Here is a 137,813-nt window from a genome sequence, read left to right as displayed (position 1 = left end):
AATGGCTAAGGTCTCATATATTTTCTCCATCTGCTTCTGATTACAAACCATTGCAGAGGCTGTCATCTGACTTCCATAAATTGTCATCTCAAGTTGGGTATGAATCTAGTTCAAAAGAAGAATGATTTTGAGGCAAAGGCCTAAGTTGATTAATCACCCACATTTACTGAGCAACGTAGCAATATCCATACCAATTTCCAATGTGTTGTTTTCTTTTTTTAAAGGCAGGTGAATTCTCCAACAAGAATTTCCTTTTGTTTGTTTCTAGTCTTCTTTACTGTCACCAAATAAAGGGGGCAGGGATAGGAGTGGAGTCCTTTCTTTAAACAGAAACCTTGAGATGAAAGCATTTCCCTTAATCCTAGTCACTTCCCTTCTAGTGAGTTATAAACTCACTCTAGCCATCAATTACAGTATAATAACTTTTTGGTGAAGTAGAAAGAACCTGCATTGGAAATGAGAGGCTCTGGATTCAAAACTTAGCACTATCATTTACTACCTATACTACAGTAGATAAATCATTTAACAATTCTGGCCCTCAGTTTATTTATCTGTAAAATGATGGATAAAAGGACCTCTCAGCTCCCTTCCAACACAAAATCTAAAACCCCATTTTACTACTGTATGAGAAATCTTAGGGTACATTACAGTGTGGTATATAATGGAAAGACCACTGGATATTGAATCGGAATTCCAGAATTTTGTCCTGGCTCAACCTCTAACTACCTATTAACTTTGAGCAAGTCACTTAACCTCTCTAGGCTTCAGTTTATTTATAAAATGAAAGATGACCAATGTGGTCCCTTCCAACTATGAAATTCAATTATTAATCTATGATTCTGCATGGTATATTCCTGTATACCTAGGAGGTAGTAAAAAATAGTGGAAAAATGCTAGACACGGAATTAGGAAACCTTGGTTTTGAATTCTGCCTCTGATACTTTCTAGCAGTGTGGCTATGGGCATGATGTGGTCTATGGATGTTAGGAACCCTGAAATGCAAGGGTACAGGGTAGATCTGCCTCAAAAGAATTTGATCACTCAAGCCTTCTTGAGACCAGTTGGGTGGATGAGATTCCTAGTGAGTCCTGCTGGCAAAGACTGTAGAGCTGTCTCTGTCTTGAGGAGGTCCCAAGACTGTAACAGAGCATAGGCTACATCCAGGGGACAATGAGTGGACATGGACTGGTACCCACTATTTGCTACCAACTGTAGATGAACAGCCTGTAGTCTGGAAGACAAAAATCTGACAAGCAAGGTCAATATGTAGGGCCCAAATACAGAGAGAAGTAAAAGTGATGTCAGAATGGGAGAAAACAAAGAAAGTAAGAATAATTTACATCTGACATACAGGATTACAAGATCTAGTTACTTCCTCAAGCTTCCACTCCAATTTCAATTCCTTTAGGAGAATCAGATGCTATTAGGAAGTAACAACACTTTTGCAGGAAGCAGTTTCAGAAGCCAAGACCTTTGCCCCTTACCCCAAAAGATTTGGGGTACCATTTATTTGAGGGGGGAAATGATGGGGCTAATGGGACAATGGGACCCTAAAAAAAGAGTTCGTGAACTTTCCACAAATTTCAGTATCCCAGATCCCTGGCATTTGCCATTTGTCCTGGTGAAACTCAGCTTTCTTATCTGTAAATTGGCTGGAGGTGGGGGGGTGGGGAGAAGAGCAGCAGCAAAATATCTATTTCACAAGATTGCTATCTGTCATGACTCTTTGGAAACCTGAAAGTCAACAATCAACCATCATTTATTAAGCACTACTATGTGCCATGCACTATTCTGGGTAAAGACAAAGACAAAAATGAAATAATCACTCCCTTGAAGGAGCTTACAATCTGATGTGTTGTGAAGAACAACCTTGACAATAAGAATCTGTGTGACAAACAAATTTTTCTGAAATCACAAGGACACTTAGGAGATAAAATATCCTAGAATATAAAACATAGCACAGAATTAAAATGCAGGATAATTTGAGGAGAGTGGGCACCAGCAAGTAAGGGGATCAGGAACAGCTTCATATAAAAGGTGGTATTTCAGGAAAAATGTTTCACTCTGAAACTTTCAGCATATTAATATTCTAGTCTCTGGTCTCACATTTAAAATCTTCTGACCTTCATCCAATCCCTAGTCTCCAGTCTATGTCAAGTTTTACAGCTCCTGTTTTGACTAACTCAATATCTTTTTTGGTTCCCCTTTCATATAACTTCCTTGCTCAGATTTTCATTCTTTCATTATTTAGGTTCGCACTTAAAATCCTAAAGCCTTTTCACCGGTTCTCCTACCAAAAGCCATTCTGTTTGATCATTGTTCTGTTCCCTTTAAGTCAATTTCTGACCAATTACATAAGCATTCTCAAAATCCCTATTTGCATTAAAAGTATATGAGGTAATTTCTCTGCAATTGAAAAAAGATAAAGCTATGATATACATGTAAATGTGGAGGGAAGTGCCATTCATTATGTCTCTGCCATGTATCTCTAATTAGTGTGCCCTGATGTGGATGTGAATGATATAGAGCCCCACAAATTAAAAATGTATGCTTTAAAAGTCTTTTCTAATATGCACTTTTATTTGGTTGGTTGAATGTCTAATAACTCTTGGACTAAATCCTGGTAAAGAGAATTAAATTAATAATATAAAATATCAAAAAAAGAGGCAAGAATATAATTTCAACATTCTAATTATATTTTTTCCACTTTAGGGTCACAGAACTAATAAGCATCCAGTATTTTACCCATTGTGTCATCTAGTTAACCAAAATAAAATGTGCCTAACAGTTGATTTATATACTTTATAAGCTTGTTTGGGGTCAGCTACTTTGTTGTATAAAGTGGTATATAAAAATAAGCCAAATGTTTTATTTTGTTTTTCTTTTCCTGTTGTCTAAAACAGGGCCCTTTACTTAATAAGTATTTAATAATGTTTGTTACATTAAATTAATCAAGCATTTGTTGTATAGTATGTATAGTATAGTATGTATCAGACTATGTGCTAAGTGTTGAGAATGAAAAGGAAAAGTGAAAACAGTTCTTGCCCTCAAGAAGCTTACATCCTAATGGAGACAAAGTATAGAAATAGAGGAATGTACCAAAAACAAACAAACAAACAAACAAAAAACCCAGAAAGTATAATGGAGGTAACATTAGAGGGGAATGCACTAACAGCTTAGGTAATGGGAGAGATCTCTAGCAGAAATTGACACAATTTGAATCTTGAGAGCAAAGAAAGTTTCTAAAAAAAACCTCTCTCTAGGTATGGAGAATTGCCACTACAAAGGAAGAGAGATAGGAGATGGAGCATCACAGATGAGGAACAGCAAGTAGACCAACATGCATAGACCACTGAATGCATGGAGGGTGATGCTACATATGAAGACTAGAAAAATAGGAAAAGACAAGGTTTTTGATTCTATAGGTAATAGGTAGTCACTGGAGTTCACTGAAAGAAAAAAGAGATAAGGAATTAAGCAAATGACAAACTTGGCACAGGGGCATGATCTAGTAGGGATGGCCAATCTCATTTATTCAGATATCTAGGATCTCTCTGCCGAAAGCAGGGCACTTAATAACTTCTTTGCTTGTCCCAAAGAAGAGCTTTTAAAAAAGATACTCTCCCCCTCTTCTTTTGCAGTATTTGGGAGGAAGTGTATTGATATGGAACATTGTATATATTGCCAGATATGTAATTTTTGAGGTATTGATTTTGCTGATTTTTTTCTTTTTTCCTTTTTTCCTTTAAAAAAAATGTTATGTGTATGAGATGGCTCTCTGGAAAAGGAAGAGGAGGGATGCAAGGATAACTTTAGGCAATGTAGAAATAAAAAATATCAGTAAATATTTACTTTAAAAAAAATAAAAGAAATGAAAATCAAGACAATCCCTGACTTCAAGAAACTCACATTCTTGTTGGAGGAGGCAATTAGGAGACTTTTAGGAGAGTTAAGCTCCAGGGTAGATAGAAAGGCCTGGTGAGTGTAAGGGGATAGCCCCAAGGAGGGTGACAAGATCCAGGGAGCAGTAGGATGTGCCAGCAGGTCAGAGAGAGGTGCCTGTGGTTCTGGAGAATAAATGGGCAGCACATATGTTAAAGCCCAGCAGATCTCAGGACACAGTGGAAGAGCAAATGGTAAGATCTAGTTGTTCACCTTACAGGAAGCATTGTAGTTGATGACTCTATGCTTATCCAAGTGAAGTGAATAATCATATACATCCAGCCCACCATTGTTGGGAAGTAGAGAGAGATCCAGGAAAAGATGGGAGGTCAGAGTCCAGTCAGGAGAAGAAAGGGAACATTGCTAAGAAGAGCTATGGGGAAAGAGTTGTGCCTGCCCATCTTGGGCCAGAATGATGGTATCTGAGTCCAGTGAACCAGTAGGCTAGGGCAAAGGACAAAGAAATTCAAGGACGCTCTAATCAAATACAATGTTATCACCATACTACTGAAGTTAAGAGACTCATTCTTCCCAGGTCCATAAAAAGGAATTCCAACACTTTGGCCAGAAGCAGGGGTGTGGAAGAGACCCTGGTGGTAATTGAGAGCCTGCTATTGGCTAGGGTGCAGAAAATCCCTGGCCTCCAGTTTTGTTGCTGTTGTTGTTGTTGTTCAGTAGTTTCCATAATGTGCATCTCTTTGTGATTCCATTTGGAGTTTTCTTGGCAATGATACTGGTAACAGAAATGGATTTAAAATCAGAAGTTGTTGTTCAGTCCTGTCTGACTCTTTATGACCTCACTTGAGGTTTTCTTGACAAAGAAAACGAAATAGTTTGCCATTTCCTTCTCCAGCTCATTTTACAGATGAGGAAACTGAAGCAGACAGGATTACACAGCTAGTTAAGTGTCTGAAGCCAGATTTAAAATCTTCCTGACTCTAGGTCTGGAGCTCTATCATGGCCTCCTGTGGCTTTCAGGTATCAACCTCCACCAAAATCTTATGGTCAGATGAAGTTGCCCTAGGAAAGGGGAGGCCAATTCCCTAGAATACATGATCCTAAAAGCAGACAGAAGCTGGGGGGAGATAGGGTGGCCGTCCTGGAGTTTAGCAAGAATGTGTGGCACACCATCAGTTGGGGAATGGCTGAACAAGTCGTGGTGTATGAATGTAATGGAATAGCACTGTTTCATAAGAAATGATGAGTAGGTGGATTTCAGAAAAACCTGGAAAGACTTACATAAACTGACGCTGAATGAAATGAGCAGAACCAAGAGAGCATTGTATACAGTAACAGCCATTTTGTGTGATGATCAGCCTTGATATATTTAGCTCTTCTCAGCAGTGCAATGATCTCTAAGACAATTCCAAAAGACTCATGTTGGAAAATGCTATCGACATCCAGAAAAAGAACGGTGAAGTGTGAATGCAGATTGAAGCATACTATTTCCTCTTTCTTTTTTTTCTTTCTTGTGTTTTTTTTTTCCTTTGGTTCTGATTCTTCTTTCACAACATGACTAATGTGGAAATACGATTAATATCATTCTACATGTACAGCCTGTATCAGATTGCATGCCATCTTGGGGAGAGGGGAGGGAAGGAAGGGGGGGAAATTTAGAACTCAAAATCTTAAAAAAAGTGAATGTTGAAAACTAAAAATTAATTAATTAAAAAAAAGAATGTGTGGCACATATGACAATAACTCATTGGACCTTGGAAAAGGGATGTAACAGGGTGAAGAATGGGAATTGAGGAGGTAAATCAAAGCCAGAGAAAAGGAATGGAAACAGTTGTACCACAGAACCACAGATGGAGAGAGAGAACAGATAGAGTACCCTGAGGTATAACAACCTGGACAAAGTGTTGGTCTTTCAGTCTAGTCAAAATGCTGATGCCTCAATTCCTTCTTTCTGTTAATGTTTCTAAGTTTTCATTCTATTAATGAAAATGAATAATAATAAAAAAAAGCCTAGCTAAACAAAAAAGACTTAATTAGAGGAAATACTTGCCACTTCAAAAGTTAAGGTGACCTCTTGGGGGGGCATATCTAATAGAGGGATCTCTGAGTCAAAGTCTTTGGGCATTTTAGTTACTTTAAAAAAAAGCATAATTTCAAACAACTTTCTATAATGGTTGATCAATTTGTAGCTCCACCAACTATACCTTAGTGTACTGGTTTTTCCAATAGCCTTACAATATGGATTCTTTGTATCTTTTATAATTTTATTCAACTCTCTATGTGTGAGGTAAAACTTGAGAGTTGTTTTGATTTGGATTTCTATATTATTAGTGATTTGGAGTAATCTTTTTTTGTAGTTGTTAATAGTTTTTAATTCTCCTTTTGGGAAATGTTTGCTTATATCCGTCAGCTAAAGAATAATATGATTAGAGCAAAATATTTAAGTTAAAAAGCAGATTCTTGGTGAGTTAGTATAAGAGGAAATTAAACAAATGTGAAATGTATAGAGAATTACATAAATAAGATTTTAATAAAAGACATAGAAAGCTAAAAGAACTACATTATAAGAAATGTAATGACATTTGCTTTCCATTCTCCCAGTCTTGTGCAATAGGAAAGGTTTAAAAATTCAGCAAACACTTACACAGACAACATATTGAATACTTTCAAATTAGTTAAAATGGTCTAATTAACTAATTTTAATTAAAAATAAAAGTCAAATTGAGGTTCCTGGTCAGAATTCTGGATTTGGGAGCAGATAAGCAAATTAAAAAAGACAATCTTACTTTCCTTTCAGAACCAAGGGAGCTCAGATGTATCATCTTACTGTGATCTACTAGAGGAAGTGAAACAGAAATTCTGCCTCAAGACCCATCAATGCATTAATTTTCCTTATTGGTGTTGTGTTTGTTTTCAAATCCCCCTCAGATACTTAACATCAAGTCACTTAACCCCTCAGAGTCTCAGTTTCTTCATGTATGATGATAATAATGATACTTGTACTTCATAGGGTTGTTATGAGGAAAGTACTTTGTGAAACTTTAAGTGCTATATAGGTATGAATTATTATTTTATTGTTATGATTTGTTATTGCTACCCCAGAGAATTCAGGAACAGCTTGGGAGATGAAGATTATTGTACTAATTACAGGACTCCAGGGTTATTACTATTCTTTATTGCATTTACTCAGAGGAGCAGCCCCATTTTTGCCTTATAAACACCTTTAAGTAAATTTGTTCTGTTCATTGTCCTTCTGAATAAGTATTTTATGTTCAAATGCCTTTGGAGCATCTGACAGTTTTCTGGAATGGAATCTAATACCCCTAGGGAAGATTCTTACTTTTCCCTAGGTAGGATCTGGGGAGGGGTCCAAGCCCCATAATGTCACAGCAAGTGTAGAAACCTTCTCATTTCTGCTTATTTGGGACAATGCTGTGACCACCTCTCATGATTTTAAGGATGGTTTAGAAATGAAGAAATGTTAAGTCAAATCAACAAGCATTTATTAAAAACTTACAGTGTTCACAGAAGTATGTGTTAAGTACTAGGGATACAAAGAAAGACAAAAATAGCCCCTGCCCTCAAGGAGCTTGGAATTCAATGTGAGAGAAAACATGCAAACAAATATGTACCAACAAGATATATAAAGGATAAATTGGAAATAATCTCAGAAGGAAAGTTTTAACATTAAAGGGGACCAGGAAAAGGCTTCTTCTAGAAGGTGGGATTTTAGATATGATTTGAAGGAAGCCAGAGAAAACAAGGGGGTAGAGATGAGGAGGGAGAGAGTTCCAGGCATGAGGAACAGCCAGTGAAGATATATAAGATTAGGAGATGGATGGTTATGCATAAATAATAGCAAGAAGGCTAATATCACTGGATCACAGAGTAAATGGGGGATTGGTAAATAAGGTTTAAAGAGATTGGAAAGGTAGGATGGAGGCAGGTGGTGAAAAGGTTTAAATGCCAAAGTGAAAATTTTCTATTTTATTCTGGAGGTGATAAAGGAGCTATTGGGAGTTTATTTGAATGGAGGTGGGGTGGGGGAGGGGAGGTTGTCTTGCAGATTTGAGCTCTAGGAAGACCAATTTGATAACTGAGTGGAGGAGGATGGACCAACTAGCAGGATACTGTAATAGTCTAGGCCTGAGGTGATAAGGGCCTGCACTATGGTGGTGGCAATATCAGAGAAGAGAAGAGAATATATATAAAATATGCTGAGAAGGTAGAATCAACAGGAATTGGTAACAGATTAGATATGGGGGGTGAGAGAGAGTAAGAAGTTGAGTATGACGCTTGGCTTTGTGAGCTGAGGGACTTGGAAGATGTTTTATTCTAATGCTTCTTAAATTCAAATTACAATAACTTCCTACAATGTCCCTCAAGGATGCCCATAGAGGTTATTGTTTGGTATTAGATTACTTTTTAGTTAAGTCTTAGTTGATTAAGTGGAGAGATGCCCACAGTGAATATTTATACATTTCATTTAATCATCTACCAACAAAAGCAGAGTTAACTCTGTAAGAAATTACCCAAACTGAATAAAAGAAAACCGTACAAACTTTAAAAAAAAAACATGTGTGTGAAGGAGGTGTTGAAGGTACTGGAGTTTGAGGGAAATCACTCTTATCTTTAAAAAAAAAATTCTTAGAATTCCTAGTTCCCCATCAATGAGAAATTTGTCAATGATAGTCCTTCCTTACCTTATACCTAGAAAAAAAATAATAATCTTGTCTGCCACACAACAGAGAATGAAAATTAGTGTGTTAGAGTATAGATTTTAAGTTAGAAGGGACCTTAGACATTATAGATTCCAACCCATTCACTTTCCAGATGTGAAAACTGAGATGATGCCCAAAGGGTTAAGTGGCTTACCCTGAGTCATACAGCTATTAAGTATCTAAGAAAAGATTCAAACCATTCCTGATTCCAAGCTCAACACTCAATCAATCCTCTGTGCTGTGCTGTTTAATAATAGAGGCAGTACTTAGCCATATATTACCTCTACTTCAAAACCTAATCAAATGTTTAGTTAATATTTTCATGTTGGTATCTATCCTAAACAATACTTGTCTTCAAGAAGCTTATATTCTACTATGTGAAACAGAGTATAAAACAGATTGAAAAAAATATGGACTGTCAGCATGCTATTGTGGCAGTAGAAATGTACCTAAAATCAGAAGTTGTTGTTCAGTTGTGTCTGACTCTTCATGACCCCATTTGGAATTTTCTTGACAAAGATACTGGAGTGATTTGCCATTTCCTTTTCCAGCTCATTTTATAAATGAGGAAACCAAGGCTAATAGGATTAAATGATGTGCCCAGGGTCATGTAGCTAGTAAGTGTCTGAGGTCACATTTGAACTCAGGTCTTCTTGACTCTAGGCCTGGACCTCTAACCACTGCACCACCTAGCTGCCCCTGAGCAACTAGTCAGAGGACCTGAGTGTAAATCTTAGCTCTGCTACATGCTACCTGTATGTTCTTAGGTAAGTCAGATAACCTTTTATGACCTCTGTTTCTTATCTCAAAAAATTCAAGGGTTGGAGTCATTGATGCCTAAGGCTCCTTCTAATTTTGTATCTATGATTCTATGATTTCTATGTAGCTTGTGACATTATCAACCGTTCCCTCAACTCTTTTTCGGTCTCTTTTGCTGCCTTCACCCGTTTCTAACTATGGTGGCCCTCTGAGTCCCTTTACTGGGTCATCTTCTCATACTCTATAGTTGCTCTTTCTTACTGATCTCATCTGCTCCCATAGATTCTATGGTTAGCCCTATGTAGACTTCTAAATCTATACATCCATTCTTAATGTATTTCTTAAACTCCAGTTCCACACTCCCAACTACTGTCAGACATATGAACCTGCATGTCCTATGAACATCTCAAACTCAACTTATCCCACATAAAACTTTTCACCTTCCTTCTCTGCCCCTCTCCCCCTTCTCCACACTTGCCTCTTTCTGCTGAGGACATCATCCTTCCAGTTATTTAGTTATGCAACCTCAGAGTCAAACTTTTCTACTTCCTTTCCTTTATTTCCCATAACCAATCAGTTGCCAAGTATTGTCAGATAAACTATTCACTCACACACAGTCACTATCCTAGTTCAGGTTCTTATCAATATCGATTCATTCTCATTCTCATATTCTCTCTCTCTCTCTGTCTCTCTCTCTCTGTCTCTGTCTCTCTCTCTCATTACCATATTCTTCCTGCTTCCATTCTCCATGGAATTGCCAAAATATCTTCCTAAAACAAAAGTCTGACCATATGATTCATGCTCATAAATCTTCAGTGGTTTCCTTTTGATTGTAGGATAAAATACCAGTTCTTTGAAACCCTCCACAGTTGGGCTCTAAATGTTCTTTTTACAATTACCATATTTTTCTTATAGTCTTTGTTCCATCTAAATTGGGCCTACTCAGCGTCCCCTGAACTTGGTATTTTATCTACTGTTTCCAAGCCTTCACCCAGGCTATCCTCCATGCTTGTAACATAGTTCTTCTTCACCATTTACAATCTCTTGTTTTCAGTCAGTCAGCCAATCAATAAACATTTATTAAGTGCCTGTTCCAGGCATTGTACTAAGCAGTACAATTCATAGAAAGACAATACACAAAAGAAAGCTGGGAGTGGGGAGTGGATGGGCCAGAGGGTACCTGGCGTGGTTCAGGAGCATGATGTTCAAAGTTGGAACCAAGCAGAAATGAAGAGAATGGAAATTCTTTAAAGATTCTCCTCTATAAACAGAGGCTTTGGAAGGAATAAGATTTTGGTGTTGAGCTTATCCTGGGCGAAAGCATAATGTTCACAGACTCACAATCAAGCAAAGCAGCTCATGGGAAACACTTCATTTACAGCTCAGCTTAGTGCCATCTTCTCAGCCTTTCCTGATATTTCCAGTGGGTAATACTTTCTTCTTATTCAGATTACCTTGTTTTCACTTATTTGTGTACATATGATATCTCCTGGTAGTACATAAGCACCTGAGGGGCAAGGGTTATTCCATTTCTGTCCTTGTATCCTAATTGCCTAGTTCAGAGCTTTACATGTGGTAGTTGATTAATAAATTCTAAGAATATAGGAAAGGATGAGCTAGCCTTCTAAATAAGGTCTCTTTTGCTTTACTTCTTCCATTCTGTTTTTAGGAAAGCAGTCATAGAGTATCTGCAAGAAGAATTATTTTGTCTACCTTTCCCTCCAATTTTGTCTTGAGTAAGCAACTACTATCTGTCAGACTCTATTCTAAGCTCTGGTGAAACAATGACTAAAAAAAAGGAAGAAAGAAAGAAAGAGAGAAACAGTTCTTGCCCTCAAGGAATTTACCTAATCTTCCCTGGTGGAAATACTTTCTTCCTGTTCAAATTACCTTGTTTTCACTTATTTGTTTGCTTGTGATATCTCCCAGTGGTATGTAAGCACCTGAGGGGCAGGGATTATTTCATTTCTATCTTAGTATCCCAAGTATCTTAGTATCCCAAGTGTCTGTTATAGACACTTTATATATACTAGGATGAGAAAACATGTACAAAGATACTAAATACAAAATAAAATACAAAGTAAATACAAAATAAATTCTGGTGTGTGGGGAGGTCAGTAACAACTGGTTGGGATTAGGAGATGCCTCTTGTAGCAAGTAGCACTTGAATTGATCAGTGAAGGTAGCCAGCAATACAAAGAGGCAGAGTAGGCATGAAGATGGCCTATGACAAGGCACCAAATTGGGAGAAAAAATGCCATGTACAAGGAACAAAAAGTAGTCCAGTTTGTTGAGTTGGGGGAGTATAATGAAATCACTCTAAAAAGCCAGACTGTGAAGAGATTTAAATGTTAAATGGAAGATGATGTGGAACACGGATTGTTGTGAAAACTGCAAATGAACAAATCTGAGAATTATTCATCAACTCATTTCTCAAAGATACTACAATTTCTTTTTTTTGGCTAGGCAATGGGGTTAAGTGACTTGCCCAGGGTCACACAACTAGTAAGTGTCAAAGGTCAAATTTGAACTCAAGTCCTTCTCACTCCAGGGCCAGTGCTTTATCCACTGTGCCACCTAGCTACCCCTATGATTCCTTTCTGAGTTCTGTATCCTGCTAAACAGGGAATAACTTTCCTCCACCAAAAAACTAAAATATATTACTGGTTTAAAAAATGAGCGGTCTGGGACTGTTATTGTTTGTTTGTTGTTTTTTTTTTTTATTGTTGGGATCCTAATATCATAGAACAGGATCTGTATCTGAACCCTAGCTTTGCTACTGGTGACCTTAGAAAAGTCACTGAACCTCCCTGGGTCTCAGTTTTCCTTATCTCTAAAATGTGAGAGTTGAGCTGGATGATTTCTAAAGGTCCCTTTCAATTTTAAATTGATGACTCCCTTCAATTTACAAATAAGAAAATGTAGGTCAAGACACATTAAATGGCTTGCTCAAAGTCACAAAGATACTTAAAAACAAAATATATAAAAAGTAGATACAAAATCATTTCTAGTGAGGGGGGGCAGGGACAGCAGTCACAACTGGGAAAGGGTACTATGGATCAAGAGAAGCCTCCTGTAGGAAGTAGCATTTGGACAGAGCTTTAAAAGGAGCAAGGGATTTGAAGAGGCAAAGAGTAGGTATGGAGACAGCCTATGAAAAGTCATGGAGGGGAGACAGACTATCATGTTCCAGAGTAGCACCAGAGCTGAGATTTCCACCCAAGTCCTCTGACTCCAAATCCAGAATGCTTTATAGCATATATTAATGTACTGGATTTGACATTTTTTCCTTCCAGTATTTCCCAGGACCAAGTAATCTTTTTCTATGTAAATCCTACAACTAAGATCTTTTGAAATTTGAAAGGTCAAGTTGATCTAATGTTTCTACTTAACCCTCTCCCATCTGGAGGACAAAACTGGAAATAAGGAGATGTTGGACCCATCATTGCAATATCACATCAAATCTGCCATCTCCAAAGGAAAATTCTGCAATTGCACCTGGAAAATGAAATGAAATTCCCACAGTAAACACTGTTAAAGACATTGAGTTAAGAGAACAAGAAAGGGTAAGCAATAAAAAACAGGACCTTTGATTAAATAAACATTTGCCAAGCATTTATTATATTCAGTGAACTGGAAAAGCAAGAGGAAAAAGATGTCAATCAAGAGAGGGAGTAGAAACAAACTTTTTTTTTTCTTTTGGGGCCAGTCTGGAAGTAGTAATTAATGTGACAGACAGGTGGTGAAGTGGATAGAGCCTGAAGTCAGGAAGATTTGAGTTCAAATCTGGCCTCAGAAACTTACTAGTTATGTGACCCTGGGCAAGTCACCTGACCCCTATTTGCCTCAGTTCCTCATCTGCAAAATGGGGACACAATGGAGAAGGAAAGGGCAAACCACTCCAGTAACTTTGCCAGGAAAACTCTATGAACAAAGTCCAAGGAGTCATGTAAAGTCAGACATAACTGAACAACAATTGTGCCAAATGATAGGGATGGAAAGGAAAGCACAAACAGTTACTGCCCTCCAAGAGCTCACATTCTAAAGGAGACTTGTGAATACACACACACACACACACACGTATGTAAATATATACAGGATACATACAGTAGATACAAAGTAACTTTAGAGAGGAAAACACAAGCTGCCCTCTTGCAGAAGATGTCACTTGAGCACAATCTTGAAGTAGAATAGAGATTCCAAAATGCACGGATGTAGAATTCAATGCAAAGGTTCCCAAAGGGTAAGGAGATAAAATATCCTTTACTAGGAACAGCAAGTAGGTCAGAGTAAGTGGATCATACATTTCCTGTATTTTAGGAGTAAAATGCAAGAAGATTGGAAGAAGGCAGGGTACAGGTTGTGAAGTGTTTTAAATGCCAAAGGACTTTATATCTGACCCTAGAGGTAATAGGGAGACTGTGCAGTTTATTGAGTAGGGGTAGAAGGGAGTGGTACTGGTAGGCCTATTTAGAAAAATCACTTTAGAAGATAAATGGAGGATGGATTGGAGTAGAAAGAGACTAAGGAGAGAGACAATCTGAAAACTAGGAGGCTATTGTAGTAGTCCTGGCAAGAGATTATGAGGACCTTCATGAAGGAGGTGGCTACATGAGTAGAGAGAAAGGGATTTATAAGAATTAGATGAAGACAAAGATTTGGCAACAAATTGTATTAAATGGAATGAGATTAAGAATCTGAGGATAAACAAAGGATGTGAGTTTATATTTTATAGGGGGAGGTTTGTTGTTTAGTCTTTCAGTCATATGCAACTCTTTGTGTCTTCAATTCTGTATGTCCCCCTTTTACAGTTTTGGCAGAAACAGCATGACAGAAAAGGGAGTACAGGTTGTTAAGGATCACACAGTTTTTAGACCATCTATAAACATTAACTTTACTGTTATTGTTGTTCAGTCATGTCCAACTCTTCATGACCCCATTCAGGGTTTTCTTAGCAAAAATACTTAGCAAAAATTGGCCATTTCTTTCTCCAGATCATTTTACAGATGAGGAAATTGGGGCAAACAGAGTTAAGTGACTTGCCCACCTAGGGCAAGTGTCTGAGGCCAGATTTGAACTTAAGAAGATGATTGAGGCCTGGTAGTCTACTCACTGTGCCACCTAGCTGCTCCAGGAAGAGAGATAAGAGTGACATAAACAGATGAATACAAAATGAGATTCTCTTTTGCCTCCACTGCCTTGAAAACCATAGTTAATGGGGGGAGATTGTTAAGCATTAAATAAATGCTTAACATTTATTAAGAAACATTAGCAAAAAAAAAACCCACAGAAAAAAAGAAACATTAGCATGTGTCAGATGCTATGCTGAGTACCTTATAAATATTATCTCATTTGATCTCCACGATTATTACAATCCTCATTTTACAGTTGAGGAAACTATAAAGCCTAACTCAGCTATAAGAGGTCAAGTGACTTTCCCAGGATCATATAGCAAGAAAGTGTCTGAGGCCTTTTTTGGAACTGTCAGTCAATAAAGATTTGTTAAGTACTGATATTGAGGTCTTCCTGAGAGAATTAGAGAAGGGAATCTGTAGGGCTTAAATTCTTTGTTTGTTGTTTATTATGGTTTCATTGATATCTTTTATCAATAAATCACCAAAGGCATTTTCACTCTCCAGATTGAACCGCACCTTGTGACAAAGAAAAACAATTTAGCAAAATCTATTAGTGTATATGATATTATCTTATATCTTATATCTAGATACTATCTTAATAGTTCCCAACCTGTCTTCTGGGGGGGGTGGAGTATCTTTTATTATATGTTTTCTGGGACCTTCATCGGGTCTTCTTGGTGAAAGGGCTTATCTTTGAGCACTTTCCTCCTGTCTTCAACACCGAAAAATGTGCTCTGTCTCTGAGAAGACGGATAAACTGACTAGGCGAAGGGGTGAGAGCTCATAAATTAGTTTATATGGAACACTTTGCAAAACGTAGAGGGATATATAAACGAAGTTTTTTTTTTTAATCATTTTTATTGCTTCAACATCACAAATATGCAAGTGGGAAGGATGCGCCTGGCAACCATCTGCCCACCCCTAGTTCAGAGTTCACAGAATTGATTTAGGGGAGGGGGGGCTTAGGTGTCTGGGAGGTCTCGGCTCTCTGCCCCGGCAAGCAGCGCAGTTTCCCACGCGTGGACCCGCACAGCGTAGACCCTCACAGCGTGGCGGCGAGAACGACTCGTTCTGCACCTTGGGAGCCGAGCTGAGGACGTGAGCAGTCTGGAGCACAGCGGGTGCCTCGGGGTGCCGGTTTCTATCCCCGAGGCCATATTCTCCCTAGGCCAAACGACCCCCCACCGGCCATTCAAAGGGAAACATTGCTCCTTAACCACCCGCATCAATCCCCCCACGCCCCACCAGCCGCTCCGGCGCTTACCGCCCCCTCCCCCCCGCCTCCTCCACAAAATCCCCCCCGCCCCCTTGACGTTTTACAGGAACGCCGGAGCTTTCCCTAGTCCCCGCCCCTCCCCCTCACGCCCCGCCACGCGATTGGCCAGCCGCGCTGACAGCGCCCCCAGTCACGCCTCCGGCCGGGCGAATTCGGGGCGGCGAGGGGCGGGGCCAGAGTGCAGCGCCCCCGCAGGGAGCGGGAGGCTGGGGGAGGGGGCGGGGAGAGGTCGGGGCTGAGCGGTGGGAGGGGGCCTCGTGGATAAAGGGGGCGGTCCCCAGCGTGGCCCAGGATTTCACCCGCAGCGGGAGAGGCTGAGAGCTCGCGCCGGCTGCGCCGCCGCCGCCTGCGCCGGACAGTCCCTCTCCTTCGGCGGCTACCGCCTCCTCGAGCGTTCCGCTTACTCCTCCTGTCGCCCGCCGCCCCCCGTCGCCCGGGAGACGCGCCGCGAGCGCCGGCCGAGTCGGAGCCGGCTTCATGGCAGCCGCGAAGAAGGCGGTCTTGGGGCCGTTGGTGGGGGCCGTTGACCAGGGCACAAGCTCCACGCGCTTTCTGGTGAGCCCCGGGACCCGGGGATGACATGAGGAGGATGCCGGGGCCCGGGGAGGAGGCGGGGAAGCGTGACAGGGACGCGGGGGAGGGAGGGCCAGGGCACAGGGGCGGCTGCCCTCCGGCTCCCCGCCAGCCGCCCCCGTCCCACCCTCGGCCCCGAGCCTGGGTCAGCGCCGGCGGCCCAAGGGAAAGGCTCCCCTCCGGGACCGGGGCCGTCCCCGCGCTCGTCAGCCCCCTCCGCCCCCAGCTCGCCCCCGCCTGCTTCTTTCCTGCACCGGCATGACTTGTATAGGACACCCTTCCCGCCTGGGCACGCTCGTGTGCGAAAGGGGCCTTGTGCAATAAGACTTCTCCCTCCCCCCCACCCCCATGCTGCATTGTTGGCTCCAGGAAACACAGAATTACGGGGAACCCGGCGTGTGGGAAGGGTGTGTGGATGTCTGGAAGCGGGGTGGCGTGCAAGGGAACTTTGCCCCCGATCCCGAGGTCTGCACTGCCTGGGCCACAATGTATGACCTGCAGGTTGTCCTGCAAGAGGACTTGCGTGAGGGAAATTTGGCCTCTTGGTCTCTGGATGTCCTTGGGTTGGGGGTGAAAACTGTGTCATTGACTGGTAGCCTAATACGGTGCTCCCCGGAGAGAAGAAGAAAGAATCATTATTGCACTGTCATCCTTAACGATAAGAAGGAATGCTAAGAGAGAATAAAATGTGAATTTGGTCAGTGGTTATTACTGTGCATTATTTATGTCTGACTTTCTTGTTTTAAGAAAACTCTTGACACTTCGGTTCCAGTAGTTTGACTGCTAGGAACAGATGATTTCCCTCTCTACTCGGGACAGCACTACACAAATAAATAAATTAAATAAGTGTTTTATTTAGCGTTTATGATATTTTTATGGTCCTCCCCACTCTGAGATTAACTTGAGTTTTATACAGTAAGGAAACATGCCTTAAATGACTTAAAATTGAACTAGTACCAGCGTTAAGTTTATTAAACAAATGAGTTGTTTGAAATTGCTTATTGCTTTTAGTGATATTATCTGACTACCAGCAAATTAAAATGTTGGTATTCATTTTTTTTTAACCTCCCCATTCAGGTTATTTCTTCTTCTACCACAGATGATTTTTTCAATAGATAAATATTAGCAAAAGTTTTTGGTACAGTACTGTTTGCTATGTTATTGGAATTTGCATTTATTTCCTTGATTCAAAGATCAGTCTCATTCCTTAATCTCTAGTTTGATCCTAATAAAGAATTTCAGTCCAGTTTTTGTTTGACTTATGTGGAAACTATCAATAGATAGTTGTATTGCTTTCCAAATCTCTTCAGTGTCCTTTGGGTAATCTAATCTTTGGGTAAAATAAGCTTAATTTTCCATTTTTACACATAACAGATATAATCCTAATTCATATTTAAATAAGATATATAAATAAGATCAAACTTTCTAGTCAAATGTATATTGAATTGAAATTGTTGATCAAAACCTGATGGTTTGTCTTCTCCAATGAATGGTTACTAAGTTCAAGTACAGTGTTTCAGTGGTGCATGAATTTGGATTCATCTTTTGTATTCTTAACTGAACTTCCTTCTGTTTGCTTTATTTCTCCATCACTGTTTTTTGGTGAGGCAGTTGGGGTTAAGTGACTTGCCCAGGGTCACACAGCTAGTAAGTGTCAGGTCTGAAACTGGATTTGAACTCAGGTCCTCCTAACTCCAGGGCCAGTGTGTTTGTTATCCACTTCTGTTTGCCTTATTTCTAGAAGAAAACTCGAATCACTTTCTGCATTCAACTGATATGAAATCATTCTGTTTCTCAAAGAGTAATTGTCATTTTTTAGTATTTCTATAGAAAGGAAGGTAGATAGTTAATCATTCTAATGCTTTTCAGCTAATCTATTGAAGATGAAGTTTTTAGGTCATCTAGAAGGCTTGTGTCTACTAATTGATACAGCAAATGGTTTTCAAAGAGGAAGATAGATTCTAAATATATATATATGTATGTATGTGTATATATATATATATATATATATTTTTTTTTGTGAGGCAATTGGGGTTAAGTGACTTGCCCAGGGTCACACAGCTAAGTGAGCGTTATGTGTCTAAGGCAGGATTTGAATTTGGGTCCTCCTGACTCCAGGGCCAGTGCTCTATCCACTGCGCCACCTAGCTGCTCCAATTCTTAATATTCTTATCTTAACTGTAAGATGCCGTCTTGTATAGTGCTTTGCAGTCTTGTAATATTTTTAATGTAGTTAACGAAGAGTAGAAAATGTAGAGCTCTTGTAGAATAATTGATGAGAAGGTGAGGATGGTGCTTAAAAAATGATGTTCTGTGCCCTAAACAAGATCTTACTGGTACAGCTACTAAGACATAGTTTCTATATGCTGAATTGTTTTCTTAAAACATATTGAATGAATCTTGAGCTAATTCTCAGAAGTTATTGCATTCAGTGTCCTGTGATGCAATCATGACTCAAAGTATAATTGTTAATCTCTTCCCCTGTTAAGAATGAAATGAGTAATAACAATCATGTATAAGGAAGCTTTTAAATTTCAGGTTTTTGCCTATCAAAGGTTATAGTTTTTATTCCATCTACTTGTTGGATTCAGTTAAGAGTTTTTGCACTAATGAAGACTGATGGTAACTGTAGTCTAATTTTTCTTATGGGTCAAATGAATTTCACATGTAGACAAAATTCTATTTATTTTATAACACCTCAGGAAATCTTTTTGTACTCTTTAACTAGATGTGTTAAGCTGAATTACTAAAGAGAAATATAATGATTTATAATTTCAGAAAGTTCTCATCATCCTCAATTTGTTATTCTATTAAGTGAAAAAGAATTAATCTTGGGTCATGTTGCAAATGGTTTTTGTCATGAGAAGAGTTTACAACCTTTATATCTTTAGAGTTAGCGTTGGCATGCATCTGTTTGGAGTGCAATGTATAAACTTCTTGGAAAAGGATTTAGTGTAATAGGTTTTAGGGAGGGACCATTTTGTTGTTGTTGGGACCAGTGGATTCAGTATACATAGGTCATTGTTTTAAAAACTTCCTCAACTCAGTTTGGTCACTTAATTGTATGAGGTTTTTGTTGTTGTTATTAACCAAGTTCTTCCATTAAATTACTTATCATGGGATAAGTTTTTGTGCTCTAGAACTCTAGCATAGCTTACCAACCTGCCAAATGTATATCTATCATTTGAAGATCTGCATATCTTAGAAGCCAACCTCTTCACCAGGTTGGCTTCAGGGTGAGGAGTTTTTTGTTTTTTTCTGTCATTTCAATTCTCAGACTTTACTAAGTGCTAAGAAGGATTTTCTGCATTGTTAAAGGAAATACACTAAATTACATATGCTTGTAATATCGACATGTAAATATTACTTGTGTTGAGCTTTCCTGAAAAATATTAGTCAATTTTATTATAATAGTTTGAAGCTTTTTAACCATTAGCAGATGGGACTGTTTGTATGGAGTCATTTGTCATTTTATGGTCATTGGTGGTATTTTATGGCTTTGTAGTAATTTTTTTTAACCACCCTCTATACAGAAAAGTTGTCTAGAAATTTTTCTAGTTGCTATTTTGTATAATGGTTTTTTCTATTCTGGTCATTGTTTCTGTACTTGAATAACCTCCTGCTCTTTCCTTTCTTCCATATTTGTTAAGCATTCTATTTCTATAATCCTCTATTCAGGATTGGAGCTTTTGTGCATAGTGAGGTCAAAGCTTCATTAAAAAAATTTTAAATCCTCCACTGTCCCTTTCTGTGGTATATGTTGTCACAATTAAAAGACACTAAATTAAGGTAGTATCTCTAGATTTATAAAAGGCCACAGTTGAAGTATCTGTTAATTGGGAGAGCCATCAGGACTAGGCTTAACACATTAGCATGGACGTTCATCATACTCATCATGGGTTATCACATTGTCCCTACTATTGTCCTTTACTTTCCTAGAGTAGGATAATGAAAAGATGAATTTTCCTTTTTTTGGGGGGGGGGGTAGAGGGGCTGGGAGTAGGAGATGGAGGTGATATTCTAACTATGTGTATATATACAGAGAGAGAAAGAGAGAGAGTTGCAGTAGGGAGATGCTTACTTAGAGATTGGGGCAGGGAGGAGAACTGTGCCAAATTTGACAGGAACCAAAGTCTGCTTTACAATTTTGCCTAGACATCTGTTAATAGATGTGGTTTAATGTAGGAGAAGGAATGCTTGCTTAGGAGGAAGACCATCTAGAACTGGAGCCTTGGTCCTGCCACTACTTAGTAGCTATGTGATTTTGGCTAAGATTTCATTTCTGTTTCCTCATCAGAAAAATGGCAATAACAGAATATACCCTACCATATGGAATTTTTCTGAAGTTCAAATTGGATACTGTATATAAATTGTAAAGAGCAATATAAATATATGATATTTTATATGTGGATTCTGTCTAGTGAATCTTTACCTTGGAGAAAAGCTTTTCCTAACTAGAATTCCACTATTATACAAGGTAATTTTTTTTCCTTTGAGTACTTAACTTTATGAAGTATCAGTGGGAAAACCAAAGCAGGGGGTGAAAAGGCATGAATGTGTTGTAATGGAGGGATTATGCACATTGATGAGTTTATAGATCCATTAAAGAACAGGGGAAGCAGTTAGCTTGGCAAGAGCACTGGGTGAGGAATTAGAGGATGTAGGTTCCAATCTCCACTCTGTATTAAGTACCTGTGTTACCATAGGCCCGCATATAACTTCCCTGGGCCTTACTTTCCTCATTAGTTGTATTATGAAGTTGAACCAGATGATCTAAGGTCTCTTACAGCTCCAAATCTTATTCTAATTATTACTCTTGATAAGTCAGTGAATCACACTGCTGTAGTAGGTCATACAGAGCACAGGCATCATAATCATAGTGAACTATGATGATGGGTTAACTATTTTTCCCTCAGTATGAGAATCTGTTGGAACATAAGTTCCATTGTCATAGTTTTCCAGGATCCAGAGCCACCTCCATGCCATGAGGAGGCTTTGGAGTATGATCTCTGTAGATGTGATGATGCTATATGGCTGTGACTTAGAGAATGTCATGGTCTTGGAATAGTCAACACTACAGATAATCTTAAGAAAAATATAAAAAGGTACATAATTTGCATAAGTGGTCTATAGAATGTTATCAGATGTTATCAAGGACATTTTGACCAGAAAAAGAGTTGAGCTATTCATGTTGTGAACATGAAAAATCGCAGAAGCAGACTAAATGCTACATTGGTACTCTCTTCCCACTTCACAAGATACAAAAAGAACAGGAGGGAGGCCTCTAGCCTATTTTTTTATTTTTATGGAAGATTTACGGAAAGAGTTGGAAAAGAATGACTAAGAAGTCATGGAAAAGGGGCAACTAGGTGGCACAGTGTATAGAGCACTGGCCCTGGAGTTAGGAGGACATGAGTTCAAATGTGACTTCTGACACTTGACACTTACTAGTTGTGTGACCCTGGGCAAGTCACTTAACCCTGATTGCCTTCTTTTCCCCTGCTCCAACAACAACAACAACAACAACAACAAAGTCATGGAAAGGTTATGATAGGTATTTTTGTTGTAAATACCAAACTGATGAAATCACACATTCACCAAAATATCAAGTTAAGAGTTAACTCTATCAAATATATTTACAGCTTTCTGGGTTGTAGGCAGATGTAGGCTTTATGGATTATCTATTTTTGATTGTTTGGGTGACCTCTTAGTGACATAATATCTTTCTTTTATTTTTTATAAGTTAGCCACATAATGTAGATAAGATAAGAGTAGGTTTAGAGATTACTTAGTTCCAGTTTACACTGTAGTCTACTAGTGAAAATTTCTAGTTCTAAAAAGGAACTTGGACTAGGTGATACTTAAATGTCCCCTAAATCCTAAAATCTTTTAAGTGGTGGCAATAATAGCAAACCACATCTACTCCCTAGGCTGATAGCATAGAAATTAGACTTTGCACTGTTATTACTGTAAATAATCTAGCCCTGGGCCTTTGGCATTACTGACCTAAGGTCGTTTTTGCTAGAGTGGCAACCTTTCTTGTAGGTGATCAGGTGATATTTGCATTTTGGCCCCTGCCTTTTCACCTTTGCTGACATTCTAAATTTTCTTGAGACTGAACTCCAGCTTGAAGAATCTTGCCTTGTCCTGATTCTTGATCTGTTTTGATAGCAGGATAAAATCATATATATATATATATGTATATATATGTATGTATGTATGTGTGTGTGTGTGTGTGTATATTATATATATATATATATATATATAGAATAAACTGTCCAATCCCGAACTCAGGGAAACATAGCTGAAGTTCCCTAGCCTTAGCTGGCTTGTGGTACTCTCTAGGGTGGAAGGCACTGACTTGTCGAGTTTTAATTACTTTCAGCACTATTCTGCCTTCCATACTAATTTTGAGATTTGCTTATCAGAGTGCTCAGGATCAAACTTAATACTTCATTCTTTTAAGTTCAAGATACAATTGAAAAGTTTCCTAATCAAATGGTATCCATATTATTGTATTATCATTTAGCTTATTAACTTGCCTCTCTTGAAACCTTCCCCCTCACCACACGCTATCCCAAGGAATAACCATGGAAATAAAAACAGGTACATAAATATCTCAGTCTTCTGATTAAATGAAAACACAGAAGAATCCAACAAAAATTAATCATTTTCAAAGTTTACCATGTCAATCAACAAGCATTTATTAAACATTGGCAGTGTGTCAGGCACCTAGTAATCTCTTTCTTTACCAACTTAATGCTCAAATATTACTTCTAAGCAACTGGCTATGGTATGAAAATATCCCTCGCTCTGATTAGTGGGTAATTCCTCAAGCAAAAGCAGTCTCCAAGCATGTAAATGGCTATATTCCTGACTTATCTTACTTACTGGTGGCATAAAACCAGTACACACGTAATTTCTCAAAACATCATCACTCATACCTAATGTTTTTTTCCTGCCTATTTCATTTAGCCCTGACTTTCTGTACTAAATAGAAATATAACTATATTAATTCTTGCCTTAATGGTATAACTGTTATGTACTAATGAAAAGTTTGATAGTTTATTATTTTTAGGTTCTATTGTTTGGGTTTCTATAGCATGTTAAACAGTGCATACAGAATACTGAATGTTAAAAACATCTCCTCCATCCTTACCATGGTTTGGAAAAATTCAGGACCTTCTTTATGCTATGTAAACATTTTTAATGGACTTTTTATCTGCTATTCCAGTTAGTTGTCTCTATACATATGCTTTGTCTTACTTTGAAAAATTCATTGCACTAGAATTAGAGAGCTCTAAAAATAACTTGCTCTCCTCTTACATCTTTCCTGAAAGAACATATGAAGAACTTGCAATGAGTGAATTTAGATTCCCAAAGGCTCTTAAATGCATGATAGATTATCCATGTTCAAAGAAAAATTGTTGTTAGACTCCATATGTACTTTACTTTGCTGCAAGCCAGGCATATAGTAAATGAATGTGAGTGTATTTCAGTTCTTGAACTCTAGTCAAATACTATTTTGATTTCAAGTTTTTGATCTTGGAAAACCCAGTTCCATGATATGTTATTAGAGGAATCAAAAAGTCAAAGAGTATGCACATTTTAATGAATTTAATTTTCATAAATTTTTAATTTAAAGATGTAGTTACAAATTGCTTTTTAAAATGATTGGATCATTTTGCAGTTCTGTCAGCAGTGCTTTTCTGTGCTTGTCCTGCTATATAGCCTTTCTCCTATCTCAACAAGTCATTTTCACTTTTTGTCATCTTTCCCAAGTTGATAGGGTTGAGGTGGATCCTCAGATTTGTTTTTAATTTTAATTTTTTACTGTTAGTGATTAAAATCTTTTTCATGTGATTGTTGATAGCTTGCTTTCCATCTTTTGAAAATTGCTGGTTCATATCCAATAACAATTTATTTATTAGAGAATTGTTATTGAGCATATATTTGAACCAGTTCCTTTTTTATTAATTTATTTTAAAATTAAATACTAAAGCTTAAATACAAAATAAGAAAAGAAAAAAGCATTATCATGTGCATAGTAGAACTTAAGAGAGGATTCAAAATATATAGCAATAAATTTCCATTTCAAGAAAGCTTATATAGTAAGTACTACACATGTTCAGAGCTGTCCACATTTTCTTTGCTTCCTTGTAAGTTTTCTTTTCTTTTTTTTTTTTTAAATTTATTTATTTTTAGTTTTCAACATTCACTTCCATAAGATTTTGAGGTCAATTTTCTCCCCATCTCTTCCCTCCCCCCCCACCCCAAGACAGCATGCTTTCTGAATACCCCTTCCCCTGAACTGCCCTCCCTTCTATCACTCCCCCTCTTATATTGTTCCCTTCTATTTTCTGGTAGGGCAGGATAGATTTCTATATCCCATTGCCTGTATATCTTATTTCCCAGTTGCATGTGAAAACAATTTTTAACGTTTGTTTGTAAAACTTTGGCTTCCAAATTCTCTCCCTCCTATCCTCCCTACTCACCTTCATTGAGAAGGTAAGCAACTCAATACTGGTTATACATGTGTAGTCATGCAAAACACTTCCATATTAGTCATACTGTGAAAAACTAACCATATTTCCCTTCAGCCTATTCCACCCCCCATTTATTCTATTCTGTCTTTTGACCCTGTCCCTCCTTAAAAGTGTTTGCTTCTGATTGCCCCCTTCCCCCAATCTGTCCTCCCTTCTATCATCCTCCCCTCTCTTATCTGCTTCCCCCCTATTTTCTTGTAGGGTAAGATAGATCACCTCCCTAAAACAAATCCAGTGACAGTAAGATTCATTTTTTCTTACCTCCCCCCTTTTCCTCTCCACAGTAAAAGCTTTTTCTTCCCTCTTTTATGTGAGATAATTTACCCCATTCTACCTCTTTCTTTCTCCATCTCCCAGTATAATCCTCTCTTACCCCTTAATTTTTTTTTTAGGTATCATCCCTTCATCTTCAACTCACCCTGTGCCCTCTGTCTCTATATATTCCTTCCAACTACCCTAACACTGAGAAAGGTCTCATGAGTTAAATATCATCTTTCCATGTAGGAATGTAAACAGTTCAACTTTAATAAATCCCTTATGATTTGTCTTTGCTGTTTACATTTTCATGCTTCTCTTGAGTTTGTATTTGAAAGTCAAATTTTCTATTCAGCTCTGGTCTTTTCATCAGGAATGCTTGAAAGTCTTCTATTTCATTGAATGTCCATTTTTTTCCTCTGAAGGATTATACTTAGTTTTGCTGAGTAGGTGATTCTTGATTTTAATCCTATTTCCTTTGCTCTCCAGAATATATTCCAAGCCCTCTGATCTGTTAATGTAGAAGCTGCCAAATCTTGTGTTATTCTGATTGTGTTTCCACAATACTTGAATTGTTTCTTTCTGGCTGCTTGCAATATTTTCTCCTTTACCTGGGAACTCTGGAATTTGGAATAATATTCCTAGGAGTTTTCCTTTGGGGATCTCTTTTAGGAGGTGATCTGTGGATTCTTTCAATTTCTATTGTATCTTCTGGTTCTAGAATATTAGGGCAATTTTCCTTGATAATTTCTTAAAAGATGATGTCTAAGCTCTTTTTTTGATCATGGCTTTCAGATAGTCCAATAATTTTTAAATTATTTTTCCTGGATCTATTTTCCAGGTCAGTTGTTTTTCCAATGAGATATTTCACGTTATCTTCTATTTTTTTCATTCTTTTGGTTTTGTTTTACAATGTCTTGATTTCTCATAAAGTCACTAGCTTCCAATTGCTCCATTCTAATTTTTAAGGACTTATTTTCTTTAGTGAGCTTTTGGACTTCTCTTTCCATTTGACCAATTCTGCTTTCTAAGGTATTCTTCTCCTCATTTACTTTTTGGACCTTGGACCTCTTTTGCCATTTGGGTTAGGCTATTTTTTAGGGTGTTATTTTCTTCAGTATATTTTTGGGTCTCCTTTAGCAAGCTGCTGACTTGTTTTTCATTATTTTCTTGCATCACTCTTATTTCTCTTCCCAGTTTTTCCTCTAAATTTGCTTCTCAAAATCCTTTTTGAGCTCTTCCATGGCCTGGGACCAATTCATATTTTTCTTGGAGGCTTTGGATATAGGATCTTTGACTTTGTTGTCTTCTTCTCATTGCATGTTTTGATCTTTTTTGTTACCAAAGTAAGATTCTGTGGTCTGACTTTTTTGTGCTGTTTGCTCATGTTCCCAGTCAATTACTTGAGTTTTAAACTCTTTGTTAAGGTAGGGCTCTGCTTCCAGTGTGGAGAGTGTACTATCCCAAGCTTCAGGGGTTTTGTGCAGCTGTTTTCAGAGATACTTTTAGGGACCTGTAAATTTTAGATTCCTCCAAGGTGGTATGATCTAAGGAGAGGTATGGTCTTTTTTTGATTGTAGCCCAGTAAATGTAGTCCAATTATTCTTTTGTTTTCTCTTCCCAATTTGTTCTCCAAATCAGTTGTTTTTCTTATAAGATGTTTCATGTTCACTTCTATTTTTTTCATTTTTTATATTTTGTTTTATTATTTCTTGGTCTCTAACTTCACTGGCTTCTTTTCTTGCCCAGTCATAATTTTCAAGGAGTTGTTTTCTTCCTTAAGATTGTGGGTGATTGTGGATCTCCTTTTGCAACTGGTTGACTTTCTTTTCATAATTTTTCTTGGATTGTTCTTAATATTTTTCCTCAATATCTCTCTCTCTCTGTCTCTCTCTGGCAAGGCAGTCATGGTGTAATTTTATTTTATTTTATTTTTTAGGCAATTTGGGGTTAAGTGACTTGCCCAGGGTTACACAGCTAGTAAGTGTCAAGTGTTTGGTCTGAGGCCGGATTTGAACTCAGGTCCTCCTGACTTCAGGGCTGGTGCTCTATTAATTACGCCACCTAGCTGCCCCCCCCCCCCGACTTCAGGGCCGATGCTCTATCCACTACGCCACGTAGCTGCCCCTCATGATGTAATTTTAAATGATCAAAATTACTCCCGGTTTCTTTATTTTCTTTTTTTTTAGTGAGGCAATTGGTATTAAGTGACTTGCCTAGAGTCACACAGCCAGGAAGTATTATGTGTTTGAGGCCGGATTTGAACTCGGATACTCTTGACTGCAGGACCTGTGCTCTATCCACTGCACCACCTAGCTGTCCCTGTTTTATTTTCTGTAAGGACTCTTCTCTTCTCTGTAGTTGTGAAAGATAGCACCTTCCCCAGTCCTCTATTTGTTTAGATATCTAGGTTATGTTTCTATTTAGAGCTTATTATTATATATAGTGTGATGCAGATTGAAACTTAATTTATGACAACTTTCCAATTCCACCCCTCCCCCCTTTTTTTGAGTTCTTACATGAAAGAGTGGTTGGATTTTTTGGATTTATTGAACACTCTTGTATTGTTTCTTTCCAAAAATATTATATACAAAATCTATTCTACTGTTTTTAAACTAGTACAAAATAATTTTTAAATTAATTAATTTTGATTTGTCAACAAAAGTTTCCATAAGCTTTTGAATTTTAAATTTTTCTCCCTCTCCCTGTCCACTTCCTCCCCAAGACAGCGCGCAATCTGATATAGGCTATATATATACATTCCTATTAAACATATTTTCCATTAGTCATGTTGTAATGAAGAATTAGAACCAATAAAATGAACCACAAGAAAGAGGAAACATCAAAACAGAAGGAAAAAAAAGAGCAAATAGTAATCATGAGACTTTGTACAAAATAATTTTTTTTTTTTTTGGCTAGGCAATGGGGTAAGTGACTTGCCCAGGTTCACACAACTAGTAAGTGTTATGTTTCTGAAATCAGATTTGAACTCAGGTCCTCCTGAATCCAAGGCCGATGCTTCATCCACTGCATCACCTAGCTGCCCCTGTTCAAAATAATTTTGATCATTGATTTGTAGGATGGTTTGAGATCTGATCCTTTTTAAGTTCTTTCTTCTCAATTTAAAAAAAAAATTGTCCTTGAGAATTTTGACCATTCTTTTCTTCAGTTGAATATTTTTTATTTTTTTTCTAACTCCAGATAGTAAACTTTGTTGATATGGTACTGAATAAATAAGTAGATTTAGGTAGTGTTATTTTTATTATATAAGTATTGTCTGATCATGAGCACTTAATATCTCCAATTATTTAGGGCTCTTTGTTTCTGTAAAAAGAGTGTTTTATAGATGTATTCATATAATTCTTGTTTTTTTGTCTCAGCTGGATTCATATTTTAAAAAAAAATTCTGTAGTTCTTTTAAATGATAATTCTCTTTCCACCTCTTAGCCAAGCATTTTGGGCAGTATTTTATATCCTGGGTGATTGCTGAAGTCAATAATCATTTCAATTAGTTTTTAGTTGAATTACTGAGTAGATCATTGTATTATCTGCAACAACAATAACGAAAAAAATCAACTTTCTTTTTTGCCTGTATTTATTGCCCTAATATCTTTTCCTTGTTTTATTGCTACAGCTAACTTCTAGAATTTTTTTCAACTGCTAGTGATTATTAAGGGTTTTGCCCTTGATCTTATTGGAAAGATTTCTGGCATTTGTTCATTGCAGATAATGCTATTTCTTGCTTCAAGGTATTAAGGAAAGCTCCTTTTTAATGTCATGAATGGAAAATATTTGGGTTTAGGTTTGCAAAAAGCCATTTATGTGTCTTTTGATATAATCATGTGATTTTTATTACTTTACCATTATTATTATCCATTATGTTTATATTATTTATAATATTGAGCAAATCATACACTTATTGTGCAAAACCATCCTGGTCATAGTGTAAAATCTTTTCAATGTGTTACGGTAGCCTCTCTGCTAATATTTTATCTGAGATTGGGGTATTTCTGCTTCTGTTAGTTGTTATCAGGAAAAATTGTTTCTAATGGTTTCCCTTGTTTCCTCATCATTTGTTATGAAGGATAAGCTAATATTATCTTTTTAAATCCTAATTTTATTCATCAATTCAGCAGTTTTTTCTTTTTGCTTTTGTTTCTGTTAATCTCATCTTTGATTTTCAAAAAACTAAGTAATCCAGGAGATGAAGATGATGAGGGAGAAAATTCAGGCATGGGAGAGAGCTAGTGAAAATACACATTTGGAAGGGAGAGTATCCTTTGAGAGGAGGAACAGTAAAGAGGCCTAGTGTTACCAGATCTCAAAGTATGTGGAAAGGAAAGTAAGGTGTAAGAAAGGAAAAGTAAGAATAAGAAGGGACTAGGTTCTGAAGGCCTTTTAAAGACAAGAATAGAATTCTTGTAAAAATAGAATTTGATCTTGTTTGTTTGTCCTTCATTCTCAAAGAGAACCATGACATCAGGGAAGTGGTGCCATGATATACAAGTGAATTGGATTTAAGTGAGAGAGGGCTGTGCAACATCACCAGCCTCACTTTTACTCTCCAGAGCCATCTGGGGTCGGTGGCAAGATATAGATCAGGATGACTGGAGATGGTCCTGGATGCAGTGGGGTAGGAAGGCCAACTAGCAAATTACTGTAATAATCTAGATTTTAAGTGATGAACCTGAGAAATTCTAGAAATGATTCATGTATAGTCTATATGTTAAAAGTGACTTACAGGATTGCTATATGTCATCTATTGCAGATACAGTTCTTGCTTTACTTTCCTAAAAGTGTGATGTGGAGTGATATTTGAATACTTTTCTTTTGAACCGTCCTCAAAGATTCTGAACTACCCAGATATAGTGTTTAAATTTTTTTTTAATCTCATTAACATCAGTGTGGTGGTCTGATTTTTTTTTTTATGCCTGTGGGCTAAAAATTATTAACTCCATGAGCTAAAAATTATTAATTCTTATCACCTCATCTAAAAGCTATATATGATTTGTCTGATCGTTCCTATTGTTGACATTGGTTCATCACAGTGTGATCAATGAAGAAAAGAGGAATCTGAGCTGCTGGCTGCAAAGGGATAGATGACAAAGACTTTTCAAATGAGATTATATGTAAAGTGCTTTGCACTTAAAGCTATGCAAATGGCACGTTGGGGTGGAGGTAGTGATGCTGCTGTTACTACTGCTTATGCTGTTATTACTGCTTGAGAACAAATGTCTAGGATGAGTATAGGATCTCAAGTGTACGGACCAAAATCTTTGGGTTTTGAGTCAGTTTACAAAATAACTAGGAGTGAGACACTTAAGAAAGTAGAGCAACAACTATATCTGCAGTAGGTGACACGTATAATTTGCTATTGTATCCGTATTCATATAGTAGCAATAACTTTTTTTTTTTTGGTTAACTAAATCATAGGATCTTAGGTTTAGATCTAAAGGAGGCAGCAGAGCTCAAATTTTAACCCTTCCCCAATAAAGATGAGGAAACTAAGGTGCCTACAGAAGTTAAGAAACCTGACTTGGTCACGTGAAATAAATAGCTGAGCCTGGATTTGAAACCAGGTCCTTTGATATCCAAGTTGAGTGCCCTTTCCATTGTCAATACATTACAATTTTTCATAAAAAAATAGTATATTTTTAGATTAGTAGATTTGTTTTCAGTATCTGTATATCAATTAAATTTGGCCCTTTTTGGATGCCCTCCTCAATCCAATCCTGATTTTGGACTGATTTTTGGACATGAGAAAATAGGTGTTTGAGTTCCTGGATACTAATGTTGTCATGGTTGAATTATTTTTTAAAAGAACCATTTAAGATTTTCCCTACCTTTTTGAAATCCCCCTTTCCTTGAGGTATCACGTAATTGATTCCTGAATGTTTTTAAAATTGTTCTGCCTTCAGAATGAATGTCTCTTTATGTGCATTTGTCAGGTAAAACTGTTCCATTTTATGTCTGTTCTCAGTTTTCTCAATTTCATCTGCAAATGCCTTTGAGGTTATCAACGTAGCTCAGTTCTGCTAATGTTTTATAGACTCTTGCCCCCTTCAACTGATTTTGGATGTTTTGTGAGACAGTATTGATCATAATCTTGTACCATTGTCTTCTGTAATATTTTTACAAATAAACTTTTATTCTAAACTGTTGTTGCCTTTGGATGCTACATCTCTCTTTTTGGCAAGAAGATCAAGTGTTTTGGTGGCTGAAGTGTCATAGCAATGTAGAAGTTATATTTATAACCCTTAGAGCATAATACTCTTTAACACTAATAAATTTAAAAATGGAATTAATGTTAAGAAAATTTTCACTGTCTCAATTTAAAATTAAGTATTACTGCTATCCCTATCATTTGAATTAGGACCTATTTGGTCCCAGTTCTAGGGAGAAAGGGAAAGGAAGAAAAAAAGCCTCTATTTGCCACACACTCCTATCTCTAATTTTGGTCCATTTTAAATGGTTGTAATTAAGCAGTTATTTCTGAGGCCAGATTTAGTCTTTGTATCTTTAAAGGCTGTTTTAAAGATTTTCTAAATGTTGTTAAGCCACAAATTTACAAAAAGTAGTATTTCTGAAAGTTCACCATATTTTAACTTGATATATTTGTTCATCTAGTTTGTGATTAACTTCATATTTCAGTATTTATTAACATCTCCCTAATTTTTCAATTTTTTCAGGTTTTCAATTCAAAAACAGCTGAACTACTTAGTCATCATCAAGTGGAACTAAAACAGAAGTTCCCTAAAGAAGGGTATGTCTCTAATTTAATGGTTATGAAGTTTGCACTTTTTATAATCATTTTTGCAATATTAACTGGCTATATATTTCTTGTTATGTGTATTTATAGCCACAGTATGAGGAGGTTTGAAGTTCCCAGGGAGAGAGACCCATTTGTTAGTTACTCATTTTTGTTCAATAAAAGATATTTGATAGCTTAGCAATGTTAGAGAATATATGTTAAAGCACATTGAAAAGTACAAGAAGTGCAATCATAAATGTAGTGTTACTGTTTCTAAATACTGTGGAGTTATGTGCAATCTACAGAGTCAATGCTAGTAGCACTATATAATTAGAATCCTATTTCATTAGTATACTTGTAACATTGAATTCTGAATAATAAGATTTTCATTCTTTATTTTTTCATAGTTATTTAAGTAGATACACATCTCATCTCTAACATTAGACCCCTTTCAGGACAAGAACATTATTTTCAGAAATTTTTATCTTTGTATTTCCTACAACTTCTAGAACAATACTGTACAAGATGGCTATTCAACAAATGTTTGTGTGAATGAATAAATATGTGGTTTCTATGTTCAATTGAACAGGTCATATTAATTCAACTTTAGTTCCACAAACATTTATTAAATGTTTACTCTATGGGATCGATGGTCCTAGGTGGCGTAGATACAATTTTTTTTAAGTACCTTAAATTCTGCTGGGTGGTTACATAGGTAGATAAATACAAGATAATTTAAAGAGGGAGAGAACAATAATAATTGGGAGAAATTATGAAGAAGCTCATTTGAGATGAGCTTGAGATAGAAGTTGAGAGATAGAGATGAGGAGAGAGCATTCTAGGTATGGAAAGTAACAAATGCATGATGTGAGATCTGCAATGCTGAATTTGGCAAACAAGTAGTGGTCCAGTTTGACTAGAAGGCATGAAAGACAGTTATATGAAATATATCTGCAAAGGTAAATTGGACTCAGATTTTGAAGGGTCTTCAATGCCAGGCTAAGTTTGCATTTGATCCTTGAGACCATAGGGAGCATTTGAAAATAGTGAGTATCAGAGCAAGGATTCGAACCCAGGTGATATAACACCATTATCCTTCTAGGAACCCAGGCCCACAACTTTCGAGTCATTCTTGACTCTTCACTATGTCTTATCTCTTATTCAGTCAGTTGCCAAGTCTGTGATTCTTTCTCTACAAAGTCTCTCTTATCAGTCCCTTTTTTATCTCCATTCCCAGGACCACCCCCAACCAATTCAGATCCTCATCATCTCATTTTACTACTGAAATAATCTCCTAAGTGGTCCACTCCCACCTCTCCTATGCATCTTTCATAACAGCTGCAAAAATTACATGTGTATATATATATATATATGTATATATTTTTTTGTAGATGCTCTGAAACTTTTTTATTTTTTTAAAAACAACAATAATTTATATCATTAAACAAACCAGAAAGCTGAACAACCTTCTTCCCAAACCCCAACGCTGAGCGCAAGTACTGGCCAGGGAAGACGGTTCATGACTCCACATTGCTCCCCTTGTCTGGCTCTATGTGGTGCTATGGACCCTGGGACCCTGTCCTTCAGTGAGGCTGCCCCCCAAGCCTCTCTGCCTGAGGAGTGAATTCCAGTCATCTCTTTAGAAAGGTGATTACAAAGGGCCCTTCTAGTCTAGTCTTCTCCTAAGCCTGGGAGCAAAAGTGATATTCTTATTTATTTATTTTATTTTATTTTAACTTTTTGGACTAGGCAGTGGGGGTTAAGTGACTTGCCCAGGGTCACATAGCTAGTAAGTGTTATGTGTCTGAGGCCGGATTTGAACTCAGGTCCCCCTGAATCCAGGACCAGTACTCTATCCACTGCGTCACCTAGCTGCCCCCAAAAGTGATATTCTTAAAGTTCAATTCTGACTACACCTCTCTCCTCAGGAAGCTTCAATGGTTTCCCCTTCCCTATCGATAAAATACAACTTGGACAATTAAAGCCCTTTACAGTTTGACCAGCATTTCTAAACTGATTTCTTGTAACTCCCTTTCATACACTTTTTATTCCAGCCAAACTGGTCCACTTGCTTTTTTTCCCTTCATATGTATTTCATCTCTCACACCTGTGCCTTTGCATAGGTTATCCTGTCTTGAATACTTTATTTTTCCTTACCTTTTTCTCTCGGAATTCCTAACTCCCTTCAAGGCTCTGTTCAAGTGCCACCTCCTACTTCTTGATTCCCTCTTACTCATCACTACCAGTTGTTTGTGCTCTCCTCCCCCCCCCCCCCCCCCCCCGCAAGGTGATGAATGTTGAACTGGCAGTTTTGGATTTTTATTTTTGTTATGTGCTTTTTTGGTTTACAAATTCCTTATAGTCTCTGTATAAAGTAGGTAGTACAGTTATAGTTATCTCCATTTTACAGAAGAGGAAACAAAAGCTTAGAAAGGTTAACTGGATAGCTCAAGGTCACATACAGTTAGTAAGTGTCAAAATGTAGCTTTATAATGAAGATCTCTTTTGATTCCAAGTCTAGCATTCTTTCTACTACATCATGGTACTTTGCTGATCTAAGTACAACAGATTCTATTGAATGAGGGCTCCTGGAGGGGAATAAAAAGATAAATTGATAGGTTTTATTTAGCAAAAATATTATCCTTTTGAGCACAATGTTTATGTATAGTAATTATATTTTGAATATAGTATCAAATAGAGTGTTCTTAATAAAATTTTGTATAATTTTCAGACATTGGAATATGAAGCCTTTGTAGATTACTACTAGTACACAATTCAGCTGCTCTCCTACCTCTTTATATATTGTAGCAACAGATTGCCGTTTTAATAAGATTTGATAGCTGGCAATTTTGATACCCTTTTGAGTTTGTTAAATTGTAATGGGAAGAAAGATGAAATGGAATCATGCCGTAACTGAATTAAAAGCTACAAATAGTTGATTCTTTTCCAATGTGTATTACTTTACGCAGAAAAAAATAGTACATTAACTTTCATACACTGCTTGTGACATCATTGTATATTTCCTTGTATTGAGATATCTTTCAACAATAGTGTTCCTAGTTAGAGGATTTCCTTGAATGTATGTTATTTTTAAATTTTATTTTTTGAAATCTACATGATATTTCTTGCTTATCAATATAAAGCAGAATTTCTGTTTTCTCAAGAATCACATTTTCAATCTATTTAGGAATAACAAAAAATCATCTTTAAACATCCATTGAATTCTCACAGGGTTTATTGTCTTTTTGGGCAAGGAATTACTTTCTTTTATTATCAGACTAATGAACTAGGTTTCAAAATAGTATATATAATTTCTGTATTTCTTTTCTTGTTTTGAAATTAGGAATGTGCTTGTAGTGAAAAATCAGTTTTTCTGTTTAATTTCTTTAGTTTATTATATGTAGTCTTAGTCACAAACTCTGAGTAGCAGAAACTGCTTTGATCCTTACCATGGTTCTTAAGATGAATCACAGCGGTGTGCTGGTAAATTTTTAACAATTGGATGTCTTGGGCAGGGTTGGGGGAGGGGATGAATTCACAACATACTTTTAAGTTTAATTGACATTATTAACATTTTCTCTATTACTTTCTTAAATCTTGACAACTAAAAATGAATGAAGCTCTTGATTTGTAATATTTGCCAATTTCTGAAGTTTAAATGCTCAAACTGAAAAATTAACACTGTGCCAGTTCAAGCTGTCTCATTGTAGCCTTTCTTAATATTGTGAGGACCAATGGGTTTTATGTCAAAGCCTTGGTCTTATAAGTTATCAAAGCACTTTTCCCCTTATATTCAATCAGTTATTAAAAACTATAAATTTCCTGAATATTTATGCATGTGGTCCCCTTGTTAAAGTGAACTGATTTTTTTCAACCTCTTACTCAGTTTTATTTGTTATAGATTTCTACATAAATAATCAGATGTGTTTTTATGTTCAAAGTTGGGTGGAACAAGATCCTAAGGAGATTCTGCAATCTGTCTATGAATGTATAGAAAGAACTTGTGAAAAACTTAGCCAGCTGAATATTGACATTTCTGCTATCAAAGGTATTCTTTTTGGGGTTTGAAAATGGGTGGAATGGGTCTTAACTCATCAAAAACTATTTCAATTTGATATGCTTACATTCCATCAATAACAGTAATAGGAAATAAAAAGTTTTCTACAATGGTAAAGTGAATCGCATCACTTTAAAAAGCTCTGTTAAAAAAAAAAATTCCAGTTAACCACGATTATTTGTATGATCGTTTGCACAATTCTAATTTTTTTCTTTTACAAAGAATTCATCTCAGTTTTTGCATTGAAACAACTTTAATTAGGTTATTAACATGATTTGGTTTGATGTCTAAATTAGAAAGAGACTTCATTCTCTGACTGCCTAACACATTTCTTCCCCCACTGGAAGTTTTTTTGTTTTTTGCATCCAAATACTTCCTTGCTGTTTTCTTCAGCTGCTATTAAATCCTCTCCATCTAAGACACATGGTTCATTCATCTTGCTTTGTCTGTTAAAATTTAATTTTATCAAAATAATTTTTATTGATACCCTCTTTATATTAGTCATTTCCTGATTTAGGATTCTTCTTGCTCTTTGAACCCTTCCTTTTAACAGAGTTAAGCAAAATGAACCAACAAAGTAACCAAATGTGTGCATTATACATAATGTTCCTCATCTAATATATAATCATATCTTAATATCATAATATCTTGTATTAAAAAGAATTCCTTTATTATTATGAACTTGACAAACATCAACAAGCACGAGTATTTCTTTATGCAAAGGAGAACAGAAAAAGAGGACTGCATATGAAGCCATGAATTTCCTGTATGTTTCAGACTTGATATTATAGATCTAACACTGTTAGAATTCTTTGCAGTAATATGTAAAATTTTTGCTGTAGTACCACAAGTCATTGTCTGAAGCTTCTTTACTGGATATGGCAATAATATAGATGGTATAGCAATGTGTTTCAGGATATTTTCTCAATTTTCCCCTTTCTCACTTTCAGCTAAAGTATTCCATTCCTCTTAATTCTTATGGAATTTTTTGTTCAACTAACATTTATTAATTGCTACTTTTTTACTATATGCTGTATACATAGACAAAAAATAAAATAATCTCTGGTCTCAAGGAGCTTATCTCTGAAAGACATTTTTATTACTTTTGGAGATTTCTAGCCAATAATGAGGAGGTTATAGATCACTGAAGCTCACGTGATTCCTCCTTCATTTCCAAGTGGCCAGGCCTTGAGACCTCTGGAGGGTAGCTTATTTAGTCAAACCCAAGTCCTGGGCTGTATTTGAGAAGTATGTTTTTGATACAGTGACACCAAACAAATCTTTGCTAGGTTCAATATGTGATCAGTTACAGTCACCACCATCCAGGGTAAGTGATGGAAAAACCACCCAACAGCAAAACTGACTTCTGTCCTTCACTTGGGATTTACCTGAATTCATTTTTAGCATATAATATAATAGAATCATAGATTTATAAGCAGGATAAGGACCTCAAAAGTCATCAAATACCATTTTATGGATGATGAACCTGAGGCATGAAACTGAGATGAACAGATTTGCTAAGGGACATATGTGTAAAAGGGGAGGTCTCTATGCTGAAATTAGGTTTAAAATACACTTTTTGCCAATTTTCTGTTTATGTTTTTGTACTATCTTCTGTTTAATTTTCTTACAAGCTATTGGCGTGAGCAATCAGAGGGAAACTACAGTAGTTTGGGACAAATATACTGGAGAACCCCTCTACAATGCAGTTGGTAAGGTACTATGTGTATTGCTTTAGTTAACACACACGTGTGTATATATGTATAATACAGATATTTATATATAATGTATGTATAATATAGATATATGTAATAAACAATTCATGTTTTTCTACATTTATATTATGAGATAAAAGAAACAAGTTAAATCTCTTATTAAATTGTGATAGGTAGTAACTCCATTCATCTTGTAATTATATTGTTTAAAGAAAAAATTCAATATCTTATTTATTAAAACCATTTAAACCTCATTCTTATGTATTTACTCTCCAGTTTTAGCATTTTAATCAGTTATAATTTAGGTAGCATCAATCAGTATAAATTGCAAAAAAAATTATATTATCTTGGTATGGGGAATTGACAAAAATATTAAATCACTGTGAAAATGTAGGGTTATAATTTTTTTTTAATAATACAGGCATTCTCTTGCAATGGCATTGTTAAACATCATAATCACTTTTTACCGTGTTGTCACAGACCCCAATTTCATTAACCTGTTTCTCAACCTTCCTCAGCAGTGCCTTGCACCATGACCCACTCTGCTTAGTTATTCCTGTGTACTACTGCCTCCTTGGTTTCAGAAAGGATTAGGGATGACATTTCTGCACTCATCAGTAAAGTAATTTAGGTAGTGATTTCCTGACTGGATTCAGTTAGTAGTGTTTTAAGTATGTTTCTCAATTATTTGTTTAGTTTTGGTTTATTTATTGTTTATTTTGGAAACCAGAATATACTGAAGGACAGGAAGTTTATTCTTTTTTTCTTTACTACAAGAAATAAAATAAACGTAAAAATCCTTCTGGCTTCTCATACAAATCTGTTATCTGTTAAATAGAAGTTAGACAGCCCAAATACCTGATTTGTATTTATTTGACTATAATCCTATTCACTGCGAATGATTTTCAGTGTCCTTTGAAATTTTGATATTAACTGGTGGTGATAACCACTGTGTTTGCTGGGGAAAAAAGATCATTTCTAGGCTGCAGCAGCTAATAATATTTATACTCTTAAAGTAATATCACAATATGATTTTCCTGGTCCTATCATTAGCAGTAACATATTTGTGGAAAAAATAGGAGAAATTGTAAGAATATGTATGATGTGCAATTTCTACTATTTCCATTTTAGAGTTACTTTAGTGTTTAGAGTTACTTGAGTATAGTTTAAATAGTAATGCTGGTAGCGTATGAGATGGACCAAAATGGTAAGTCCTTTTTAGAGTTGTAAAATTGCTATAAATGTTTGCACATATATAGTTTTTAAAAAATTAATAATCAAGTTTTAAAAGATTTCCAGTTAAAGGTATTGTAGTTGCTAAGGGATGTACTAGGAAACAAGACAATCCCTTCAAAAGGCTTTCATTTTATTTGGAACCATGATGTTAGTACCTATGAAACAATCATTAAGCACTCATCTGAATTACTAAATACAGTAGAAGTTAAAGATAAGGAAGAGATCAATATGGAGCACATGACCTGGGACAAAAAGAATATGGGGTTGGCATGTTACATGCCAATCATGTAGGATGTGGAATGATTTGGCAAGAAGGTTCAAATTATATACAAATACAATACTTTTCAGAGATGGAAACAGCAAAGGAAAATATTAATATGTGGACATTAATGCACAGGGTATCTTGTTCTGGTAGTTCTATATATGGTACCTTTGTTAAAATCCTGTTGTCGGTCTAGGATTAGCTAGTTATTTTAAATTTGAGTTGTGTCTTCAGAATTTTTTGACAGTAAATTTTTTTAAAAATCTAAATGGTAGATTATTGATCATTACATTTTTTAAAGAGGCATGATGGTATAATAGAAAAAGTGGTCATTGGAGTTATAGGATCTATTTTCAAATCTTGGTTCTGCCACTAAACTACCTGCATGACCTTGAGGAAGTCACTTAATTTGAGTTTCCTTTTCTGGTGTAAAATGAAGACATTTGGACTTGGTGACCTTGAAGGTTTCTTCCATCTTCTGAATCTCTGATACTATGGTATTTATTTTGGTTTATATCCTATTTTGAAAATTAATTTAATAAAATAGTATAAGCATTCTATTAAATGTCATTCTTTCTGATTACCAAGCTCTTTATCATTGAATTTCTTAGAAAACTGTACTTGTGAAAGGGAAAATACAGAATTGGACAGTCTGATCTTTTTCACTTAGTATCATGTTTCTACGTCTCATTAGCTCTTCTTCATTTCAGAAAGAAATTTGATATTCTTTGGGTCCATTTTGAGAGTTAGGCTGTGTTTTATATAATTGCTTCCTAATATTGGACCAGGACAAGTGACAATCTTTGTCAAGATTTCATTAGTTTACCGTAACAAGCTGTAAAGCTTGACCTCTGGGCCTGCAGAGACTGCTGGACTTCTGAACATCTCCTTTTACCTTGATTTTTTCTTGATTCATCTTGATTTTTCTCTCTTCTCTCCAATTGTGTTTAAACTTTTTTTTTTAAAGGTTATCTTCTCTGCCTTTTTCATGAGATTTCCTTTCTCTTCATCTCCCACATTTCATCAGTACAAATAAAGATTCTCTTGTCCCCCAGATACCACAAGAAACTTAGGAATTTTTAATTGTGCCAGAGAAAGATACAGCGGACACAATCATAAAAGTAAGGGAGAAGGGTGAATCAATGATTCAGTGGTCATTAAGGTGCCCAGAATTTTCATGTTCATTTTCACATTCCTCTGAAGCAATCAGTCTCAAGAATCAGACATATTAGAAACAGCAAAACTAATTTTGTCTGTTTTATAGGATCCTAGAACTACAGATTTAGAAATGGAAGGGACCATAAAAGTTATCTATCAAAGATAACGAAATTCAGGCCCACAGAGGCTTAAGCAGCTTGCCATTAGTCACACAGATACTAAGTAGCAGAGCTGGGATTCCACCCCAAATTCAATAAATACCCTTTCTCCTTTTCCTCAGCATTCTCTCTTTAATTCTCCCCCCTACTTCCTTAATCTGTTTCCTATAGATTTGTTTGATTGGCAGATGTGACAATGCAAAAGTTATATAAACCTTATTCAGTTCTTGCCACGTATAAACAGGTTACTAAGTAAAAATAATACTTTTGTAAGTTTTTCAGCAGTTTCAATTCCCAGAGAGTCAGGAATGACTGAATAAACTTCCAATGTATAAAATTGTACCCAAAATAACTATTCACTTAGCCCCCAAATTTTCTTGCTGTGTATATAACTTGTCATTAAAAAAAACCCAAAAAGCCAACTTTTTTTGACAAATGTTTGGCTTTGTTTGCTATGGTCTCAAAGACTGCTTACCTAGTTTGTAAAGGAGTTGTAACCTGTATTAATGAAGTACCTACACTGATAAAATTATAGTTGATTGAACCACTAATGGAGTTTGATTTGGAAGCCCCAAATACATAAATACTCTTGATTTAGTGTATTGAATCTTGAAAGGTCTTTACTACATTATGTGGAGTATTACAGTTTGGAAATTTGAGGCAAAAACTCTGAATCAGAGGTCCCCAAATTTATTTGGCCTACTGCCCCCTTTTAAAAAAAATTACTCGCTACCCCCCCTGGAAATCTACTTTCTTTAACCCTTTAACATTTTTTTTTATAAATTTTCATCATTTCCAAAAAATATAAAATTTATTTTTTTTAAAATGACACACCTTAAAATTAATAATTTATTGTAAACTTGTTTTTTTTTCCTGCCTTGAGATTTTGATGATGCAATATTGTATCATGTAATTGTATAGTGTCATGTTATAAACAAGTCATTATGTGCACATTCCCTCTGATGCATGGACACACATGGCTCACCTGCCAACACTTGCTTGTTAAGAACACTGATTGGTTATAACTTGCATTTTTATGTGTTTATTTGGAAAATAATGTAATCACTATGACTTTAACTCTGTTACACAACAAATGAAACATGTATAATGGTTTTTAATAATTTTCTTTCCTTCTCTTCTTTTCTTATGCTTCCACCACCCTCTTATTTTTATTCAATGCCCCCCAATTGCACGCGAGGCTACTACTGCTCCCCCCACCATTGTTCCAGTGCCCCCCAAGCCCACTTTGGGAACCTCTGCAAATCATTTTTTTTTTACCTTTTATTGCACAACTAGTTAACCAGTGATTACACCTGGCATAGTCATCAGATCAGAGCAAAGGAAACTTTGTGTTGCTTTCTTTCAGTTTTTTTTTTTTAATGCTTGAAGTGGGACTGTGCTGTAAGTGTTAATATCAAAGGAAATGATAAGGAATACAAATATTGAGAGAGACAGAGAGCTAACTTTGTAGTCAGGGAGACTGGGGTTCAAATCCTATTTCTGATGTATCTTGTGTGACCTTGGATAAGCCACTTCCTGGTGCCTGCAGGCAACTCTCTAAGATTTTATGTTACTGCGTTATTGATCTGTCTTGGTAGGAGTTCCCGCACTAGTAACTCCCCACACTGACGAAAACACGTTCCCCACCAAAACTTACCAAGTTTCTTTGACTTACATGTTTAGCTCTATCAGCTTGTGTATTATATTGCGCTTAAAATTTTTTTGTGTGTGATGAGTTGGATAAGATGGACACTGATGTTCCTTCCAATGCATAAATTCTATGAATTATAATACTCCTTCTATGCCATATATGCTTCAGTCTTAAATTTGGTCCTAGTTTAAAGTTATTGCATGCTTTGATTCTAGGGAAAATTTTTTTATTCAATTAGAAAAGTAGTTTTTGTTTTGAATTTGTGATATCCGATCTTTAACTGTACTATTTGTCTATTCAAGAAATGTTCCTCTTCATCAATTTAAAATCACAACAAAAACATACTTTGAATATGTTTATTCAGTCTTTCTAATTCATATATAAAAGTAAATTATCTGTAAGTATGGCAAACCATAGACTAATTCTAGTTTTTCTAAGGATGTTTAGACATTTAAGAAATGAAGAATTTTAGCCTTTGAAAATTTTCTACTCAATTGGCTCTGCTTCATTTGAGAAAATGAGAACAGGTGAATATCATGTGAAGTAATAAGGCTTCCCTCCCTATTCCTGTACTTGTTTGATCTAATTAAGCATTTCCAAGGACCATTTATATAGGCTAAAAAGTTGCTTATTTTTTGGTGATAGGAAACTAAGAAATGACTTTACCTTTTGGTGATAGGAAACATACACTGATTGTCTAGATTGTTGCTATTGTCTCACCTATAAAGAAATATGTCACAAGTTGTAGTTTCATTGGTGTGGGAACTCCCTCCATCTTCACATATCACACAACTTAGTGTGTTACCGAATTGCCTGAGTTTCAGCAAGATTATAACTCCCTGATGATCACATAATTAACTAAAAACTGTTTAAAAGCAGTATTTAAACTCCGAGTCAGTTTTTTTGACTCCCAAAGTTCAGCATACTATCCATTGTGTCATGCATTCTCTCCTTGTAATGAAAATAGATCATCTATAATTATGTTAACGATTATACAATCTTTTACTACTTTATCTTCATCTTCAGAGGCTGCTGACAAGTTGTCTTCATATATGAGAAGATTATTTCTAAGAGTATTCTTGCATCAAAGCCAAATATATAAAGATCAGATTGCCCGTATATTTTATTATTGCCATTTATTTTCCTTCTTATTGTAAACAAACAATTGAATTCATTCAGTTCATTTTAAAAGATATAAATGCTCACTAACTTAAAGTTTTATGCTTTATGTACTACAAACTACTATTTAAAAATTTCAAATAATTTCCTCTGTACCTGTGCCACAGTTCTAAGTGATACACTGCAACCATGTACATACAAGAAAGACTTATTTGAGGGTATGGATTCTCTCTTTATTCTTTAAACATTTTACAAACTAAAATACAAAAGATATGTTCCAATACATCATTAGCTACTAATTAGGACTGTTTTGGTGTGATAAGAAATGTTGTCCAATTTTGTCCTTCTGTCACATATTTTTAGAAAATTTGCATTTCATTCTTTGTTGGCACACCCTGCAGGACTTTAATGCCTTCCTTAGTTTTAGAGTGTTTTCTTTTCACTTTGGCTAGTACTTTTAGTCTTACTAGAAAAATTCATTCTTAAAGATATTACCTTGTTAGACCATTTTTACAAATTTCCACACCAGAAATCTTGGCAAAATACTTAATGTATTTTGTAATGTACTTAAAAATTTTTTTTATTAAATTAAAATATTAAAATACAGTATTTTTTCCAATTACATGTTATGATAGTTCATACGACGTTCATTTTTATAAGATCTTGAGTTCCAAATTTTTCTCCCTCCCCCTCTCCCCAAGGTAGCAGGCAATCTGATATAAGTTATACATGTGCAATCATGGAAATACATTTCCACATTAGTCATGTTCTGAAAGAAGAAACAGAATAAAAGGGGAGAGCCACACACAAAAAAAAGTGAAAGTAATAGATTCGATCTACATTCAGACTCCATAGTTCTTTCTCTGGATGTGGATAGCATTTTCCAACATGAGTCTTTTGGAATTGTCTTGGATCCGTAAGTCAATCATAGTTGATCATCACATAATGTTGCTGTTACTGTGCACATTGTTCTGGTTCTGTTCACTTCACTCAGCATCAGTTCATGTAAGTCTTTCCAGGTTTTTCTGAGATCTACTTGTCCGTCATTTCTTATAGCACAATAGTATTCCATTACACTCATATACCACAACTTGTTTAGTCATTCCCCAATTGATGGGCATTCCCTCAATTTCCAATTCTTCGCCACCACAAAAAGAGCTGCTATAAATATTTTTGTACCTGTAGGAAACGTGTAGTTTCTCCTTTTTTTTTAATGAACTTTTTGGAATACTGCAATTGTATTTTCACGGACAGGAGCTAATCAAGCCCATTTCTTATGCTTATCTCTTATAATTTAGTGAAGACATACATTTGCCTTATTTCATAAGGAAAGTTATATCCCTCCTAGCACCACAAAGAGGCTGGTCCTGGTCAGCAGTTGGAAGGGCTATTAAACAGGAGAGATTGTGCTTCTCCACAGTTTTACCCATTTTCCTTTATTCTCTCTCTGTATGTAAATTTACCTTAGTTAATTCTTTACTCAACTAGTAATTCTGTAGGTGATGAGCAGGCGAGCTCTTGGGCCCTGAATCTGGCCTGGCCCACCCCAGTTAGATCTGCCATTATTTATTCTAATGCTCTAGCTGCTCCAGTTTCTCCTGGCCCTTCAGTTCCTGTTGCTGCTGTTCCCTCTGGTTCTTCAGGTCCAGCTGCTGTTACTTCCTCAGATATTGGTGCAGTGGTTATTGCTAGTTTGTTTGTTTTGTGAGCTTCATTGTGGCTGGCTCTGGACTTGCTTTTTCTTTAAAAAGAAAATCTACCTACTAAATGATATAAAGCACTTTGGTCTCAGTCTTGCAAGTTGGGTTCTTCTCATTGTTTTGGTCTATTTCTCTTCCATTTTTTTGTAAATTTTACTTTTCCATTCAAGTCTCTTCCATGATTAAAAAACAACAACAACATCCATTTCTGATTTCTTGCAGAGTTCTAATTCAGTGAATATTTGCACATCTGTGCAAAAATATACCAAATACTATACCAAATAATGTCATTTCTCTCAATAGCTCTACCAATTGTTTCTCATTCTCTTTTCTAACATGTTGAATACAAAAATCAAATATCATTGCAGCCTTCTATAATGCTGATAGCTATGTTCTTTTTGGTGAAAGATTACCTTTCTGGATCCCACTACTGTTGGTTAGCACAGAGTAATTGGGAAGGCGGGTTCAAAAGATTTAGATCATAAAGTAGTCCTTGTTGAGGAACAATACTGTTGTCCAGTGAGTGAGGAAATCTAGAATCCACCTGATGTCCAGAATTTCATTAAAGGAAGAACTTCCAGAACCTTGAAGATCATAGTCTAGAAGGAATTTTTAAATCATTAAGTGATAGGAGTAGAAAGAGAGCTGTACCTTGATAGTCTTGAAATTTATTTCCTTGTTCCCTAATTATTCCACTGATCACTGAAGGAAGTAATACTATACATAGGAATCTAGCCAATAGGAAAAGTTCACATGCCACACTCTTTACATAGCTTAGTGCCAAAATCATTGGGCAATTTTGCGTAAACTGCTACTACAGTACTACAATTTCTTGGACATGGAATTTCTGATCATGTCCATGATCATGTTCCCTATTTTTGTAAAAATTTCTGTTTATAGGTATATCATACTGTTGTTTCCTTTCTCATACACTGGCAAACTTGTGAAAGAGTCTCTAAATCCCATTGTAATTTAATAGGAAGTAAGAGTACTGTGAAAGTTAATCACCAGTTCTTAGATTACTTTTTAAAAAGTAATTTAAGGGGACTAATTAGAGTATGTCACGGGAAATAATGGATTTTTAAAGGAACTGAAAAATAAAGTTTGCTACACTCAATCAAACTAGTTATCAGTTAATACTCAAATGTATTCTAGGTAGCTTGTAGAATCTCCTGCCCTGGAATCTTTTAGAAAGGAATAGGCGATCATTTGACTAGTATGTTGCCCTTATTAGGATGATAGTGTTAGCAATATGTACTTGATGACTTAGTATCATAAAAGGTGGAAGAGATCTTAGAGATCAGTGAATCCAATCCCTTATAAGAGATCAGGAAATTGATCTCCAGAGAGGTTGTTACTTGACTTGGGTCACAGAACTAGTGACTAAAGAACTCACACTTCCTGATTCTAGGTTTAGCACCCTATTTACCATATACCACACCACCTCTCGGTATATATTTCAAGGTATATTATGATTATAGTGGGTGTCCTAAAAAAAATGTTGACTGAGCAGGAGTCTTATATAATAAAAGTAATGGGAAGTAATTGCAAAACTTCAATAAAGCTAGAATAGCTTGGGGAATTCCGTTTACCACTTTTCATAGTTGCTTTATGCAACTTCTGGTTACCTTTCATGAACCAAAGTAGAGATGCCTCTGACTACAGTGAGATTTTTGTTTAGTGAAAATGATTTTGCTGTTTGAAAACATGAATAACTTCTAAATTTTAATTATTTTTGATTTGGCTAGTAAAAAGGAATGATCTTTGACTCTCATAATGACAATTCTGAATGTATGTGGTTTAATGGGTCAGGAGACCAGTACACTCAAAAATCTTTAATATTTGAAAGAATGAATGGCATGTTTCCCTCTCTTAGTCCACTAGAGTGATCCTTAGGAACTAGAAATCAGAAAGAAATTTTGTAGTACTCCATGCAGTACTTAGTTGTTAATAGTTTGTACAAGGCATTAACCAGTAGCCAAGCTGGACTGCTTAGCCTTTTGCATTTATTTTAAATTGGTACAAATTCATTGTAGCTATAAGACATGTTCCATCTTTATTTTTAACCAAAAAAGACTGGCAGATATCAAAATGTTATTTGGGACCTGATATATCAATCTTCTAACTTGAGACTGTCAATGTGTATGAAAACTTTAAAAAAATAATTCTTCATAAAATGTCTCCATTCTAACATATTTCCTTTCTTAATAAATTTCTAATTCTTTAAGAATTTTTGTAATTTTGAGATTTCTATAATTTCTAGAAACTTATCGGTATGCTACTTTGGACATTGATCAAAAAAATGATCTTTCATATGTATTATATTTTGATTTCTAGTGTGGCTTGATTTAAGAACCCAGGGTACAGTTGAAACACTAAGTAAAAGAATTCCAGGAAACAATAATTTTGTAAAGGTAAGGAGTGTTTACATGAGTATCTTTTATAAAATGTATACTGCTTGAAATGAAGATTCACAAATTTAATTAAGAGCATTCCTTTATAGGTACTTTTATTTATCATCTGTTGTCTGAAATAATACAAGATGTTGCAACAGTTTATGCTACTAACGCTTAAAACTTTACTAAGACTTTTGTGACACCTTGCATGTAGTAGAAGAGGTAGGTTCCCCCAAAGATGTTTTTCCAAAGGTATCCAAGGCCAGGTCAAACTCAGTCAAAGCTTTACTATATTTGCTGATCATTTAGAGAGCAGAAAACTCTTAACATATGAAAGATTAAAATACTAAAGGAGATCTGAATCTAGTTCTGATGACTTGAGCTGTATACCCCACTATGGATATTCCCTACATCTGCTCACTCAATTCCTGTTTTCCTTTGTGACTGACTGGGGGGAAAAGCATCTAGGGGTTTTGATTAGGCCTGGAATCTTTTGGTTTCAATGTTTTGGTTGCCTCGCTCTAGGCAGGGCAAGGAGAGCAGGGAAGTTAGAAGGATTTTAATCCTTTTGTTGGATTCCTCTTGATATTTTTCTGTTTCTGTCTTCCTGAGATATCTGCAAAATAACTATTATATTTGTTCTTTACCACAGGGTAGATGTGACCTTGCCAGCTTAGACTTGAGAAGATAGTGTTGTTTCCCCACAGATTAAGTTCTGACCTTCAGCCAATTTAACCTAATGACAACCTTTTACTCTTCAGTGGCAATCTTTGACATTTTCCTTGGTTCCATGTTCCATTATTAGGGCTCATAATCAGGGTAGGCAGTCTTCTCCTTTAAAAAAAAAAAAGGTCCCTAAATGGGCCAAATGTCTGTGAGTGAAGTTCTGTTACTCTTGGTTCACCATGATTTTTAGCTTAGAAACTGCTTTCTGCCCCAGCTCCTAAAATTTGTATTAAACACCCCCTTTCAAAAGACAAAGTGTTATTTTTTGTCCTCTTGTCATTTTCAGAATCTTTTGCATTTTCTTCCTGAGTCATGAGATTAAAAAATGGTGTGTATCACCTTGCTTCTCCCTTCTCCTAACCTTGTTAAAATCTCCTATAGGATTTCCCATCTATGATTCTTTGCTAACAAAATTGCCCCAATAAGTATTTTTGTCATGTTTTTGAACATTTTTTCCCCAAATAAAATTCAGGTGCTAGAATGCTAAAATGCTAGAATGAAAGTATCTTGATTTAAAAATTGCATTTCTGTAAAATCCATTAAATTTGTTTACATCTTAGACTGAAGCGTAACATTATGAAGTAACAGATAATTTGAATTGATTTGGCCAAGTGGCCAAAAACACCCTTTATGTATTTCACAATGTTTAGATACTACATGGAAATTATAAGAGATGGACCTCACTCTTCAGGAAGACGGACAAGTATATATGTTTAACTTAAAAAAAAAACAACAATTTTTATCTCTCTCTGTTAAAGACGGGGTATTTAATAACCTTGTTCATTGAAGTAAAAGGTTTTATATAGAGTAAATTGTTTATACCACTTACCACCTATTCAATACTGTTTAAGATACTTAGTATATAAAAAATGCCATAAACTCTAATATCACATTTTCTGGTTATGATCATAAATTCATTTTGCAAATTAATCACATCAAATTAAATCAAATGTTAGTTTCATGAAATATATGACATTTTGCAAATTAGCTACAATAAATTACAAATCAAATTGTTAGTTTCATGAAATACATGACAAGAACATTTGGAATTATTGATAATTCCAAAAGAAACATAGATACAAATAACAAATTCTTACTCTCAAGATTATTTAAAGCTAATGTCTATTTAATTTTTTTTCTTTACCTTACTACGTGGATGATCTTTGAACTACAAACATCATTATAACCTTTGTTCATGAACATGCTTGCTTACCTGTGCATGAAATGGAAAAACCAATTTTTTACTGTTGTTTTAGTGAGATGGGTTATTACTCTTTCTGCAGGATTTTTTTTACTGTTCTAAAAGGATCATGCTAATTGATTTTTCTCAAATTTTACAGTCCAAGACTGGTCTTCCACTTAGCACTTATTTTAGTGCTGTGAAACTTCACTGGATCTTAGAGAATGTAAGAAAAGTTAAAAAAGCAGTTGAAGAAGAAAGAGCTCTTTTTGGTACCATTGATTCATGGCTTATCTGGGTATGTTTTTATATACAAAATGTACATAGAATTGGAGGGAATCTTTTTGGCTATTCAAAGTTTCATCTTATAAGATTTTATAGTCTCCATTTTTTAAAAAAAGTAATTTATTAGGCATGACAAATGCCTAATTTATTTTAAATATTTTAGGCACTTACCTTTGTAAAGTTCTCCTTTGCTTATATCATGGCACATATGGAGGTGATTAGGTTCTTGTACTCTATGCTCTAGAACAGAGTAAGTTTTAACAAATTGTACCAATCTATCAGCAAGTATTTATTAAGTGCCTGCTGTATGCCCAGAAGATACAAGTACAAAGAAGGAAGCATTCCTTGCTTGTAGGCAACTTATATTTAATGGGGAGACAATCACACATATAAATATAGCGTAAATATAAAGAGAATAAATGCAAATATGCCTTGTAATTTGGGAGGGAGGCCACTAGCAACTAGGAATATCTGGAAAAGTTTCATGCAGAAGGTGATGCTTGAGCTGTGTGTGTCTTATTGGAAAAGAGAACTCTTATGAGGTAGAGGTAATGAAGAAGTGCATTTTAGGTATATGAAATGATCTATACAAAGTCAGGAAATGGGGTGTCAAATGAGGAACAGGACAGCATATTGCAAGATGGAGAATAATTAGATATTACTATTAAATATAATATCTTAGCATCTTATTAATTTTATTTAATTAATAAATTATGATATTATATTATCTTATTTATTAATTAATAATCTTAATATTTTATTTTAAGAGTATGCAAAGAAACAAGATAAGCATTGCAGGAAGTAAGCTGTGAAAATAATGGCAGCTTATGTCTTTATTAATGCCAACACAAACTCTCACCCTTAGGATTCCTCAACTGTAAAATGAGGGGAGTTGGACTCAATGACCTCTAATGTCCCCTGTCACTCTAAATCTGATTGTCTGTCGCATATGATAAGGCAATAGAGAAATTCTATGAAAAACTTGAGACGGTCCAGTTCAAATCAATATATACTTTAATACTTGCTGACTTAAATGGAAAGGTGGGAATAAGTGTGGACAGTGAGAAGTTTCTTGCTAATATAGTTTAGAAGCACGAAATGAGAAACCAAAGCATTGTAGACTATATAGAAGAATTACCAGAATATATATCATGAAAACTTTCTTAAAGTAAAATCAGGAAGCCCTCGATATGACCAAAAATGAAAATCTATTTTAGTTCAACAGATAAGATGACTCAGTAATGTGCCTACTCTGAATGAGTTGTATATCACAGAGAACAAATTTGTTAGAATAAATATCAAAATAAATATCAAATTGGAAGAAATAATAAAAATGAGAAGATGTGTGTCCAACCTGACCTATTTAACCAAAATATTGATACTGAAAAAGAGAGATAGATGAAAGGCCGTATTGATACAAATTATCACCATTTTTGAAGGATATTTAGCTGATGAAAATCATTGCCTATAGTGAGACCAAGAACGCCTACCAGACTGCTTCAACCAACAGATTTCCTTCCCATGCAGAGAGATGACTTCCAAATGCAATATTAGTTTAAAAATATAAACTTGTTTGTAAAATCTTAGAAATAGGGTAGTGGAATATGGCGTAATATCGCCTCATAAAAATAGTGGAACATATTGAAGGGAAAATAGTACAGAATAGTAATATTAGGGTGGCTAATGTCTAAGACTAACTAAGCAAACTAAATCCTGAGGGCAGTTAAATATGAAATTGGAAGGGTGATGGCCAAAAAATGGAAAAAGCAAAGAGCTTTTACATATTTTTGCAGCTAACTCTCTTCATTCACATTTGGGTTCTATGTAACAGTCGTGCATAAAGAAGTTGGAAATGGACCTGAAGAAAAAACAAAGATGGGGAAATGTAGCCAGTCCAGACCAAAAGTGAAAAGAGTCTTTGCTAGAGATGTCATAGTTGTGAGGATATTGAAGGACTGATTTGTAAGATATATAAAAGAGGGCAACCACAGAGGCTTGAGGGGAAAACTTAGAGCTTATTACCAAAATAAAGTGACTATGCAGCATCAGTAATTTCAACTCATATATCTACTTTTCCATCTCTACAACATTTTTTGTGGTCTGTTATGATCTACAAAAGCATCAAGTGAATTTTTGATGGAAAGCATGAGAAGGGAAGAAGGGAACAGACGAAATTTTTCCACGTGTCCTCTTTTAGATCCCCTGTCCCGACAGTCACATGTTTTACTGAAAAGTGTAGCAAGTAATTACAAGGGCCCACTACTGAATTGATTCGGTAGAGCAGCATGTTCTCTTAAGTTCCTCCTCCAACATGGTAAATCCCATGCTATGTCAAAATCATACATAATTCTTTAAAAGATGCAACAGAAAAACAACTTCATTCCTCTTTCTATAATAGTACATGAGGATATTTTCCACCATCACAGAGGATATCTGTAACAAAGTCCAAATAAAGAGTTTTCCCCATCATTGGTAAGATCTTCCAAATGCCCCTGTTTGTGAATCATATTGTAATCATTACAGCAAGCACTAGAACTGCTCAGAGCTTTCTAAATGAAATCTACAGCCAGTAAAGAGTTTGGCTTGAATAAAATTAAGCAGAACCAAATGGATGAAGTACTCTTATTGTTTAAACCAGGACTTCTTAAACTTTTTCCACTTGTGATCCCTTCAGTGCCATATGGGGTTGCGACCCACAGTTTAAGAAGTGCTGGACCATGATATGCAATTATATGGATGTGCATCTTGGACAGATACTGTTTATGGAGATGTAGAAAGCCCAGTATTGAATATAGCGTCCTAAGTAGTAGACTCCTGGGAGAAGAGGAGAAGGATAGGAAGGACCAACTTCCCTTGGAAGTCATAGGTATTGATCAGAGTTAGATTACCCAGCTGCTTAGCAGAGGAGGCTATGGTCTATGTCAAGCTTGTTGACATGGATCACTTGATATGTGACACTTAAACCTAGGTTTTGGTGGAGCATTCCACTTCTCCTTCTCCTTTACTTTAGCCTTCTGTATTTTGTTCTTGTGAAATTCACAGAACATATCTTTGTATATGTATGTGTATCTTCCATATATGTGCGTGTGTGTATATACATATATAACTGTACATCAGTGTATCAAGTACAAAATATATAGTAGTTATAGCTTAGCACACAGAGATGCCTACCACACAGTAGGCATTTATAAATGTTTATTTTTTTTATTTTTAGTTTTCAGCATTCACTTTCATAAGCTTTTGAGTTTTACATTTTCTCCCCCTCTTTCCCCTCTTCTCTCTCCAAGACAGTGTGCAATCTGATATATGCATTCTTATTATACATATACATTTTTATTAAACGTTTTCACATTAGTCATGTTGTAAAGAAGAATTAGAACCAATAGGAGGAAACACAAGAAAGAAGAAACAAAACAAAATAAAACAAACAAAAAAAGAAAGCAAATAGTATGCTTCAATATGCATTCAGACTCCATAGTTCTTTTTCTGGATGTGGATTTAAATTCTTGTATTGCTGAGAAGAGCTAAGTCTATCAAAGTCAGTCATCCCACAGTGTGGCTGTTACTGTGTACAATGTTCTGGTTCTGCTCACTTCACTCAATATCAGTTCATATAAGTCCTTCCAGGTTTTTCTGAAGTACACTTGCTCATCCTTTCTTGTAGTACAATAGTATTCCATTGCATTCATATACCACAACTTGTTCAGCCATTCCCTAATTGATGAGCATTCCCTTAATTTCCAATTCTTGGCCATGACAAAAAGAGGTGCTATAAATATTTGTACATGTAGTTCTGTTTCCCATTTTTATGATCTCTTTAGATACAGCCCTAGAAGTGGTATTGCTGGGTCAATGGGTATGCACATTTTTATAGCCCTTTGGGCATAGTTCCAAATTGCTCTCTGGGATGGTTGGATCAGTTTACAACTCCACCACCAATGTATTAGTGTTCTACTTTTCCCACATCTTCTCCAGCATTTGTAATTTTCCTGTTAGCCAATCTGATTGGTGTGATATGGAGTTGTTTTGATTTGCATTTCGTGAATCAATTGTGATTTAGTACATTTTTCATGTGATTATAGATAGCTTTAATTTCATCTGAAAACTGTCTAGTAATATCCTTTGACTATTTATCAACTGGGGAATGACTTGTGTTCTTACAAATTTGATTCAGTTCTCTATTTTAGAAATGAGGCCTTTATCAGAGATACTGATTATAAAAATTCTTTTCTAATTTTCTGCTTCCCTCCTAATCTTGGTTGCATTGCTTTGTTTGTGCAAAAACTTTTCAATTTAATGTAATCACAATTATCCATTTTGCATTTCATAATGTTCTCTATCTCTTGTTTTGTCATAAATTCTTCTGTTCTCCATAAATTGACAGGTAAACTATTTTTTACTCTCCTAATTTGCTTATGGTATCAGCTTTTATATCTAAACCATGTACCCATTTTGACTTTATTTTGGTATATGGTGTAAGATGTTGGTCTATGCCTAGTTTCTGCCATACTGTTTTCCAGTTGTCCCAGCAGTTTTTGTCAAATAATGAGTTCTTATCCCAGAAGCTCTGGGGTCTTTGGGTTTATCAAACAGTAGTTTAGTATAGTCATTGACTGTTGTATCTTGTATATCTAACCTTTTCTACTGATACGCCACTCTATTTCTTAGACAGTATTAGGTAGTTTTGATGATTCCTGCTTTATAATACAATTTAAGATCTGGTATGGCTAGACCACCTTCCCTATCATTTCTTTTCATTAATTCCTTTGATATTCTGGCCCTTTTGTTCTTCCAGATAAATTTTGTTATTTTTCTAGTTCTATAAAATATTTTTTGGTAGTTTGATTGGTATGGCACTGAATAAGTAAATTAATTTAGGAAGAATTGTCATTTTTATTATATTAGCTCAGCCTACCCGTAAGCAACTGATATTTTTCCAATTAGATAAATGTTTATTGATTGACACCACTGATTTATAGAATCACTCTAGTTTTATATCACCAACTGCCTATTGGCCATTTCCAACTGGATACCATATAATCATCTCAAATTTAATATTTTAAAATTTTATTTTTTTCTGCTATTCCTCACTTTTTTTTTCCAGTTGTGAGTACTACCATCTTTCTAGTCACTCAGGTCCATAAGCTTAGGATTTTCTTAAAACTCCTTACTGTCCTTCAGCCCACATGTATAATTGGTGGTCAGGTGCCTAACATGTATAGTAAGCACTTAATTGATGCTTTAAATTCATTAATTTCGTTAATGTAAACCTTATTCGGCATCTGTGTTATGTCTTATATCTGTCCCCCTGTTTTGACTTGGTCACCACCCTTTATTACCTTTCCCCTGAACTGTTGCAATAGCTTCCTAATTGGTTTCCTTGCTTCAGGCCTCTTCCCTCTCCAATCTGTGCTCTACACAACAGTGGCAAAAGTGATACTCCTTAAGTGTAGGTTTGACCAAGTCACTGCCTGGTCAATAAGCTCCAGTGATTCTCTGTTGCCTAGAATCAAACACAAACTCCTTTTGAGGGCATTATAGCCCTCTATAATCTTGTTCTGACCAACCTTTCTGGGCTTATCATACATTACTTCCTTTTTCACATTGTATAGTCCAGCTAAAGTGGCCTTATTGTTGTTGCTAATGCATCCATCTCTCCATCTCTCATCTCTGTCCTTTTCCATATCTTGAATGGGCTTCTTCTTTCCTTAGAGTTCTCAGAATCACCAGTTTCCTTCAGCTTCCAGAATGAATTTTCTGAATGAAGCCTTTCCTGTTCAGTCCAGTTGCTAGAACCTTCCTTTTAAATAACCTTGTGTCTAGTTTTTTTTACAAACCTATATGTTATCTTAGCTGGCTAGATTGTTACTTATTAAGGATAGGGATTTTGTTTCATTTTTGTCTTTGTATAAGTGAATATTGATGCCTATAATGTTAATATATAGTGGGCATATTGTTATATAACATAAATACTTGTTATCACAAAATTAAAACTTTATTTTAGATCCTTCCCAACTTAACTCATTTTTGTATCTGTCCTCCAAAAAATAAAAACAAAAATGAATAAAAGGCAGGGGCAAAATGTCTTGTATTCCAAAAGGTTATCTTTATCTTATCTCACTTAAATACTTTCCAATCAATACCAGAGTTCTTTTATAAAAGGTTTCCTTTAAAAGAAGTCATTCTTAAAGGGAGGAAGATATGTGCAAGGGTGAGGAGGCAGAGAATACAAATTATATTTGGGAGACAAAATAGATTAGCCTGGTTAGAACAACGGGTTCATTTTAGAGTAGTGGGAGAAAAGTTTGAAAATGCCACGCCCTAACATGGTTGCCTAAAATCCAAGGATTAATACTTAGTTATAGCCAGGCCCAAGAGGAGCCAGGGTCGCATTTGATATAAGGGTAGAAACTAGCAGAGCTCTGAACAAATACACAGGGATTGGGAAACACTAAGTCAAAGTCAAAATAATGTAGGTGAAGAGGTCATCAAAAGGGTAAGCTCTAGTGAAAGCTAATAAGCCAAGTGAGAATGTTTAAAAAAAAATTGGGAATAGAATTGAGAGGATGTAAAAAGCCAATGGTGAGCTGGAATTAGAAGTGCTTTAGAAGTAGTTTTGTCTAAATCATAAGAAATTTGTTTGCTTCACAAAGTAATCGTTGAACAGCATATTTTTACCAGGGATATAACAATTGTTAGTCATGCCCATTCCTACTTTCTTTTAAAAGGGGTTAGAATCTGATTCTTAGTGCAAAAAAAGATTGGATTTTTTTTCCCCCTGTGGACCAGCAATAGAGAGTGACATGGGCTTGTATATCTAGAGGTGGAAGGGTCCTCAGAGGGCCCCTGTAATAATCAAAGCACTTTTGGAAGAGACAAGACAGGCAGCAATATTTAAAGGATGGATTAGAATCATAAAACCTTTCTTTGGCTAGGGAGACTAGTTAAAATATTGTATAGATTAGGCATAAAGTTTGAAGGTCTAAAGTAGGATGGTAGTAATAGTAACAGAAATGGAAAAGAAGAAGGATATTTAAGAGTCATTGCAAAGAAGAAAATGAGTATTGATAATAAAACTTCAGCATCAGAAGACTATCAATAACAACTAAGGAATAGGGACAGGACCTGTGATTCCATTAGTATAGGGAACTCTTAAGGGAAGAAACTCCTACCAGTACTGATTAGCACACTATTAACAACTTAGTAGTCAGTATATGTCAGAATTGGGACTTAAACCCAGGACTTCCTGGCTTCAGTGTTAGGTTTTTTTGTTTGTTTTGTTTTGGCTGAGGCAATTGGGGTTAAGTGACTTACCCAGGGTCACACAGCTAGTAAATGTCATGTGTCCGAGGCCGCATTTGAACTCGGGTCCTCCTGAATCCAGGGCCAGTGCTCTATCCACTGCACCACGTAACTGCCCAAATGTTAGTTCCTGATGAGCCACAATGCCTCTCATAGCAATTTCTATGTGCAGACATATTAGACATATTATGAATAAGACATATAAAGGCAGGGAGTTTTACTTTTGTATCTCCAGTGCTTAGCACAGTGTCTGGCATAGAAAAGGCACTTAAATGCTTACTGGTTTATTGATTGATAATGTTTTTTTTTTCCATTTTTAGATGAGTTTGTTTTTGTTAATCTCAATAGTATACATTCCAACAGCAGTAGTATATAAATAGTAATAGTAATATATAAATAATATATAAATTTGTATATTTACATATATGTTTAAGGGATATTATTTATGTGGCATTAATAAGGTATGTTTCCCTATTCCTTATACTGACTTCTTAAATGACTTGGTCCCTTTACAATGGCACTACCACCCTACAAGGGGTCCAAGTTCAAGAGGTCGAGAACTACCATGACAGGATTAGATGATTTCTGAGACCTTTCTAGCTCTAAGTGCTTCCTTTCCTTTGAGATTCAACTCAGGAATCAGCTCCTCAATGAAACCTTCATTGACTACCTTTCCCTACCCCCCCAATGATAATCAATTAGTTAATTAACAAACATTTAAAAAAGTTTTTTTTACTAGTTTTTCTTGTTTTATTTTTGTATATTTTGAATTTAATGTGAGTTCCAACACTGCCCTCCAAATCTCTGTACCCTTCCAAATTTCCTTCTGATATCTTCTGTTTATTTTTCTTTTTTTTGTACATTAATTTATTTATTTTTAGTTTTCAACATTCACTTCCCCAAGATTTTGAGTTCCAAATTTTCTCCCCATCTCGTCCCTCCCTGAACCCCAAGATAGTGTATCACTTTAATAAATTTTTGCAAAGCACTTTAAATGTAGAATTTGATCCTCACAACAATCTTGTAAAATAGGTACAAGGTGAGAAAATGGATTCAGAGAAATTGTGACTTTGTAATTTTCCATGACCATGAAGTTAGTAAGTGCTAGATGCAGTACTTAAACCCAGGTTTCCTCTGACTAAAAGTTTCAGTGCTATTTCCACTCTTCACACTGCCTCTTATGGATGAGGAATTCTGTAACATATACCTATCTCCTGTGGTTGGAGTGCTTTAATTTTATTCCATTCAAAAGGATATAAACACGAAGTCTCTTTCCTGACTGTCAGATGTTTGAGATGAAATTTTTTTTTTTCCCTATATGTAGTAGAACTTCAATTAGAACCCAATGACGTTTAATTTTCTTTATCTAATCTTTTAGGAGAGACAAATTACAAAAAACAAAACAAACAAAAATAAAAAAAATCCCCAGATACTTGGGATTAATTAAGCAGTTTTATTTTATTTAAATATCAGTTGTTTAGAATGGAATGATCTATTTTTTTTCCATATGTTTTTAAACTTCTATTAATTAGAACCCAATAAAGTAGAATTTTCTTCAATTTTTGTTTAAGAGATAAACAAATAGGAAAAGCTGATATCTGGGATTGATTCTAAAACTAATTTCTATGCTATGTCTTTGAGTCAGATTCTGACCAATTCTTGACATTACATTATATTCAAATGATATTTAGTATAAGGATCCCAGGTTACTGAAATGTCCTAAATTATCAAAGAAATTCAATTAGATTCTATTTACTAAGTCAAGAAAATGAGCTGATAAGTAACATATTTCACTGCATAATTGTCGCAGGTTTTATGACAAATTTTGAAAAAAGTGGTGTACAACCATTGTGTGTGCCAGTATTACTTGTCTTTTTGTTTCCACCAGTCTCCACCAACTTTTCACTGACTGAAAACTCTGCATCTCTGTTTCTGTGCTGTTCAGCAAACAAAATCACTTTAATCTTGAAACCTACAGAATAGTTTTTATATTTACCCATAATCAGAAAGAAATGCTTCTCACATTAATGTATCACTGGGAGACAGATGCACGTCTTAACCATGTCATGTGACTTACTCATGGCAGCTTCACCTGCCTGCCTGCTCCCTTTGCACCTACAGCTCTTCATTGGGTTGAGTGACAGTGCTGCAGTGCTCTTAACAAATCATGCAAGTTGGCTTTTGGAAATATACTGACAATGCACAGGCACTGATAATTCTAGGTTCATATAGGTCACAATGTGCTAGAGATAAATGCATATCCATATGCCACTGGTGAATACATTGCTTCTCTGTTTACTTTTTTAAGTGGAGTGACAAACAGAATTATACCATGCAGCAATTTCATGATGAAAGGTTATAAACCAATTTTTGTACTGAAAAAAAAAATAAAACAACATGGTGCAGTGATTATGTGGTAAAATATGGTATTAGGATTTTTCAGTTAATGGGTTTTCTCTTTAGCCTTCCATTAACCAGAAAATTCAATGAGAATATTTTGTCGGTTAATTAAGTCTTAGGTAGCAATGATTCTGATTAAATACTTCTTAAAGAAATCTCAATACAACCACAAATAATAATAAGCAATTTTTTTCTTTCTATTCTTTCCAGAGTTTGACAGGAGGGCCTAACGGAGGTGTCCATTGCACAGATGTAACAAATGCCAGTAGGACAATGCTTTTCAACATTCATTCTTTAGAATGGGATATAGAACTGTGCGAGTGAGTTCTAGTTGGGGTTTAATTTAAAGTATACTTTTTATAATTACTTGCAAAGATGTACTTTTGCCATATTTATAATTTATTGGTTCCTATGATTTGATTATGTTAATATCAAATTACTCATTTTAATGACACCTTGTCAGTGTTTAATTAGTGGGATATGCTTGTTATATGAGCATATTATCTAATTACGGTTCTATAAATGTAAAGTACTACATAGTAACTACTTTTTAGGGAAGATTCTTTTAGTATAGTACTTGAATTTGTGTTCCTTTTAAATATTTGTTTTGAAGATGAAGTAATAAATACCTAATAATGTGTAATGATAATAGTTCACTTCTGTGTAGCACTTTATAATTCACAAAGTGCTCACAGCAATGCTGTGATATGGAAGAGTGCATGTGTTTTTAATCTCATTTTGTAGGTAAGGAAACTGAGGCACAGAAAGGTTAAATAAACTTTCCAGAGCCACATAGTGAGGCAACTAGGTGGCGCTTGACCTGAAGTTGGGAAGACCTGAATTTCAATCTGGCCTCAGATACTAGCTGTGTGACCCTGGGCAAGCTACTTAACCTCCATTGGCCTCAGTTTCCCCTACTGTAAAATGGGGATCATAACAGCATCTTCCTCACAGAGTGTTGTGAGGATCAAATGAGATAATATTTGTAAAGTGCTTAGCACAGTGCCTGGCACATAGTAGGCCCTATTTACATGCTTATTCCCTTCCCCTAGTGAATGAAATGACTAGAACTGTGCTATGAGATACTGTCTTTTGACTAATCTTGGGACCTTCAAACCATGCGTGGTTCATTCCTTACTGTACAACTTTGTGTTCAAATACATTCCATATTTTCTAGTTTTTAGGTAAAGTGTTGCCAAGTATTAAATTAACAATGACATACACCCCTAAATATTTCATTGTTTTTAGGTTTTTTGAGATTCCTATGACAATACTTCCAAATATCCGGAGTTCTTCTGAGATCTATGGTCTAATGGTAAATAATAATTTTTAAACGCATTATTCTGGATTTGAAAGCCAAATTTAGCTAAATCAAGTTTAACCAGTTTAAGGGATTTGTAAAAATTTTAGTTACTCCTTTTGGGTAGTGTATGAATAGTAATGGCAAACTGATGAGTTTAGTAAAAGCCTACTACCAAATCATTTTGATAAGTAATTCATAAATTTTAAATGACCATGATGAATATAGATCCTAAACCTTTTCATAGCGTTACTATAATTGTAAAAGATGCTATGAGAACTTTTGGTAGTTAGCTTTTGGATTTTATTTCTCTAATTCAAATAACTTAAACGATTGTGGTCACTTTTCCTAAATTACAAGAGGGAGTTGTCACACTGTAAGAATGCTTTTCTCCAGGCACTTTTAAGTGAACAACTCCGTTATTTATTGTGAACTTTGTAGATCTGGACAAAACATTCACCAAAAATTAATGTCAAAGAGTTTTTTGATTTGTAACATCATAATTTAATTGATCATCTTATTTATTAAATGCCTACTATGTGCAAAGTATTGTGGTAAGCCTTAAGGGAGATTTAGAAAAGGCAGTCACTACTCTCATGGAGCTTACAGATTAATAGAGGGATAAGACATAAACATAGATTATTCTAGTACATTAGAGAGTTGTAAAAACACTGCTTTGTGAGTTTCAAGGTATGAGAGGGGATTACTGACTTAGGGCACTTATGGAAGACTTAAGGTAGGATGGAGCATTTTGAATATGATACGTAGGAATGCAACAGGTAAAGAAGAGAGGGGAGTATGTTCTAGACATAGGGAACAGTTCAAGACAGGTAAAAGACATTTTGAGGGACAGTTCAAGTGAAAGAAAAGGGCTTCATGGAGGACCTTAAATGCCAAGGCAAACAAATTTGAACTTTATTTGATAGACAGTGAGAATTTTTTGAGTAGAGAAATCAATAACAGATCTATTCACTAAGAAGATTATTCTGGCATGAATGTTGGAAATATTTGAGAACAGAGAGGGGAGGTGGGAGAACCTTAAAGAGGAGTGATTGTGGCAGGAGGAATAAATGGGGGGGTTGTAGAAGCAAGAGATGTTGCAAGGGTATAATCAATTGACCTTATAGCTGGATATAGTCATAGTCATAGGGTTAAGAGGAGAAGAATCAAAGGTAACCCCAAGGTTTTGAATGTGAGAAACCAAGTAAATGGTGCTTGCTAGAAGTAAAAATAGGAAACAGAAGATTTAAGAACAACAACAACAACAAACAAATTCTATTTTACATATGTCTTTATGTTGGCATCACATGTGAAGATGCCCTGGAAGCAAGCAGATACAGATGTGGAGCTCAAAAGTGAGATCAGGACTGAAAATGAAGATTAGAGATGGCTGTAGAAGCCATAGGAGTGAATAAGATAGTCAAAGAAGAAAGTGTAGAGAAAGGCAAGAAGACCCAAGGAAAGATCATTAAGGTTCAGTCATTACAATTCAAGACTCAAAGACAAACAAAGCAGTTTTGTAATTGTCATGTTAAATTTGACAAATACTTTTTGAAAAGTGTACAGTGTACTTAAGTTCACAGTTTCTTATGTAGTCCATTCTGTTCTTTGTATAAATATATCGAAATGTTCATGCTTAATTCACAGTAAAGATATTTTAACTTTTCCTTGATTGTTGGATAAAAACAGAATTATGGGAGGCTTTTTACAAAAAGGATTTGGGAGACTATTCTTATGTTTGAAGGCAGATTTTTTTTAAAGGAGGTCCAGTAGAAAGAAAGGGTCACTCACTGCTGGTGCTAGGTCCTGGAAGAAGAGAGGTAAACTGGATGTTGGACACAGGAAAGAATAGTTATCCTTAGTGAAGAATAGGTGGGCAGTCCGTGCCCAGATGGGAGATAATAGATGAAGATTCTAGGAAGTTCTTAGGATTATAGAAGGGCAGATAAGGGAATTGATGTCAAATGACATCAGTTTTCTCAGTGAGGTGGGAGGCAACTTCTTCTAAGTTTGAGGGAATTGAAGGTACAGCAAGAAATGAGAAAGACAAATTTAGAACAGTTGCTATCGAGAACACTAGAAAGTTGATAAGAGTAGAGTAGAAGGATTTTCTAGCAGCAGAAAGGCTTGTGTACTGTAAATGTGTGTGAAATTGGTTTAGTTTACTGACTTTCTCTATTGATTCATAGTAGTGTTGAAGGTGAAATGGAGAAATTGGATGACTGGAGTTGCCCAGAGATAGGATTCATGAATCTGGAAACACAGATCAATTAGGAATTATAGAATAGCCAAGACACATTAAAATTGCAAACTTTGAGATTAAGGCTGGGTATGGAGGCAGATGAATCCAGCAGAGGAGAGATTAGCCGAGAGAATAAGTGAGAGAGAGTGAGAGAGTGTATATATGTGTGTTTATGGAGTGAGAGAGTAGAGAAGTGTCAAGAGAGGAAGAGATGGAAGGACAAAAAGTTGTAGTCAGAATATAATTCCCAAGTTTTGGATTTCTAAAAATGATGTAATTCATTTTTACAGATTATGAAGTCAAATCAACAAGCATTTATTTGCCTGGCACTAGGCATACAAAGATAACAATGAAACAGTCTCTGATCTCAAGAAGCTTACATTCTAGGGAGAAGGAATGACTGTTTACTATGTACAGCATGTGAAGAGATATATGTATACACAAAATAAATTTAAGATACTATGGAAAGGCAGCTCTAGCAACTGGAGAGAGCAGGAAAGGTCTCAAATGGGAGGGAGCATTTAAGCTGAGTTTCAAAGGATACCAAGAGGTGAAGGAGTATGTTACCACCATGGAGAACAGCCTGAGCAGAGAGCGCAGAGACCACAGATAGTGTTATTATTGAGGAAGAGCCCGGGTTCAGCCATTTTGACCCAACCCATCATCAATGACATTGTTTTCATTGTTGAAGTTTTGTTGAAGTCTTCCATTACAAAAACCTGAAATTCAATTTAGAGATGAATACAATTATGATTGTAAGAAATAATTAAAACATTTCATGCTGTTTGAAACTACTCATAGAGTTTTACTTTAATAGTGAGTTGAAGTCCTAAGTTAAGTAGATTTTAAAAAGTCATCACTTATGTATATAAATCTCTGGGGGAAGCAGGAAGAGTATATAGCTGTTAAAAATGCTAATTGCTTATCTACATGCTATTTATGAAATTATAGAGGAACTGTCACTGAAGCAATCAAAAGCCAAATACATAAAACTATACACATGAGAAATAGTTTTAGAGAAAGGTTGAACTACATTTAGATTAGCTAATTTTTCTTTTGCATTTGAAATGTGTCTCTATCCCTTTTCTCCCTTCTTGCTGGCTGTAGAAAATCTCTCATAGCCTGGTGAGTAGGTCATCCAACAATTATCTTCCCCATCCATCCACTTGGTAAAACTAACAGTGTATTTCCACTTATTTTGGGAAGACAAATATGTTTATGAAATAATTGGGTGTGTCTAGAGTTTGACTTGAGCAAAATTGCAATGAATTGTACTCAGGGATTTTTTTAACCAATCTTGAGTATTTAGGGGGTTGTTTTTGTTGCTCTCCCTAAGTTTAAAGGATTAAGAGTCACTCTGAAATAAATGATTATCTGTAGCTTCCTATTGAGATTCAGAACATAAATTATAAATACTTTAGTTATCAGAATGATATTATAAAAATCAAAAGTTGTTATTTTTCCTTTTTTTTTTTTTACATTGGATGTAAATTGCGTCTGGATGCCTTAAATAATTTTACCTGATATTTAATGATACCTGATATTTACCTGATAATTAATTTTACCTGAATTTTGTATACAACATCTAAGATGTGCTAGTTGGAAATACACTGTCACTTTCTATGCATGCTTCACCAAAGTTAGATTCTTATAGTCCACAAGAGAATTACCCCAACAGAACATATTAGCTTTTAGGAAGCAGAATTTTTCTGATATTATTTACTGATAGTAAGTTTTTTTTTGTTGTTTTCCTCTTTGTTTTTTTTTAACCTTTATTAAATTCACATCTCATTATTGAAGTATAGAGGCATTATTTCTATTTTTAAATGACAGCTCTTTAGTTAACCAACAAGAGTGACCCAAGTAGCATTTCTTCTATTCCTATTCCTAAGATTTTATCAAATTTGTGATTGGGCATGTTGAAAATAAATGAAACTGAAATTTGGTAAAGTGCCAAGTCATTCACCATACATCTCAATTTAAAATCCTGGCTTGGTTTTTGGCTATATTATAAGATAACAAATAAATATATTTCAATAAATATATTTTACTTATGTTAACTATAGGAATAATGTGGTCAAATAATATATAATATTTCAGTCAACTTTTGGAAACAGTTTTTAAATAATTATCTTAAAAGTTGGAACAATGAGTTGGATATAAATCCTTCAAAGTAAATAACATATCAAACTGGTTTAGGAAATGGTTGCATATTTACTGAAGCTATGTTTATTATAGACCCAACATTTTGTAAATGTTTTAGAATATTGACTTTTTAAGTGCAATTTATTTGTTGATAATGGTATTAACCTTGTGATGCAATCATAGAATCCTAGAATTTTAGATCTGTAGGAAACTTTATAGGTAAATTAGTCTCACCTTCACATTTTGAAGTGAGGAAACTGAGGCCTAGAGTAGTTAAGTGTCCTGCCCAAGATCACTCAGATAGTTTTTATGGAACTAGGACTAGCACTCAGATAAAGTGAAAGTTTGAGTCTCATTTTGGTGTTTTCTCCACTCTGCCATACCATGATATTGCTATTATTGTAGATGTTCTTTTAGGACATAGAAATGTACAACCTATGTAGTCAGAGCACTTTGTCTTGTCTGCCTGTGCACAAGAGCATGTGGCTTTTTTATGTTAATCCTTTTGGAACACATTAATAAGACAAATAATTTTAAATTATATCCTAATTATATTGTATTTTTTGTATTTCATTAGAAAGCTGGGGCCTTGGAAGGTGTACCATTATCAGGGGTGAGTTTCGTGCTGAAAATTTATTTTATTTTACCTTTCCTTTGATAAACCTTTTCTGCAGTTAAACTCTTTTCCCATCTAGACTACACAAAAAGTAATGAACAGCAAAATTTAATAATTTTTCTTGTCTTACTCTCCTTTGTTCATATCCTTTATCAGTTAATGGTAGTATTATTGAATAATAAAAAAGAAAGACTTTTTTATCCCTTTAATTTTTTGTGTAAGTGATCTTCTAGGAATTGTTTACATTTTTCCCATTGGTGGCATTTTGTTACCCTTATTTATACATTTGTGCTTTTAGTGCTTGGGAGACCAGTCTGCTGCTTTAGTGGGACAAATGTGTTTCCAAGATGGACAAGCCAAAAATACGTGAGTTGTAGGAACAGAACTTAAAACTCAATTGTAGTCTAGTTTGGAGTTTGTTTGTTGTTGTTTGGCACTTTGAAGCTTTGAAGTGTGTAGATACTGAAAGTAGTTAACATCTTTAACATAACAATGTTCAAATTCTTTTATCTTCTTGATCTGTACCTTAGAAAGTATACTATAAATAATGAGCCCATAACTATGATTTAATTAGTATAGGCAACTCCATCAATACAAACAAACATCTTGTCTGCAGTTTATAGTCTTAGAGAGTTTTTTGAGGTTCAGTGATTTGTTCTTGGTCAAATATCTATTATATGTCAGAGGCAGGCCTTAAAAACTCAGCTCTTCCTGATGACAAGACTGTGGTAAACAGCCTCTGATATTAAAAGTACCCTAAAAATTCTTGAATACCTGTAAAGATATTAATTAACTGTGGGGATTAAAATTATCCAATTGGAAGTAGTAAGTTCACAAGTAGAAATCAAACACTAACAAATCCTATAAAAATCTAGATTTAATAATTCATTAAGATTTATCAAAAAGTGACTTATAAAACTGATTCTAATTTTTAATTAATTCTCATTAATTTTGAAGTCTTGTGCTTTTAAAAAATTTACTTCTGTTTACTAACATATTAAAACCACTTTCATCATTGACTTTAGGTTTCAATTAGCTTCCCCTGATTTCTATTTGCATCCTTTTCACTGTATTAGCTGCCTAATGTAGTTGAAAGCCACTTGTCAATGTGAAAGAATCAGGCTTGGGGTGGAGTTCTGAAGTTAGTACTGATGGATATTAGCTGCCACCCAAGGTAGAACTATCTTGACCCTTTTCTGTTTCTGTTTGAATGCTATACTATTACTGAACAAGCTATTTCTCAAATACCTTACCCTAATTCTTGCTCCAAGATGCAGGTGGCCACAGTTGGGAGGAGCCGAGTTAACTCACAAATGTGCTAATGCTAGAACCCAGAGAAGTAGTTTTACTGCTGAATAAATCTACTGCTAGTAATGTTTGTTCTCTTTGAATTGGCAGCCAAAAATTCCCTTTGTGATTGAAACTTTGTTGTCATTCAGTAGCATAAATGGCATAGATACAACTTCAGATTATGGTTAATAAGGTAGTTGATATTTATTTGTTTGTTTTTGGTAGTTGATATTTAAACACAGTATTGCTTTGACAAAGAAGTTAGAAGTAGCTGTTAGGAAGTTTATCTCAAAATTATATTACTAAAAATGGTAATTGTGTTTTTCACCAAGTTCTCCTGGCTTTTCCCCTAAGATGATCTTCAAAACTTTTTTTTCACTAAAAGATATCTGGTGACTAAGAACTTTAGAACGTAGCAAGGGCTTTAATAAAAAAAAAAATATTGTGCCAATAAATGAAATGTTGATTTGGTTAACTTGTTAGGATTTGTCTTAAGTAAAACTATTATATTATACTTTTCCTTCCCACCAACTATAGGTATGGAACAGGTTGTTTCCTACTATGTAATACTGGGCAAAAGGTTAGCTTTTTTTCTTATTTTTTATTATCAGGACCTCATTTTACTTGTGAAAGCAATAAACTGTTAAGCATAATTTGTTACAAAACTTTTTAAATGTTTGGATCTATTTTTAGATATAAGTAAATATTTTAAGGTGCTGAGACTAGTCAAACATGAAAAATCACAAAATTTAACTTGGGAAGAGCAAGCATTTATGTACGTAGATTTTTATGTGTTGAAAAACTAGAAGATAAGGGGCAAAGATCCTTTATTGAAACTGATATAAATAAATAAATTGAAATAAATGATTTTACTTATAATGAATTATTCATAATACTGTTTTTCTAGCCAAAAGTAAGCTTAGTGTGAGGAAAACATACATCTCCATGTATTTGTGTATGTGTTTGTGTGTGTGTGTGTGTATACACACATACATATATATGTGTATATATTTGTGTGTATATAAACATAACTTTAAAAAAATAACATTCTTTAACCTTAAAATATTTCTGTTCTGTCTAGTGCGTTTTTTCTGATCATGGCCTTCTTACCACAGTGGCTTACAAACTGGGCAGAGACAAGCCAGTATGCTATGCATTGGAAGTAAGTTTATTTTCACAAACTTTGATGATATAATTTATCAAAACTTTAAAACATATAGTGATTTCTAAAATCTTACCCAAAAATTTTAGTGAATAATTTTGTAATGATGATGTCTGCTATAAAGGACTTTTGAAAGGTAGCAAAAAAAAAAAAAGGTGGCTCTTGACGTAGTGCTCTGTGCTCCAAGGAAAATCCCTGCAGAGACAGAGGGCAGTTCTCCTTACTTGTCTCCTTGTGATAATCAACTTACTATAGCCCTTAGTAATTTAAGATGTGGAGAAGGAAATCAAGAAACTTCAAAGAGCCAACACACAAACAAGTGGTTTCTCCAAATATATTTAATTTAATTTAATTTAATTTTTATTTAATATTTAATTTAATTCATAGTAGAAAAAATTAGAGAGCAGGCTTGAGTACTTGGGTGTGCTAAGCTCTTATTCTACACACTGCCACAGATATGTTAAAAACAAAGCAAAATGTTTTTTTTTAAAAAAACTGACTTTTTAAAAAAATTCAAATGGTTTCTGCATGAATTACTCTTAAATTCAGTATTGTTTTATTAAATGATTTATGCAACTGACCTAAAAAATTTGACATCTTATACTGTGCCACCTATATCCAATCTAAAATTTTAGAAATTACCACTATTTTAAATACTCTATAATTTGCAATCATTTCCTAGGTGTGTAAGAGTTTTAATTTGTATTTTATATATTTTCTTTTTGCCACATTTTATATAGCATAATGCTTTCATGTATATGGTAATTCTATTGAAAAGTTTGTTTTCTCTAGTGCACTGTATGTCCCTACACATTTTTCATGGGCCACCCAAAATCCTTTGGCAGGCTCCAAGTGTCCGTAGCTTGTGCAGGCCTGGTGTGGATTATATTGACACTTTAGAATAAATTGTAGTTGTTCACTTATTCTCATGCTCACATGTATACTTTTTTGCTCCTTTTTAATTGTTTTTTTCCCCCCATATGTTGTGCCTGTTCAGAACACAAATCAATAAAATAACTAAATTTTCTTTGTAAGGGACCGTAGTGTCTAGTCATCTGGTCTAACCTCTATGCAGTCTCTTACTTCCAGTCAAGCAAGGAACTCAGCACCTCCTGAGGGAGCCCATTCGACTTCTGCATACTTCTAATTATTAGAACATTTTTGCTAACATCAATCCTAAATTTCCTCCTTTGTAACTTATGCTTGTTTGTTTAGGTCCTGTCCTCAGGAGTCAAATAGACCAAGTCTGATCCCTTTTCCCTGACAGCTACCTTCATGTTTATTTGTTTATTTTTTTATTTTTTTAAATTAATTTATTTTGATTTATCAACAATCATTTCCATAAGCTTTTGAGTTTTAGATTTTTCTCCTCCCTTATCTCCCTCCCCAAGACAGCGCTCAATCTGATATAGGCTATACATATACATTCCTATTAAACATATTTTCATGTTAGTCATGTTGTATGGAAGAATTAGAACCAATAAAAGGAACCACAAAAAAGAGGAAACAACCAAAATTTATGCATATTCCAATGGCAAAATGGCTTCTATTTTTCCCCTTCATTGATCTTCACCCAAATGTTCACCATACTGCCCCCTTATGGTTATTGCTCTTTTTACTTAAACTATTTCTTTTGAATAAGGTGTAAATAGAATTTCATCCCAGTAAGTTACAGTGATATGTCTAAGGTCAAATTTGCTTCCTCACATTATGACCTCTAGTTCCTATTGTTTGTTGCATAAATTTTAGGCATTAGTGTATAAACTTTTGAGCGTCCATGAGCTTTAGTTCTTGCCTTTCCCATCTTGGATTTTGTCTATTGTAAACTTAGTTGGCTCATAATGACTCACAGGTGTTGGATACAAACGTCACAAAGTCAATGAAGTTTCTGCAAAATATCCCCTCTTTCCTCCATACTAATATAGATTCTCATCTTTTGTTTTGTTTTGTTTTGTTTTAAAAACTTGTCAGTGTTTACATCTAACCACCTAAGCACCTCTTTAAGATGTTTATTTAGTCTTTTTACACCTTTTGGTAATTTAACTACTGCTCTACATTTACTTTTCTTTTTCATACTAATTTTTTTGTTTTACCAGTTTGTTTTTCTTAACACCTTACTTTACCTGTATTAAGCTTATCAATTGTTTGCTTACCTTTTCTTTCTTGTCTAGCAAAATGACCTTCCTGAGTCCCTCTCTTCTGATCCTTTTTCCTTGTGATCATATTTGATCCTGGATTTTTTTTTCTTCAACCTTTTTCTTAACAGAAGCCAGAAACAGAATCTGAAGCTGGATATTGTTCTGTCTCAAATTTCTCCAAAGCTCAGTCTCTATTTCTTCACTATTCATTTTCTTATTTTGTTCAGGTCTTCTCTCTTTTCCCTCTTTTTTGGTGGAAGTTGGAAGTGAAATTCTTCTCCCATCATTGAAATCTTTTCTGCTACAGTGAAGGCAAATAGTTAGCTATCTTGGCTTTAATGGACATTTGGTTTGGGAGACTGAGATAGCAAATATCTTTTTTCTTTTTAGTTTTCATTATTAGAAAAGTACTTACTTTACTGAGCTGAAATCTTCCTACCTCTACTTTCTATCCATTGGGCTTAGTTCTAGACTATACAGAATGAGCTTATTACCTCTTCCACATAAGTCCTACACATATTAGAAAAGCTTTCTTCCTTTGTCCATGATCCCCCCAAATTCTACCTTTTCTAGGCTAAATATCTTGAATTCCTTCAATCACTTTGAATTTGAATTGCCTTACAATCATGGTTACCTTCTTCTGGATGTGTTAGAGTTGTCATTGCTCCTCTTAAAATGTAGTGCCTAGTATATGAAATGGGACTATTACCTGCCTTAATCTGATTTTATTTTTCTATTATGCAGCTTAATATTACATAAACTTTATTTGTTGTTGTTCAGTCTTGTCTAATTCCTCATGCCCCCACTTAGGGTTTTCTTGGCAAAGATACTGCAGTGGTTTGCCATTTCCTTCTCCAGCTCATTTTACAGATGAGGAAACTGAAGCAAACAGGGTTAAGTGACTTGCTCAGATTAAGTGACTAGCTTACCTAGCTAGTAAGTGTCTGAGGCCAGATTTGAACTCAGAAAGTCTTCCTGACTCCAGTGCTAGGACTCTATCCACAGCACCACCTAGCTTTCCTATAAGCTTTATTAGAAACTGTTTAATACTGTTGGCTGATACTGAATTTGTGGGTAAACTGCAAAGTCAAGGTTTTTTTTTTGTATGACCTACTGTTGAGGATCCTGTACTCTATCCTGTACTTGTGCAATTAATTACTTGAACCAAAATGGTTGGTTAAATTTTTGTTTAAATTTCATCTAATAAGCTCATAATTTCAGCTTGTTAAAAATTTTTGATTCTGTCATCAAATATATTATCTATCTTTCCTAGCTTTGTACCATCAGGAAATTTCATAAACATTTTAAATCTTTGATTTATTGGTCACACACACACACACACACACACACACACACACACACACACACATAAACCAAACCAAGAGCTCTTTGGCATTAATTTGCTTATTTTAAAAATGAGGTAGCATAATCTTTTCTACTTGTAAAATTATTTGACAGGACAAAAGATAGAGTTCTCTCTCTAGATTGCTATTGATCCATTAATCAAATGTTAAATAGTAATTCATTTAGCTAAAACTTCATCTAACTGATTTATCCATCCTACATTTTCTTGTCTGAAAGGCTGGAAGGCTCTGTCAAAGGCATCAATGAAAGTTAATAGAAAATTGGTTATATCTATAGCATTCCAATTTTCCACCAATTTAATAACCCATTTTGTTCAAGTTTCCTATATTAGAGTACAGGGCTTATTATTTTCTTTTATAGGTTTTCAAAGAGCATTTTCTTTATTAATCCAGTTTAATATTTTGAGAGATGTCATCACACTGCATAGTTTCTGAAATATGATGATGGAATAAAAGATTTTCCAGGAGTCGTGTATTTTGTTCATAGTGGATGCTTAATAAATATTTATGAATTGAAAGTAAATTCACTTCACTTAAGATGTAGCATTATGTGTTAGCACTACAGCTAGTTGTGTGGCTTTGCATGAATTACTTAATCTCTCTGTATCTTTGTATCTTTTTCAACTTGAAGAACTTGGACTAGAAAATAATATCCCTTCTAGCTTAGATTATTCCTAAGCCTTTGTATGTCTTCAAAAGATTTAGGATACAACTAACCTAAGTGCATTATTTATCCATTTTTAACCTTTATAGTTTATTGATTTAAACCTTGATAGGTGATTATTTCTATCTGTGGAGTAAGAATTTCATACATTTTCTATATTGTTTAACATTTTTATTCCTTAATATTTCTTAAAAATTTGCAGGAGGGCACATTATTTTATTCTAGGATCTAATAAGTAAAGTTCACAAATCTCCCTCCATGGTTTTACAAACCTGGAATGTATCTCTTCTCTCAATCCTCCAGTTGTCATCTTCCCAGACTGGAAATTTTTTTTTTAAACCTTAGTATTACAAATTTTTCTATCCATTGCTAAAATTACTTGTTATTTCTTTCTTGAATTACTGAAACTAGAATTGTACTCAGTATTCTCGGTTTCTAATACCTTTTGTGTAAAGGTAGGGTGTTTGTTTATTTTCTGCATCTTTCCTGATACTCTCAAAGTAGGTAACATTAGGTGAATCTCTGCAGCAAGCAGAATTCATTTACTTAGATCTCTTTTGAGATGTCCTTTAGTCAAATCCATTATAGAATCACTTTTTTTTAGATCATTTTAGTTCAGCCACCTCATTTAACAGATGAGGAAACAGTAGTTAATTGACTTGCCTTAGGTGATTTTGGATTCTTTTTCTCTAAATTTATTGTGCTTCATACAGTCATTGGCTTCAGCATTAGTTAATGATGGTCTGTTGAGAATACTCTGGAAGTGTTCAGCCCATCTCTGTAGGATCATGTCTATCACTGGTCAGTGTGGCTCCATCCTCGCTGAGTAGTTGAGATATATCAGAAGTCTTTGGTCTTTGGTCCATAAATTGTCTTCAGGGCATCATAGAAGTACTTTAGATTATTTTATTGTTGACTTAAAACTGCCTTCTTACTGAGCCAAGAATTGTGCATCTCTCTAAGCTTCACTTGTCCTCTACTTTTTTTTTTTGCTGAGGCAATTGAGGTTAGGTGACTTGCCCAGGGTCATACAGCTAGTAAGTGTCAAGTGTCTGAGGCCAGATTTGAACTCAGGTCCTCCTGACTCCCAGGCCGGAGCTCTATCCAGCTGCCCCGGTCCTCTACTTTTGATCGAGTTAACTGCTGCCCTCTTGGATCCTGATGAGCTGTCCTGCTCTTGTGGAGTTTCATTCTCATTTCTCTTTTAGTGCTTCTGAATTTCCCCATCATTTTCATCAAATCAGTCCTGATGTTTGTGAGTGTTCTGGCCCAGATGAGCAAATGCAGTGCTATACACCAAGTCTCTGAAAGCTGCCTACTTCTTTTCTGCTCCATCAGTCCTGTGTGCTGACTCAGCTTTCCCTCCAGGTCAGCAATAAACTGTTCACTCGTGGAGAAGCACTCTAATCTCTCCTTTGATACTGTCACCAATGTGGTACAGGCCCGTATCACCTCATGCTTGGACTGTTGTAGTAGTCTGCTGTTTGGTCTGCCTCTCCTCACTCCAATCCATCCATCCTCCATTCAGCTGCCAGTGATTTTTCTAGAGTGCAGGTCTAACCATGTGTCTCCATCTCTGTTTCTCTCTCTCCTTCACACACACACACACACACACACACACACACACCCCTTTCCCCCCCCCCAACTCTAGTGGCTCCCTATCACCTCCAGCATCAAATACAAAATATTCTGGTGTAGAAAGTGCTTCATAATTTACCCCACTCCTACCTTTCCAGTCTTCTTACACTTTACTCAATGGTTTCCTGGCTGTTCCACAAACAAGATACTCCATCTCTCAGCTCTGGGTATTTTTTCTGGATGCCCCTTATGCCCAGAATGCTCTTTCTCTTCCACTCCAACCACTGAACTTCTTGGCTTCCATAAGTCCCAACTAAAATCATATCTTTCACAGGAAGCTTTTTCCAACACCTCTTATTTCTCTCAATTTATTTCCCTGTTATTCCCGTTATGTATTCCTCTGTTAAGTTTTTCCTGTATGTAGCTTGTTTATACATATTTGTTTGCTTGTTGTCTGCCCCATTAGAACGTGAGCTTCTTGAGGGCAGGGACTATGTTTTGCCTCTTTTTGTATCCCCAGAACTTAGCACAGTGCCTGCCATATAGTAAGTAGGTGCTTAATAAATGTTTATTGATTGACTGACTGACTGAAATAAGTTGCCCAAGTTTACCCAAGTAATATTTAGCAGGGCCAGGATATTAACTTGTCTTCTGACTCCAAATTTGTCACTCTTTCCACCATACCAATCAATAGGTTTTTGAAATATATGTCATCCAGTCTAGTATTTTCAAGCCTGTTGATTGGAAAAGAAAATTTGGTGGTAGCATTCACTCTGTCGTACAGATTAAAGATTCACTGATTCTTATCTCATTGTCAGAACTGTTTTGATCAAATGAATCTGACTTTAAATAAAAAAAAGAGGAAGCCAGTTGAATTTTTTAATAATTGTATTTGGAATTCCTTACAAGGTAATACTAAATTTGTTTTTCACTCTCCTAAGAGAGATTCATTCAGATCACAAAGTTGTGTATGTATTTGGGTATCTGTTTACATGTGTGTATGTGTGTGTGTGTGTGTGTGTGAGTAAAAAGAGAATCCTCTTCCTCTCTTCAGAGATGGGATTTGAATCCATGGAAGCTGATGAGATATTAGATAACTAGATATTAGATAGTCTCTCTTAGAGAGAAACTGTAGCAAGAGAAAAGGGGAAAGAGCCCAAGGGGACCTTCATCGTAGAGGATGGGAGATGGATGATGATCCAGCAAAGAATACTGAAAAGGAGTGGTAACGTGTGTAGGAGGAAAATCAGGCAGGAGCAGTGGGGCCTTAACATTACCTTTGAGAGAATATTTTCAATAGAGTTATGGGGAGAGTCACTACTAAGGTTGGAGAAGTAAAATGAATTGAGAGTAAATAGAAATATAAATGATTTTTCTGCTAGGAATTTGGTGTTAAAAGGGAGAAGATATAGGATGTTAACTCAAGGATACAGAAGAGTAAAAGTGAAGGGCTTTTTTTCCGTAATGTTATAGAAACCATCAGAAGAAATGATTATAAATCACCTTCTGACAGGTGATGGATTCCAGATGCAGAATGAGTCGTATTTTTGGATATGACCAATTCAGGAATTTGTTTTGCTTGACTACTGCATATTCATTACAAAAGTTTTGTTTTTCAATGAGCATAGGGATGAGGGAGAGAAAATTAATTTCTGCTCATTGAAAATTAATTAAAATGTGATAGATGAGTATTTGTAGGCAATTGAGAAAAAGCCAATAGATAAGGAGAGGCTTAATATAATAAAGGCAATGAGTGATGGGGCACAGTCTTAGGGGAGATAAGATAGAGGGCAAAAGTGGAGTAATTAACATTGACAAGAAGAGCCACCTGCATCTCAAAGACAGGAGGTAAGGAGAAGACGATAAAAAGAATAAATTGGGAGCTTGAGAATTAGAAGATCTAGAGTTTTTTTTTAACTGCTTAGAGCAGTTGAAATCAAGGATTACTAAAAGTTATGCCCTATGGCAGTGAGAGCCCAAATGATTTTTGTTGTTCAGTCATTTTCAGTTGTGTCTGATTCTTGTGACCCCATTTGAGTTTTTCATGGGAAAGATACTAGTGATTTGCTATTTCCTTTTCTAACTCATTTTAGACATGAGCAAACTGAGGCACACAGGGTTAAGAGACTTGCCCAGGGTCACACAGTTAGTAAGTGCTAAGGTTAGATTTAAATTCAGGAAGATGAGTCTTGCTGACTCCAGGCCCTGTGCTCTATCACGAATTTTAGTACACACAGTTGACAGGATTATATAATGATAGTTTAGGAGTACAAGAAGGCAAATAGTGAGGGTGATTGAGGATGCTCAGTGCATAAACAAGAAGGAGGAAGGAGAGGAAGTGGCAAGAGATTCAAGCATGGAAGATAGTATATTATTTAATTTGTCAATTTGGTTGGTCAAGACCATGAAGAGAAGAAAGTGATGAGGGGTCTGAGGTGATGGACTGGGAGAACAGAAAGGAATGGAGTAACTGGTGGTTTCTATAAGTCTGTAAATCAACACTTATTATAGTCCCTGCCCTCAAAGAGCTCACATTCTCATTGGGAAGGCAATGTGCAAAAATTAGGAGCAAGAAAGAGGAAGAGATGTTAGGAAAGGAATGTGATGAGAGAGGAGAATGGGAGTTCAATAGCAGTTATGAGCAGTGGTGAGATAAAAGAAGGACACCAGCATGTGTGTTAAGGTCCCTAAATGTGAAAGTGTTTTGTTTTGTTTTGGGGGGAGCACTTAGGAGAAAAAGAACAACCACCTGGAAACTAGTAGATCATAGCAACAAGGATAGAGACTGACCTCAAAAGAGAAGAGTTTGCCGAGTGGTGGCAGAGGAAGGGTCCAAAAACTTCAGTGCGAAATAAAGAATATAGGACAGAAGGAAGAAGAGACAGTATGTTAAAGGGCATGAGGAGAATGATTAGTCCAGGGGGAGGGTCACCAGAGATGTTAAATTTTCCAGAGAGCAAGGTTTTTGTAAGATAAGATGGAAAAAGTATGAAAACAAGGTACCCAGGATGAAGGGATGTTGAATGATTTGAGTAGGAGTTGAAGGGCATAATGGAGGAAGAGGACTGGAAAATAGTAGAATTGAGCTAGGTGGAAAATACAGTACAAGGGAAGTGGTTGCAGAAAGCATGTTAGAACTGAATTACTGGATGTTAGATGTAAATAAAATGCATAAAATAGCAAAATATATTAGCAAATTTATAACTTAGCTTTGTAGCTCTTTTGTTAGGCATAGTCTTTTTTTTTAGCCTTTAAATCATTATACCTTTTCCACTTGATTTAAGATAGACTCTTTCTAAGAAGTGTAAATCAGTTGGTATTTAGTTATATTAGTAAAATTCATGGACCAGAACTCTTAATAGACAATAATTGTCACAATAAATTTACAAAATTCTTGAAACATGTATTTATTTGAAAGTCGATCTGTAAATGTCATAATTAATGAATTTGCTGTTGTTTTGGACAAAAAACTACCCCTAAAAAGGTGCATGTATTTATTTACATGTAAGCATGTGTACATGAAACATACACATACAACATACATGCACCGGTTACTTTAAACATATCTTCAATTTGCAGAAACAGACAAAAAATTATACTATGTTGAGACAAAGTAACAAAGGTGTATGCTATAAATGTCTGTATATGATGAAAATGTATCTTATTGACTCCCCTTTGCTAATACATATAATAATGTGATCTATATATTCATTTCAGTTGTTTTTCAGTCATGTCCTACTCTTCCTGACTCCGTTTGGGGTTTCTTGACAAAGATAGTAGAGGGGTTTTCCATTTTGTTCTCCAGCTCATTTTACAGATGAGGAAACTGAGGCAAATAGGGTTAAGGGCTTGTCCAGGGTCACACAAGTAGTGTCAGAGGCCAGATTTGAACTCAGGACGATGAATCTTCCTGACTCTGGGCCTAGCACCTCTATCCATTGTGCCACCTAGCTAAGATATATAGATATACACACATACGTATGTGCATATATATGTACATACACATGCAATAGTTATGTCAATTTTCTTTCACTAGTTCAGTGAATTTACAGATAGCCTCTACTGCCGGGTGATAGTGATAAATTTCTCTTCCTGCACCTTAAGAATAAATTCCATTTAAGATTTTTTTTTCCCCTTAGGGATCTGTTGCTATAGCTGGTGCTGTTGTTCGCTGGCTAAGAGACAATCTTGGTATTTTAAAGTCTTCAGAGGAAATTGGTGAGTGTGGTTTTGTTTTTTGTGTTTTGGTAGTCCTAAAATAAATTGTTAGAAAGTCTGAATCAGGATCATAGATTTAAAGCTGGAAGGGACCTTAGTGTAGTCATCTAGTCCATCATTTTAGAAATGAGGAAACCAAGGCCTAATCAATAAATAGGCGGCATTAGAGGCAGAATTCAAAACAGGTCTGAGAATCACACACCCAGCGTTTTTCTGCTACACTGCAGGACATCCATAAACATGTTATTATAAATGTTTATGCTAACATTATTCCAAGGCTTGGATAGATATGCATACATTCATACATATATACAAAAATACAAGTATATATCATATATAATGCATAGCCACCAAATGTTTATTTGCACATATATGATCATATGGGGGTAATTCTGTTCCATTAAATTGACATCAGTTTAATCCAAGTTAAGATTTGTTAAGCATGAAAATGAAATGTTTCATAAAATCTTATACTGAGCAGAAATTATTAATCTGTGGTTGTTGAATTGTTGATGGGCTGTAAACTCTAACCTCAGAAGTTTATTATGATTATAATTCAAAGATTTCCAAAAATAAGCAATATTTCAAAAGTTCAAGGCTCAAAGAGCCTAAATAATGCTGATTAAACCTGCAGCTTTTTGTTCTCTCTTTGAATAACAAGCTTTAAAAAATTTTTATTACTGTCCTCACGTTAGCCTTATCAGTGTAGAAAAGCCCTAGTCTGTTGCTTGTCACTGTGTCAATGTAACCCTGGGCTTCCAAAGGTTATATCAGGGGAGGACCAACTAGCCAAATACAGTGGCTGATAAATTCTTTGGTGAGAGAAACCCACAAAACAAACTTTTGATAAACTTATGTATGCTTCAGTCCATTTTTTAAGTTTGATAGAGGAATGTTGTCGCTAGTCAAATGACTGACAAATGAAATAAATAAATATAACTAGGGCCCACTTCACTCACTAACTTTTGAAGTAGAAGGAACAATCCAGGTTATTGAAGACAAAAGTGGAACCACCTAATACTATAGTGTCATTTTTGTCTGGAGTGGGGTTGGAGGCCAGGGTTACGTTGTTAGATAGAATAGTAGTTATTTAAAATTCTCTAAAATTAACAGAATACCTTTTACTGTACTAATAGGAAACAAAAAATCTTTGTACTAGTTACATTAGGGCAGGAAGCAACACTAAATAGCTAGCTTTTCTATATATTCTATTAACTGATTTTTTTTCTCCTCGTATTAGAAAAGCTTGCTAATGAGGTGGGCACTTCTTATGGCTGCTATTTTGTTCCAGCATTCTCAGGATTATATGCACCATACTGGGAGCCCAGTGCAAGAGGGTATGGATGAAAATACAATATAGTTATTTCTGTCTTGATGCTTTTACTGAATTGCTTTAATATCATAGCTCCCTCATTTTAAAGATATTTTAAGTAATTTGAGGGAAACTTTTCAAACTTTTTTCAGATCTGGAAAATTGGGTGGGGTAATGTAATTCTAGGACTTCCCAGTAGGAAAGATATGCAGATCATTTAACAAGAGCTTCTTGTTAAATTTTTTTCAATATCTTTGATTCCTCGTGTTTGTGGAGAAGTTATATAATCTGGGACATTATCGAAACTAGAGTAGTTTAATGTTTCTTTATTTTGTAGATATAAAACTAGGGTGTGTAAGAAATGTTATTTCTTCAGTGCTATCCCAGTATACTCTCCTCACCAAATTCAATCCCTCCTCCTCTACCCCCCCCCCCCCCAAAATTCTCTGTTCTGGAAATTTTCAATCACATAAGACAATCTTCTAATCCTCTGATTTTCACAACTTCTGTTTGTTTTCAGGATTATTTGTGGCCTTACTCAGTTCACCAATAAACAGCATATTGCCTTTGCTGCATTGGAAGCTGTTTGTTTCCAAACAAGAGAGGTAAAAATAAAAATCAGGCCCAGGTTTATTATATTTTCTTTACTTCTTACTATTTAATGAATGCATAATATATACACATGTATATATTGCATATGTATATAAAAAATTAGCTCCAAAAGCAGCAGATTTTGCCCTGAATTGTTTTCTTTAAGCTAATACTACAACTAGTTTGTACAACTGATGGGATAGTAGGGAAGAGTAGATAATTTCTGTACAGATATTTGAGATTGACCTATATTTGCAACTTTAATTCCTATCTCTAGAAATAAAATAAAAATTTTTCTCTGTGAATAGTACAAAGCTTATTTATAATATATCTGATACTATATTTTAATTAGAAAATTATATTGATTTAAGATTTTGGATGCCATGAATAAAGACTGTGGAATTCCACTCAGCCATTTGCAAGTAGATGGAGGAATGACCAACAATAAAATTCTCATGCAACTTCAAGCAGATATTCTTTGTATACCAGTAGGTTAGTAAACATTTATAATTTAAAATTTTGAGCCCCAAAATTGATGGGAACAAAAATTATAAATTTAAAATTTAAAAGCGATTTTAAGTATATTTAACTGTTGCTTATACTGATCTTCATTTTTTCACCTTAGTAAAGCCTTCAATGCCTGAAACAACAGCACTGGGTGCTGCCATGGCAGCAGGTGCTGCAGAAGGAGTTGGGGTTTGGAGTCTTGACCCTGAAGATTTATCAGCTGTGACAATGGAACGGTTTGAACCTCAGATCAATGAAGAAGGTAAAGACAAACTCTTTTAAAGAGTATTCTTTAAAGCAGAGGTGTCAAATCTGCCACAAATTTCTCCAAGTGCACCCAACTAGACTAAAATGTAATTGGGAAATGTTTAACAGAACAAAAATTCTGTACAACATAGATGTTAATTTGTGGTTCTGTAAGTCAATAGGTGGCTCACAAGGAATCCATCCATTTCTGAGCTTGACATAAACTGCTTTAAAAATGTATATATGTACATTTGTTTTGTAGTAGACGCTTATATTTATGTAAAATATGTATACATGATAATATGTAGGATCTTATTGATATCAATTTGTATTTTTATACTGTATGATTATAAGCATTATATGTCATCGTGTGTGTATGTTTTGTGTATACAGACCCACAATCTCATTTGACCCTCACAACAACCCTACATATAGTTGCAAGTGTCATCTCTATTTTACTAGGTCACACAGTTAGCGAGTGGCAGAGCTAAGACTCAAATCTCACATTTTCTGACTTCAAGTTCAGTGATTTTAATTACTTCCATAATGGGAATAGCAAATTTTACTATTACATCAATCAGTAAACATTTATTAAGTGCCTACTATGTGCCAAGAACTGTGCTAAGCATTATGTTTCTTGACTATTTTTTTTTCCTATTCTATTTCAGCAAAACTGAGGTGCACTCAATAGTTTAGAAAGGATTAGGTGTTTTAGTTTTTAGCCTTATAAAAATATTTGACTTTTCAGTATTAGGGCACTGTTCTTCATATAAGATATATTTTAAAGGCATCCTTCCAAATATATTGATTGATTTCATCCACAGTGTCTTAACTCTGTGCCCTCTGATACTAATAGCACACACTATGAAACAATCGTGAGGTTAAGGACATTTTCTGGGACTGGGGGACGGCAGCAAAAAAGAGTAGAACTAACTATACCATCACTTGTCCTCATCAACACCTGCTTTAATAAATGGAGCTAAGCCACAGAAACTTGTATATGAGAGATATTTTAAGTAATATTGGGAGAATAGTGTGGCAAACAATTAGATTCAACTCACTCTCATTACAAGGAAAATACAATAAGAAAGGTTCTTTTCACTTAACTTAGAAAATAACAGTTGTTTTCAAATAAGTTTCATTATGTATATTTATTACAGTTTGCTTTGTGCTTTACATACCTGAATAGTCCAGTTTTGCTGGGGCCAAAACAAAGTTTTGTAGAAGCTTTCAGGAGTTTATAAAATCCACAACTACATGGGATTATGAAATATTTAGCTAGGTAGCTTTCTGACTAAAATGTATTCCAATTAAAGTCTAATTATTGGTGATAAAAATGTTGTATCAATGCATTTTGTTTTGATACAACAATTACTTCCCAGTAATTTCCTCTCCATAGTACCCACCCTTTAAAACAAGTTATGATAGCTTTATTTTTACAGTCTATTGTATCTAGGAAATTGAGGGCAATAAAGTAATAGAGTGGCTTGAATTCTATCTCTAGAAGAATCTCCTTGTAGCCAATTTTGTAGAGCCCAAGGCCCAATGTATGTGCAGCACTGAAAGCAAAGTGCCTGCCTGACTCTTCAGAGTGTATCCAGTTTAAAAGGAAGTTCTTTACTTAAATTATCTATAGTTCACATGAATAAGTAGACTTATAAGGAGGATGCATGACAAATGTAGACATAGAATTCACAAGAGTTGGCAGCAGAGAGGGAGAGAGACAGACTGATGGAGAGATCTGGGTGCCTGAAACAGTGGTAGGAAAATTTTAGGGAGAAATGCTTGTTTATGGAGGAAAATAGTAAGTTCCATTTGGGACATGTTGAATTTGAAATTCTAGATGGAATTTTCCCCAAGCGTTGGTGTGATATGGATTAGGAAAAAGATTAGAGAAATTCACATGAAGTGAGGATTCATCTGTATAGAGACAGATTATAGTTGATTCCGTGGCAGATGACAAAATCATTAACATGTCATGCTAGAACTTAGATCAAATAGAGATTATGATTGAAGCTCAATTAATTAGGTAACTAAATTCATATAGCCCATACAATCATCAGTCTAAGATCATTCATTAAACGCCCATAATGTTTACAGCACTGTGCTGGGCAATGGAAAAGAAAAATTGAAACAGTTTCCGCCTTCCTTTAGCATAGAGTCAACTAGGTGGCTCAGTGGTTAGAGTGTCAGGCCTAGAGTCAGGAAGACTCCTCTTTGTGAGTTCAAATTTGGCCTCAGACACTGACTAGCTATGTTACCCTGGGCAAGTCACTTAACCCTGTCAGTTCCTCATCTGTAAAATGATCTGGAGATGGAGATGGCAAACTACTCCAGCATCTTTGCCAAGAAAATCCCAAAGGGGGTCACGAAGAGTTAGACTTGACTCAAATGACTGAAAACTTATTCCTGTCCTTATGTCTAGAAAAGGATTTGGGTTATTCATATTGAGAAAGATAACAGATGGATAACCCAGGATTAGTTTGGTAGTAAAATAGTCTAAAGGAAGGGCTCAAACTTAGTGGTTAGATGCTTCCTTGAGGATTTTTTTAAAAGAAATGGACAAGAATTACATAAGAGTCAATCAACAAGCATTTATTAAGTGTTTATTATGTGCCAGGCACTATGCTAAGTATAGGGAATACAGATAGAAGCAGAAAAGACAGCTTCTGACCTCAAGGAGCTTACACAACTGAAAAACAACTGAACAACATTTCAAATGAGTGGTGTAAATCCTAAAGCCAAAATATTTTCTATAGCAGTGAATTACTCAGATTATAATAATGCCAGCAGAAAGTCAGTATAGATGTGTTTTTCCTTTAATATAAATTGAGAAACTTTTCCTAGTGCAGAAAAACCAGTATCATGCTATATGAAAAACAAGCTTCAAAATGAAATTTTGCTTAGCTTTCAACAACGTTAGAGTGAATTCCAAAACTTTGCACTGTCTATTGATCGCAATTTCAAATAACTTTACAGACAATTTACACAGTTTATGGCTTCCAGATTCTCCTCTGGAGAGAAAAAAAAAGGAAGTATTATTTGAAGTTCCAGCATTAAGGGCATAAATAAATATTTTTCTTTTTAAATATTGCATTGTGATAATAAACCTTTTTCTCTATTAAAAAAGCAAACTTGATAAATGATAATAGTTTATAACAGAAGCACCAGTTTATCATTTATGATAATTTGTCCAGAAAAAAGGGCAATGTTGATGGTTTATGGCTAAAACATCACAGTAAAAGTTAAATTTTCCTTTTTTATTCTAGAAAGTGAATTTCGTTATGCCACTTGGAAAAAAGCTGTGCAGAAATCAATGGGCTGGGCTACAGGACAGCCTTCTGCAAATGGTAAAGTTAACTGTTACCACTATTAATACTTATTATGATTTATTCAAAAGTAACTTAATTGATTTAGCAAATATTTGGCAAAGAAGAATGCTTGGTTACTGAAGAGGAAAAGATAGTGTTCTAGATTTTCCTAATTTTTTTCTAAAATATAAAAACACAATCAAGATTAACTAAACTTAAGTGTTCTACCTTATCAATCAGTTTTTTACTACTTCTGTTACAGAGAAAAATAATTAGTAATACATTTTTTAAAGAAAAAAGAAAATTCATGAGCTTCAATTTTTAAAATCCTTATTACCATTTCTTTAACTGATGTGAGTCTGACATGAATGAAGTAAATGATATAATGCATTATACTCCACTGCAATTTCAGAATATTTTTCATAAAAGAGAGCAAACAATTTCCTAGACTACTTAAAAGGATTTTGGCAGGCATAACTTAGTTGGAAAATAATTTCTTCCCTTTTAATTTCCAAAGAAATCTCAAACAGGAAAGTTACTAAATGTCAGGGTGCCTTTAAGTAGGCTCTGTATGCCTAAAGCAAACCATTTATACACAGTCCTTTAAGTTCAATAGTTCCTTATTTTCAAAGTGATATTCAGAGCATAGAGAAATAAACTAATCATTAAGAAAATTTAGTAATAGTATGAACACATTCTGTTCATATTCCAAAACACAAGCTTTTACCTTCATAGTAAAAATGATAAACAAATAGCATAGGATTTAGCATTTATCTTTTCCCCTACTTAAAAGTATTTTATTTTTTTTCTGATTACATGTAAAGATAAGTTTTCAACATTCACTTTTATAAGATTTTTATAAGAATTTTTTTTCTCTATCTCCCCTTCCTTGCTCCTTCCCCTCCCCCTTCCCTAAGACAGCAAACAATCTGATATAGGTTGTAGATGTACAATCATGTTAAACATATTTCCACATTAGTTTTGTTGTGAAAGAAGAATCAGAACAAAAGGGAAAAACCACGAGAAAGAAAAAAGTGAAAATAGTCTACTTTCATCTGCATTCAGACTCCCTAGTTCTGGATGTGGATAGCATTTTCCATAGTATTTATCTTTTTAAAAGACTCTTTCATGAAGTGATTTTTAAAAATTTTTGTGTGTGGCAATTGGAGTAGCCTTTGAACTCTTACTCTGTTGAAATACAATAATCAGTTGTTGGGGTTTTTTTTAAGTTCATGAACCCCAGGTTCAGAAATCTTCCCTTGCTGTATTGCCATTGTTAACTCTGTTCATTTTGGTAGTGTCTAATGTGAAATACTTCTTGCTTTTTTATCAGTATTGCCTTGAATCCTTCTTTTCACTGTGTCATCCAGAAAGGGTTCATTTGAATCCATTTTTTTTCCTTCAAATCAATTTAATTTTCCCATTTCTTTAAATTTTAAATTTTGATAATAAGCTTTCTGTATTAAGGCAGTGGCAATATTGTTTATTGCACAGGTCATCTGCAATTTTGATGCTACTGAATATTAATAACCATTCACTGAATGTCTGTTATAAGATTAGGCTTTGGGCTGTGTAAAAGAGTGTAAGGCATTGCCCTTAGACGCAAATAACTTAATCTACTTTTTATTTATTGTTCTAAGAAGTTTACTTGTGTGTAACTTCTTTATTTTTACATAAGTAGAACTCACTCATGGTCTTTAATGAGCACTATCCTTTTTATGTTCCACAGTTCTTATATTAGCATGGGAGGACAAGATAATAAATAGTCATGTAGTTTAAGTGTTGGAGATTACAGCTGCCAAGAAAAATGTCTCCAATTTTATGTTCAAAACCTTTATTTAAGACAAAAATTATTGCTTAATTTGGTCAGTTCTACTTGTCAATATTCCAGGTGGTATAACAGTTAAACTTCTTGGATTTATTTTGTTTTTTAAAATGCAAGTTGTTGTTGGGTTTTTTTTAATGCCATAGCAGATTAAGATCAAATTTCTAAAACTCTTTTGGAATGAACATATACTTTCTTTCATTTATTTATTTATTTATTTATTTGTTGGTTTGTTTGTGTATTTTTAGTTTTCAATATTCACTTCTATAAGAGTTTGAGTTGCAAATATTCTCCCCATCTCTCCCCACTCCAAGATGGCATGCAATTTGAAAGAGGCTCTACATATACATTCATATTGAACTTATTTTCACATTAGTCATGTTGTAAAGAAGAATTAGAACTAATGGGAGAAACCATGAGAAAGAAGAAACAAACAAAAAAAGAAAAAAAGAGAAAGCAAATAATATGCTTTGATCTGTATTCAGACTCCATATATTATTTTTTTGGATGTGTGGATAGCATTTTCCATCATGTGTCCTTTGGAGTTGTCTTCCATCTTTGCATTGCTAAGAAGAGATGAGTCTATCAAAGTTAGGCATCGCACATTGTGGTTGTTACTGTGTACATCATTCTCCTGAGTCTGCTCACTTCACTCAGCATCAGTTCATATAAGTCTTTCCAGGTTTTTCTGAAATCTACCCACTCATCATTTCTTATAGCACAATAGTATTCCATTACATTTATATACCACAAGCTGTTCAGCTATTCCCCAGCTGATGGGCATCCCCTCAATTTCCAACCCTTTGCCACTACAAAAAGAGCTGCTATAAATATTTTTGTACATGTAGTTCTTTTCCCATTTGTATGATCTCTTTGAGATACAGACCTGGAAGTGGTATTGCTGGGTCAAAAGGTACACACAGTTTTATAGCCTTTGGCCATAGTTCCAAATTGCTCTTCAAGATGGTTTGTATCAGTTTGCAACTCAACCAACAATGCATTCATGTTCCAATTTTACCATATCTTCTCCAGCCAATCTGATAGGTGTGATGTAGTACCTCAGAATTGTTTTGGCTTGCATTTCTCTAATCAATAGTGATTTAGAACATTTTTTTCATATTACTATAGATAGCTTTAACTTCTTCATCTGAAAACTGCCTGTTTATATCCTTTCACCATTTATCAATTGGGGAATGACTTGCAATCTTATAAATTTGATTCAGTTCTCTATATATTTTAGAAATGGGATCTTTATCAGAGACACTGGTTGTAAAAATTTTTTCCCAGTTTTCTGTTTCCCTCTAATCTTGGTTGCATTGGCTTTGTTTGTGCAAAAACTTTTCAATTTAATGTAATCATTTTGTATTTCATAATGTTCTCTATCTCATTTGGTCATAAATCCTTCTGTTCTCCATAAATCTGACAGGTAAACTATTTCTTGTTTGCTTATAGTATCAACCTTTATATCTAAATCATGTACCCATTTTGATTTTATTTTGGTATATGGTATAAGATGTTGGTCTATGCCTAGTTTCTGCCATATTATTTTCCAGTTTTCCTAGCAGTTTTTGTCAAATAGTGAGTTCTTATCCCAGAGGCTGGGGTCTTTGGATTTATCAAACAGTAGATTGGTATAGTCATTAACTACTGTGTCTTGTGTACCTAACCTATTCCACTGATCCACCACTCTATTTCTTAGCTAGTATCAAGTAGTTTTGATGATTGCTGCTTTATAATACAATTTTAAATCTGGTACAGCTAGGCTACCTTCCCTTGCATTTCTTTTCATTAATTCCCTTGATATTCTGGGCCTTTTGTTCTTCCAGGTGAATTTTGTTATTTTTTCTAACTCTACAAAATGCTTTTTGGTAGTTTAATTGGTATGGCACTGAATAAATAAATTAAGTTAGGTAAAATTGTCATTTTTATTATATTAGCTTGGCCTACCCATGAGCAACTGATGTTTTTCAGTTATTTAGATCTGATTTTATTTGTGTGAAAAGTGTTTTGTAATTGTGTTCATATAATTCCTGGGTTTGGCAGGTAGACTCCCAAATATTTTATGTCTACAGTAACTTTAAATGGAATTTCTCTTTCTATCTTTTGCTTTGGACGTTGTTGGTAATATATAGAAATGCCAATGATTTATGTGGGTTTATTTTATATCCTGCAACTTTGCTAAAGTTGTTTATTATTTCAAGTAGTTTACTTGATTCTCTAAGATTTTCTACGTATATCATCATATCATCTGCAAAGAATGATAATTTAGTTTCGTCTTTGCCTATTGTAATTCCTAAAATTTCTTTTTTTTCTCTTATTGCTAATGCTAACATTTCTAGTACCATATTAAATAACAGTGGTGATAATGGTCATTCTTGTTTCACCCCCGCTCTTATTGGAAATGATTCTAGCTTATTCCCATTTCATATAATGCTTGCTGATGGTTTTAGGTAGATGATACTTATTTTAAAGAAGACTCCATTTATTCCTGTGCTCTTCAATGTGTTAATAGGAATGGGTGTTGTATATTGTCAAAAGCTTTTTCTACATCTGTTGAGATAATCAAATAGTTTCTCTAAGTTTTGTTGTTATGGTCAATTATGCTGATAGTTTTATTGAACCAGCCTTGCCTTCCTGGTGTAGATCCTACCTGGTCATAGTGTATTATTCTTGTGATAAGTTGTTGTAATCTTTTTGCTAGTATTTTATTTTAAATTTTTGCATCTATATTCATTAGGGAAATTGGTCTATAATTTTCTTTTTCTGTTTTTACTCCTCCTGGTTTAGGTATCAGAACCATATTTATATCATAAAAAGAATTTGGTAGGACTCCTTCACCTATTTTCCCAAATAGTCTGTATAGTATTTGAATCAATTGTTCTTTAAATGTTTGATATAATTCACTTGTAAATCCATCTGGTCTTGGAAATTTTTTCCTAGAGAGCTCCTTTATGGCTTGTTCAATTTCTTTTTCTGAAATGGGGTTATTTAAGCATTTTACTTCCTCTTTCTGTTAATCTGGGCAATTTATATTTTTTGTAAATATTCATCCATTTCACTAAGTTGTCAAATTTATTGGCATACAGTTGAGCAAAATAGCTCCTAATTATTGTTTTAATTCTCTCTTTATTGGTGGTGAATTCACTGTTATCATTTTTGATACTGTTAATTTGTTTTTTTTAATAAAATTAACCGAAGGTTTATCTATTTTATTTTTTTTCATAAAACCAGCTCTTAGTTTTATTTATTAGTTCAATAGTTTTCTTAATTTCAATTTTATTAATCTCTCCTTTGTTTTTCAGAATTTCTAATTTGATATATAATGGGGATTTTTAATTTGTTCTTTTTTTAGTTGCATGTCCAATTCATGTACCTCCTCTTTCTCTATCTTATTCATGCAAGCATTTAGAGATATAAAATTTTCCCTAAGAACCACTTTTGCTGTATCCTATAAGTTTAATTATGTTGTCTCTTTATTGTCATTCTCTTGTATGAAGTTATTGATTGTTTCTGTAATTTGTTGTTTGATCCACTTATTCTTTAGGATTAGGTTATTTAGTTTCCAATTAATTTTTAGTCTTATCTTTCCATGGCCCTTTTTTTTTTTCAATTGCATCATGATCTGAAAAGGATGCATTTAATATTTCTGCGTTTCTGCATTGGATTGTGAGGTTTTTATGTCCTACTACATGGTCTTTTTTTGTGTTGGTGCCATATACCGCTGAGAAAAAGATATATTCCTTTGTATCCTCATTCAGTTTTCTCCAAAGGTCTACCATATCTAACTTTTCTAAAATTCTATTCCCCTCCTTAACTTTCTTGCTTATTTTGTTGTTAGATATATGTAGTTCAGAGAGGGGGAGGTTGAGGTCCCTCAGCCTTTTGCTGTTTATTTCTTCCTGTAACTCCCATAACTTCTTCTCCAAGAATTTGGATGCTATACCACTTGGTGTGTATATGTTCAGTAATGATATTACTTAATTGTCTATGGTGCCTTTTAGCAGGATGTAATTTCCTTCCTTATCTCTTTTAATTAGATCTATTTTTGCTTTTGTTTCATTTGAGATCAGGATTGCTACCTCTTTTTTTTTTACTTCAGCTGAAGCATAATATATTCTAGTCTAGCCTTTTACCTTTACCTTGTGTGTATTCCTCTGTCTCAAATGTGTTTCTTGTAAATAACATACTGTAGGATTAGGGTTTTTAATCCATTCTGCTATTCCCTTCTCTTTTATGGGAGAGTTCATACCATTCACATTCACAGTCATGATTACTATCTGTGTCTTTCTCTTCATCCTATCCCCCCCCTCCCATTTATGCTTTTCTTTCTCCTTTCTCCCTTTCCCTCCTCACTAGAGTTTTGCTTTTAACCACTGCCTCCCTCAATCTGCCCTCCCTTCTCTTCCTCTCTCCCCCTTACTACTTCTTCCCTGCCTTCTATCCCCCCTCCCTTTTCTTTCCCCTTTTCCCTCCTGCTTCCTATAGGGTAAGTTAAATTTCTATACCTGAGTATGTTATTCCCTCCTTGACCCAAATGTGAAGAGAGTAAAGTTCAAACAATGCTCATCTTCCTCCCTTCTTTCCTTCTAATGTAATTTGATGTCTTTGTGCCTCTTCATGTGATGTAATTTACCCTTTTCTGTTTCCTCCTCTGCTCTTCTCCCATTATAATCCTTTTTCACCACTTAGTTAGGTTTTTTGTCTTCACATCAAAGTCACCTTAAATCCCCTTCCTCTGTCTATGTATATTCCTTCTAAGTGTTGTCATAAAGATACAGTTCTCAAGAGTTTGTAAGTATCATCTTCCCCTGTAGGGATGTAAACAGTTTGCCCTTATTGAATAACGTGTTTTTTCCCCCTTTTCCTATTTACTTTTTATACCCCTCTTGAGTCTTGTATTTGAAGATCAAATTTTCTGTTGAGCTCTGGTCTTTTATCAGGAAAGTCTGGAAGTCACCTATCTCCATCTCCTCCTCTGAAAAATTATGCTCAGTTTTGCTGGGTAGTTGATCCTTGGTTGTAATCCAAGCTCCTTTGCCTTACGGAATATCATATTCCAAGCCTTCCGATTTTTTAATGTAGAAGCTGCAAGGTCCTGTATAATCCTGACTGTGGTTCCATGATATTTATTTCTTTCTGACTGCTTGCAGGATTTGTCCTTGACCTGATAATTCTGGAATTTGGCTACAATAGTCGTTGGTGTTTTCAATTTGAAATCTCTTTCAGGAGGTGATTGGTGGATTCTTTTGATGACTATTTTACCCTCTGGTTCTAGGGCCTCAGCACAGTTTCCCTTGATGATTTCTTGAAAGATACTGTCCAGGCTCTTTTTTTGATCATGGCTTTCAGGTAGAGCAATAATTCTTAAACTATCTCTCCTGGATCTTTTTTCCCAGGTCAGTTGTTTTTCCAGTGAGGTATTTTACGTTTTCTTCTGTTTTTTTCATTTTTTTTTTGCTTTTGTTTGACTGATTCGTGTCTCATAGAGTCATTAGCTTCCACTTGCCCAATTCCAATTTTTAATGAATTGTTTTCTTCAGTTAGCTTGTGTACCTCCTTTTCCATTTGACCAATTCTACTTTTTACAGAGTTGTTGTCTTCAGTGACCTTTTTTCCATTTTGTCAATTGTATTTTTAAAGGTATTATTCAGTTTTTCTTCTATCTCTCTTATTTGACTTTTAAAATCCTTTTTGAGCTCTTCCAAGAAGAAGGCTATTTTGGCTTGAGACCAGTTCATATTCTTCTTTGAGGTTTCTGATGTGGGTATATTGACAGTGTTGTTCTCTCCTGAATTTGTGATTTGATCTTCCCCGTCACCAAGATACTTCTCTATGGTTATTGTTTTTCTGTGTTGCTTCTTGCTCATGTTGTTTTCCTTTTTTCTGTCTTTTAAAGTTGATCTCTGCTTCTGGGGCATAGGGGGCACTGTCACAAGCTTCTTGTGCTGGGGGATAGTGACCTGATTACTAGTTTGTGTGCTAGGGCCTCAGGTGTTGGCAGCTGGAGGCTGGAAGTGTCTAGTAGTTTACCTGGTGCTGAGCTGGAGCTGGTGGTGGTAGCTGTTGTGAGCCTGGTGTTGGTGCTTGCCTGCTCCGCCACCCTGGGGCTCAGGATCTCCCACTGGTTTGTTAGGGTGGGGCTTGCCACTGCCTTGCCAGGATGCCTCCTGTCCTGTACTCATCCCCTTCAGCTTCAGCAGGAAGAACCTTTCCCGTTAATCCCCCTAGCCGCCTGAGATAAAAGACTTGGTGTACCTTGTCTTTTTGCTGCCTCCACTATTCCAGGATTTTTCCTGGAGCAATATTTTGGATTTTTCAACATCAGTGTGGCAGCCACTTACTGCATACTCTGCCATCTTGGCTCCTGAAAGTCGAAATAGGTGACTTTCAAACATTCATCTGTGGGCTGATAGCTCTAGGAGCAGTGGCTGCTGCCGCCGATTCCCACAGCCTGTTCCTGATTTGCTGGGGCCCTGGGCCAGACTGCGCTCCTCTCCTACCCAGGTCTGACAGACCTTTCCTACTGACCTTCTAAGTTGTCTTTGGTGTTTGTGGGTTGAGAAGTCTGAAAACTGCCACTGCTGCCTGTAATTCAGTCCCTCAAGGCCTTCTCCATGTTTGCTGGGGCTGGGTCTGTGCATATGTGACATGCACTACTGTGCTCCTTTCTCAGCCTGGTGCAACAGACCCTTCCTGTCAACTTTCCAGGTTGTCTTAGGCTGGAAATCTGCCTCACTCTGTCTCTTTGTGGGTTATGCCATTCTCGAATTTGTTCAGATTCACTTCTTAAAGGTGTTTGAAGGTGTTTGAGAGAGAGCTCAGGCAAGTCCCTGCTTTCACTCCACCATGTTAGCTCTGCATCTATGAACATACACTTTTAGTTAGCACTTTTTTTCTGGGTAAAGTCTCCAGATGTATGACAGATTCAGAATGAGAATCTTTAGTGAAGTATGAAATGCTTCGCTTCTAAACCATGATAATACCTACTCGTACAGGTACAACTTGCTGTTGTTCCGCTGTTGACTTTTCGGATCTTGCAAGATAATTACACAAGGCACTGTGAACTGCTTTATAAACTACTATACCATACTATATAAAACACATCACAAATTTTGATGACTTTGAATTAACCCAGGCACTTTTTACTATACATCTAGGACAGGCACAGATAGCAAGAAGAATATGCTGAACAAATCTCCAGAAATTCACCAAAGCAACATTTTAAAACAAATGTTTAATTTATCCAGAATATTTAACTTGTTGTAAATATATTCAAGTGCAAATGCTCTCCCTTGCCAGAACAATAACCTCTTCCTTAAAAAGATTTGCCACTAAATGAGAGACTTACTAGGTTGGCCAAAGAGTGATTTTTTTTTTAGCCACAGTAGCTCCTTTACATTATCTAGCAGGTTATAGAGAGGAGGAGTAATCAGTATTGTCAAGGAATTACTCACATAAGAGATCACAGACTTTTGAAGTATCAAAATAAATGGAGATTTGTGAATGTATAAATGTCTTATGATTCCTTCACCAGACAGAATTTATTGTATCTAATGTTTGAAATGTGATTGGGTTGTAGAGATGTTTATAGTTTTGTGAGACAGGACAAACAGGAGCACGTTGTAAAGGGTACTCATTAAGACAAGATTCTCCTTCTGTAAAAGTAATTTATCTCATATGATCCTGGTACTAATGTGTTTTGTTGTTTTATTTTTCAAATTGACTATCTCAACTTTTCATGAATTGGCAGTTACTTTTCCCTTGAGATTTTAACTAACTTCTTTATAATAGTAAAATCTGCAAATGGCGTTTAAAAAAAACCAAAATAATCTGATGAGGTGAGATTTCCTCATTGTCTGGGAAAGAGTATTATTTTTATCTGTTTAAATTGTTTTTGTTAGCCAAATTAAAGGTGATCTTAACATTACCAAATTTCTCAGGGAATTGCACAGCCCTCCACTTAGGTTGTCTATTTAAGCAATCATATCTATTTTTCAGTGCTCTATGTTGAAGTTTCAATTAGTAGCAGTTCATTCTCCTGAATATCCATATCCTATTTAATATTCATTTAAAAAGAAAGTCTTAATATCCTCAAAATAAACCATTATTTTAGCTGAAATAAGGTTTGGTGTCCATTTTCAGTTAGCTAATATAACTCTTCCGTGGAATCCAAAGAATTGCAATTCTGAGAGTGATTCAAGCTTTTTTATTTTTGGTGGGGGGGGTGGGCTTGCATCACTCATTTCAGTATGGTCTATAGTTCAGCAGCAAAGCTAAACTTATAATTTCAACTCCCCCAAAATTCTTTTTGGATTTGTCTAGCTCATATGAAATATATTCTTGGCTTACTTATTGTTGCATGCTTTGTGTATTGTTTGCCAACTGTCATAAGCTTTTAATATTGATTATATTTTTGATTTAATATAACCTTGCTAGCTTTTGAAAGTATACTGTATTATTTTGTGATTCTTGTTTTGCTATTCATGTGATTCTTAACACAAATTTGTACTTTTTAATGTGTCTCTCTTTCGGTTTGCTTTACTGGAATTCCCTCTTCCTTGGATGACAGCAGGTGACCCTAATATCTTCTGTAGTGTGCCATTGGGCTTTTTTATAGTGACTAGCATGGTAATGTTAATCGGAGCAAGGTACATCTCAGGTTAGTTATTATTTGCATTAGAAAATTTTACTAGGTAGCTTAAATGTATTTGTCTGTGATAACTCAACAGAAAAGTTTTTCAGTACTTCTTGGTATTTCAGTATAGAAGAACCTAGAAAATAGATCTTAGATCTGTCTAGTTAGACTTTCTAGGGAAAGTCAGAAGAAGAGAGAAACAGCTTAAATACTGTTTTAAAGGAGAGAAGATTATGCTTTGGGGGCAAAAAGACGTGCATCCCAATGTCATAAACAGAAACCAAGCAAAATTGAATCTTATTAATTCTATAAAATGAAATTCAGGGTGATTGCTGAAAGTTAGTATCTAATTTTGTGGGGGAAATATTGGTATATTTGAAAATCAATTTTTTTATAGATATTGAAACCTTGCTAAAAGAAATCACTAAGAAGTCCTTTAAGTATGCTGGGTCACTGTTATAGTAACCCCAAATGTGAGGTGGTGTTTCTTCTTAATTATAACCACTTATTTTGCCCCAATTCCTTCTGGCTAAAAGCTGAAAGACTATATCACTGCAGTATCTTTTGCAAGTGAAAATTGATCTATGGATTCAAGATATATGGTAAACACTTCTGACTTAAACATTAGTAATGTCTTTTTAAAGCTATTAATAGCTGACTCTCCTCATCCTGACTTTCATAACAATAAATAATAATCTTAAAATAACACTACTGTTAACTGTGATGATTATTTTTCTCATACCAATAAATTATGATGTGTTTCCTTAATCCTTTAGCCTCTTAAATTGTGAATGAGAAATTTTAAGTTTTGGGAATATAATCAGTTCATCACTGTATTTAAAGTTAGAGTAGAATTATTTAAATTAACATTAGGTAAGAAAAAAAATATTTTAAGCTTTATACTTGAATTAAAAAAAAATGCCTTCATGGTATCATTCTAAGTTACTCTTTCCAAAGCATTTATTCCATTTCATTATTGAGAAAATTGTGAATAAGTTGCACTTGCATTTAGGAGGCAAAGATTATATTACATGTTACCCAGATTCAACTGTCTTGTTATATTACGTGTTACCCAGATTGTCTTGCTTTTACATGGCAGTTATTACTACCTTATTAGAGGTTTTGTGAAAGTGTCTGAATGTTTTTGAGGAAGCTCTCTAAATTTAATTTGATGCACCTTTAGGAATAATTCCATTGTTATTACTAACGGTATACTGTAATAGAAAAAGAAATTGAGAAAAAATGCTGTGGAGTAATTCTGCCTAACTTCCATCTAATCCTTTGGCTCAGTATGTTAAGATCTTATAATTTGTGGAAGATTAAGATTCATAGCACCTCTTCAAAGTCTGAGTTAGGTTACCAAAATGAATATGGTCACAGTCTTCATATCTTCAGTTTTAGTGACTTCATTATTATAGTCACATCACGTATATTTGATACCAGAGATAACATCAGTGACTTAGTATTATTAAATGCCGCGTGAAGTGCTTTAAAAGTAGCTATTAACTTCATTCAATTTGCATGAAATTTTTGTGCAGTTGAGTTTAATTTACATTGCCTTCTATTTTTGCTATTTGAAAACAAAAAAATGTTATTTTTAGTATGTACTAAGTATAAACTAACTCCATTATCATTGTTTAGCTCTTGAATGTTAAGTATTATTGACATGTTTGTTTTTTTCTGTTTTAGGTGTTCCATAAATACCTGAATATATTCCATGGACTCCTCGGAGGAAGTCTATTTTTATGTACTTAAGAGAATCTAGCAATTCTTTCTCTTAATGTGTTATACTACCTAATAGAACTTTATTTTTATTTATAAGCCACATGCTGCATGTTCCATAAGAACCCTATGGGTAGTCTTGTGGCTTGAATTAAAGAAAACACAGCAGAAAGAACTATAGAAACACATAGTGTATTTTTTTTTTAACATTGGCAATTAAGGTTGGGCTGGTTCTTTAAGGACAAAGAAGACCCTCAGTTATTTTTATCATCTTGCCTTCTTCCCCTCAAGATCTAAGAAAAACTAAGTTTCCATTTATGATGACTTATCAAACACTTTCAAATGCTGATGGATTAGGAATTTTATACTCTGACTGCAAGTACTCAATTGAGATACTCCTATACAACTTTAAAAAAAAAGAGGGTGCATTTTTGCCATTGGTCCCCAAAGAACTTCTTTCCTATGTGGTAAGAAGGTCAAAGGCTCTATACTTGAATAATTCTAATTTTAAAAAAGGAGAAATTTAACAATAGCATAGTTTAAATATTTTCCTATAAATTATTTCACCTAACTGAATTTCTTCAGTTACTTAAATATTCTCACCAATATAACTAAAACCTCCAGTATTTTTGCCTGGCTCTTACAGGGAAGGACATTTTCTTCCTTTTTGTCTCCTTTTCTTTCACCTCTACTTTTTGTGTTTTTTACTTCGTATGGCCACAGATTGTACATCTACAGTGTAGCACCTAAAAATAAAGAGTACATTGCACTCAGTCAAAATGGGTTTGAGTTTTAAGTGAACTACCATGTACACAAATATTTTGGGGATAATGACTATGTACATTATGGGAGAGTTGTTATGCACATTAATTTCCAGGAGGTACTTTTTCTTGAAGACCTAGCAACATTTATGATTGATATACATATTCCATGTCAGTAGATGAAGACACACCCTATTCTGGATTCAACTATGTGTCATACTTTTTTAACTTAGATGTCATAATTGGATAAATGCTGAACATTGTTTTAATTTACAAGTATTGGTCCAAATAAAGACTTTTATCTGACTCAATTTTAGCTATATTGGGAATCATTATTTTAAAAACCTGAAGAAAAAAAATTAATTTGGACAGAAAGTCAAAACATTTCATTAGGTCCAAATGTGTTACCAACTTCACAGTATATAGTAATTTTTACTTTGGAAGACAGAATTATTCCTGTTTAATGTCTTTTAAAGATTTCATCTAGTCTTTCTTGAAGCTAATTAAAACCATCTTAAAATTAATTTAACTGTGTTTCTTCTTTAATGACAATGAGAAAATATTTAGTACCAATATAGACAGTGAATTTCCATACAACATATTTAACTTAACTCTATTTTTATAATCAAGTACAATGAATTCTAAGAATGTGGTTTTAAATAATGTTCGCTCTTAAAAGCACTTTTCCTTCATTGAATATGTATAAGGATGTTTGCATGTTTGAGGACAGGGAAGTAAGTAATTCTGCCTTTACTACTGGACATGCCCATAATTCTTGGATGTACCTTTTTGTGCAAAATTTTTTCTTGTAAATAAGATCCAAAATACTAATAAGCAAGACCTGTTTTTATGTTTGTATTGAGATTTGTTTGCAAAACAGCATAAAAAAGGGGGTGACCAATAAAATGTGATTCTTTTTCACAGTGTTTTCTGTATCTGAATCTTAACTATTTACTGGTCTATTGCTAACATGTTTCCCATTTTACTTGGATGAACCTTGACCAGTTACAAGCCATGTGAAAAAAAATTTTTTGAAGCTTTTATTTGTCACTAAATATTACCTCCCAATTATTTCATCATTTGATGCTCAAAACAAAGCCTTTGAAAATCAAATGTAGAAATAATTTCATTATCCTACCTTTTAAAAATTGATGGTACTCATTTACGGTTGTGATCATGCTGCCCTTCCACCTATTTGACTTGTTACTATGATTGTTCCAGTTCTGACAGGTGATATCAATGATGCTATTGTAGTAAGTTACTGTGAAATTATCATTTTGGGGGAGATGGGAAGAGGGAAAGCTACTTTAACACAATTACATTTCTACCAAGGTAGGTTGAATTAATTGTAAATAATAATGAAAAAAATGCTGTTCAAATTATTTTTAGCACCTTGTGAATTTTTCTATGAATTACATGATTTATAATTTCTATTTGAGATTGTACACAGTGATATCACAATATGACTAATAAATTTACTTTTAAAAATTGTCCCATAGTTCTTACTTGCACTTTTCATTTACAGAATAGAATCTGGTTCAATATTTAAGAATACATATATTCTTAAATATATATGTGTATGTGTGTGTGTATGTATTTGTATACACACACACACACACATACCTCAGGAAATGTGACATTCAGATTTCCTAATTATATAGCAGTCATTTTGGTTATATAATCAGGCATACTCTGAAGAACTTATTAACTAAAGAAGCTATTTCTGGAAATGGTGAGGAACTGATAGTCCTTGTAAGAAAAAACTACATGATCTCACTTCCACACTTTTAGGAAATATATCGACTATAAAAAGAGCAAATACAATTAGTATAAGCTCCAACTTTTCTCTATGAGATTATAAGAAGCCTCTTGACAGATTCTTTGCACTGAAATATTATTGTCATGAATAGAAAACAGGATAATAAACATCTATTAAACAGTGGTCAACTTTTTATTTCTGAAATGATTGCTTTCAGTTTCTAAATATTTTTAAAAGAATATTAAGAGTTTTAGATGTTTTTTCAATCATCTTAAGACTGAATAATGATGAAATTGAAAAGCTCTTTTAGCACTTTGAGCAAGAATGAATAAGGATGAAATTTAATATACACTTTGAGCTTTTGGTTGAGAAAGCATTCTGCAAACATGTAAAATATTTTACCACATTGGAGCTATAATATTTCTGTCAAAGAATACTGTATAATTCAGTCAAACAAATTAGACTGCTTCATAATTGGTGTTAAAACGAATTCCAACATTAAATGCTCAATAAGCAATTTGTCCGTTGCCCAAAATTGTCCATTCTGTCCCATCTTCAAAGTAAATGAAATTATAATTTTATTTAATCTTCAAAAACATAAAAGTTCAGGATGGAGATGTTAAACATTTGGAACCTAAGTTGTGTAACTGGGCCAGTATCTTTAAATACCATTTTAAAAAATATTAAACATTAATTTTTAGTTTTCATCATTCACTTCCACAAAATTTTGAGTTCTGGATTTTCTCCCCATCTCGCCCCTGCCCCCACCCCAAGACAGCATTCATTCTGAATACCCCTTCCTCCTAATCTTCCCTCCCTTCTATCATCCCCCCTTCTATTTTCTGTTTTCCTGTAGGGCAGGATAGATTGCTATATCCCATTGTTAAATATAATTTTTCAAAAACCACAAGGAATAAAATAACTAAAATTAGTTAAGCCAACAGAGAAGCATGTATGGCATTGGAGGGTCAAATAGCAACCTCAAAAGCTTATGTAGTCATTTTTAAAGTTGGTTATTTATAGATGATGGACAGATTTCAGAGGACTTTTATAAAATGTCAGATTAACTTCTGATAAAACTAAATTCAGTTTATGGGGAGAGAGAAGTTAATAAATTGACTTTATTTTTCACTACTCAGACTTTTTTCAGGTATTGATAAGGAAGTAGATGCATTGTGGCAAAGGAAGCAGCCTTGGGGTCAAAAAGCTTAGATTTAAGTCCCACCTTTGGAGAATAGTCAATAGTGAATAGTCAGTAAATATTTGTTAAGAGCCTACATTCTAGGCACTGTGCTAAACTCTAGGGGGTGCAAGTGGGATTACTGATGAAAAAGCTCCTACACTCAGGGAGCTTACAATCTAGCAGAGGAAGACAATACACAAAAGCGAAAGTGGGGGGGGGGGAGAGGGTGGCACAGAGTAGAGAAATCAGAGAAGTCCAAATGAGTACATCCTAGTGGGAAATGAGATCTGTCCTGTGCTTCCTCCTTAAATGAAGCTTGGAGAGTTCATAGCTCCACTCTCTAATTGGAGGGGTAGGAGGGGTAGAGGGTACTGATGAAGTGATTATGAGATTTTTTAATGATAAGGTTCCTGAGGGCATACAAATTACAAAGTAAGTGCAGCCAGGTGGGAAATGAGGAGGGAAATGATGCCCTGGACAAGTCCTCTAACCTTACAGTGCCCCAGACAAATCTCTAGGACTATATATTTCAAAAGAGTTGCTGATTTGCATTAGTAGAAGAAATTTCCTTATGAGAGTTCCCAAGTATGGACCACCTTCCCACCCCCACCCCTCTACCCCTGCCCTTGGGTTTCTTACACTTGCAATAGGTGTAATGAAACAAAGTCATCCTCCTTTTCATCAGTCTTCAGGAAAGGCTTTTAACTTTTTTTTAGGTGGTTCAAAATTCAAAGATTTTGTATTTGTGAATTTGCCTTCTTGGTCAAATTTATTTCTAACCCTGGAATCAATACTTGTGATACTTTTCATGGTCATTCATGAATGGCAAAAAATTTGAGTCACCTGCACGTGTTCCCAGTGGAGGTTGAATGAAGTTATGTTCTTCTCTTATTTCAGCTTTCATGCTGTAAACAAGTGTCCTTTTTACAGTATTTTTTTCCTTGCATTTTGATGCTGCTTTTTGGTGATTTCTTTATTTAAAATGGCTCTTGAGCACAGTACTGAAGAAGCCTGTGATGAATCTTATGGAGAAAATATATGTGTTAGATAAGCTTCATTCAGGCATGAGTTATAGTGTTGATGGCCCTCAGTTCAATGTTAATGAATCAACAATACAATACATCTAGAAAAAGGAAGAGGAAATTCACTGATCACTCTGGAAAGTGCTAAAGTAAATATTGTGACTAGAGGTTAACAGAAACCTAACCCTTTTGTTTGTGACAACTTTATAGACCATGACTACCCTGAATGATGGGACAGACTGTATGCTATTAAATATTTTATCTAAGATTTTCTGCTGCCACATTAAAATAATACAGTCCCCTATAAATATCTGCTGAAACCCTGTGACCTCAATTTGACTTTAATGGAAACTTAAAATTTTTGTAATACTTGAATGCTAGGAAGACAAAAAGAAAATACCCCATGATGGACGAACTGAATGATTGATACTGGATCGTGGAAAAAAAGACAAAATGAATCAACTCTGATTTTGTTTTATCTTTGCATGGGAAGGTTAGAACAAAGTGGTTATCAAGCATTTGAGACACAGGACAAATGAGATGATTAGAAAACATCTAGCCACCCTAATTCAAGTCCCTAAATACTTAGGAAATAATGACTACTGAGTGATCTCTGAAAAACTGTGGAGAATAGAAGAGGTATGCAAGATTGGAGAACAGCAAATGTCCGAATTTTGTTTTGTTTTGTTTTGTTTTTTTAAGGCAATTGGGGTTAAGTGACTTGCCCAGGGTCATACAGCTAGTAAGTGTCAAGTGTTTCATCTGAGGCTGGATTTGAACTCAGGTACTCCTGACTTCAGGGCCGGTGCTCTATCCACTGCGCTACCTAGCTGCCCTTCCACTGCATCACCTAGCTGCCCCCTGAATTTTCCAAAAAAGAAAAGGGGGTAATGCTGGCAAGACAAACCATGATACCATTTCCTCGAAAATTCCAGAATATATTTAATGGAATAGTGTGAGCATTTAGTAAAGGAAGTGATCCATACTAAGAGCCATCTTAACTTTAATGAAGAATGCCAGTCTAATCTCATTTTTTTAATATGATGCTAGATACTGAGTTAACCAGTAATACCAGGTTAAGGACTCCTGCTGTAGACATTAGTATACTAGATTATAGCAAAGCATTTGACAAAGATACTCTTACAATCCTTGTGAACAAGATGGAGAGAGATGGGAAAATCTGAATGAAAGCTTGGATGTACACTAGTTGAAAACATTACAGAAGTAATTTGTGACTGGTTGAAAGAATGGATCCCCAAAATAGTCATTAATGGGATATAGTCAACTTGGATGGAAATCTCTAGTGGAATGCTTTGGGATCTGTCTTTGCTTCTCTGATAGACAACATTTTAATCAGTGACTTTGGATGAAGGCATAGAGAACTTCTTTGACAAGTGAGATGACCATGGCACAGATGGCATGTTAGATGCCAGAGGCAGGATTGAATGAGATTTTGATAGATTTGAATGGTAGCCCAGCCTTTTTGAAACCAAGTATAAGATGAGATAGCTGGCTCTTCAGTGGTTAACATGAAAAAAAATTAATGCATAGAATGTTAGATTTAGTGTCAAGAAGGCATGAGTTTGAATCTTAACTCAGATACTTAGTAAATGTGTGAACCTGCGCAAATCACTTAAACATTCTTAACCTAAGTTGTTTCACCTGTAAAATGGATAAAATAAATAACCCAACCTCCTAGGGTTTTCATGAGGATCAAATGAGGTAACATGAAGTGCCTTGTAAATCTCTGAAACACTGTTTACGTTCTGCTTCAAGGATCTGCATTTTTTTTGTTTTGTTTTTGTTTTTTCTTTCTCTTGATAATCTCATGAACTTCCTTGGAGTCAATTATCATCCATGGACAAATGACTCCTAGACGTACATATGTAGCTCTCATCTCTCTCCTGAATTTCACATTACCAATTGCCAGTTGAACACATTCTGAGGTCCTTGATGTTCTTTTAGGCATCTCAAACTTAAACACTTGCAAAACATGTCATTACCTCCCCTGAAAACTGCCCCTCCTTTAAATTTCACTATTTCTATTGATGATAGTAACATCTTTCCCTTTACCAAAGTTTTTGATCTCAGTTATCTTTAATTATTTCATCTTAATTACTCCATCTCATACATAATCTGTTGTCAAGTCTTTCTAATTTTACTTCTATTATCTCATATCTTTTCCTCTCTCTATACTAACATGTTTATCATCAATTTAATCACATTTTGCAATAGTCTTTTAATTGGTCTCTGTGTTTACAATCTCTGCCCTCTGGAATCTATTCATTTGTCCAGCACATTTATTAAATGCAAAGCACCGTGCTAGGCAGAGGGGAAGCAAAAAAAAAATATTCCCTGCCTTCAGGGAATTTATGTTTTATTGGGAAGATAAAACATATACACAAATCAATATAAAAATATGCACAAAGCAAATACAAAATAATCTTATCCAGATGGATAAGGAAAAGCCTCATTACTTTAACCATTTAATGAAATTAGATATTTTGGAGTGGGGAAGGGCAAGAAAAAGGACATCCTAGATATAAGGACAACTGTGCAAAGGTGTTGAGATGAGAAAGGGAATTCAGTGCAGCAAACAGTATTTAGGCCAGTACATCTAGGAAAATAGAGTACATAAGATGGAGTATCATAAACTTAAATTACATAGAACTGCCAAAGTAATCTTTGTGAAGAAGAGGTCCAACCTTGCTATTCCACTGCTCAAGAACATTCAGTGGCTTCCTATTTTCTCTAGGACAAAATATAAATTCCTCAACTCAGCAGTTAAAGCACTTAATCTAGTTCTGACCTACCTTGCTGGATATATTTCACATTATTCCCCCTTTCACATACTTTATTCTAAACACACTGCCCTATTTAACTCCCAAACTTGGCATTCCTTTTCCCACCTCCATGTCTTTGTACAGGCTGCCCCCCAACCATGCCTGAGGTACACTCTCTCTTTCCACCTCTTCAAATACTGGGATTTCTTCAAGGTCATGGCTTGGGTGCTGCCTCTAGAAGTTAGTGTTTTTTCCCTCCTCAAACTATTTTACATTGATCTGCCTATACATTAAATATAAACCCCTTGAAGGCAAAAATCTGTTTCATTTCTGCCTTTTTATTTCCATTGCTTTGCATGTTCCAATCTCCAAAATGTGCATAGTAAATGCTTATTGAACTGAATTTTCTTACACAGACACATGCAATTTTCTCTAACTCATTTTCCTGCACCCAAAACCTTCCTTTCAACCTTTACACATTTAGTCGATCGTTCTTTTTCTGTTCAGAGAAGAGGGGAAAAGTTCATTCAGTTCTATTGCTTAAAGAGTTTAATTAGACAAAAAATAACACGTGCGATTAAATTTGCTAAAATTTATTAATGTGTTATTAATGTGTTCTGTTCCATTTCTGGTAGATAGGAAGCATGTTCTGAGTTCTATGCGTGAGTATATGCACACACACCAAACACACTGCCCGTCATTGCAAATTAATGGATTATTTTTGTATTTGCACCATGCCCTTAATATAACAGTTTATTAACAAACATCTTTTCACCATTAGACCCTGTTTACAAATCAAAACTTCTGTGTCTGGCAAAATGATTCAAATCTATCTACTTAAACACATGTCATTTTTGGGGAAAAGGAATCACTATATAGGGTTATGATTTGGAAAAACAGTTGAGAGATTATAGAAGCTGAGTTCATTAAATAATCTAAATTTAGAAAAGACATAAAAGGATAATCATTAACTTTTGTTTCTAAAATGTTTAGGGATTCAAACTGATTTCAGTGTGGTAACTACATTAATGTCCCAAGTGAGCCCAGCTTATTTTATTCCTTATTTTAAATTACTTTATAAAATTCCTAACCTCAAAAAATCTCCCCAATGTCACTTCAAATTTTAAGCTATTTGTTCTGATTTAAGTAAAATCAGAAAAGTCAACTGTTCTTTTTATTTTGAATTTGAAGTCAGAGTAAACATTTTTTATGACTATGAAATCCAGAATAATTTGATATGACACTAGCTGCTAATAAAAATTAAAACACTGGATAAATATAATTAATTTCTATCTTTCTCTGTAACACCCTTATCAGGAATATAGTGTAAATATTATTATTCCCACTTAATAGAGGAGGAAACTGAAACCTTAACTGTTAAATACTTAAACAAAGTCAACAGCATTTAATCCTGAGTCTCCTGACTGCAAGAAATATCAATGCCATGCTATTTTTAGAAAATATATTTAAATGTCCATGAAAGAAAAGACAATGGAAAATGAAGCAGTGGTGAAGTTACCTAGATAATTAATCTAATAATATAAGGCTTTACATACCTTAAACCATTATATAATTGTGAATTATTATTCTTATTCTCACTTATTATTATTCAATTGCACTACACATTGATTTCACCAAATCATAATTCAATTCTTTGTTGTTTTTGTACCGTTTTAATGTAATTTTTTTTGGTACTGCTTTAATGTAAATTCAACTTAACTATTTAGGCCTAATTATCTAGTTTGTGAATGATCCAGGTCCCCCAGTTTTCTGAATCAAGAAGCTTTTTGCTTATTTCACTGATTGCCACTACACCTTTTGCCTTCTTAGGGATAGGGAATAAACCTGACATTTTGTTGGTATAGAACATTTCCTCCCTCTACCAGTGCAGAATAGCACCTTCTCTGGAATTTTGAGTTTTGAGAGAATTGTCCAGGGCACTTAGATGTTATGGAATTGCCCAAGGTCACACGAGCCACTACTTGTCAGCAGTTGGATTTGAAGCCAGTTCTCTACTCATGGGACCATGCTGTCAGTTGTCAATTTCTAATGAAAGTGAAATTAAGAAATTTCATGTTTTATTAAGAAATACTGTTAAGAAGTCCCCATTTATTGCTTACTGAAAGAGAAGGATGGCTATCAAAACTTTTAGGCAAATGAGGACTAAGGATATTTAAGTAATTTGTCCAAGAGCATACAAGGTTTGAACCCAAATCCTTTTGTATTCAGAGCAAATGCTTTTCCCTCTGTTGCACACTGCACCCCACCCCCATCCTATACACAGCCTCTGCAGCTTCCAATTCTAGTCTTTTTCTTTCTTGATTCTGCTTGAAACTAAATTCTTAAAATAAAGAATGGCATTAAATTTTCACTGATTCAGTTTTAAGGTAGTAGGAGGCTGCTTCTTTTTCTTCGCATGTGAGCATTACAAAACATTCTGATACCAATATTACACAAGAGCAATATTGATGAACACTTTGCTTAACTGTCTCTTCTAACTTTTCTTTCAAATTTCTATACCCTCATATTTTTGCAGTCGAAGTCTGCTGAAGGCTTTATTGAACCTGTGAGAGTCAAAATTAAGTAAGTTTCAGAAGCTAGATTATCCTCTAATATTTGATTTTATATTTGGAATATGTATGTCTATATACAATTTTTTTATACACACACATACATACATACATATATTTGATGTACAAACATATTTCAGCCACCAGATGGTGGTGTTTTCCACCTTAAGGCTTTTTGTTTCATCCTATGGTCCCCTCTACTTTTATGCCTTTTCCTGTGAGTTTGACATTTATTATTATCAAAGTTGCTACCTTGCTTAGTTTTTGGAAGCCAACAGTGCTAAAACAGTATTCAAGTGATCATTAAGTGTTCGGATGTTGCCAGAACACTCTTGTGGCCCTTGAACACATATAACTCTATTAATGCCAGTTGGAAAGACATGTATGAAAGCAACTCTCAGGACAGAGATAGAATGCAGTGGGATGAGTAGCACTCCAACAATTTGCTTGATTTCCTGATTTGGTTTTCCCTTGACAACTCTTGAGCTCTTTAGAAAATTGAAAATGACTATTTACTTCATGATTGACAGATTTTTTTCTTAGTGTTCAAGAGTCAACTAAAAGACTAAAAAAAACTAAAGTTCATTTAACTATTTCCCCAAAGTAATATACAATAATACATACATATATAAAAATAATACATAATAACATAGGTTTATAGTCAATGAGAAATTAATGCTTCATCTTATTTATAATCTCTCTTTTATAAAATACCTAATATTTATTCTTACATATTTGGAAGAATAGCAGAGTCATAGTTTTATCAGTAATTTTGGCTATGTAGGCACAGGACTTGATACTATTTTATCTTTTTTCACTTGGAAAACTCAGTCAAGTAATCTGTGATCATTCAATAAATATGGCTGAAGATGAGGATATTCAGTTCTCTATTCATGAAATAAATGTACTGCTTAATTTCATACATAAAAACTCAGGAATTTAGTGACTGAATATTTGTCTTAGATTATATGGAATTCCTATGCCATGTTTTAAGAGAAAAAAAGATATTAAATAGTTCAGCTTTCTCTACTACAGCTACAAGGCTTTCTTTAAAATAAAATTATTAAATATATCAATTTTTAAACTTTATTGTAAGAACTTTTCTCACATGTCCTTAACAACATTTGTTCCATCCTAAAAAAACCTGCTTCAGATCCTTATAGAGGATAGGCCCTCAGCCATTAAATCCTACAAAATTATTTTAAAAATGAATGCTCTTTAAAAAAAATCTATGACCTGTGATAATTTTCAGTTTTACCGTATTAAGAACACTTTTTATTGAAAACAATGATAATTCACAATAAAATAATTATGAAAAGTAAATTATAGAATATTTTTTAAAGAAAATGTTTTTTACATGTAGTAGTATAAGCCAAGATGTTTATATTTTATAGCCCTGAATTTGTAAACTGCTTTCATATACATTCTTTTATTTGATCTTTATAAGAATCCCCTGAAGGGAGCCAAGATGGTGGAGTAAGAAGTAAGTGGCTCTTACCCTCCCTTATTAACCTCTGAAAGTCCAGAAAATATCACCCCAGGAAAAATCCTGGAACAGCTGAACTGGAAGAAAGATGGGGTGCAACAGTCCAGTAGCCCAGGTAGCTTGAGGGATAAACAGGAAAGACCCCTCTTGCCCTGGAGGAAGGGGAGCAGTACAGAACAGGGAGGCGTCCCAGCAAGCTAGCAGAAGGCCCCACCCCAGCATACCAGGAGGAGATCCTGAAACCTAGGTGGTGGAGCAGGCAAACACCAACACCTGGACCCCTGAGTGCCTCAGTGAGGGTGGGGGAACCAGTGGAAACCAGCTTGGAAAAACCACCAGGTGCCTCAGCATTCTACAGCAGTCTCCCAGTGCCTCAGCAAAACTAAGGAAAGCAGCTCTCCAAGGGGCCCCAGGCAGATAAACATCCTGCAACATCCATTTGAAAGGAGTTGAAGAAAGCAAAAGGAAGGAAAGGCCCAGTTGAGCAGGAAATCTCCAGGGGCCACACTAACCAACCCTACTCCTAGAGTTCCAGCTGCCAGAACCCTACAGCCTCCAACTGCCAACATTGGAGGCCCCAGCACACAAAGGTGACAAGACCCAAGGCTCTCAATACAAGAAGTTTGGGTCAGTGCCCTCTGCTCCCCAGCAGGAGAGCCCAATCTCTTTAAAGGCCAGGAAATAAGCAAACACCATGAGCAAAAAGAAACATACAATAGATTCATATTATAAGAACAGTGAAGATCAAGGCAGAAATTCTGAAGAGGACAACATTGTCTATATTGTCCACATCTGGAACCTCCAAAGGGAATATGAACTGGTCTGAAGCCCAAAAGCCTTCTTAGAAGAACTCAAGAAGGATTATAAAAGTCAAATGAGAGAGAGGTAGAAGAAAAAATGGGAAAAGAAATGAGAGGTATGCAAGAGAGAGTCAACAGCTTGGAAAAGGAAGGACAAAAATTTACTGTAGAAAACAAGTTCTTAAAAAATACAATTGGCCAAATGGGGAAGGAGGTACAAAATCTAATAGAAGAAAACAATTTGTTAAAAATTAAAATTGGAGGGCAGCTAGGTGGCGCAGTGGATAGAGCACTAGCCCTGAAGTCAGGAGGACCTGAGTTCAAATCTGGCCTCAGACCAAACACTTGACACTTACTAGCTGTGTGACCCTGGGCAAGTCACTTAACCCCAGTTGCCCCCCAAAAAATAAGTGATTAAAAATTAAAATTGGGCAAATAGAAGCTAATGACTCTATGAGAGAGCAAGAATCAGTCAAACAGAACAAAAGAATGAAAACATTGATAAATTATAAAATACCTCATTGATAAGAATCCCCTAAGATAGAGCAGGTGTACCCATTTTACAGATGAAGCTAAGGCTTTGAGAGACCATAATTTGTTCAAGAACCCACAGCTAAAATGGAAGAATAATTCACAAAAGATATACATCATAATATTGTATCACAAATATTGAATTCACTTAACGTAAGGGAATTGCCTAGGACCCATAAAAATCTCATATTTCTTCAATACTTGATTTTTAAGTTATTCTTTCAACTTTCCCTCTTCAAATTTAAGCAACTGTTCAATTTCTGTCCTTCTTTTCATCTAATCTGGGTTTAAGAATGAAATTATTCCTCGTGCGTGCTCTTCACTGACCTGTGATACAATATTGTGTAAGATGGAGAAAAGGCTATTGTTGACAGTCTTTGTCTATAACTAGAAAGATCTGTCTCTAAATTTTTATGATGTGTTATTGGCCCATAATGAAAGCATTAATATTTTCAGTTCATTTCATGTATGTTTATGGGATTTCTCACTTTATTGATCAGTACCATCTGTACTAAAGAATTTTCAAGATATGGGGTATTGCTATTTCTGATTTGTTTTGATATATATTGCTGTTTTGATAAATCTCCACTTCTTGATCTGTTCTCCAGATCAGTTGTTTTTCTTATGAGATGTTTCACATTCTCTTCTATTTTTTCATTCTTTATAGATATATTTTTTTAATTTCTTGGTCTCTTATACTTTAGTGGCTTCCCTTGGCCCAATTCTAATTTTCAAGGAGTCATTTTCTTCCTTAAGACTCTGGATATCCTTTTCTAATTGGTTGACTTTCTTTTCATGATCTTGTTTTTTCTTGGATTGTTCTTATTTATTTATTTATTTTAGTTTTTCCTCAGTCTCTCTCATTTGATTTTTAAAGTCTTTTTTAAGTTCTGTGAATTATTTTTTGGGCAGGTAACCATTTCCTGATACTCTTTGGGGTAGAAGACAGTTTATTTGTTTCAATATCCTCCTCTGAAGATGAACCCGTCTTCTCTATTCCCATAGTAACTCTCTATGATTGAATTCTTTCTCTTTTGCCTATGCATTTTTCTTTGTAATAGCTGGGTATTTTTTATAATTACCTCTAGTCCTGGGGTATGGAGGATGGTGCCTCTGGCCTCAGATCCTCTTCAGTTCTCCCCTCTGAACTTAAACTCAAACCTACACCTCCAGCCCCCTGTAAGTGCCCACAGCCAGGGGCATCCTGCCCCACTGCTTCTGCCTTCACCAGGTGTGTGCTGGTTCCTTCTTGCCCTGCTGCTCTTTGTAGCACAGCTGGGTCTAGTGTTCCCCATCTTATTTATTTTTACCTCTCTTGTTTATGAATCCAAAGTTCACTGATCAAATCCCCTTAACATAAGGATTTGTTCTGTATAACTTGGACTCAAAGGGCCCCACTTGAGGACCTAGAGGGCTACACGTGACCTTGAGGGCTGGTCTAACTTTAGACCAACTACATTGCTTCTAAATAGAAATAAACATGACTTTCAAGTCAGAGGGAGTTGAATTCCAAATTTGTACTAATCATTTAAAGTATATAGGTGACAAGTTATATGGCTCCATTGAAAAACACATTAAACAACTACTTCATTTCATGGCAACTTCCTCCAATAATATAAAATTTTATTTGGCCACAATAAGTGTAAAATTCTTAATATATGTCAAGAAAGAGTAGAGATAAAAATCTGTAAGCTTGAAAATCTGAGAGTCAAGTTGAACCAATGGATGAAGGCAATACTAAATAACTTGGTATTCTTTAGGAAGACACATCAAATATAAGGTTTTGAAGCGAAAACTGAGGTATATTAAGAGACTGACTAGTATCCTAAAATGAAAGGTTAATAAGGACACTTCAAGAACAGTTAATACCTGTTCAACACCAGTCTTAATACAGATATTTGTCAGAGTAAAATAGACTGCAATAGGTTTAAAAGGTATCCAGACAAAAATTTGTATATTGATTAATGGTACAAAATAGGCAGCATTCCATGGTGATGTTAGAAAAAGTCAAAAAAAGAACAAGGAGATTCCCAGTTTTTTTTTTATTCTTTTATTTTTAACATGTGTTTTTAAAACTTTGGGTTACAAATTTTCTCCCTTCTGCCCTCCCCATCCACCTTCATTGAAAAGGCAAGCATCTCGATACAGGTTATAGATGTATAGTCATGCAAAACACTTCCATAGTAGTCCCTGTTGTGAAAAACTAAGTTATTTCCCTTCATCCTATCCTACCTCCCATTTTTTCTATTCTCTCTTTTGACCCTGTCCCTCTTCAGAAGTGTTTGATTTTGATTATCCCCTCCCCCAATCTGCCCTCCCCTCTATCAACCTCCTGCTCTCTTGTCCCCTTCACCCCTTATTTTCCTTTAGGGTAACAGATTTCCATACCCCATTGTGTATGTTATTCCCTCCTTAAGCCAAATCCTATGAGAATAAGATTTGCGCATTCCCTCTCACCTTCCCCCATTTCCCCTCCACTGTAAAAGCCTTTTCTTATTTGTTTCATGTGAGATAATTTACCCCATTCTACTTCTCCCTTTCTCCTTCTCCCAGTATAATCCTCTCTCACCCCTTAATTTTATTTTCCAGATATCGCCCCTTCATCTTCAACTCACCCTGTGCCCTATATCTATCTATCTATACATACATATAATTTTTCCCTCCCATCACCTTAATACTGACAAAGGACTCATGAGTTACAAATATCATCTTTCCCTGCAGGAATGTAAACAATTCAACCTTAATAAGTCTCTTATGATTTCTCTTTCCTGTTTACCTCTTCCATGTTTCACTTGAGTCTTGTATTTGAAAGTCAAATTTTCTATTCAGCTCTGGTCTTTTCCACAGGAATGCTTGAAAGTCCTCTATTTCATTGAATGACTATTTTTTACCCTGAAGGATTATACTCAGTTTTGCTGGGTAGGTGATTCTAGGTTGTAGTCCTCTCTCCTTTGCCCTCTGGAATATCATACTGCATGCCCTCCAGACCCTTAATGTAGAAGCTGCTAAATCCTGTGTTATCCTGATTGTGTTTCCACAGTACTTGAATTGTTTGTTTCTCGCTCCTTGCAATATTTTCTTCTTGACCTGGGAATTCTGAAATTTGGCTACAGTATTCCTAGGAGTTTTCCTTTGGGGATCTTTTTCAGGAGGTGATTGGTGGATTCTTTCAATTTCTATTTTGCCCTCTGGTTCTAAAATATCAGGGCAGTTTTCCTTGATAATTTCTTGAAAGATTATGTCTAGGCTCTTTTTTTTTTATCATGGCTTTCAGAATAGTCCAATAATTTTTAAGTCCTCTCTCCTGGATCTATTTTCCAGGTCAGTTGTTTTTCCAATGAGATATTTCACATTCTCTTCTATTTTTTCATTCTTTTGGATTAGTGTTACAGTGCCTTGATTTCTCAAATTGTCACTAGCTTCTAATTTCTCCATTCAAATTTTTAAGGAAGTATTTTTTTCAGTAAGTTTTTGGACTTCCTTTTCCATTTGGTCAATTTTGCTTTTTAGGGCATTCTTCTCCACATTGGCTTTTTGGACCTCTTTCGCCATTTGGGTTAGGCTATTTTTAAGGTATTATTTTCTTCAGTATTTTTTTGGGTCTCCTTTAGCATCACTCTCAGTTTTTCCTCTACTTCTCTTACTTGCATCTCAGAATCCTTTTTGAGCTCTTCCATGGCCTGGGACCAATTCATATTTTTCTTGGAGGTTTTGGATGTAGGAGCTTTGACTTTGTTGTCTTCTTCTGGTTGTATGTTTTGATCTTTGCCACCAATGTAAGATAACATAGTCTGACTCTTTTTGTGCTGCTTGCTCATGATCCCAGCCAATTATTTGAGTTATAAACTCTTTGTTAAGGTAGGGGTCTGCTTCCAGTGTGGAGAATGTACTGTCCCAAGCTTCAGGGGTTTTGTGCAGCTGTTTTCAGAGATATTTCTAAGGACCTGTAAATTTTCAGTTCTTCCAAGGTGCTATGATCAAGGGTGAGGTGTTTACTCCTTTCCTGGCCTGGGCTGTGGTCTATGAGTGACCACAAGCACTCTTTTCTAGCTTGGAACTATGAGGATTTCCTCTCCACAGCCACTACAAGCTCCACCCTGCCAGCATTCCTCCTTGCCCCAGGACCACAACCCGGAACTGTAACCCAGATCTAAACACAGGCAAAGCAAGAGAATCCTGCACCAGCAGAGAGATCCCTGCAATCTCCTTCTGATGAGCCACTCAATTCCCCCTCAGTCTGTGGGCTGGAAGCTCAGGAGGCAGCCGCTACCCTGAGGCCAAGCTCGGGAAATGGGGCTGGAACCCCACTGTGCTCCCACTGACCTTCTAAGTTGTCTTTGGCCTTCATGGGTTGAGAAGTCTGGAAACCGCCACAGCCCTCTGAGGCCTGCTCCAGGTTTGCTGTGGACTGCACACCCGCTCTGAACTGCACTCCTCTCCCCACTCAAGATATACCTTTCTGATCAACCATCCAGGTTGTCTTGGGCTGGAAATTTGTTTCACTCTTTTTGTGGGTTCTGCTGCTTTAGAATTTGCTTAGAGCCATTTTTTATAGGTATTTGGAGGGGTTTGAGGGAGAGCTCAAGCAAGTCACTGCTTTTACTCCACCATCTTGACTCCACCCCAATTCCTAGATATTCTTAAATTTCATGATAAACAAAGTAACATTTCATAGAAATACTTTCAGAACAAACAAACTCCACATCACAAAGAAATATTAAAGGCTTGCAATGGGATTTGTCTATTATAACCAAAAGTGGTTTATCTATGTGCAGAAACCTGGAAAACAGCTAATTGTAGAATAGAAATATGTCTGTCATCCATAGGTGACTATATATCAACTGACTCAGAAATTAATCTACAACAAAACATCAAATACGTTACTGAGGCATTCAGAGTTGTTTATAAAAAGGGATCTATGAGCAGAGAAAACAAGGGAGAATCAAAAGCAATGGAATTCAGTAACTCAATGTTTAATAAACTGGAAAATGTAGATTACTTAAAGAAGAACTCCCTATTTGATGAAAGCCGCTGGGAAAACTGGAAAACAATCTGGCAGAAATTAGGCATATACCAACACCTTACACCATATTGCACAATTGATTCTAAAAGGATATATGAGCTTAATATTAAAGATCATACTATATAAAAATTAGAAGAGAATTAGATCATACACCTTTTACAACTATGGGTAGGAGATGTAATCTTAACCAAACAAGGGATAGAGGCAATTACAAAAAATAAAATAGATAATTTTGATGACATGAAACTGAAAAGCTTCTGCACAAACAAAATTTATATACCTAGAATAAAAAAGAAAGCAGTCAAATTGGGGGGTGGGAATTTTGTATCCCATTTCTCTAAAAGGGTTTGGTATCCAAGATATATAAATAACAGATTTAGGATGTCCCAAAAGTCTTAATGCTGTGTTAAGTTTTAATAATTTCAGGAGTACAAATGCTACAAACTTTAAAAAACCATGATTTGAAAAATTAATGATTTTGATTTCTTTAAGACATTTTGAGAATTTTAAATAACAAATATTTAATTTTAATTTTAACAAGACATAGCACCCTGCCATTATGCATTGCATTCCAACAGTTTCTAGATGATACTTTCTCAGACCCATGGATCAGTAGAGGAGGTCCTCTTGTTTGGCCACCTCTGTCACCTGATTTACCACCATTTAATATGCATCACCTTATTCTTTAGAGGATTTTAAAGTTAAGATTGCAAGTCTATCCTTTCAGTCACTGAATAGTAGCTGATTGTGCTAGCACCATGCCTGTCACCTAGTAAGTAGGTACTGTATAAATATTATTTATTATAATTATCATTATTCAGTCATTTTGCTGCTCATTTATCACGTACAATGTGACTGTCCAAGTTTAAAGTAGGTCATGACACATTTTCACTAGTTTCTAATATAATTTTCCTTATTAGAAAGCTTTGTCTACCCTTGTGTGAGGTAGGAAGTTCTCATTGCTTTCATCAGCAAATCTGATGAGGAATTTATGTGGAGTAGCATTACATAATGAAAGCAGAACACTTTTGATTAAATCATTCTCTTGGGATTTAATTATGTTTCCATTAATTACTATTTTTGTAGGAATTGATTTTAATTAAAACCAGTAAAACACAAATTTAAGTACACATCTGAGAGTTTGAATTCTTGATAATTTCAAAACCAGAGAATATATTTTCAGGTTTGAATTAACCAGCTAGGCTATTTTTTCAATTTTAATTAATTGATTGCCAACTCCATGCTTATATATAGTGGTATGCTAGGTTTACCTTTTAGGTCTACATCATATTCACTGGAACAAATTCAGTTGCTAAATGTTGAGAATAACAGATGCATTCCAGAATTTATTTTCAAATACTTATTCCAGAAATTGTAATCATAGACACAGTTATACATAGTTATTTAAATATTTAGTTTTTAGTTCTCTATCAAAATGGAAAATTAAAGAATTGCCTTTTGTGGTAGTTGGATAATGTTGGCTACAATCATATCTTTTTTTTAAAAAAACTGCTTCACTTCAAAAGAAAATTAGTATGGTAAGACACAGTGTGTATGTGTGTGTGTGTGTGTGTGTGTGTGTGTGTGTGTGTGTGTGTGTGTCTCCACTCTAACTTTCAACATCTTTAATGTTGAACATACTCACATACATTTCTACTTGTCATGGAAAAAATCAATATGATTGCCTAATTCACAAGATGTTTGTGAGTTTATTACCCCTTCTAACAGTACTTATATGTTTTAAAAGTGGACTCTGCTTGACACATTAAGAAGGGTGGGGCAAGGGAACAAGCATTTGTTAAGTGCCTACTATGAGCCAGGCACTGTGCATTTAACTTTACAAATATTATCTCATTTGTACCTTACAATAATTTTGCAAGGTCAGTGCTATTGTTATATCTGTTTTACAACTGAAAAAACAGGTGTCAGACATTAAATGACTTGCCCAGGATCACACAGTATCTAAGGCCAAATTTGAACTAAGGTCTTCACCCTACTGTGCCTAATACCTAATTGTATCACTAATGATAATAGTTTCAAGCATCTGAGGTCACCTTACCTGAACCCTTCAAATCATATAGGCAGTTGATTACCTCTCTGACATAAAAGTAGCCTTGTCTATGGGGTTCACTCCTGATACCAACATTCCACATCAATAACCTAAATTAAGAATGTGCTTATTTACTTTTCAGCTAATAATAGACTTGTAAACTGTTATTACAGGCAGGAACCTCAGTGATCACCTAATTCAATGCCATTGGGCTAGAAATGAGAAGCCTGGTTTAGGTAAGTACCATGACTTACCCAAGATCAAATAATAAGTAACAGAACCATGAATCAAATAGTCTCAGTTTTTTGGAGTCATTAACAATATAAATAATTGATGAAAAATTTAAAGCACACACTCCAAATCAAAAGCAGGATACATTTCAGTAGCTAGTTAGTAATAATCTTCAGGATCTAAAATAGTCACCTTTTCATTAGAGTTTGCATATTAAAAAAAACCTGTCATCTTCATAAATGTTATTATCTTATTTGATCCCCAAAACAATCCTATGAGGAAGAGAGAACAGATATTATTCATGTTTTACAGATTAGGAAAACCAGCTTAAGAGAGATTATGATAGAAGCAGACCTAGAACTCAATTTTCCTGACTTGGTCTGATGCTCATAAGAACTCTATGGCTGCATGTTGCAAAAATTCTTTAAGCTAAAAACAACTTTCCATCCCAGTACAAGGTAATCTAGCAAGTTTGCAATAAGAGGCCTCTATTATGCTAGCCTTATAGTCTAAGAGGTATTGCACTATTTCCCAAAGTATATTAGAAATCAGTTCAGGGAGATGTGGTGTAGCTAGGCAGGATTATCTTTACATTATCATTTCCTTATTTTGTTTGATGTATTTGTAAACTCCTAAAGTATCTGTTCTGCCCATATTATTAATAAGTACATATAAAATCAAATATAAGTGGGATTATTTTCCACTCTTTTAGATTAGTTGTCCCATTTTTTTCCTTACACAAAGTATGGATAACGGAGGGGGAACTATAACAAAAATATAAAGTCCTGTCTTATGGCCTGCACAGGTAAGCCAGAAAGATGACTTGGGAAAATGGAATTCACCTGTACCTAATGCTACTATTTTAAAAGTAGAAATGATACTGACATATCTTGATGAGTTTCATGTAAGATATGAAAAAAATAGTAATAGATAATAGACCTTCTACTTTAATTTATGTATTTACCTTTGTGAATTATAATGGATCAGTGGAACAAACTAGATAAACAAGAAGAAAAAGAAGCAATAATCTCACATAGAAGCCTGATGTTCAATAAGCCCACCTCAAACTACTTGGAGAAGGATTTCCTATTAGCTAAGAACTTCTGGAAAATCTGGAAAGCAGTTTAGTAGAAATTAGATTTGGACTAGCATCTTACACAAAATATCACAATGAGATCTAATGGGTCACTTCATTTAACAGTAAACATGTTGCTCAGTCATTCAGTCATGTCTGACTCTTCATGACCCCATAGTCCTTAGAGGGCCAGGCCCTTCCATCCTCCATAATCTCTCTGTCTGTCCAAGTTTATGTTCATCGTTTTCATGATACTATCTATCCCTCTTATTCTTTGCTGTCCCCTTTTCCTTTTGCCTTCTGTATTTCCCAACATCAGGATCTTTTCCAATGAGTCCTATCTTCTCATTTTGTGGCCAAATCAGCTTTAGTGTTTGACCGTCCACTGAATAGCCTGAATTAATTTCTTTAAGTCTTGACTGATTTGAACTCCTTGCTGTCCAAGGAACTCTCAAAAGTCTTCTCCAGCACCGCAATTCAAAAGTATCAATTTGTGGCACTCAGCTTTCCTTATAGTCCAACTCTTACAGCCATACATTGCTACTGGAAAAACCACAGCTTTGACTATACAGACCTTTGTCAGAAAGGTGATGTCTCTGCTTTTTAGTATGCTGTTCATATTGACCATAGCTTTCCTTCCGAGGAGCAAGCATCTTTTAATTTCATGGCTACAGTCACTATCTGCAGTGATTTTTGAGCCCAAGAATATAAAATCTGAACCTTTCCTATGGCTCTGAGAACGACTTACACGAGAGACAGATGCTCACCTTGGTGGTTTGGCACCCCCTGTACTTGACATGCTAAGTTAAGTGCTGTGCCTTCTGTGGTTACCAGATAGTCAGAGACTGTCTATACCTCAACTACATACAAACTCCATATTGTTGAATAAATGTACAAGTGAAACTTGAAATTCAGCTCTAGCCCCTACTCAGTGGCTAATTCTGTCTCCTTCTGAACATCTTTATTTTAATGCTAGTCATATGACCCTGGCATAATAGTAGCATTCCTGTGGAAGCCAACACACATGTTGGAATGCCGTAGAAAATGTTTTCAACTCAGCATAGAATCATTAAATAGTACTTAGTGACCAGAAAACTGGGCAGTGAGGTGATACAGTGGATAGAGCACTGGGCTTGAAATCAGGAAGACTCATCTTTCTGAGTTCAAATCTGGCCTCAGACACTTACTAGCTGTGTGACCTTGAGCAAGTTACTTAACCTTGTTTGCCTCAGTTTCCTCATCTGTAAAATGAACTGGAGAAGGAAATAGTGAACCACTCCAGTGTTTGCCAAAAAACCCCAAAATGGCATCACAAAGAGTCAGACATAAGTAAAAAATGACTGAACAAAAGCAATCAGAAAATATAATGAAATCAAACACATAACATATTGTGAGCTCACCACTCTCCCCAAAACACTACAAGTCCTATCAGTCAGACCTGGGAATTCTAGGCAATGTACAATTTGAGTTATCCATTGAGCAGGTAGAAGAATGTAATAGCAGGCCCCTGGGATATTTAACTTACTATTTCTCTTAGGATTTGTCATCCGGTACAAATATGGCAATAGTAGAGGTCAGGTGTCAGTTCATTCATTTCATGGGAACTAGAACTTGTGATCTGGTATGAACTAGAACTCTAGAGGGTTAGTGGTTTATCTGGACGTGGGCAGGGACCTCTGACCTTATCTGGTCATGGAATAGGAATAATGAAATTTGAAGCTATTGGCCAAGAAGAAGTATCAGCATTGTCCTGGTGTCCCTTTTCCCTCAAGGGTGGCAGCACCACTCTCTGTTGCTGCTTTCAGATAATTTCTTCTCTTGCTCCCCACAGCTGAAAACCTCCACTGTCCCTGCACCAAAGAGCAGGGCGCTTTGGGCTATACTCATCATATTATACTTTTATCTAATTTCTGTTATTATATCACAAACATCTTGAAGGTAGTAGCAGCGTATTATCTCATCATTGGCCTTGCTTAGAGTAGGTGCTCAATATATATTTAAATTAAATTGTCTATGTCACCCAAATAACCACTAAGGGTATTAGGATTTGTCTGTTGTTAGCATAAGAGCAGAATTTGCAGGGAGAAGCCAAGAAAAGTTAGTCAAAGTGAAAAGGAAACAGGAATGGAGAGATGGAGGGATGAGCATTCTTGAGAAAACACTTTTAAGTTTCTTATGTTTTCTTAAGTTTCTTAAGTTTTCTTATTCACAAATAGAAAGTAGTGAATAAACCCATTTATTGAAGCAAACAGGGAGGCAAGCTGAATACCTCGGATATGTTAAGGTGTCTCCCCAAGAATCTTTCAAACCACTAATGCTTAACCCTTCAAACAAACAAACAAACAAACAACCCAAGAGAATTGTTTATTTTTAAATAAAGTACAGTTTTATGAAACTGTTGCTATTGTGTGCTACATGGCTCACTACCTACACACACACACACAAAAGTTAATTTATTAATACCACCAAGGAGTATAAGATTTCTAGCTTAATAAAGCTTGTAGGGAAGAATGGAGTTCAGCAAAAATTTTAGGAATGTGATTCTATGGTATGAGTCTTCTAGTTTTCTATCTACAGAATACAATTTGAAAGAAATTTCACAAAACACTGTCCTGGAAAATTAGTCAGAAGTGATGTGGATAAAGGAGACTTAAAGGAAGATAAAAAGTAGTAAAAAAAAAACAAACAGTCAAATAATTGTTTCAAACTAACAAAATTGCTGAGTTGCTTATTTTGATTATTTGAAATGGCAATTTTGAAACCTTATCATCGTCTTCTAAGTGGCTTGGAGAATGTGGAATATATGTGCATAAAACTGTATGTGTGCGTGTCTGTGTGTGTTCATGCAAGAAATATATGTCGACATAGGTTATCTAAATGTATAGACATGGCATATAGGTGACATGGATGGGTATTTCTAGAATCTGGGCTACCTTTGAGGAAATCAAGAGAGATAGGAGGCTTGCAAATCACCAACAATCTAGCTGGGAGTGAAGGGGAAAGGAAAGCATGGACAGCCCCAGGGAGAACCTTCCATTTCTTCTAAGAGTATTATACTAGAATTATATCTATCAACCCTGCCCATTCTCTCCTCCCTCTTTTCTTCTCCTCCCTCTCCCAAATATTTATCTCTGGTCTAGGCATACAGAGTTAAAGGCAGAGAGGAAATATAATGACTAGAGCACATGACGTCAAACCTAGCCTCAGATACAAGTAAGTTGTGTGACCTTGGGCAAGATACGAAATTTTTGTCAGCCTCAATTTCCCATGCATTCATTGGAATACTTATCATCGTGTGCAAAAGAAAAGCTACTTCTCTGGTCATTCTTCTGGGGGAGAGTAGTCCTTAGTCTGCTCTTGGCAGTGGAGCTCTTTCCCACTAGACAGTGGTTTCACAAACCATCACAAATAGAAAGTAGTGAATAAACCCATTTATTGAAGCAAACAGGGAGGCAAGCTGAATATCTAGGATATGTTAAGGTGTCTCCCCAAGAATCTTTCAAACCGCTAATGCTTAACCCTTCAAACAAACAAACAAACACTGACACCAATTCTGTTGTTTACTCAGGAACTCAATGTTACATCATGCTCAATATTATCTCTGCCAATCCAGAGTCAGATCTCCTTCCTCACAGTGGCTAACCAAATACCCTGAGCTTAGATGGAAGCCCAGTGACATATATATGTGTTTCTCATCATACATTTATGGAGAGTGAGCTTGGTATAATGGGTAGAGATCTAGCTACAGAGCCAGGAAGACTTGGGTTCACATACTGCCTCTGACATATACTGGCAGTGTAACTATGGACATGTCATGTAACATCCCAGTGCTCTAGGTAAGTGGCAAAGAGATACTAACCTACATTTATAATTGAATTTCCTTCATATTGAAGTTCTTTACCAATGAAATCCCAGGTCTTTTCTCCATCATATTCATGAACTATTAAGATAACAATTCTCCTAGAGTTTTGAGGTGGATATGACTTACTATCCATTTTAACTCCTAGTCATTGCCTCTAGAGCAACTTAATTGCCTTCCTGCTGTTGTATGCAATCTCTCTACCTTGCCTGTTAGCACTTTCAAAATTCAGAAATGCAAACATGAATTTAGCCCCTACCTAAAATTCCTGTTATTAAATCATTTACATCAAAATTTAAATTAGAGAGCCAATATTTGGTTGTCTCCCCAATATTGCACAAAGGTACTTTAATAAAATTAATTCACAAATTTCATAAAATTATGGTTATTTCGTCAAAGTGGGGACTCACTTCATGCCTAGTCAGGCAATGCCATGAGCTGATACAGTTCAAAATGTGAAGTTATCATCTGGAGATAAATATTCTAGTGATAAGCTCTCTGAATTTAAATAACTTGATAAGGCAGGTTCTAAAACAGTTGATCACTGAACCATTTCAAAGATTTCCTAGTCTGGGTAGAACTGGCAGAGTGATTCCAGCATCAAGGGACTGAAAGAGGGCTGAGATTATGCACTTAGTGTAATTCTTGTAAGGCAAGAATTTCTGGGGCTGAGAAGAGATACCAGAGGATCCTGGAACTAGCACAGGGTTGCAGAAACAGAGGCCATCTGGCAGGTGTGTGACTCCCTATCCAGTTTTGGGTCGGACCAAGGAGGGGGATCTGCACGTAAGGTGGCGGGAAAAAGTCATCACTAGTGGGTCCTGTCTGTCTACTGAATAAAGAACAAGTCTGGAAGTAAATAGGAGCTGTGGGGCAGCTATATGGTGCAATGGATAGAATGCTGGGCTTGGAGTCAGGAAGACTCATCTTCATGAGTTCAAATCTAACTCAGACACTTATTAACTGTGTGACTTTGGGCAAGTCACTTGTTTCCTCATCTGTAAAATGAGCTGGAAAAGGAAATGGCAACCCACTCCAATATCTTTGCCAGGAAAACTCCAAATGAGGTCATAAATTGTTGAGCATGACTGAAACGACTGAACAACAACAATAAATTCTTATCCCAAGAGCAGATAGGGAACTCATTTCTAGCCTCCAGGCCAGAGTGGTCCAGGGAAGTGGTCCCAGAGGAGCTCATAGTTTAGGAACCCACTGCCTAGTCACACTGACCCTGCAGAGCATCCTAATGGACTAATTTAGGCAACGTAAGAATATTTTTTGCCACAATAGCTTTGTCTAGCCCTAGAATGAGGAAAGAGTTGATTTCATTGTTTAGACTTTTCTTGTCACCTGTCTTATTTAACTTTCATGTCTATTTCCAGCTTAAAGAGTTTACAAGACTAAATAGCTTACTTGTATCTGGATTCTATTGGAGTAATGATTCTCTGCTGAAGTTCATTGATATACTATCTTCATGGATATACTTAGTTAGATTATATTTAGAATAGATTCACTATTTTCATTGATATACTTAGAAGGGACTTTTGAAATGATTTATTACAAATGCTTCTCTCATCTTAAAAATGAGGAAACTGAAACCAAGAGAGGTTAAATACTATTTTTCCTTTAAATATGCGATTTTGAGTTCTCTATTCATTATTCTCTTTTCCAGAGTCTCGATTATATTGGAGAGAGTATCTGTCACATGTTTTAAATTACTTACTCTTATTTCTCTTAATGGGTTTTTCTTCAAGAGCTCTAATTTCTACCCTAATGTGAGTCCTAATTTTCATCCCTACTTCCTTTTCATCCTATTTCTCTTTTGAACCATTCCATAGTTTCTTAATGTTGGGCCATAAATTTTGGAGGACCTGTAGAGTTTTTCTTGCTTTTTTTTTTGAGGAGTCTGGTTTATTTTCTTGTGTGAGATTTCTTCACTATGCTATAATCTTTCCTTTTTAATTTTTCCTTCTTTGTTATTCTCCTTGCAGACTTTTCTGCTTAGAAATTTTATTTATCCCTAAACTTTTTCTGTTGGCCTTCTTAAACTATACATCTCTATCTGTTGTCTGCTAAGGTAGGTTGTAACAGGTTTTGCACTTGACTTTCTCTCTTCTGGAGACCTCCTCCAACTATAACTAGTAACTCCAAAGTCTTATTATCACCAAAGTCTTAGTTGGCCTTCTGGTGAGGAAGCTTAGAATCAGTTCATATGAACTTCTGGGATATTCCCCCAAACGCATCCTCCAAATCCAAATTACTAGGTCTGGGAGATTTCAGAGCTTTCCTCAAATTAGAGACTGAGAAGTATTAAGCTAATCGCCTTTATCCTACAGAGTGTCAACCATTTCTGGGTTTTAAACTCCTATTCTTCTCTCCATATAATCTCAGAAGGGAACTTGGAGGTCACTGAAGTCATGGGATTTGGAATCTTGCTTTGTTTCTACACCAGAAAGACCTCAGTGAAGCTCCTTCACACACAGTATGCAACAAGAGAGGTAGCAGTGTTGCAGTTTCATGGAGCATTGTGGTGGCATGGTCTCAAAGAATTCAGGGTCAGACTACCTCTAATCCAAGTGTAAGCATTTATTGAGAATTGACGCCCCTCAGAAGTGGGCTAGGGTCCAAGAGGAACTGGCAACTTAGTAAGACAAGGAAGGCAATTTTATAGTGTAATGATGCTGAATACACAACAGAAATTATGAGTATTAAAAAGGCAGGAGGAGTTTGTTAGGGGATTAGGTGATAGGGGAGGGGTCCCTTCTGTGGTTCAGTGGTCAACCATCCTGGTCATGCTGCTTTTTGATTGGCTAGCTATTGTGGTCCTCTCTGGTCAAGATGGATAGTTAAGTATTATGGTCCTGTCTTTGGCTGAATGCATGATGTGATTGTGGTTGAGTGCAAGGACATACCTGTTCAAATGCGCAAATCGGATCTGGGGGCAGTGGCTAGCTAGGGGTTGTATTGAGTCTGGAGGCCTGAGGTGTGCTTAAAGCCAGATTGTATGGTTAAATCAGGACATGCCTGTTGTTCAGCAGGGCCCCTAAGGAAGTTAGAATATTGGGGCTAGGGGGCAGCTTTATTAAGATTCCATTGTTCTCCCTCAAAGAGCTGGGGCCCAAATTCATTTGGGAAAAGGGACAAAGGTCTTGGCTTCTGTAGCTTCTTCAGGCTGACAAGGGGTATAGAGCTGTCCCTGTCTCAATGGGTCTGGCGAAGGGGGTTGACTAGAACTGAGCATAGGCCACATCCAGGGATGATGTGTTGGTATGGGCTGGTATCTACTGTTTGCTACCAACTCTAAGTGAATGGCCTGTAGTCTAAAAGACACAAATCTGACAGGCAAGTTGAATGTACAGGGCCCCAGAATCAAGAAGAAAGAAACCAAGAGCCCCATGTTGCTATTATTTACTTTTGACATACAGGATTATCTGATTTTATTACTTTCCCAAAAGTTTCTGCTCTGACTTCAATTCCTTTATGAGAATCAGATGCTATTGGGGAAATACAAGTAACAACATTTTTCAGGTAAAAGCTTTCCACCTCAGGTTCAATAGTTATACAAATGAATTTGCTTATGAGAGGCCAGCTTTACTCCAATTATAATAAAAGGCTTGGGAGGACACTTTAAGTAAATAATTCCAAAACAAAGCATATCAATAAGTTGTTTATAATTTTCATAAGTTACTTCCTTTAAAAAAATTAATTGCACTGAAATTCTCTTTCCCAAACTAAACTGAAGATATTTCTGATTTAGTTTCAGTAATTAATAGAATAATAGCTAGGTCTCTCAATCAGTTGTACCAATACCCAATTATTCTTACATCATTTTGAAACATTTGAGGACCTTATTTCATATATATATGTATGTATGTATATATGAAAGTAACAGACAGATGACTAGGCCAAATACACATTTAAGTCGTTCAGGAAATAGACAGGAGCTCAGATATATCTCAGCCTTGGTCTACAGGATAGTGATTAACTTATTTTCCCTTTGTCTAATTATTCCCATATCATTCAGAAAGAATGCTGTATTCCAGGAATTTAATTTTTCACATGACTGTGCAGGCAGGCAGGTGACAAGCTCAAGTACTAATTTACCTAGTTGTTTGGGTTACCAAATGACTGCATCCTCAGACTGAAAACAGCAAGATCTCACATACTTATGTTGTGCTTTTACTGTGCTTTCACTTTTACATACCTTTTACTGACCACTTGCTCTGATTCTAGAAATTTGCTATAAAAGGAAAAAGCAAGAAAATGATTATATCAAACATGACAGGATAAAATATCCTTAGCTCTGTTTGAATTTAGGTAAAGTCACAGTTATCAATTTCACCTCACAGCCAAACTCAGGAATAGCCAGGTGGGAAACATTCCTTTTCAAAGGAACACACTGGGGAAACTGAACCAGGAGGATCTCACCTTGGGCTGATGCTACGATTATCCTCTCGGCTTTTCCCAAAAGCAAACCTCCACGTGGACAGGACCCGCTGAGTAGCTTGTGGCATTTCTCTCAACTACTGATTTAATGTAGACAACTATACCTAGATTCAAACTCTAAATAAAATTAGTGGAGTCCCAAGGGCTTTTACCTCAAATGGCAAGTCTCACCAATCACAGCCTAGGGCTAGATACAATTATTTTTACTCTTATGGAGTTGCAATAAGCAATAAAAATTTACTATGACTTATATATGTAAGAAATTTCACTTAACACTTGTTTTTATTTTTTCTCAAGTTTAAATTTATCCTTGTTTAAGACAAACCATTAGAAATCACTTCTATATTGCACATAAACTTGCAAATTCTTAGTAAGCCAAGTTCATTGTTTAGCAACTCCATAACCCAAACAAGCTCTCTTTCCCAAGGCTGATGACCTTATCACACAGACGGTTTCCAGAGACCCATAAAGTTCAAAGGGGAATTGACAGGGACCCCAAAGAAGGGGCTACCTGTCTACCCCATGGTATTCTTACTCTGGACTGACAAAAACCACATACTTTCTGCATGTCAAGTCCCCTATTTTAGATCTTAATTTAATTTGTTTTACCCTGACTGATTTTTTTTCTTGAAAGGATCTTTCAGGGTTCCCATATTTTATTTTTAAGACCCCAGTATAAGGTAGCTGGCACATAGGACCTGCAGGCACCCCCTATAGCCCTATATCAGAGGCAACCTTGGCTGTCTTCTTAAGGAGGGGAAGTAGGGAGTATCCACACTGTCTACCCTTAGAGCTGCTGTGGGATCAATCTTAGGTTTTAACATTATAACAATAACCCCAAATAATTTAGTTAACAATTTTACAATTTTCATAAGTGAGAGCCAAATTGTTTTAGCTGTAAGACAGATTTAGCAGGTCTTAACAGAATAACATAACTGGTTTTAAACAATTTGTTCCACTGTATTTTAGTTTCAATTAGATTAAAAATTGCTTTGTCTAACACCATTTCTGGCTCACAGTAGTCACTCAAATTTTATAATATAAGAGAATTTTACAATACAATTTAGAAATACAATAATAACACAAACATTAAACTTCAGATGACATTAACTGTATTTCCATCACATATAAAAATTATTGATAAAAGGTTGAGCTTACCAAGTGCAGAGGCTGACAGGCTTCTTACTTCATACTGCCCTGGTCCATCCCCCTTTCCCCTCTCCCCACACTTGCAGACACTGCTGAGGCTACATTGAGGGGTGGGCTTTAGGGTGCCCAGGGCCTAGTGCTGCTGTTAGTGGGGGCCCTGCTGTAGCTACTGCATCTCCCCCTTCCTTCCTTTCGCCAGGTAGGGGAGAGTGACTCAAAATCCTTACCATTCTCCAGCACTCTCTTTTCTTAAACTGATCTGGGGTGAGAAGAGTTAACAGAATCTGCTAAGATGTTTTTAGCTGTTCTAATTTTTCAATGTAGCCTTAGCCTGGTCAGACAGGGAGAAGGATCTTAATGGTCTTTTTTTTTTTTAACTTTTACTCAAGTAAACTTCACTTTTGCTTCCACCCCTTAAAAAATTCTGTGAGAGTAGGAGCTTTGAACCTGCAGTCAAGGTGAGTGGGACTCTGGAAAAGATCCAGTGGTGCCTAGTCCCCTCTCCTCTGTACTGGAGAGTTCAAACCTTCCTCTCTGAGGCGTCTCTTTTCCATATCTATGCATCTTCCCAATTTATCTTAGTGCCAAAGAGTATAATGAATCTTAAACATCAAATTAGGAGAGAGAACATTTCACTTAAAATGTAACCAGAATGGATTCAATTACCTGGATTTATGTTCTAAATGATACCTCTTTTTGTGACCCAGGAAAGGGTTAAGTGCTAGTCCTGTTCCAAAGGGCAGCCTCTCTGATCAGTGAAGTGACCCTTTTTCTCTTAGATAGATCTGAGGGGAGAAATTTCCCCTTCCTCTTTTTTTCCATCTGTCTCTCCATCTCCAGAACTTGGCCAGAGTCCAAGGAAGAGAGAGAGAGAGAGAGAGAGAGAGAGAGAGAGAGAGAGAGAGAGAGTTTTGCCAACAACCTTTCTTTAAGAGACACTCATCAGTCTTTCTGGTTTAGGTATAGCTGTCAGAAGTTTCTCTTTTCTGGCTGTCTGCATTTTAAATCTTACAAGGAGGAAGACTCAGAGATTTTCACACAGGCACAGAGCAGACCAAAAGAAACAGAAAGCACAGAGAGTGATAACTTTTCTTGGTCCTCTAAATCATGCCTGCACAACTGTGGCCCATGGGCACACCAAAGGATTTTGGGCAGCCCACAAAAAATGTAGATGTTTTCCTCTACATTTTTTGCAGGCTTCCTGAAATCCTTGGCGGGGCCGGGGGTTGTGCAGGGGTGCACTAGATTACATTGAGACCAGGCTCTATTCCAGTTTAGTAGTCCCTTGGGACAGGAGTTGGAACTGAATGCCAGTAAGTCTAAGGAAATCCCCTCTAAAGCCATGTTCATCCCTTCAGTGGCATCCCACCAGAAAGATGAAGAAAAAAAATGAGTTCAGAAAGAACTCCCCATGAAATTCCCAAATGAGCATCCTCTGTCTAGAGGGGATTTTCCAGGCCTCAAGGACCCCATGGCTGGGGCGTAAATGATCCAGTCAAGCTTTCCTAGGTACCTGAAGGATCTCCCAGCTAACAGAAGGGAAAAAGATAGGCTTACCTTTGGATTAGAGGGGGTCCAAATCAGAGAATCTGCTCCACATGGAGGTTGGCCCAGAGTCAGAGACTCTGCCCACCCAGGGACTCCAAAAATTGTTGCATTTTCATGGTGTGTTGTGGTGGTACTGTCTCAAAGAATTCAGAGTCAGACCACCTCTAATCCAAGTATAGACATTTTCTGAGCACTGACACCCCTCTGAAGTGGGCTAGGTGCCAAGAAGAACCAGTATCTTAGTAAGACAAGATAGGCAGTTTTATAGTGTAATGATGCTGAGTACACAACAGAAATAATGAATATTAAAAAGGCAGGAGGGGTTTGTTAAGGGATTAGGTGATAGGAGTCTCTTCTATGGTTCAGTGGCCAAACATCCTGGTCATGCTGCTTTCTGATTGGCTAGATATTGTGATACTGTCTGGTCAAGATGGATAGTTAGGTATTGTGGTCCTGTCTTTGGCTAAATGGATGATGTGATTGTGGTTGAGTGCAAGGACACACCTGTTCAAATATGTGAATTGGATCAGGGAGCAGTGGCTAGCTGGGGTAGTGGCCATATTGAGTTGGGGGGCCTGAGGTGTGCTTAAAGTCAGATTGTATGGTACAATCTGGACATGCCTACTGTTCAGTGGGGCACCTAAGAAAGTTAGAATATTGGGGTTGGGGGCAGCTTTGTTAGTCCATCAGCATGATGATTATGATGGATTCTCAGGGGCAGAGAGTGTTCCTGCTCATGAAGAGAGGGTACAAGAGGGGCTAGTCTACTCGAAAAGGGAAGGACAAAAGAAGGTTCTGTGATGTGACAAGGTCAGGCAAGTTGGGGCTTTCTTTACAGGGTGGAAAGAACTCAAGGGAGGGAATTGGCAGGCATCCCCTGCCCTCATAACTCCCTGGAACTTCCTTTTCCTCTCACCTTGGCCAGAATAGGAGTTCATCCTCCTCTCAACTTCTTCTCTCTCTCTCTCTTTTTTTTGATTAGGCAATGGGGTTAAGTGACTTGTCCAGGGTCACACAGCTAGGCTAGTATTATGTGCCTGAGGCCAGATTTGAACTCAAGTCTTCCTGAATCCAGGGCCAGTGCTCTATCCACTGCGCCACCTAGCTGCCCTTCAACTTCTTCTCTTATAAAAGATTCAATGCATTAAATTTTTGTGCCCTCTTAATTCCTCATCCTGGAAAATCCCCAGTCACCCTGTGCACATAAAAGCTCTGCTCAATCATTCAGACTGACTGTGCTTCCTTTCTGATAGGATTTTTTTTCAATGGCCAATAAAAGCATATTAAACATTTAAAATGTGTGATGTTATTTAACTAGGCATTGATGTGTTTTTAGTGTTGAGATGTCCCCATGATTGGTCATCCCAAAGGGATAGGAAGTGATTTTTCTAGCTGCGTGACTGTAGACAAGTCACATAATGGTTCTGTGCCTTAATTTCCTCATCTGTAAAATGATGGAGTCAGATTTGATATAACTTCCAGCTCTAAATCTATGAATCCTAGGGTGAGGCTAGAAAAAGTGATAACACCTGCGATTTGCATACTCCTTTCCAGTTCTCAAGGAACAAATGCAGAGTGATTTCTGGTGTGAGAGGAGAGAAAGGAGATCAGGATTTTTGTCCAACCCATTGTGACAGGGTTGATGTTCCTGTATGGTCCCTATTTCTGCAAACAGGATAAACACCTTGGTGGTTATAGCCTAGGGATCAATATTACCTTTTCCTACATACTTCTTCCCTCTCCCATGACGTTCCTGGAATCTGCTATCACAGAGAGTAGGCCCTAGAAATCACAGGGTACAGAGTCATGATATTTACGGATCCATACTAACTCCCTGCTCATTGTTGCCCAACTAGTTGGAGTATGAGCCCCCAGCTACTGGTTCTCCTCTGTCCCTCCCTCTGCCTCTCCTGTCATGCTATGCACAGAGTCATTGTTCTGCTTTGGAGGATTTAGAGATAGAAGGGGTATTTGAAATCATCCGGTTAAGTCCTCTGTTGGCTTTGCAGATAAAGAAACTGAATCCTGGAAATGTGAAGTGACCTACCAAGAACAATGGAATGGTGTCAGGAAGACTGTGCATTCAGGGTCACACAGCTAGTAAGTATCTGAAGTCACATTTGAACTCAGGTCTTTCTAACTCCAGGCCCATCACTCAGTCCATTGCACCAAAAAGAGAGTAGTGTCACATACACAACACACACCCACATATACACAATCAACCCCCCCAAAACAAAAAACAAAATACCATAAAGAATATCTAAGGGGAGAGAATAATTACTCAGCAGAGGAATCAAGAAGGGTAAGGACTGATAAAAGAGTAGCACATTTGAGAACTAAGAAATCAAGAATTTAATTAAGAATTAAACAATTAAGAAAAGATGTAATTTTTGAGGGAGAACTGTCAGTTGATTGATGGGGTTGGAAGTCAGACAGCAAAGAGCTGAGGAGTGAGAGGAGTGTAGACAGTTCCCCACCCCAGGAATTTGTTGTTCCTGTTGTTCATCCTTTGTTCTGGAAGAGGCCAATGACATCAGGAGGGTGATGTCTTGACTTGTAGGTGAATTGGATTGAAGTGAGGCAGGGTTATGCAAAGTCACCAGCCTCACTCTTTCCTCCAGAGTCATTGGAGCCCAGTGGCAAGACATAGGTCAGGACAACTGACTGTGCTCCTGAATGCTATGGGAGACCCTGCCCTTTTTAAGCTAAGGTCTTTTCCAGGTCTTAGTTCATCCAGGGCAACACCCATTCAGTGATCAGAGGCTAGGTAAGACAAAAGAGGTAGGACAAAAGACGGCCTAGTTTACCTACTCAAAAGAATCAGTCTGGGAGGGGAAGACCCTCAGAATTTCTGGCCAGAACAGAAACAACTGCTGTTTACATTCACTCTAAGCCATCAAAACCCATGAGGCTTGGGCTGGGACCTGCTATTGGCCAATCAGTGAGAGCCAGAGTGATTTGGATTTAAAGGCATAGTCAGGTAGCTCCGTTTGAATCCCAATGGGCTTTATAAAAGCCTGGTTTACCAGATCTATATTTCAAGAAATCATAAATGAAAACTATATGAGACAAAAGAGTTAATTATCCTAATTTAAAAAAATAAAACAAAACAAAACAATGATAGAATAGATAGGGAAGGAAAAATATCTAGCCTGCAAACCCCAAGATATCTTGTGAAGTATAAGCAATCAAAATTTATATTCCTTTGGACAGAGTGCCCACATATAAGGGTGTGACTGTCTATATAGACAGAAAGAGAAGAGGAGGAGGAGAAGGAAGGAAGGAAGGAAGGAAAGAAGGAAGAAAGAAAAGAAGGAAATAGCAGTACTGAAATCATAAACAGAGGTAATTGTCCCAGTTTTTTGGGGAAAAAAAATGATGGAATAAATAGGGAAGAAAAAAATCTAGCCCCCAAACCCCACGTGGACAGAGGGAGAAGAGGAGGAGGAATGGGGCAGTAGTTTATCTAAGAAATACAGAAAGTACGTAGCATGATAGCTGGAAGAGATATTAAACTATAGGGTAAGGTTGCTTTTTTTTTTAAATAAATTACATCACCTATTTAAATCCCAATCAATAATTGGACTAAATAATGTAAAACCTACAGAATGAGTGTAAAATCCTGGGAAGATGGCACAGTAAGAGGCTGCCTAGGACTCAACTCCCCCATTTGCTACTTCAAATTAGTAAGAAGGGTGCCCAATAATGCAACACAATCACCCGTAAAGAGGGTAAATGAAGCAATTCACCACAAGATGGGAGTGATGGATGGCAGTTTAAATGATCCAGATGGCTAAGAGGATTGCAAGCTCCATTATGAGTTAACCACTTGTTATGAGTATGTTTGTAAGCAGTGGGGAAGGAACCATTAGATATAAAGAAGTTGAATATTACAGAGAAAAGAATGAATTATTGTAGGGGCAATCTGCTAGAGAGACAGGCAGGGTTCCTTCAGCCTTTCCTCACATGGCATGATCTCATGATAGCAGATGCCCTCCTCTGAATGCTCTTGAGCTTGTTGATGCCACCTAAATGGTGGTGCCAGAACTGAATGGTGGTGCCAGTTACAGATGTGAACTGACCATGGTGGAATACAGCGGGGACTTATCTCACTGCTCCTGGGCATGATATCTTTCTTTGTGCTTCCCACCGTCACTTTAGCCTTCTTTGGATGCCACATGACACTGTTAACTCACTTTGAACAATCCTCTGAAACCCCCCACCAGGTCATTTTGCTATGAAATGCCATCCAGTCACTCCCACCTTGTGGTGACTTGCTTCATCTTCCCTCTTTGCTGGTGCTTTTGTTGTGTCATTAGACACCTTTCTTGTTGATTTGAAGTGCTAAGTGAGGGAGCAGATCCTTAAGCTAGATAAGATCACCTAGATTTTGCACTCATTTTGTAGGATTACATTATTTAGTCTCCATTTAAATATAAGTTCTTTCATAATATTTTCCATATTGGTTAAGTGTTGTGATATGTAAAGGACATGTGTAATATGTGTGTCTTTCTGCTTTTGTTTAATTTATACCATCATAGCACACGGTCAGTCTTTATAAAGATACCATTTACAGCTTAAAAATATATGTACTGCTTATAATTCACATTTAGTTATAACCACAAGTCTTCCAGTAAATCAATCAATTAATAATTAGCAAATTAACATTTATTAAGCATTTACTGTGTGCCAAGCACAGTATAACCTCCAGAGATACAAAAAGAGGCAAAAAAGAGTTCCTGCCTTCAAGGAGCTTATACTTTAACAGAAGAGACAACATGCAAACAAATACATACAAAGTAAGATAAATAGTAAATAATTAACAGAGGGAAGGCACTAGAACTAAAAGGGGTTGGGAAAGGTTTCTTGTAGAAGGTTGAATTTTAGTTGGAACTTAAAGGAAGCCAAGGAAGTCAGTAGGTAGAGTTGAGGAGGGAGACCATTCCCTCCATGGAGGGACAACCAAACAAAATGCCTGGGGTCAAGAGATGGAATGTCTTGTTTGTGGAATAACGAGGAAGCCAGTGTAACTGGATTGAAGCGTACAGGGTGGAGAGTAAGGTATAAGAAGACTAGAAAGATAGGAAGGGTCTAGGTTAGCACTTCGCATGTCAACCAGAGCATTTTGTATTTGCTCTGGGAGCAATAGAGAGCCACTGGAGTTTATTAAGTTGGGTGGAGGGTGGGGAGGTAACATGGGGCGGGGGAGAACTTTAGAAAAAAATCACTTTGGTGCTTAAGTGGAGAATGGGTTACAGTGGGCAGAGATTTGAGGCAGGTACACCCATCAATAGTCTAGGCATGAGGTGATGAGGGCCTTCACTAGAGTGGTGGCATTGTTAAAAGGTGAAATCAACAAGCCTTAGCAACAAATTGGATATGAAGTGGGGAGGGGTGATATGATTTCATGAACAATATATTATACTCAGATACACTTTTTTCATGATTTTTTTTCAAGGAAGACTAATAAATCTTAGGTTATCTTTTCATATCCTACCTTCAAATTAAAAACTCTTATTTTCCATTTTTTTAGCATTTTTCCCACTTAATAGTATTTTTCCAATTTCATGTAAGGATAGTTTAGTTTTCAGCATTCACTTTTATAAGATTTTGAATTCCAAATTTTTCTCCCTCCCCTCTTCCCCTACCACCCTCCCCAAGACAGCAAGCAATCTAATATAGGTTATATGTACAATCATATTAAATATCATATTAAATATATTTCCACATTAGTAATGTTGTAAAAGAAGAATCAGAACAAAAGGGGAAAGCCACAAGAAAGAAAAAACAAAAAGCAACAAAAAGAGTGAAAATAGTATGCTTCAATCTGCATTCAGATTCCATAGTTATTTCTCTGAATGTGGATAGCATTTTTCCATCATGAATCCTTTGGAATTGTCTTGGATCATTGCATTGCTGAGAAGAGCTAAGTCCATGACAGATGATCATCACACAATGTTGCTGTTATTATGTAAAATGTTCTCCTGGTTTTGTTACTTCATCATCATCAATTCATGTAAGACTTTTCCAGGTTTTTCAGAAATCCACCTGCTTATTTCTTATAGAACAATAGTATTCTGTAACATTCACATACCACAACTTGTTCAGCCATTCCCCAACTGATGGGCATTCCCTCAATTTCCAATTCCTTTGCCACCACAAAAAGGGCTACTATAAATATTTTTGTACATATAAAAACAATTTTTAACATTCATTTTTAAAACTTTGAGTTCCAAATCATCTCCTTTCCTCTCGCATAACCCTCCTCATTTAGAAGGCAAGCAATTTGATATCGGTTATACATGTGCAGTCACGCAAAACATATTTCCCTATTAGTCATGTTGCAAGAGAAAACATAGACCAAAAAAGGGCAACAAAAATAAAGTTAAAAAAACATACTTCAATCTGTATTCAGACACTATCAGTATTTTGTCTGGGGATGGATAGCGTTTTTCATCATAAGTCCTTCAAAGTTGTCTTGGATCATTATATTGCTGAGAATAGCTAAGTCATTCACAGCTGATCATCTTACGATATTACTGCTACTTTGTATACAGTGCATCAGCTGATGTAAATCTTTCCAGGTTTTTCTAAGAGCATCCTTTCATTTCCTATAGCACAATAATATTACCACAATTTGTTCAGTCAATCCCCAATTGATGGGCATACTTGCAGTTTCCAACTTCCTGCCACCAGAAAAAAGCTGCTATATTTCCGTACATATAGGTCCTTTTTCCTTTTGTTTTTAAATCTCTTTTTGGATACAGACCAAGGAATGGCATTGTTAAGTCAAAGTCACAGTTTTATAGCTCTTTGGGCATAATTCTAAATTGCTCTCCAGAATGGTTGAATCAATTTACAACTCCACCAACAGTGCACTAATGTCTCATTTTTCCCACATCCCCTCCAACATTTACCATTTTCTTTTTCTGTCCTATTAGTCAATATAATAGGTATGAGGTAGTATCTCAGAATTGTTTCAATTTGCATTCTTCCAATCAATAGCAACTTAAAGCACCTTCTCATGTGGCTATAGATAGCTTTGATTACTTCATCTGAAAACTGTTCATATCTCTTGATCATTTATCAATTGGGGAATGACTCCTATTTTTATAAATTTGACTCAGTTCTTTAAATATTTGAGAAATGAGGCCTTTCTTAGAGCAACTTGCTTCAAATTTTTTTCACAATTATGATTGTTAAATGTATTTCCCTCCATCGTATCCCCTCCATTTATTCTTTTCTCCCACTCCTTTCACCCTGTTTATCCTTACAAGTGTTTTGTTTCTTACTACTGCCTACCCCAATATGTCCTCCCTTCTATCACCACCACCACCCACCTTATCCCCTTCTCCTCCTCCTTTCCAGTAGGGTAAGACAGATTTCTATACCCAATTGAGTATGTATGTTATTCCCCAATTCTGACTGAGAGTAAGGTTCACTCACTCCCCCCAACTCCCTCATCTTCCCTTCCACTGTAAAAGCTTTTTCTATCCTCTTTTATGTGAGATCATTTACCCTGTTCTACCCCTCCTTTTCCTTTTCTCCTAGTGCATTCCTCTTTCTCAACATTTAATTTCATTTTTTTAGATATCATTCATTCATATTCAACTCATTCCTGTGTTCTCTGTCTATACATATGACTTCTAACTGCCCTAATAATGAGAAAGTTTTTATGAGTTACAAGTATCATCTTCCTATGTGGGAATGTAAAAAGTTTAACCTTAGTAAGTCCCTTATGGTTTCCCTTTCCTGTTTACCTTTTTATGCTTCTCTTGAGTCTTATACATAAAAGTCAAGCTTTCTATTCATCTCTGGTCTTTTCATCAAGAATGCTTGAAAGTCTTCTATTTCATTGAATGTCTATTTTTTTTCAGGTTTGCTGGGTAGATGATTCTTGGTTGTAATCCTAACTCCTTTGCCTTCCAGAGTATCACATTCCAAACCCTCTGATCCTTTAATGTAGGAGCTGTTAAATCTTGTGTTATCTTGACTGTGGCTCCACAATACTTGAATTGTTTCTTTCCGGCTGCTTGCAATATTTTCTCCTTGACCTGAGAGCTCTGAAATTTGGCTATAATATTCCTGGGAGTTTCCATTTTGGGATCTTTTTTAGGAAGTGACCTGTGGATTCTTTCAATTTCTATTTTACCCTCTGATTCTAGGATATCAGGGCAATTTTCCCTGATAATTTCTTGAAAGATGATGTCTAGGCTCTTTTTTTGATCATGACTTTCAGGTAGTCCAATAATTTTTAAATTATCTCTCCTGGATCTATTTTCCAGGTCAGTTGTTTTGCCAATGAGATCTTCCATGTTATCTTCTATTTTTTTTCATTCTTTTGGTTTTCTTTTATTGTTTCTTGATATTTCATAAAGTCATTAGCTTCCATTTGCTCTATTCTAATTTTCAAGGAATTATTTTCTTCAGTGAGTTTTTGTACCTCCTTTTCCATTTGGCCAATTCTACTTTTTAAGGAGTCTTTCTTTTCCCTTCAGTGAATTTTTTTGCCTCTTTTTCCATTTGGCCAATTCTGCTTTTTAAGGCCTTCTTCTCATTGGTTTTTTGGACTTCATTTACCATTTGGTCTAGTCTGTTTTTAAGGTGTTATTTTCTACAGTATTTGTGTGTGTGTATGTGTGTGTTGTGTGTGTGTGTGTGTGTGTGTGTGTCTTCTTTACTAAGCTATTGACTTTTCATAATTTTCTTGCATCACTCTCATTTCTCTTCCCAATTTTTCTTCTGCCTCTCTTATTTGATTTTCAAAATCCTTTCTGAGCTCTTCCATGGCCTGAAACCAATTCATATTTTTTTTTTTGGAGCATTTGAATTTTGGAGCTTTGACTTTGTTATCTTCTTCTGAGTTTGCATTAGTCTTTCTTGTCACCATAGTAACTTTTTATGGTCAGAATTTTTCTGCTGTTGTTTGCTAATTTTTCCACACTATTTCTCGACTTCTAACTCTTTGTTAAAGTAGAACTCTGCTTCCAGGGTGGAGGGCACACTGTCCCAAACTTCAAGGGTTTTGTGCAACTCTTTTCAGAGGTGCTTCCAGAGACCTGTAAATTTTTAGTTCTTCCAAGGTGGTATGATCTAAGGAGACATGTGTTTACTACTCTTCTGGCCTGTCCTCTGGTCTGTGAGTGACCACAAGCACTCTTTTCTGCCCTGGAACTGTGAAGAGGGTCCCTGCTCCACTGTGGCCCTGCAAGCTCTTCTGCTAGTGTTCCTCCTTGTCCTGAGACTGTGACCCAGGATTGAGACCTGAATCCGAGTATGGGCAAAACAATATAGTCCTACCCCTGGTGCCAGCAAAGAGACCCCTTTAATATCCTTCTGATCAGTTGACACTCCCACCCCATCATCTGTGGGCTACGAGCTCTGGAAGCTGCTGCTGATGCTGCTGATTC

The 137,813-nt window shown here is 35.7% G+C and overlaps 1 protein-coding gene across 4 annotated transcripts; it reads left to right on the top strand.

Moving 5' to 3' along the window:
* Window positions 1-16,249: 16,249 nt before the first annotated feature.
* On the top strand, window positions 16,250-98,349 carry GK (glycerol kinase). Of its 4 annotated transcripts, none has more exons than XM_027842436.1 (20): window positions 16,250-16,346; window positions 31,855-31,928; window positions 35,858-35,964; window positions 37,608-37,685; window positions 47,310-47,386; window positions 49,435-49,572; window positions 59,472-59,581; window positions 60,510-60,576; window positions 65,526-65,561; window positions 65,863-65,930; window positions 67,392-67,434; window positions 67,936-68,016; window positions 77,900-77,978; window positions 79,219-79,315; window positions 79,811-79,895; window positions 80,253-80,373; window positions 80,507-80,650; window positions 83,904-83,984; window positions 94,343-94,429; window positions 96,095-98,349. In XM_027842436.1, the coding sequence occupies exons 1-20, from the start codon at window positions 16,269-16,271 to the stop codon at window positions 96,103-96,105; spliced, it is 1,662 nt and encodes a 553-aa protein (XP_027698237.1). In that variant the 5' UTR covers window positions 16,250-16,268; the 3' UTR covers window positions 96,106-98,349. The 4 variants fall into 4 exon arrangements, with proteins under 4 accessions (XP_027698237.1, XP_027698236.1, XP_027698250.1 ...); XM_027842435.1 differs by having other exon boundaries at window positions 94,340-94,429; XM_027842449.1 differs by lacking the exon at window positions 94,343-94,429.
* Window positions 98,350-137,813: the final 39,464 nt, after the last annotated feature.

This window comes from Vombatus ursinus, unplaced genomic scaffold, assembly GCF_900497805.2.
Source record: "Vombatus ursinus unplaced genomic scaffold, bare-nosed wombat genome assembly UNPS02004868.1, whole genome shotgun sequence".
Classification (NCBI taxonomy): Eukaryota; Metazoa; Chordata; class Mammalia; order Diprotodontia; family Vombatidae; genus Vombatus; species Vombatus ursinus.
Note: the sequence above shows the minus strand (reverse complement) of the source record. Positions and strands in the feature narration are given on the sequence as shown.

Bases quoted from the DNA above. Each gene is read 5' to 3' on its own strand.
- GK (XM_027842435.1), top strand. From the start codon at position 16,269: ATGGCAGCCGCGAAGAAGGCGGTCTTGGGGCCGTTGGTGGGGGCCGTT. The intron at 59,582-60,509 runs GTGAGTTCTAGT...CATTGTTTTTAG, and splicing joins TGGGATATAGAACTGTGCGA to GTTTTTTGAGATTCCTATGA. The intron at 77,979-79,218 runs GTGAGTGTGGTT...TCCTCGTATTAG, and splicing joins AAAGTCTTCAGAGGAAATTG to AAAAGCTTGCTAATGAGGTG.